The following is a 136,132-nucleotide window of genomic DNA, read 5'->3' as shown; positions in this document are numbered from 1 at the left end:
CCCTTTTTTTTTTTTCAAATTTTATGTTTTCAAATTTTAGTTTAATTGAAAAATTACACAAAAGTTGCAAGAATAGTACAAGGAAATTTCACATATCATTTACTTGGTCTTTCCAATTATTTATATTTTGTCACATTGATAGTTTCCTATTCTTTATCTATGTATTGAAAGTAAATTTGAGATATCACATCTCTTTACTTAAAAAACTTAAGTATGTGTTTCCTAATAATATAAACATTCTTTTACATTATCACAGTATAATTATCAAAATCAGAAAACTTAATAATTCTATTACTTAATCCACTCTCTATATTCAAATTTTGTCAAATTTCCCACTAACATATTTTACATCTGCTTTTCCTGGTTCAGCATTCATAACAGAATTCTGGTTTTGGATTTAGCTGTGACGTTACTTTAGTTGCCTTCAATCTGAACAGTTTTTCAGTTTTTCTTTGCCTTTTCTGGACCTAAACAATTTTGAAGAATACAGGACAGTTATATTGAAGAATGCCTCTTAATTTTAGTTTGATAATTTCTTATTATTTGATTCAGGCTATGCATTTTTGTCAAGAATGTCACACAGAAGCATGCTATCCTTCTCAGTGCATATTAAGACCCATCGATATCAGTTTGTTCCAATACTGTGGTGATAATTTTGGTCCCTTGATTAAGATAATCACTATAGTATTTTTCCACTGTTACTGTTATTTTTTCTTTTATAATTAGTATACAATTTGAGGAGGGATATTTTGAGACTATGTAATATCCTGTTCAATCTTTCACCCACTAATTTTAGCATCTTCTAAGTCCATTTTTTTCTGTATTATTAATTGGCATTTTATTGTGCAGAAAGGCTTGTTTATTTACTTATTTTTATTGGTATATATTTATATTGGTATATATCCACAGATTTTATTTTTTATTGAATTATAACCCATTGTTAGAATTTTTATATTGATATTTAAATGTTTCTCATGTTTTAAAAGAATCACTGTGAGTTCAATGTGCTACAACAACAACAACAGAAAATGTAGAATTTAAGGAGCCATAGAAGGCTATTAGAGTAGTTTAAACAGAAGATGGGTAACTTAAAGAGTTTAATGGCAGTAAAGAGGGAACAAAGTAAATGGATATAGGACATACTTCAGAGCTAGTATAAAAAGTGCTTGTTGATGAATTAATATAATATATTAGTCAGGGTTCTCTAGACAAACCAAACTAATAGGATCTCTCTGTCTCTGTCTCGCTCTCTCTCTCGGTGTGTGTATATATATAAAGAGGTTTATTATCAGGAATTGGATCACACATTATGGAGGCTGGCAAGTCCCACATCAGCAGGGTGGGTTCAGCAGGCTGGAGACCCAGAAGAGCTGAGGTTCAGTTCAAGTACAAAGGCAGTCTACTGGAGAATTCTCTGTTGCTTAAGATAGGACAGTCTTTTTGTTCTATTCAGGCCTTCATCTGAGTGGATGAGGCCCACCCACGTTGGGAATGCCAATCTGCTTTACTCAGTCTACTGATTCAAATATTAATCTCATCCAGAAACACTTTCACAGACACACTAAAATACTGTTTTTCCAAATATTTTGGCGCCCCTTGGCCCAGTCAAGTTACGCCATGAGGTCTCATAAAATTAACCATCACATATGAGATGTGAGGAAATATGAATAGTCAAAGGATTTTTATCAGCTTTCTGGCTTTAGTGAGGCCATTTACTAAGATGAGGCTACTGAGGGAAGACGTCACCAAATTGACTGTTCAGCTGAAGCTATTTTCTTATTGAAACAGGAAACGTAAAGAAGATGCTATTTTAAAGTAAAGTGCCTAACAAATACTAGTTAAATCTTCTTGATTTTTAAAAGACTGAATTTATGGCTCTTTGGGCCTGATTTTTATTCATGTATTTAAAAAGTAAATACTGAGTGTCCTTTTCTAGGAGTTTTAGTTCATGGGCCAAAGTCATTTGCACATCTGTCCTCCTGGTTTCACACTATTTTGGTTGGGACATACTGTAAAACCTTAAGAACCTGATAGAAAAAAGCAATATCCATGAACTCCAAAGAAGTTCTTTCACCTGGAGGAAACTTTTCACTTCTTTAGTCTTTCTTTCCTTCTTCGAAATGATGTTTTGGATGAGAACATTTAGCAAAGAGCCTTTGGGGTTTTGAAGTACGTTCCTCTTGAGAAATCTCAGAAATCCAGAATGAGATACAGAAAAGTTTGATTATATCTCATAACTGGTTCTAAACCAGTAAATTATAATTTTTTGGGGGTAGAGATATAATCAAACTTTTCTGTATCTCAGTCTGGATTTCAAAACTTAAAAGTTTGATGATAGGTACAAACCTGTTTTGAAAAATTCACATAAATACAAAGGTTTTTATGTGACTTCAGGTATTTCCCAGACTTCGTGAATGCCTCTATGTACCTTGGTTACATGAATCCATCAAAGGAAGGTGGAAGGCCTTGGAGCTAGGGTCAGCAGGAGGGCCTCACCGCTAGGAAGCCTGAAGGGTAATAGAGCCAGTACTGGTAGAAACCTGCTAGGGCATGTGGCTGTTAGAAGGGCTACCGATAGGAACTGCATCCTTGGGTAGAGAAATGCATTTGAATCCCAATCCTTGTTGTGGCAGGGAGGAAACTGACCTTGCTATCCTCTCTAAAAATATATTTTTGATGAAAGAGATCATTGTCAAAACCACTATTTATAGAAAAGGCTGGCCCAGCAAGACGGCTTATGGCTGTCCCAACACTTTGGGAGACTGAGACAGGCAGATCACTTAAGCCCAGGAATTTGAGATTTGCCTGGGCAACACGGTGCAACCCTATTTCTACAAAAAAATTAAAAGTTAGCTGGTTGTGGTGGTGCAGACCTGTAGTCTCAGCTACTCGGGAGGCTGAGGTGGGAGGATCACCTGAACCTGGGGTGGATGAGGCTGCAGTGAGCAGAGATTATGCCACTATACTCCAGCGTGGGTACGGTGAGACTCTGTCTCAAAAAAAAAAGTGGGGGTGCAATCTGCTCTATAACACTATACAATCACAAAGGAGAAATCTGCACACTACAGCATAATTCCATTAGAAAGAAGAGGCCCACCCAGCAATCTTTTTTTCACTACCACTGTGAATCCTCCTCTTTTAGTCTAAGTTATTGTTATTTATCACCATCTTCCAAATATAATTTATACTTTTTTCATTTGTAATTGAAATCTAGATCATTAATGAGCCACATGTCTGCTTATAATAAACACTATCTTACAGGCTTTGCTTTAGACAGGTGTGACTGATTTCTGGCTTAAGTGATGTAAACAAGTGTGGTGTGTGCAACTTCCAGGTAGTGTACTTTTTCATTCTTTTCCTTCTTCCTGTTGGATGAAATTCAGATGTAATTTAACAACAGGAGCTTCAGGAGTCAGTCTGGGCCAAAAAATTAATTTGGCAAGTGGAAACCACATATGGTAGAACAATAGACTAGAAGGAGCATGAATCTCTGACTTCTTGAACTACCATACCATCATGAACTGGTTACATCTGGACCTCTTCAAAAGAAAATAAACTTACATTGTGTTCAAAATAATATTATTTTGTTTCTTTTTTGTAACTCACAGCTGAACCTAATACAATTTCCTGATAGGTTTTGGGCTTCCCAAATCCAGTGCCACACAGGAGCCATGTTAGTATTTTAAAGCAAGAATTAGTCATTTGTCTGTTTAAAAGCTTCCAAATGTTCCTGTGACCTTAATGGACAAAAATACAGTTTGCCTTGGCTAACGAATCCCTTCAGGTTTTGCAGGCTATCTTTAAATTTTCCCAAGCAGATCTCAGTTTCAATGTTAGTTCCTAGACAGGCCTTTCCTTACCACTGGGACTAAAGAAACCATCTGGTCTCTATCTACCATGTGCACCTATTTCGATTGCCTGCCAAGCAGATACAGTTATCTTCAGGTACTTTCATTTTTACTATGAATAGTTTCCCCTAAGCTAGGATATAGAGCTCCATAGGTGCAAGGATGTCCATTTTATCCTCCTCTGTATACCAAGGCCTTGGTAAAAGAATTTCCATGTAATAGATCCTGAATTTAAGAGTGTGTGAATAACTGAGTGGAGTCCTTCTTATGTGCCAGATACTCTGCCAGGCATATTAATGAATTAACTCATTTAATTGTCACACCACAGTCCTATACCACAGCTGCTATCTTCTCCATTTTACAGAAAAGGAAATTAAGAGAAGTGGAATAACTTGCCCAATGTCACAAAGCCAACAAATGGCAAGGCATCAATATTGTAGATATTGAGATACTTCATTAAGACCTTTTGAAATATATGGTGCCTAGTTTGCTCTTTTACTAAATTCAAACAGATTTTTAAAAATCTATTTTATTTAGGTGTAATTTACACACAAAGCTCACCAATTTTATGAGTATAATTTGATGAAATTTGCAAGAATACAGCAGATCCTCAAATAATGTCACTTTGTTCACCATCATTTTGTTATGACATTGATGAGAAAAAAAGGAAAAATAACTCCCTGCTGGACCCCCTGTGTGGAGTTTGCACATTCTCCCCATATCTGTGTGAGTTTTCTCTGGCTACCTCTGTTTCCTTCCACATCTGAAAGCCGTGCTGGTTAGGTGAACTGGAGTGTCTCAGTGGTGCCTGTCTGAGAGAGTGTGAGTGAACGTGCAAGCGCATTCTGTTGGGGGGATGGGGTCCTGTCAGGGCTGCTTCCTGCTTTGCCCCTGTGCTGCCAGGACAGGTTCTGCCCACTCACTACCCTGAACTGGAACAAGCTATAAATAATTATCTTTTGTTTTTATTAATCTTTCTTATACATATGTATAACTCACTTTTTTTTTTCAGTATTTAGCATTAGAAATATTTTGGTCTTTATTTAGAAGTTTGTTGATGTTTCTGTAATCAGAAACATGCACAGGAACTTATCACTTGTTTATATCAACTAGCCTAAGGTAAAACTGGTTTCCTTATACCTCGTTTGGCTTACAGTCACGGTTTCCAAGGGCCCATGGACAACCCTAATTGAGGATTTACTGTACAGTCATGTAACCACAATTATGACACAGAACATTTCCAACACTTAAGTGTACTGGTGAGTATTGGTAAGGGTACAACTGACAAATATAAGTGTGTATTATTGAATAGCTAGGTACAATGATATGAAATTTCTTTCCTCTCTCCTTTCTTTAGTGTTTAATTTTATTTATTTTAAGTTGAAAATCAGTGAAATTGATGTTTCAGTCGTATATTTTAGGTTCCTCGTGCAAGTAGATCTGAGATTAAAAGAAAATTTTATTTACTAAAATTTTTAAGTATTTGTGTTTTGCCTTCTATCAAAACAGCCATATTTTTAAAATCTTGACATTTTTATGTGAGGTTCAAATTATATGACAATGCCAGGTTTGTGTTATTCTCTTTGTTCAATCTGTTCTCTTAAAAATATCCAAACTGGTATTCTGGTCCTTACTCTTTTAGGACTCAAAAAACCCCACAACATTTCTATCTACTATGTAAGCAGGGATTATAATAAATGGGTCCTTTTCTTTCTAAATATTCAGATACAAAGTGCAAACATGTTTGGAGATTAGAAATTTTCTCCAGGGCACCTATTGGCAGTAGGAAACCATCTTCCAGATCAGCCTCTACTGCCTGCTATCATCCCAAGTATCCAGTAGGCAGTTTTATTTTGCTGCCTTAATTTCACTTCAGAATTTCGGCTACAGCTTTGATTATTTCTCCCCCCAAGGAAATACAGGTATAAACTTCTGAACCATGAAAATCTTAAAACAGTATGTAATTGATTCCAAAACATTGAGACAACAATCATGCTTGAATATTATGACAAATACATCACAGCAACTAATTAATATCCATGCTTACAACATTTTTTGTGCTTATAAAATTCTACACTCACTGATTTCTTTTTTTTTTTTTTTTGAGTCGAGGAGTCTCGCTCTGTTGCCACGCTGGAGTGCGGTGAAACGTCGGCTCACCAATCGCCTCCGGGTTCACGCCATTCTCCTGCCTCAGCCTCCTGAAATTGCTTCCGGACCGTATGTACGCCGGCTTCCATTTTTGTATTTTTAGTAGAAGCGGGGTTTCACGCCAGTGCCGATCTCCTGCCGCCTTGTGATCTAGCGCCTCGGCCTCCCCAAAGTGCTGGGATTACCAGAGCGTGGCCACCGTGCCGAAGCACACTCGCACTGGTTCTTTTAGGAAGTCTTGCAGGACATCTATTTAGTATAACTTTTATATTCAGGCCTGTTATTTGGGAAAGTCTTGTTGGTGTCCAATTGTATGTGCCTTAGTGTTTTATGACATCTCATCCAACAGATCAGGGTCCCCAACCCCAGGCCAGAGACTAGTACTGGTCCGTGGCCTAGTAGGAACAGGGCTGCACGGGAGGTGGTAGTGGTGGGAGACCTAGCATTATTGTCTGAGCTCCACTTCCTGTCCAATCAGCGGGTCATTAGATTCTCCTAAGAGCAGGAACCCTGAACCCTGTTGTGAACTGCGGGCAAGATTGTGCACTCCTTATGAGAACCTAATGCCTGATGATCTGAGGTGGAACAGTTTAATCTTCAAACCATCATCTGCACCCCCACCCCTGCCCACGTCCATGGAAAAATTGTCTTCCACAAAACTGGTCCCTGATGCCAAAACAGTTGGGGACTTGGGGACGGCTGCCATAGACTATCTCAAAATTAGGTATTGTTTTCATTTGCTTCATTCTTGTTTTCTTACTTCCCACCCACAGGATTGAATCTTTGTCTTTCTTCGCTAATACATACTTTGAATGCCTTGGACATATGTGGAGAGCAAGAGTCAAGGTAAATAAACAGCACATTAGAAGACTGAGAGGTCTATGTTCTATTCAGTCAAGGAGTGCTGAGAAAGGAAGGTGGTGGAAACCAACAATATCTTAGACGCTGAGCTCATGACTGGTTCCAGTTAGGATGACTACGATGGCTTGTTTGCCTGGCCAAGGCCTAGAGGTGGATGGGTTGACCAGCAGGAGTAGGAGTAGGGGAAGGAATGTAAGTGCTGTAGTGGAAAGACAAGATAATTCTAATTATGGCTCTGACACAGTAGATTTTTGACAAAAATTTTAACTAACTTTATGTTCTTATCAGTATTTTATAAAATTAATCAATGATTACACAGTTTAAGCTTCGTTGAATTTTAGTTTTGGAGGAGGCTTCAGTGGCTGTCCAACGCAATTCCTATGGTTTGCATGCCTCACACAATATCCCTAATAACTGACCAGATAGCTACTCTAGTGATAGATAACTCATTATGTATTCAGGCAATCAATCCTATTTTGTATAGCTTTACTTCGCTGGATCTTAGACTTTTTGGTCTCCATACCCCTTTTTACTCTTAGAACTTACTGAGTCTTTCCTAGCTCATGTTTTGTAAAGAAACAAACAAACAACAACAAAAAAACAAAGCCAAAACTTGTTGAAGATTCCAAATAACTTTTGTTTAATGGAATATAACCTTTGATATTTATTATATTAGAAATTAAATGAGTTGTTTTAATACTAAATTAATTCACTACCAGTAATAAACCCAAAATGCATTAACACTTTTTAAATTAAAAAATTATATTTTCAAAAATTATAGTGAGAAGAATGGAATGGTTTATCTCTTTAAATATCTTTTGAACTTCTGTCTTAATAAAGGGTTCTTATGTTTTCTTTTTTGTGATACAACATGTTAAGCAGTCCCTGGAAAACTCCCTGCACACTTGTAAGAAAATGATGGTTTTGTTGTTTCTTAAAATTTTTTATTGCAGATACTATAGCCACTTAGGTAAGAAAATGAGAGTCTAAAAGGCAAATAACATCCTAGTACTATTTTTAATATAGTTATGAACTTGCAGACCCCTTGAAGGTCTTAGTTGCCTCAGGGGTTCCTGGATCACATTTTGAGAAAAATTGCTCTATTTATAAAGTAATTTTCTTTATATTGAGCCCATATTTTCCTTCTATATACAAGGTACTCATAATCTTAAGATCCATAAAAAAGTAAGTCTGATCACTGTATTAAATGATGCCCCTACTCAAATATTTTATGACAACTATCATGTTAACCACTACACATTTTCTTCAGGATAAAATTTCAAGTTATTTCAACTAATTTTCATATGACACATTTCATTTTTTTTCATTTTAACTATGTTGTTATTAATGGGCTTGCTAGCATTAGCCAATGGTTCTTTTAGTGCAATATTTATAATTCAATATAATATTTTGGGATAGTCTGAATGATACAGAGAGAAAAACATTAACCTGGATTTGATACTTCAATTAATGTCCTTCACGTTTATTTATTTTTGACCTATGTTTTAATTTAGTGATGTTTAGATAAATCTCTCTTACCTTACAGTTTTGATATAAGTTGACAGTAATTTTTTTTTTAACCTATATCAGCTTGTTAGATATGGATCATGGTTTTAGCTTGTTTGGTTCTAATGCTGTTATACAAAGTATTCATAATATTTATGGCAGATACATTGCTATGTGTTTACCAAGTTATTTTACTTTCCTCCTGGCATACAGGACAACTACATAACCAAACCCTCTCATATGTTGGCAGGGCAAGGGACTAAGTTTTGGTCAGTGGCATATGGGCAAAAATACCATACGATATAGTTTAATGCTGGGCAGAAACATCTGGCATAAAGATCTTCACCCTGTCCTCACTTTGCAGGAAGAAAATAACCATGAAATGAGAGAATCAGAAAATGGGAGGAACATGGATCTGTGAATTCATAATTTGCAGGAAAACTTTTCAGGAGAGTCATTATTTATTGTTTTTACCTCATGGGATTGTTTGATAGTCTGTCCGTGAGAGCTTGTTTGGAGGTTCTAGCAGGGAAGTACAGCTACTCGTATACTCTTGAGGGAAGATCCGTCCTCCTCTACTGGAGATGGTTGTCTTAGACCCAGGGCACAGCTTCCAGAGCAACGCACATGGAGTGGTGAGGGAGGAAGGGGACACCCCCCGTAGCCAGTCACATCAGCCGAATCAACCCTGGTGATGAATGGGTTGAAAGATGTTGCAGCCAGATGGCCCTCCCATTCTTGACAGTTTATCCTAATACATGTTCTAAGCGTTTATTAAAGTTCTTTCTCTGTGTTGACACTAATCTGTTATTCAGTCATTGTTTTGTTATAGTCATGAAATCAGAAAGAATTTTCTGTCTCAACTGTACTAACAGTTACTGTCATTTAGCACACATTTATTTATCATAACCACAAGGATAAAAGGTAATTTTGGGTGGATACTATGATGAAGTCTAGACAAATGATGAGTAATTCTGGCACCATAGGATGAGTTGGAATCACTTCTGATTTTCTGAAAGAATTCGTTAGAATTGGTATTAGTTCTTTCTTGTCGCTTTGTTAGAATTCACCACTAAAGTCATCTAGCCTAAGACTTTCTTTATGGGAAGGTTTTAAACCAAAAGTTCAATTTCTTTAGTAGATAAAGTCTTCTTTAGATTCTCTATTACCTCCAGAGATCTTTGTGTCTTGTCTTATAAGAAATTTGACCATTTCATCTAACTATCAAATTTCTAGGCCATTTTTAGTGTAAGCATGATTTCCCACTTTTTTTTTTACTTTTAGTGTATTAGCCTTTATATATTAATTATTATTTATTTATTTATTTATTTATTTATTTATTTATTTATTTTTGTGATGGAGTCTTGCTCTGTCATCCAGGCTGGAATGCAGTGGTGCCATTTTGGCTCACTGCAACCTCGGCCTCCCGGGTTCATGCAATTTTCCTGTCTCAGACTCCTGAGTACCTGGGATTACGGGCCTGTGCCAACACCCTGGCTAACTTTTGTATTTTTAGTAGAGACAAGGTTTCACCATGTTGGCCAGGCTGGTCTCGAACTCCTGACCTCAAGCAATCCACCGGCCTCAGCCTCCCAAAGTGCTGGAATTGCAGGTGTGAGCCACTGTGCCTGGATTAAAATGTGTTTCTTATTGGTAGTAGTTGACTGGTTCTTGCATTTTATATCAGATCTGATAATCCTTTCCTTTTAAACAAAATGTTTACACTGTTTACATTTAGTGTGATTATTAAAATGGTTAGGCCCAACTATTTTCTGTTTATCCCATACAGTTTTTTTCCCTTTGTCCTTCTTTTCGGATTACCTGAATATCTTTCAAGACTTCACTTTATCTCCTTTTCTGGCTGTCTTTTATCATAGCCATTTTAGAGGTTGCTCTAAGGCTTATAGTATAAATCATTATCATATTCTACCTTTGATATTACATCACTTCACTTATGAGACACATATATCACTTTCTGTAAAAGACATTTACAATAGCATACTTCTATTTCTCTTTTCCTGGCCTTTGCACTATTGTTGTCACACGTTTTACTTTTACATATCTTATAAACCCTGCACTACTTTATTATTATTTTTAAACAGTGAATTATCTTTTTAAAGAGATGGAAATAATAAGAAAAAAATCTTACGAATTTATCTATGCATCTTAAGCTCTGTCTCCTCATTTCTGGTGCTCTTCATTCCTTCATATAGAAAAATATTTCTACCTGGTATCATTTTCCTTCTGCCTGAAGGACTTCTTTTTAACATTTCTTGGTTGTAGGTGATTTTGGTTATTTCATTTTTTTTCAATGTCTGAAAACTTCTTTATTCCACCTTTCTTAGGCCCTGTGTGAGCGAGCACTAGCTACTATTCCTCTAATCCCTTCAGATGATTCTTTCCTAGGACTAGAACAGTTTCTTCACACCCATATGCTATGCATATCTGCTGAATACAAGAGGGGACACTCTGCACATCACCTCTATACAGCTTTCTCCTTTTCGGTATTCTACTCTGCAAATTCCAGTTGTCTCAGTCTTGTTGGACTTTCAGCTCCGTCTCCTCAACTCAGAGAGTCTTCTGGGCCTTCTGTAATTTTTACATTAGTGTTTTACCATCTACTTTGTTTGCTTTCTTATAGGAGTACTGTATTAAATGTGGACATGTTTTTGTTTCAAATAATTATTATCAGCCATGTTTATGTATGTATTTCTTTTTCTTTCTTTCTTCTCTTTTCTTTTTTTTTCTTTTAGAGATGGTGTCTTGCTCTATCACCCAGGCTGGAGTGCAGTGGCGTGATCTTGGCTCACTGCAACCCCTCCGTCTCCGGGTTCTAGCTATTCTCCTGCCTTAGCCTCCTGAGTAGCTGGGACTACAGGCACACGCCACCACTAATTTCTTATATTTCAGTAGAGACAGGTTTTCACCGTGTTGCCCAGGCTGGTCTCGAACTCCTGAGCTCAGGCAATCTTCCTGCCTTGGCCTCCCAAAGTGCTGGGATTACAGGCGTGGGCCACTGTGCGTGGCTTATGTATGTATTTCTTAATGATTTATGATTAATAAGATGAAAAGAAAAAGTATAGTTGCATTTCTTCTCAATATGATTGGGTATTTATGTGTAATTGCAATTTAAACAGTGTTAAGAATAACACAGTTCAGTGTTAATTTTTCTTAGATTTAACTTATTTTTAACTATATGTTTTGTGAAACATTTAAAATTGAAAAGATAAATCAATAATACTAAGATGGTCACTTAGATTGTCTGGTTGCTTTTATTTAGTTAATATAAGATGCTGTGATATTAATAAACCTTTAATACTAGGATTTGTAATTAACCTCAACAATATTCACATTTGACCATGTTTGTAATCAGCCACTGTCAACATCCTCTAATTTTAATTTTCTATGAGCTCATAGTGTTATACTGCTAAAGGGTTCATATTTAGTCTCAACCCGGAAGGGAACTAATAAAGCATTAACAACACAGAGGGGAAAATGATAAAGTACTCAAGATAGGCATATCAATACATTTTCATCCAGTATACGTATCTACATGGCAGGCCCAAATCATAAGATCGCTCTTAAGCATGGAATCAGAGCAAGGGGAGTTAGTAGGACAATCTTGATGACTTCTGTCATTAAGCCACTTCACCTTGTTTCATCCAGTTCCTGAAAGGAAAGACCTACTGTATATCCCAGAGAATGATATCCAGAGGCAGGGACTGCTTCTGTTTACAGTGTTGAAGCCTTACAATAATTTTTGGACATTGTTCTTTCTCCCATTCTCCACCCATGAAAAACATAGCAAATAAAATGCAAACATAAACATAGAAAACATAGCAAATAAGAAGAGTAAACTATCAATTACCTTCTGAAATTTAACATGGTATATTTTGACTGTGTTCATTAGAGGCAGATTTAACCTAGATTGATAATTAATTTTAAAAAGGACATTTTTCCATAGAATTATTCAGAGATGAAAACTACCAAGCTTTTGTGTTTTGGTTTTTGTTGCAAACCTGAGTCCCTTCCTTTCATCACCGCAGCGTAGAGAATGTAAGGGAACAGGAAATTGAAACTTTCAGTAAGAGCAAGATGTATTTAAGATGAAGCAATAGTAATTTCGCTAATCTTTAACCAAAATTCTCTCTCTAACACTGTGACAGTGGAGATTTCTTCTTAGTATGAATTTAAGTGCACGACGATTATGCTACTCTGATTTTGATAGTATAGCATGGATTTATTAAGTCACAGCTGCAAAATAGTCTTAAGCCATGATTGTATGTATCCACATCTTATCAAAACAAAATTTGCTGGTTGTGTAAATTACTTCATATTACATAGATAACAATGGTGATCAAAAGAGTTACCTACTTTGAGTCCATTTTTATCTAAAGAAAGCCCAGGAGGATTACATACCATGCTTAATTTGAATACCTCCAAAATCTGAGGTTTTCAGAGCAGCATTAATCTTCTAAACTTCACAAATGTCAGAGAATTTTGAATTTTGATCTCTTAAAATTGCTATGCAATAACTTAACCTGATGGAGATACACTGTAGTTATTAAAAGACAGAAAATGCAAAGTTCAGGGAAGACTTCTGGCTAAGAGAGCCAAGTTCAGATCCTTAAATGGCAGTTCACTTATTAGCTATGTGACTTTGGGACAGTTACTAATCTTTGTGGGATGTGGTTTCCTCAACATGCAAACTATACATAACAGTGCAGCTGCTTTTGTAAAGATTTTAGTAATGGGGCATATAGCAGACATTTAAAATGTTAGCTCCTACTTCTACTCTTTCCCCATGTTTTAGGCCAATATAGAATTTATTTTTATTTTTATTTTTTATTCTTATTTTTTTTGAGAAAAGGTCTGGCTCTATGGCGCAGCTAGAGTGCTCATTGCAACCTCAGTCTCCCCAGTTGTAAGTGACCCTCCCACCTCAGCCTCCCTCCCATCTGGGACTACAGGCATGCACCACCAGGCCAGGCTAATCTTTGTATTTTTGGTAGAGACAGGGTTTTGTGTTGCCCAGGCTGGTCTCAAACTTCTGGACTCAAGGCACCTGCCCTGGCCTCCCAAAGTGCTGGGATTACAGGCCTGCACCTCCGTGCCCGGCTGGCCAGTCTAGAGTTTTGATTGTGAGGGAACAGGCAACAGAATGTACCTCTGTCCAAAGTAAGATACATAGTTTATATGTCTCTCGACCCAGTAAACACAGCATATATAATTGAAACTAAAGTTTCACAAAATAGTATTTATCATATTATGTGCCATGTACTATGTATTATTACTGTCTGTTTCCTATTAAAACATAAGCACCATAAGGGTAGGGCTATTTGCCAGTTTTTGTTCACTTGTGTACCCCTAGAACCCAGAACAATGTTTGGCACCCAGGACACAAGAATTTTTTGTGTCTGTGTTAAGTGAAAGAATGAATGACTAAATTGTAACTACCATGACACAATGGTGTTAAGCTCTTCAAAGTGTTTTTCTTATTCCACAGGTGGAAATGTATTATTTTTATTGTGTGTGTGTGTGTGTGTGTGTGAGACAGGTTTCGCTCTTTTAAGCCCAGACTGGAGTGCAGTGGCACGATCTCGGCTCACTGTAACCTCTGCCTCCCAGGTTCAAGTGATTCTCCTGCCTCATCCTCCTAAGTAGATGGTATTACAGGCACGCACCACCACACCTCGCTAATTTCTGTATTTTTAGTAGAGACAGCGTTTCACCATGTTGGCCAGGCTGATCCTGAACTCCTGACCTCAGGTGATCCACCCGCCTCAGCCTCCCAAAGTGCTAGGATTACAGGCGTGAGTCACCGCGCCTGGCCCGGTAGAAATTATTTACATAATTGTCATCACTGTGTATCTTAGATATGCAATATACAGCAGAGAGACAATTTCTGGTCCTTCAGTTTCGGAGAAGTAAAAGCAAAGCGGTGGTTATACTGTGATGTTCATCCTGGTGGTGATGGGGGTGGGGTGGATTTCTTTTTCTAAGGAGGGCTGAGGCAGGAAAATAGGATCTGGAGGCAGGAAACACAAGGCCTATTCACACTTCAGCTATAACAGGAAATATCCTCTCCATAGGGCGTAGGCCATAAATGACTTTGTAACTTTACTTCATCTTCTCCATTTACATAGGGCATACCCAAAGTAACCAATGGAATCCTCTAGGGGGTATTTAAACTCCCCAAAATTCTGTAACCGGGCCCTTGAGCCCCTATGCTCGCCTGCTCCCACACTGTGGAGTGTACTTTCATTTTCAATAAATCCCTTCATTCCTTCCTTGCTTTGTTTGTGTGTTTTCTTCAATTCTTTGTTCAAGATGCCAAGAACCTGGACACCTTCTACCAGTAACAGGATGACAGGCAAAAGTCTTATCAAGATGCTCACGAACCAAAGTATACCTCTGAAGTCTTGATTCTTGGAGTCTAAGCCTAGCCTGGTTTGGTAAGCAGCAAAGGAAGAAAAAACGCAAGTATTTCTTAAGGAAAGGATCCTCCTGGTGGCTGTGTTCTGAGTTTCATGTCAGCACCGGGGCTTTGGCCCACAATCTCTGTTTGTTTCCAGTGCTTGGGCTCAAGGGAGGCGCGCTGCGGGCTGGAGACTCAGGTCAGAACCGCAGGGACTTGGGTGGAGGCGGACTCCGGTCGAAGGCTGTGGGGTGAGAACTCTGGCTCCCTCCACTCGGCTGCCGCCGGGTGGCACCACGCCGCGCCTTCCGGTTGGCCCCTGCGGCGCGGGTGAGGCACAGCTGAGCGCCAAAGCCACAGGCTGGGGTACTAACGCCCCCGCTCCGCGCTGCGCTCTCTGCGCTCCAGGCAGCCGCGAGCTGGAGTAGGAAGGTCCGGGCGGTAGCAGAGAGCGCGAGGGAGGCTGGAGGGCCAGGAGGCGGGAAGCTTCCCGCAAGGGGGCGCTGTCATCTGCCCGTGGGAGGAGCCAGAGAGGGACCTGGCTCTGCAGCTCTGAAGCACCGGAGTCGGGAGAACCCATCCAGACATGAAGAGCGCCAAAGGTATCGAGAACTTGGCTTTCGTACCCTCCAGCCCAGACATCCTGCGCCGCTTGTCTGCGTCGCCCTCCGAGATCGAGATCTCTGCCTTTTCCTCTGATCCCCAGAAAGAGAATTCGCAGCCACAGGAGCTTCAGAAGCCCCGGGAGCCCCAGAAGTCACCGGAGCCATCTCTGCCTTCAGCCCCTCCCAATGTCTCCGAAGAGCAGCTCCGGTCACTGTCGCTGTCCGAGTTTGAGGAGGGGCCTTGCGGGTGGAGGAACTTCCATCCTCAATGTCTCCAGCGCTTCAACACACCTCGAGGCTTTCTGCTTCACTACTGCCTCTTGGCCGTCACACAAGGTAAAGTCCAGTGCCCGCTCGAGGATTGGGCCAGTGGAGAGCGAGGTGGGCATGGCGAGTCAGCCGAGGAAGAGGGCAGGTGCGCGGGGTCCGCGGGGCGATGGACGCGCCCTGCAAGGTGTCCCCGGGTTTGGAACTTGCGTGCGCTCTCACCAATGTCAACCTACTGGCTCCAGCCAGCCTTCCAAAGTTCAGCTTCTCCTTTATCGCTACAGTTCAAACTTGCCATACAAGCCTTTTTCTCTTTTGTGTTTTACCTCAGTTTAGCGGATTCAAGACTTCCAGGGAAGATTACAAGAACCTTCTTTTGGGAAAGGTATACCCTGGGGGAGTTTATTTTACATTATAAAGACAAAAATTTACCGAGTCCCTCCTTAAAGATATTTTACGTTTGTTTCATTGCCTCAGGGGAAGGAGTAATACATTTGCAGGTCAACGTGAGATGCCTTGCAAAGAAGAAAGCTGTGTAAAATCTATCGTATAAATTAGATACAGACATTCATGTTTTGTGAGTGTATTTAGTTTGAGAGTATGTGGGCACCAGAGGAGCCCAGTGAGTAAATTAGCAAAGCCTCCCGACGTTGTTGAAGGGTGAGGCTTAATCTTCATTGTGTTACATTAGTTATCCAGTATCTGTTTTGTTCTAGGATCTCTTTTAGGTTCTCCTGGGAGTTACAGATTCAGTTCAGATTTATACCCTCAGGGGTTTGCAATCTAAGCTCAGGTCGGAGGAGTGATATCCTGAAGGGAGAACAGCTCCCTTGAAAGAAAGCATGGAGAAGGTTAAAGCTGCTATGGTGTGTTTAATATAGAGGTTGAAAGAAAATAGGAAGTTACTCTGAGGTGACTTTGAGGAAGGGTGGAGATGAGGTGGAGAGTCACGAAGGACATGCCGAAGCTTAGTTGAATTGGCACCTAGATATATTTTGGTCACTTGAGTCATAGTCTGATAATATTTTCTGTATAACCAGTCAAGGATTAATTGGAAGAAATACAACCTTAGAAATATATTTTTTAGAGGGTTGGAAACAACTCATTTTTTTTTAAGTTAATAAAAAACTAAGTCAAAGCATACTTTTTGTTCTTATTCTCCCTCTTCAAGTAACCCAGGGCCCCTTGCTTTGTGCATTAGATGCTAAGTACTATTTATTGATTGCAAGTCAGCTGCAGCTTTTCTACTGAAGGTAGATTTGTGTTGAAGAATTATTTCCCTGTCCACTTTTCTTGTCCCTACCAAAGTTCCCCTCCATTAATGTCTTGATAATAGTTTTACAAAACTGGTAATTGTGAAGCATCTCAGTGTCAAAGGAATGTGAAGGTAAAAAAGTTGGACACAAGTAAAAAAATGTCTTGTGTGTTATCTTAAAAGTCCTCTGAAATTTCTATATTATTCCAGAATATGTCATTTTACATTTAACATAAAATATTGCCTAAAATTGTTATCAAATATAATTGTCACTCCTAGAAAATTGTGTCAGGTTTAGTCTGGAGCAGCATCTACCCATAGGTCCCCAATTTAAGAAGCTTAATCTGAGATTAAAATGACCCAGTAGGCCGGGCGTGGTGGTTCACGCCTGTAATCCCAGCACTTTGGGAGGCTGAGGTAGGCAAATCACCTGAGGTAAGGAGTTCGAGACCAACCTGGCCAACATGGTGAAACCCTGTCTCTACCAAACATACAAAAACTAGTTGGGCATGGTGACGCATGCCTCCAATCCCAGCTACTTGGAGGGCTGAGGTAGGAAAATCACTTGAACCCGGGAAGCGAAGTTTGAAGTATGCCGAGATCCTATCATTGCACTCTAGCCCGGGCAACAGAGTAAAACTCTGTCTCAAAACAAAACAAAACAAAACAAAACAAAACAAAACAAAACAAAACAAAACACCACAAAAATTAGCCGGGTGCGGTGGCACACGCCTGTAGTCCCAGCTACTCAGGTGGCTGAGAGGCAGGAGAATCGCTTGAACCCAGGAGATGGAGGTTGCAGTGAGCCGAGATGGCGCCACTGCACGCCAGCCTGGTGACAGAGCGAGGCAAGAACATAAAAAAAAAAAGAAAAAAAAAATTATGATAATAAAAAGTGTGACCCAATAAATTATTAGTTTACTTTTCAGTTTAAGTTTGAATGCCTGAAAACTTTATTGCCATGTTTCTCAAACATGATCTTTAAGATTATTTCCATGGTATATGTAAATATACATTTAATGGGAAAGAAAAACAAAATTTGTCAAATGAGTTTATTTAACCCAGCATTTCTCAAAGACAAACAGGGGTTCTCTAAGTACTTAATTTTCTAATGTGCTTCCTACTGTCATTCATTTACAATAGAGAGATGTAGTATGGAGTGTTTCCAGATTGTTTTTGTCTTTTTAAGTAGTGTTCCTGGAACTTGTGTAGCATATAATTCACTTTAAGAGTCATTGGATTAATGTGCTATCCTTCCTGAGGAGTTTACGAAATTTTTTTTCAAAGAGAAAGTTTTACCATAAAGACAACGCTTTCTATTAACTAATTTTTAGTCAGTATGGCAGGTAATAGGGAAGTTGATTTTATTGGATGGGGAAAATTTTGTATTACTAGATAATGCATAAAAATGTCATCCTAAGGTACTTTAGGTACTTTATCTTGAAATCCCAAGAATTGTAAATTGGCTTATAGTCTTATGAAACTGGTATAAAAGTAAAAAATGTTATGAGTTTTGAAACTTATTAAATTCGTTGAATTTATTTATTTATTTTTTGAAATATATTTTCAGCTACGGTCTTGATAAATCAAAATTTAAAGAGATTTGTGGAGATCATGACTTGTATGTATATACTCATTCTGTTATTGAATGAAAACAATTTATCATACCTAAATAATAAAAGTAGTTAATTCAATCAGATGTTTTTTATTTTCAATTTGTAGTAATGTTTAAACTCCTATAAGTTTAATATATATCTGGACTGTTAATGAAAAAAATTTATCAAACCTAGGTAAAAAGGAATCTCTAGTTAATTCAATCAGATTTTTAAAATTTTCAATTTATAGTTATGTTTAAAACTCCTGTAAGTTTAATCTATATCTGGACAGGACATTTTTAAGTAAGTCAAAATTTTCAGATTTTCAGTCTTATCTTGTTTACTTTCTGTTATTCCTTCACTATAGTTAGAATAAATGTATGTTTTTTTCTTTTACTTTGCATACAATTTAGAATGCAAGCAGTTGAAAGACTTATGTTTACTTTTGCTCTAGAATTCTTTACATGGTAACTTTAATATCTGTAAGAATGTTAGAAAAAAATAAGGGTTTGAGAGCTCAATTTCTTCTTCCTAAGACTAAATCAAGGTTATCTCTTTTTTTGGAGTTGGGGAGAGGAGGGAAGAGACAAAGTAATAGTCAAAGTTATCTTTTGTCATAGATAAATATGTTTAAGGATTGAATAATTTGGGAAGCAATTGAGCCTAACTGTAATGGCCTAAGGGGTCTCTTGTACCTTTTGTAGTCTTCTGAGTGAGGGCCATGGGAGTATGATATATTAATACTTGGAAACTCTAGCAAACTGACTTCCTGGGTCTTTACCAGTTTGACTTTGCCATTTAAAGAAAAATGAATTAAGGCAAGTTAACTATAATTTTGTATGTAGCAAGCATCAGGTTTGCTGGACACCTGAAAATTCACAAGTCTACAATTTAAAAAGCAAACTGGGCCGGGCACATTGGCTCACACCTGTAATCCCAGCACTTTGGTAGGCCAAGGCGGGTGGATCACCCGAGGTCAGGATTTCAAGACCAGCCTGGCCAACATGGTGAAAACCCATCTCTACTAACAAGATACAAAAAATTAGCCGGGTGTGGTGGCGTGTGCCTGTAATCCCAGCTACTCTGGAGCCTGAGGCAGGAGAATCACTTGAACCTGGGAGGCGGAGGTTGCGGTGAGCCAGTGAGCCGAGATCGCGCCTTTGCACTCCATCCTGGGCAACCAGAGTGAAACTCTGTCTCAAAATAATAATAATAATAATAAAATAAAAATAAAAAATAAATAAATAAAAATAAAAAGCAAACTGATTTTCAAGGAAATATGTTTTGGTTGCCTAACTTTGAAACTTTGAGACTTTGAAAACTGGTACATTTAAAAAAACAAAAGAAACGAATAATCAAACTCTACTGCATTGTGTTAATAATCTTAATCATATGGTAACATTTTAATGATGCACATCAATTTTTCTCTTTTTTAGGTATTGTAGTTAATGGCCTAGTAAATATTAGCATTTCCACTATTGAGAAGCGTTATGAAATGAAGAGTTCCCTGACTGGCCTGATTTCATCAAGCTACGATATTTCCTTCTGTTTGTTGTCTTTATTTGTATCATTCTTCGGTGAAAGAGGACATAAGCCGAGGTGGCTTGCATTTGCAGCCTTTATGATTGGACTGGGAGCACTTGTATTCTCATTGCCACAATTTTTCAGTGGAAAATATAAGTTGGGGTCTCTTTTTAAAGGTAAGTTTCTGTTGTGTTTATGTTTGTTTTAATTTACAGAAGTGGATAAAACTAGGTCATTAACTTTATATTGCAATTCACTTATACAGTATGTTAAGGGTTTACATCTCTTCCACGGCTCACTGGTTTGTTCATTGTGTGAACTCTATGAGATAGGAGATTAGAGAGACTGTACATTATTCATCGTTTCAGTGGTTCTCCAAGTTTTTAAGCCTCTGATTCTTATTCCCCATATTATATACACGGTCCTCCTCAAAAAGAGATGACTTGTTTTCCTTTGCAGGTTGTGACCTCATTGGAGTTCTGAGATTGTTAGCTTTTCCCTTTGTACTTTTATTTGCTGTGTTTACAGCTCTGCACCCTGGACGTGTTGATTCCTGATTTGAGACAAAGAGAGGTGACATTTAGAAAAGTGGAACTTTTCCTAAGAAATGAAACTAGCTCTACCTTTGTACCTAAATAAGAAACACAGAACTTTAGAGCAACCTACATCATAGGTTGCTCTGGTTAGATGGATAAATGTGTTATTCAAAGGCTCAGAAAGGAAATTTAATTATATACGTATTTTTTCCAAATGACATTTTTAATTAAAAAACTATGTAGTAGAGCCAGAAGGGTGGACAAATGAAAGTAGACCTTAACATTTTAATGTCCTTCCTGGGACTTCTAATAGCAGATATTGAAATAATTAGGAATAAAATCAGATGGTTATAAATTCAGAGGCTTTATTCACTTACTTAGCCCCTGAAAATAAAAGGCAAAGGATAATTGGAGCCTGTTATGCTATAGATATTATTTTTAAAAAGTTAAGATTGTTAGATTTGTGTGTTAATACTGAAAATTAATATTTGCTATAGTGTGGATGTTTGTTCCCCTAAACCTCATATTGATCCTCGTGTTGGAGGGAGGTGTTTGGGTCATGGGGGTGGATCATTCATGAATACATTAGTGCCCTGGAGATGAGGGTCAGTGAGTTCTCTGTTTGTTCCCCCAAAAACCGTTTGTTAAAGAGAGTTTGAGCTAGGCATGGGGGCTGACGCCTAAAATCACAGCACTTTGGAAGGCTGAGGCAGAAGAATCCCTCAAGCTGAGGAGTTAGAGACCAGCCTGGGCAATATAGTCAGATGTTCTACAAACAAAAAAAAGATTCTGGCCCCTCCCCTCTAGCTCTCTTGCTTCGTCTCTCCCCATGTGATCTCTGTGATCTCTGGCTAGTTGCCCTCTGCCTTCTGCCCTGAGTAGAAGCAGCTAGAGGCCCTCATATAGAAGCAAGTGCTGGCTCTGTGTTCTTGTACAGTAGAACTGTGAGCCAAATCAATTTCTTTTCCATATGAATGCCTCAGGTGTTCCTTTTTAGCAACACAAATGGACTAAGACAGTATTAAAGTATTAATCTTTCCCAAGATATATTTTCCAATTCTAGAATGATAACAAACAGGAAAATATTCTCAGTAACAAAGCATGGTTTTAGAAGTGCACCATTTTAGAAGTAAAAATAGAATATGTAAGCGGATGAATGGAGAGTATTTTTAAAATGTGGTAGAGTTTGGAATGAATAAGATAAGGAGAATATGTTATCAGCAGAAAGAGCACGTACATAGATTCTAGCACATTGTCCAAGATTGGACAAGACTGCACAAGGCAACTGACATAATTTCACTGGGAGTAGTTTTAGGAACAAGCCACATATTTCAGCGTAGGCTTTAGTATAACACTATTGAAATCTAAATCGTAAGGGAATATCTAAATTTTAATCTGCCACACAAGAAAACATGATACTGATTCTATGATTGTTATTTGTTCATAGCGTTTAGATGGTAATCTTTGTGCTGTTTCTAGGCCCTTACCCTTTCAGTTGCTCAGATGCCTTTCTTGTTCTTAAGTAAACAAACCTGGCTCAAAAATCTATGACTCTCTAAACTGAAACATAAATACCTCTTCCAGTACAAAGCCTGATCTCTCTTCCACGATCTCTCAGCTTCATCCCTGGCCATTTATACCTCGAGTTATGGCCATTCTGAAGAACTTATTTTCCTAAAGGAAAATTGCCACAAATTAAGGTGTTTGTGTGTGACCAGAGATGAAGCTAAGATTGCTGAAGCCAGATCATAAACTTTTAGTAGTGTACTGTGCAGGTTTTCACCAAGTTCTTGTTGATCTAATTTACATTTTTCATTATTTTGGTAGATGATTGAAATAGGTTAGATAGAGGAATTGGCTGATCTAAGATTTTTACTGTAAATTGACTCATAATTTAAATAATAGCTTAGATGTGGCAAATGAAAGCAAAAACTCAGCTTGCCCTCCTGTTATTCTGCCATTCACACAACATATATTTATTGATATGGACTACACATGGTGTTGAGATAACACCAGTAAAACAGTTCCATGCCATCTGATTTTATGTACTGGTGGGAAGAAATATGCAATTAATAAACAAATGAACAAGATAATTGAAAATTGAGGTGAGTGAGTAAAGAGACAAATAGAATGAAGTAATACTGTGTTAAAGGCTAAGTGTGTTTGCCAGGAAAGGCTACAATGATAATATCTGGATAATGAAGAGCTAACCTTGAAAGATACTTTCCAGGCTGGAGAAAAACATGGTTAAGGGCTCTGGAGCAGAGGATGGCTCGGTAGGTTTTAGGAATTGTCAGTTTTGGCCAGCATCATCGAAGCAAGAGAGGCTGTTTTGGGGAGGCAGGTAGACACTAGGGAGGCATTTAGATTGTGCTTGAAGTGCAATGCAAAGTTGTGAAAGAGTTTTACACAGGGAATTGCATGATCTTACTGGAGTTCAAGAGACAAGAGTAAATGGGAGCCAGTCGCTCTAGAAATTTTTATTGTAGTCCAGGTGAGAGATAAATGCAGCTGAGACTGGGGTGGTAGCAGTAGAGATCCAGAAGATGACTGATTCCCAGTGTGTTTTAGAGGAAAAAGAAATAGGACTCTGTTGGATTTATTGTGAAGGAGGAATGAAGAGCTCCTTGGTATTTGGCTTGATCAGCTGGGGCCATTTTTACTAGAAGATGGAATATGAGGTAGAACAGAATTGGAATGAAATTAAGAATTCGGGTTTGAATTTTTTTTTTTTTTTTTGAGACGGAGTCTCGCTCTGTTGACCAGGCTGGAGTGCAGTGGCCGGATCCCAGCTCACTGCAAGCTCCGCCTCCCGGGTTTACGCCATTCTTCTCCTGCCTCAGCCTCCCGAGTAGCTGGGGCTACAGGTGCCTGCCACCTCACCCGGCTAGTTTTTTGTATGTTTTTTAGTAGAGATGGGGTTTCACCATGTTAGCCAGGATGGTCTCGATCTCCTGACCTTGTGATCCGCCCGTCTCGGCCTCCCAAAGTGCTGGGATTACAGATTTGAGCCACCGCGCCCGGCCTGAAGTTTTTTAGTATGAACTGCATATTATATGTCCAGTGTTGCAGTGTGTATCGTCAAACATATGTGTTTAAATAAATGTGCAAGTCATTCATTTGGTTTGATTCCTAGAAGTGCAAATACTGGATTTGAAGGGCTTCCTCATTCTAGTTTTTCATAGATAATGTCTCACTGACTTTCAGGAAGGGGTATGTTAGTTACTCCCCCATTGTCGGTGAATGAAAATGCATCACTGTTGTGTTGAATTTTTGCATTTTTTTGCCCTGTGATTTTTCTTAACAGAAGTGTCATTGTGGTGTGTGTAGGTGTTTATAATATGACAGACACAAAATTCAGGATTGAAATTGCATTACACATTTAAAGGAGTACAGACATTTAGAAATGGAAGGGATGTTAGAAATAATAAATCCCGGCCGGGCATGGTGGCTCATGCCTGTAATTCCTGCACTTTTGGAGGCCAAGGTGGGCGGATCATGAGGTCAGGAGTTCGAGACCAGCCTGGCCAACACAGTGAAACCCCATCTCTACTAAAAACAAAAAACAAAAAATTAGCCAGATGTGGTAGCATGTACCTGTAGTCCCAGCTACTCGGGAGGCTGAGGAAGGAGAATTGCTTGAACTAGGAAGGTGAAGGTTGCAGTGAGCTGAAATTGTACCATTGCGCTCCAGCCTGAGTGACAGAGTGACAGAGCAGAGATTCCATCTCAAAAAAAAAAAAAAAAAAAAAAAAGAAAAAGCTCTTCTTTTTACAGTGTAAGCCTTAGGGCAAGAGGTGAATAGATGGTTAACAACAACTAAAGCTAATCCTAATTTTTATGGTTTGTTTATTGTTTTTCAAATGTGTATGCTTATTACTCATACTAAGTTATTAATGATATTGAATGATTTTAATATTTTTTATGAATGTCAACCATTTATTCTCCAATTTCTAGTAGTCCAGTACAGTGGTGTGTATTAATCTACTTTTGCAAGTATGGGAATCTGTAATGAAAAATCGGAATTATTTGTCAAACTTTAGGGAGAGTAGAGAAGAAAACTTAGGAAAAGGAAACTGCAAAAGGAAAACAGATTAGTTGAAAGCTTCCTGTAAATTAGTTAGAGGCAAAGGGATGTGTAATTTTCTTAAGTAACTTAACATAACATAGAGCATAATGTTAATAAATGATTTTATTAATTGAAATTATACATATAATTTAATTTAAAATGGACAGTGAGGAAAGTAACATACCCTTGTGTGCTTTTTCTGTTGTTCTTGTGGGAAATCAAAGTCAGGGCTCACTTTGGTTGGGATAATCTCTATAAGAGGAGACTAAACTAATATAATGTAGCTAGTAAGTAGTAAGAAAGAAAAGAAAATATGATAAGCGTGTATAATTTCTACAGGTGTGAGAATAACACAAAAGGATGTTAAGAACAAAAGTTAGGAAGATATATTTGGAAACAGCTTGGACTTTCTATTGTGTTGTAAACAATAAATTTAAGTAGGTTGGAGAGAAAGTTTTTCTTTAAGGGAAGCTTTTAGAAAGACATAAGTATTAGAGGTGATTAACTTTGAATGGAGATGATCAAAGGGAAGTTGTGGTTGTTATTGGATTCAAAAAAGAGGAAGTATTAAAATTAAGCAGAACAAATACATCCTATTAAGGGCTAATTTTTTGTACAAGTTAACCCAAACATAGAATAGTGTCAAAACACTTTCAAATAAGTCATATTTGACATTTATTTTTGACTTACTTCAACTTAATATTAATATGACACAACATATTGCAATATGACTTTAAAATATTTAAAATGCAATAAATACGTCTTTACTACATAATATGTTTCCATGTAAGCAATTTTAATTTCTTTAAATGAGTGTTATTTTAATGTTCCTATGCAAAATAATCTTTATATCTCCTTGAGACTTTGGGAGAGAGGCATTATTAAATACTGAGGAATTGTAGAAAAGTAGTTACTTAACCTAGTAAAGTTCTTTTTATTTATTGACAAATAATTGGATAATTTTTCCTACATTGCACCATATCTTTGTTTCTCTTTTCCATCCCCTTTCCCTCAAAGGAACCTTAAATAATAAAAATTCACATTAGCTGTAGCACTAAATTTCTATTTTTTTTTTTTTTGATTGGCATTTCAGAGAGAATGCTTCATCAAAGGACTTTGGTTATACTTGGTAACTACTCACAAAAGCTGTGCTAGGAAAATGATTAGAGTAGGACTCAAAGTGGACTTTATTTCTACTTACTATTTTATCTTTTGTTCTTGTTTTTTTTCTTTAATGGAATGCTTGCCTAGATTTGAGAAGACCTAGGGCAAAGAATCTTAGAGCTTTTCAAGCACAAATACAATACAGGAAGCTTTAATTTTGCTTGGCCTCTGAGTGTTTTTCCTTTTTTGATATTATTTTTTCCTTTCCAGATATCACTTATTTTTCTTACATTTTACTTCTTTGTAACTGAAATGAATGAAGGAATAATGAGGAGAGGTGATTTTTTTTTAGATTAGGAGCTACAATGGTGTAATAAAACAAATGATTCAAATTTAAATATAATACATACAATAAAAGGCCTAGAGCTACCTTTTAGCAATAGTCAATGCTCTAGATAAAACTATCACAATTTTTTAATATCAGAGGCTTTTCGGTCTTTCTCATATTTCCTAGATAATGTGAATTACCCTGAGCCAGGCTCAATGGCTCACGCCTGTAATCCCAACACTTTGGGAGGCTGAGGTGGGTGGATCACTTGAGGCCAGGAGTTTGAGACCAGCCTGGCCAACATGGGAAACCCCGTCCCTACTAAAAATACAAAAATTAGCTGGGGGTGGTGGCTGGCACCTGTAATCCCAGCTACTTGGGAGGCTGAGGCAGGAGAATCGCTTGAACCCCAGGAGGCGGAGGTTGCAGTGAGCTGAGATTGGGCCACCGTACTCCAGCCTAGGCAACAGAGCAAGACTCCATCTCAAAAAAAAAAAAAAAAAAGAAATATATATATATAATATTGGAGATCCTGATTCAGTAAGTTTGGAGTAGGACTCAAGAATCAATATTTTAAAAAAATTATCCAGGTTATCTTAGTCTAACTTAGGACCTACATGTCCATTTTAGTGTCTGATTACTTTGTAAAGCTTTTAACTGTGGATATAGAGAGAAAGGTTTGTTTTCCTTTCTGGATTCTTGGTTTATGTCTTCCTTTAAAATAGGAGTTTCACAATCATCATGAAATGCTAGGTGCTCTAATGCAGCCAGTTTTGTTAAAATGCAAATGACTAAACTTCTGAAATAGAGGAAACTTACAGAGAAAAATAAGTAGGAAAAAAATATGTCAATGAAATTTTAGCACAAGCTCAATTCTCCTTGCAAGCTATAGTTTGCTGATAGGTAGAGGTTTAAAAAATCCATGGCCTTCTGAAAGAGAAAAACATGTCCAAACATTTCTGAAAGCGTGATCTACAGAGAACAGTTTCTAGAGGTATAGGAATATGTTAAAAATGTGTTCAATGGTTGAATGAGTTTGGGAAAAAAACAAAAAAGAAGAAAGCTAAGCAGGTGTCTTTATTGCAGCACTATAAAGCAAATGCATTTTGTGAATCTTTAGTTAGGGGTATGATATGTAGAGTTGATGAAGAGGCTCCATTGTTACACTTGTCCCCTTCATCCGGCTTTCACCCTTTATTTTGTCTTCCTCTAGGTAAAGGAGGCAGTGAACACACTGGTAAAATCTGCTCTATCTTGCTTTAGGTTTAACTATGTGTATTTGAAAGCCCTTGTTGAGTTTAGAAACTATTATGATCAGCACCTAGAACAGCATGTGATATAGACTAGGTGCTTAAGAACTATTTGTTGAGTTGTCACATATATTAATTAACGGAGTCCTTTGATGAGGTATATTAAAAGCCCAATGCCTTGTCCTTCTACAGAAGACAGTAAGAGTAGGTAATGGCAGATAAAGGCAATTTGGGATTCTCTGTCCACATTTTCCATAAACTTGGGCTAAAAAATAACGGAACATTTAAAGAGAATTTTCTCTTTCTCTCTCTTATTCATTTTTTTTTTTTCTGGTGACTGAATTGGGACAAATTACATTGTTACAGGTAAAAATTATTTTCCATAATCTTTTTGAGTAAGATTTGGAATCTGAAAAATTTGCAGTGTGAAAAAGTAAGCTAAAATGAGAAGCATATTCAGAAATAGTAGCAGAATGCTTCGATATTCTACTTTTGGTTTTTGTCTTAATGACTTGCTAAAATGTTGATTTCACTTCAGTGCTTCTAAGAAAATTCTCTTTTAATGTTCCATTGTTTTTTAGCCCAAGTTTATGGAAAATGTGAACAGATAATCCCAAATTGCCTTTATCTGCCATTACCTACTCTTACTGTCTTTTGTGGAAGGACAAGACATTAGGCTCTTAATGTTAAAATGTTAGCAATTCTCTTTTCATGGACTTTTTCAAAAAAAATCTTCATGTATAAAATGAAATGCTCTGATAGGACATTGAAGTGGCCATAGACATAGTTGTGTCTAACCAGATATATTGTGTGGAAGGTCTTTCAGCAATGTCTTTTTTTTTTTTTTTTTTAGTAGCTTCTTTAGAAAAGTTGGTGGTTTGTGGCAGGAAATAAATGAGGAAATTCTAGTTTCTTAGTCACTGTTCTTAAAAATGCACAAATTTGCCAGTGTGTGTTTTAATGTATTTTTTTTGTGTTTCATTTTAATGCTGTTAGCTCATCCTATTTAATGAAAGTATTCAGCACTTTAGCAGAGATGTAAGAGTCAGAAATAAGTGAGTTTAAGTTTTTGCTCACACACTGTGATAGAACTATAGTGATCCTGGAGATAAGTTTCTTTGGCTATAAATTATGTTGATAATAATCAATGCCACATGGAAGAGTATACATATGTGGGGATAAGGTAGTGCCTGGTGTGTGATAAGTGCTCATTAAATAGTAGCAATGAACAATAAAGCCCTTTTTTTTTTGTGGATGTCATTTGGTGTTGACATATCCCCAAAGTCTGACCAAACACTTTTGAACTAGTACATTAGAAAGGGTTTTAATTAGATATATTTCTAAGATCATATTGCTATGAGATAAGATAAGAAAATAATTCATTTGGTGTAGCTCAGTTTAATTGGGTCCACTTAGAATAACACATTGAAATATTGCCTTTTAAATAGCCGAGTTGCCTTTTGAAAATGTCTTGAATTTTTTGGCTTTGAACATGATATATACTTTGTAAAATGTTCAGAAAATAGGAACATACAAACAAAAATGGAATAAAGAAAGAGTTTTCATCACTTTGGGAGGCCGAGACGGGCGGATCACGAGGTCAGGCGATCGAGACCATCCTGGCTAACACGATGAAACCCCGTCTCTACTAAAAGATACAAAAAACTAGCCGGGCGTGGTGGCGGGCGCCTGTAGTCAGTCCCAGCTACTCCGGAGGCTGAGGCAGGAGAATGGCGTGAACCCGGGAGGCGGAGCTTGCAGTGAGCCAAGATCGGGCCACTGCAATCCAGCCTGGGCGACAGAGCGAGACTCCGTCTCAAAAAAAAAAAAAAAAAAAGAAAAAAAAGAAAGAGTTTTCATGATAATACACCTCGATTATTCACTGTTAACACTCTTCAGTCTTCTTAAAATGTATATACACATTCATACATATATTATCACACATAAACTACACTACACAGTCATTAACACATGTTCATGCACACATTCACACTCACATAATTTTATTAACATTCACACATTTTTACCTCACATTTGCACAAACACATTCAAAATCCTTGTTTGAAGGAAACAAGATTTTTAATCTATGGATGTTGACTTCTTTTTACTTGGAAGATGTATTGGACACATTTTATATTAGTAAAGATGGGACTGCAGAATCTTTTTGTTTTGCTATTATTTCATTTTATAAATAACTTATTTAATCAACCCTCCTTTGTTATATTTTTTATTAATACATTTAATTTTTCTGGTTAGAGAGGTTCTATGGGTCATGCAGACAATTTGGGTAATACTAAGAAGTAGAAAGAGAGAAAAACCCAATTCACTGTTTTTCTTTTCTCAAGGAAAACAACTTCAGAATTGTCTTACTGTTTTTCTGTGCCTATTTTTAATACAGTTAATAAAATATGTTGCAACCTGTGAGCATTTTTATTCTTGCATAGCATTCTGTTTTACATTTTAAACATTCTCATAGAGCTCAGTTTTTACAGATAAAAAGTTTTTAATTATAAATTAACTCATGATGAACATTTTTATGTTTAAAGGTTTTACTATATTTCAGTAATTATACAGTATATAATATTTTGGAATTGACTTTTTTTAGTCTGAGTGATTTTCTGAATACTCATCAGGTTGTTGTATATATCAGTTGTTCTGTTATTTCTACTGCTGATTAGTAATCCATGGTATGGATGTACCATAGTTTGTTTAACCATTTGCCTGTTAAAGAACATCTGGTTTGTTCCCAGATTTTGGTTATTACAAATAAAGCTACAAACATTAGTGTGCAGATTTTCATGTCAACATAGTTTTCATCTTTCTGGAATAGATGCCCAGGAGTGAAACTGCTTTACAAATAAAGCTACAAACATTAGTGTGCAGATTTTCATGTGAACATAGTTTTCCTTTTTCTGGAGTAGATGCCCAGGAGTAAAACTGCTGGGTCATATGAAAATTCTGTGTTTAGTTTTTTGAAAAACTGGCAAACCTTTTTCCAGATTCACTGTAGCACCTTATATTCCCATCAGCAATGTATGAGTGACTCAGTTTATTTGAATCTTTGCCAGCATTTGCTATAGCCATTCTGATAGGTGTACAATGAAATCTCATTGTATTTTAATTTGTATTTCTTTAACGGCTGATAACATTGAGCATCTTTGCTTGTGCGAATTTGCTATCTGCATGTCATCCTTGGTGAAATGTCTTTTCATGTCTTTGGATATTTGTTTCTTTACCGTTGAGTTTTGAGAGCTATTTATGTTAAGTACTAGGTCTTGTCACAAGCTAGTTTGCAAATATTTTCTTCCAGTCTGTAGCATGTCTTTTCATCCTCTTAACAGGGCTTTTCACAGAGTGAAAGTTTTCAATTTAAATAAAGTTGAATTTATCAATTTTTTCCTTTTATAGATTATGCTTTTATTGTCAAGACTACAAACCCTTTGCCTAGCTCTGATCTCTAAGATTTTCTTCTATTTTAAAAAAAAGTTTTATAATTTTCTATTTTACATTTAAGTCTGTGATATATTTTGAGTTAATTTGTATAAAAGATATGAAGTTTAGATCAAGTTTTATTTTTTGTCTATAAGTGTCCAATTGCTCTAGCTCCATTTGAAAAAGCTGTCCTTTGACCATTGAATTACTTTTGCAGCTTTTCAAAAATCAGTCGGGCATATTTGTATAGCCATATTTCTGGGATCTCTGCTCTGCTCCACTGATTTATGTATCTCTCCACCAATATCACATTCTTGACTATTATACTTATGTAAGTCTTGAAATCCTATAGATATTCCTCTCACTTCATTGTTATTTTTCCATATTGGTTTGCCTCATTCCTTTTCATTTCCATATAAATTTTAGAATAATCTTTTCTATATCTACAAAACATCTTAATAGGATTTTGAGAATAATTGTGTTAAACCTTGATATGGTTTGGTTTTGTGTCCCCACTCAAATCTCATCTCAAATTGTAATCCCCATAATGCCCACATGTCAAGGGAGGGACCTGGTGGGAGGTTATTTGATCATGGGGGTGGTTTCCCCCATGCTGTTCTCTTGACAGTGAGTGAGTTTTCGTGAGAGCTGATGGTTTTATAAGTGACAGTTCTTCCTTCACATGCTATCTTGCCTGCCACCTTATAAGATGTACCTGCTTCCCCTTCAGCCATGATTGTAAGTTTCCTGAGGCCTTCCCAGCCATGTGGAACTGTGAGTCAATTAAATTTTTTTCTTTATTTACATTTACTCAGTTTCAGGTAGTATCTTTACAGCAGTGTGAAAATGAACTAATACAACCTGCATATTAATTGGGATTAAATTGATGTAGTTACTATGTTGGGTCTTCCAATCCATGAATATATATGGATTTATACTCCATTTATTTAGATTTTCTTTAATTTTTTTCATCAGTATTTCTGTATTTTTAGCATGCAAGTTATGTATATGTTTTGCTAGATTAACATCCAAGTATTTCTTTTTGCTTTTTTTTGAATGATTGTAAATAGTACTGTATTTTAAATTTTGGTTTCTGTATGTTCATTGCCAGTATATGGAAATACAATAGATTTTTGTATGTTTTATTGTGTGTTCTGTAACCTTACTGAACTAATTGGCTCTTGATATTATTTTGTGGATTCCTTGGCATTTTCTATGTAGACAGTCATGTCTTCTGCAAATAGGAACAGTTTTATTACTTCCTTCACCTTCTGTATGGCATTAATTTTCTTTTTCCTTTTTCTTTTTGCCTTACATTAAATTAGTTATTGGAACTTCCAGTACTATTTTGAGTAAGAATGGTGAAAGTGATTGTTCTCACCTCTTCCCTACATTCGGGAAAAAAGCTTTCAGTCTTTCACCACTGTTTCATGTTTTTAGAAATACTCTTTATCAAGTTGGAAAAGTTCTACTCTATTCCTCTTTTTCTGAGAATTTTTATTAGGAATCATTGTTGAATATTGTCAAATACTTGTTCTGCATCAATTGTTCATGAGATTTCTGATCATGTGATCATGATCATGTGATTTTTTTCTTCTTCAATCTGTTAATACAGTCGCTAACATTTTTTAATTTTTTGATTTTTTTGATGCCAGCCTTGCATCCCAGAATAAATCTCACTTGGCAATGGTGTACAGTTCTTTTTTTTTTTTGAGATGGAGTCTCACTCTGTCGCCCAGGCTGGAGTGCAGTGGCACGATCTCGTCTTACTGCAAACTCCGCCTCCAGGGCTCATGCCATTCTCCTGCCTCAGCTTCTCCAGTAGCTGGGACTGCAGGCTCCCGCCACAACGCCCGACTAATTATTTTGTATTTTTAGTAGAGATGCGATTTCACCGTATTAGCCAGGATGGTCTCAATCTCCTGACCTCGTGATCCGCCTACTTCGGCCCAAAGTGCTGGGATTACAGGTGTGAGCCACCACGTCTGGCCAATGGTGTACAATTCTTTCAATATATTTGTGAATTCTGTTTGGTACTATTTTGTTAAGCATTTTTGTGTCTATATTCATAAGGGATTTTAGTTTTAATTTTCTTTTATGTAATGTCTCTATTTGGCTTTGTAGTTTTTTTCTGGATTTTAGGGGATTATAAACTTCATACAATAAATTGAGAAATGTTCCTCCTCTACTATTTTCTGAAATTGATTTTAATTTTTCTTTATATGTTTGTTAGAATTCTGCAAGTGAAACTATTTCAGCCTATAGATTTCTTTTTGGGGAGTTTCTCAATTAAAAAGTTAATATTCTTAATAGTTATATTTAATAGTAATTCAAATCTATTAGGTTGGTGCAAAAGTAGTTGTGATTTTTGTCATTACTTTTAATGGCAAAAACTGCAGTTACTTTTGCATCAACCTTATACTTCATTTTGGGTGAGTAGATGTAATTTATGCTTTTAATGGAATTGGCCCATTTCATCTGAGTTGTCAAATTTATGTATATAGAGCTAACGGTTCCTGGTATTTATTATATTTTCTTTGTCTGCTGGATCTGTTGTGAAATCCTTTGCTTGATTTCTGGTATTGATAGTATTTGTCTACTTATTCTTTGTCAGTCTTGCTAGATGTAGCCAATTAAATTCATCTTTTCAAAAAATGAACTTTAGTTTCATTGATTTTTCTCTATAGTTTTCTATTTTCCAATTTATTGATTTCTGCTCTTTATTTTCTTCCTTCTGCTTGTTTTAAATTTATTTTATTATTATTTTTCTCTAGGTGGCTGACATGGAAGCTTAGATTATTGATTTTATTTTTATTTTTTCTAATGTATGCATTTTAGTGCTATAAAATTTTCTTTCAGTATTGCTTGGGTTGTATTTCACAATTGTTATATATTGTGTTTTCATTTTTACTTAATTCAGTGAATGTTTTTATTTCCTTAGAGACTTCTATTTTGACCCATAGATTATTTGAAAGTGTGAAAGCATGTTGTTTAGTTTCCAATGATCGGAGATATTCTTGTTATCATTTTGTTAATGATGTTTAGATTCCATTGTAGTCAGAAATGTGCTATGTAGGATTTGAATTTTTAAAAATTTATTAAGGTTTGCTCTGTGGCGCAGGGTGTGATCTGTCTTGGCATATGTTCTGTGGGCATTTGAAAAGAAAATGTATTTTGCTGTTGTTTGACAAAATGTTTAAAAAATGTTGGTTAGATCCTGTTGGTAGATGTGGTCAATAAGTTAGTTTATATCCTTGCTGATTTTTTGTTCTATCAGTTGCTCAGAGAGGGGTTTTGAAATCTTTGATTGTAATTGTGGGTTTGTCTGTTCCTCCTTTCATTCTATAAATTTCCGCTTTATGTTTTACAGCTCTATGATGGTGAATACATGTTACTCTTCTTGGTAAATTGACTATTTTTTCAATATGTAATGTCTCTCCGTGTCAAGTAAATTTTTTTGCTCTAAAGTCAGTTTCAACTGATATTAATATGGCTACTCCTACATTATTTTGATTAATGCTTGGATGATATGTTTTTTCCCCCAATCTTTAAATTTCAGCCTGCCCACATTACTGCATTTGAAGTGAATTTCTTGTAGATGGCACAGTTGGGTTGTTTTTTTTTTCACTATGTCAATATCCTTTAATTGTAATATTCAGACCATTTACATGTAATGTAAATACTAGTACGTTAAAGTTTAAACCCATACTTTTAATATTTTGTTTTATGTTTGTTCTTTGTTTTTTGTTTCTCTATTATCTGCTTCCTGCTTTCCTGAATGTGGGTTGGTTGAACATTTTTAGAATTCCATTTTGATTTATCTATAGTGTTTTGAGTGTATTTCTTTGTATAGCTTTTTGAGTGTTTTTTTCCCAGATATTGTATTAAATGTATATAAGTATATTCTTGGTATTATATTATTAGACTCTGTTTCTTATTTAAATCTTCTGTCTTAACTACTTGACACTGCTCTGATGGCTTTGAAGTGGGGGTGGGTGTTATCTTATTTGCCGAGTGGCATCGAAATCCAAGTTTACCTCTTGGCCTCAATTGACAACTACTAGGAAGACAGGCTCCTTGTTATTGTTAGGTGGTAGTGGCAATCCTGGATCTCCACTAGAACTTCACTGATATCACTCTCTCTGGGAAGGGTAGGAGGGACTTGCTACTCTTCTACTGACACCACAGAGGAGAAGTATGGCCTAATTCCAACTAGACTACAGTGTAAGTTTGGACTCTTCACTAGGCTAGGCTTCCTCTTGTACTAGCAGAGAGGGAGGAGGGGTGCTTCTGTTGCTACATAGAGCTGGAAACCCAGGCTACCAATGTAGATTTCACTGGCACCAGGGGTGGGGATCATTACCTCTTGATGGGGGTAGAAGTGCCGGGTCCCTTCTCAGCCTTCTCTGACACCACCCTGGAAGGGGGATGGGCAACCTTGTTACACTATATATTGCGGGAGTGAGTGTGGGTGAGATTGCAGTTTTTCTCTGTGGTGTTTGACTAGAGTAGCATGGTTACTGTATAGTATTTCTGCCTTGCCAAGCTGCTGCTTTCGTGATGGTGATTTTCTTGTGGCTTTTTTTTTTTTTTTTTGTATGCAGCCTTTGGCATTTGTCGATTGCTGACTTATTCATCTGCAAATCTGGGATAGATTAAGCAAAAATAAAACCCAGGAAAAATTCACCACTATGTTCGTTGGGTACTGTCTAGGGAACTAAGGAGTGGCAATGAATTGGTGCCTCTCACTACTGTAGCTAATAATCCACTTAGTGAAATTCTTACACCCTGCCTTGTTGAATTCTAGTACCCAAGGGATGCAAGTTTCCATCAAGGCACACAGTCATTATTCCCTTAAGTCCAAAGCTTAACTGTAACTGTTCGCTAATCCTTTTTGATCTCTTCATAGTAAATATTCAACAGGGAGAGAAGTTCACTAAATTGACAGAGCTAATGGATCCTAGTTACCGAGGGAAAATTGAGTTGTTCCTTTCCAGTTGCAAGGAACAGCATATTTTTGGACTGCAAGATTCACTTAGGTGCCTCTTAACACTCCCATATCCAACAGTACTTGTTGAGAGAAAACTTCAGTAGCTCAATAGGGAAAGAACAGCTGGAGACTTGTAAAAGACTGTAAAATACCTGATCAGTTAAGGTATGGGCAGTGGTAAAGGGAACAAGAACTGCATGATAGAAGGAAGCTATGCTTATTAGTCGGGCCCTCTGATCAACTATACAAAGAGAACTATGGAGCTGGTTAATTGTCGCCTTGCTCTTGTTTTCCTCTGCCACATTTGATGCAGACCACAGCTGGGGCTAACACTTCAGTGTTGCTTTCAGGTGGGAGAATAACTGAATGGATGTTACCTCACGATGATATTTTGCTGATAGCTTTTTGTGGGTTTTTTAATGTGGGAGACATACAGATTTTTTAATTCAGATAAATAAGTTAATATTTAAATATATATTTTAATATTTAAAAGTATAGATTTTTAAATTCAGACAGATAAAAGCGGATGCTAAAGAAGGAGGGGGAGCTATGTTGGATATTTTGTGTCCTTCCGGAGCCAGTATTCACGATTTATCACTTTCGCTTTGTGTTTTAGTAGAAAAACCCAACAGACTCTGTCAATCTGGCACTTTTCTCTGCCCTGGATTGTAGTTGGGTTAGCTAACAGGAGTGTGCATGTTGGGAAGAAAGAGGTCCTAAGTGTGCATTTTCCTGGTGTCCTCCCCACTGGTGTGGTTTGGAGTGGCTGTGTGCCACTGTAACCCTCTAGGATTTAAGTCTGTTTGTATAAGGGCTAAATTTAAATATTTTTAATGACCTAGGACTGTTTTGTTTCTTTTGACACTTTTGTCATGCTTCTAAACAGTCTTTTACCAAAGTGATTTATAGAGCACTAGTTCTGGGAGATGTTAGACATTAATGAAGAAAAAACTAGCTTGAATATATGGTAGATGATTTTTAAAGTTAACATTCTTTATCATGTTACATATAAATAAGAGATTATTCCACTTGTTATTCTCCAAGAAGGAAAGATAGAAAGCACACAAAGCCTTTGTTTGCCTGTGCATTCTGAAATTATTCAGAAGTGCTTGTGACACGTAATATACGGTATACTGCTGGTGTTCTCTACAAAGAAGATTCTCAGTAGTCCAAGAGTGTCTGCAACTTGGAGTCTCTCTTCGAAGTCTACTCTAAGCTATGTCCTGGTGATGACCATTCATGTCATAGTTTCCTGGCCTCCAATTATGCAGGTTGACCTATAGAGATTTACATACACACTTTTAAAGTATAGTGATATTTCTTTAAATTATATGTTTAAGTATTTTGTTCTATGATTTTAGTTTTCTTAGGTACATCAACTACTTCAACTATGTGTATATATGATCTTCTTTGGCCTCCTTATATTAACATTTCTTCCTTTTTTATCATTAATTTTGCTCACTTTTCTCATTTGTATTCTATATGCCCATAACTGTGTTTTCTCAGTCAGTTTACCCGTGTGCCCCTTTCCATTGTGTCTTCTTTTCTATGAGGTTTTAGTTTTTTCCTTTTACTCTTTTCTGCCAACATTTGATCTCCTCTTTCTTTCCTTCATCATTTCTTTTCTGTTACTTCATTTCTTTGTATAAATAATTGCCTCATCTCATGATGAACTGTGTGTTCACATTTCTAATTTGCTCCCTGAAAATATTTTTGTGGTCAGTGCCCTAATCTTAACTGTAATAAAATTATGCTGCTTTTTTTTTCTTATGACATCTTTCTGTAAATGCTGTGGTAGCTCTGTTTGAAAATCACTTTATTGACTCCGTTGGGCTCCCATAGGGTGGGAGTGACTTATTTGGCATCCCAGGCGTTGGTTGCACGGATAAAGGCTCTTGGCTTTTCAGTTCCCACAGAGAGGGCTGAATTGTCTGTGAGATTCTTTGTGCAACCTCTTCTCACCCTACCCTCTGTTTTTATGAGTCATAGCAGCCCAGAAGGTCCCTACTGACACCTATTACAGGAAAGAGATATAAATTTGGACTTTAGAGTGTTTCTTGTCACCTTTAGGAAGAGTATTTTTCTTGCTGCCTTCTTGGATCTTCTACCACCAGCTGACATGAGGCTTGGATAAGAAGGGTCCTGCCCTGAGCCCTGTGCTTAGCGAGACCCACATTATCACAAACATTGAAACTTGAAGATACTTTACTTTTCTTTCTCGAGTTTTATAAGGGAGGTTTTGAAAGATTGGTAACAGGATAAGTGAACAGAGATGATAGGAGAGGAATGTAGGATTGGGCTAAATTCTCCAGGCCAGAAGATGCTGTTTAGACTAGGAGGTGGTCAACTATAAACAAAAGCAGCAGCTCTTTCTCCTTCCTCAGGGCAGTGGTTAGGAGGTTAGGAGATGAGGAGTGAGACTGAGGGAAGAAAAGTACAGCTACCCCCTGGGAAAGGAGAAAGAGAGACTATTTGTTTAAAGTTAGTCACCTCAAAGCACCTGATGCAGGTAATTGGGGAGGCTTGGTTCCCTAAAAACTATGCTTCTTTACTCCCCTCTCCAGGATGCATAGATAGGCATCTCCTGGGAATCTTATCAAATATGTGGCTGGGGAAGAGGAATCACATCACAGCGGAGTCCATTCTGCTCTACCCCTGGCAGCAGGATAGGCCCAGAAGAAAAGAGGTACCTTTAGCCTCTAGGTCTTTAGGGCAAATGCCTGGAGAGCAGCAGGCCCTGGGTCTTTGAGCATTTGGCTGAGCTTGGTATTTATCTTCTAAATGTTTTGACATATGGTATGTGTATTTCCTTTTGTCCTTTTGTCACAGCCCTGCCAATGTTAATGGGTAAGACTGGACACTTCTTTGTTCATTAGGTAAAGTTCTAATTCTTAATTTTATTGGCAATGTTCCTCCAAATTTATAAACAACATAGGACCTTCCTCTTGTGATGTATTGTCAAATCACATGCTTTTTAATTAATGTTGAAAGTACAATATCCATGGGGGATTGGTTCCAGGACCCCCATGGATAACAAAATTTGTGCATGCTCATGTTCCTTCTATAAAATGGTGTGTTATTTGTATACAACCTACCTACATTATCCTATAAACTTTAAATCATCTCTAGATTACAAATAATAGCTAAGCAGTGTAAATGCTATGTAAATAATTATAGTATATTTTTATTTATATTTTTTAATACATTTTATTTATTTTTTAATAAAATTTTATTTTTTATAAATTTATATAAATTTTATTTATATTTTATAAATATATATTATATATATTTTATATATAATATTTATTTATATTATTTATATTATATTTTATTTATGTGTTGTTGTTTTTCTTCCCTGAATATTTTTGATCTGTGGTTGGTTGAATCCACAGATATGGAACCTGTGGATATGAAGGGCTAACTGTATTTGGTCAGAAATTGTTTGATTTTTCATTAGAAGTTGAAATTCTGGGTTCAAATGATTTCCTCAACTAATAATCTCACAAAATTACTTGAATAGGTAAATCTAGCTATTTTATGAACTATATTATAAAATATATTTTATGTATTTTATATAAATTTGCCTCTGATTATCTTGAGGTACACATGGCATCTCTGAATGAAGTATTTCTCTATAGGCTAAAATGTACCCTTTAGTAGTGTTTATCAGGGCAAGTTCATTTTATGAGATTTAATAGGTTTAAATAATATAGGTTTAAATATTTTTCTTTGTCTTTTGACATGACAGTTTGACTAAGCATAAAATATGAGGGTCGCATTATCTTGCAGTGGTTACTTTTTTGGCATTCCTTTACTTCCTCTATGGGATTAATGTTGCTTTAGAGAAGTCTGAATGTAAGCTTATGTTTTTTATTTCCTTCTGCCTAAGTGGCTTTACCTTCTTGTTTAACTGTTCAAAAAAGTCTTTTCATCTTTAAAATTCACAAACTTTACCAGGGAATATTTTGGTGTTGAAAGTCCTGCAGCAAATTTTCCTGGGATGCTCTATATCTTTTTAAATTATAGATCAATCTTTATTTCAGAAAATTTTCCATAATTTTACCTTTAAACATATTCATTTTTCTATTTTGGTTGATTAGACATATGTTTGATTGCCTTTGTCTGAATTCTATATCCGTAATTTTCTCTGTAACCTTTTAAATCTTGGTGTCTTATTTTCCCTTTATTTAATTTTGTTCTTATTTCTCAAGTCTATTCTCTCTGTCATAATTCTTACAGTCTCTTCTTTTTTTGACCATTCCAGGGTGACTTCCACTTCTGATAGTTTTGTTCTTTTATGTTTTATAGAACAAAATTTGATACTGAGTTATTTTAGCCCATGTTTGAGTTTTTTTCTTTTTTCTCCTTCCTTCCTTCCTTCCTTCCTTCCTTCCTTCCTTCCTTCCTTCCTTCCTTCCTTCCTTCCTTCCTTCCTTCCTTCCTTCCTTCTCTCTCCTTCCTTCCTTCCTCTCTCTCTCCTCTCTCTCTCTCTGTCTTTCTCTGTCTTTCTTTCTTTCTTTCTTTCTTTCTTTCTTTCTTTCTTTCTTTCTGTCTGTCTGTCTGTCTTTCTTTCTTTCTTTTTCTTTTCTTTTCTTTCGATGGAGCCTTGCTTTTCTGCCCAGGCAGGAGTGCAGTGGCTCACTGAAACCTCCTCCTCCTGGGTTACAGCAATTCTTCTGCCCTTAGCCTCCCAAGTAGCTGGGACTACAGGGGTGTGCCACCAGATTTGGCTAATTTTTGTATTTTTAATAGAGACGGGGTTTCACCATGTTGGCCATGATAGTCTCAAACTCCTGACCTCAAGTGATCCGCCCACCTTGTCCTTCCAAAGTAGTGGAATTACAGGTGTAAGCCACCACTCCCTGCCTCAACATATTTCTATGAGCTTATTAAATCCCTGTTTTGAGCTCTGGATTTTAAGAGGCAATTGTTTCAATTCCTTTTTTAAGTATGGCAATATAGTACTTTTAAAATCTACGTTAATAACAGCATTTTTCTGGAGACTGTTCTCCCTTACTAGTCGTTTGTTTTTCTTTTTTGGTTATTATTTAACTTTTAATGAGGTGAATTATTCCTTGTCAGCATAATACAGGACTGCCTGTATTATGAAAATGGATCAATTAAATAGAACTTTTCATGAAGCACTGTAAAATAAGTTATAGCTGGGTTGACATATTGATGCCTTTAAACCTTAGAAAGCTGCAGTAATAACAAGAGATTTGTGCTGGAGTAGGATTGCAGAGATTAGTGACACAAGATCAAGCGGCCATAAATAAACTCACAAATAGTCAAGTTAGTAAAAGATGTGCTTTTTGGTTAAGGCAATAGAATGCTGGATCTCTGTCTTCTCCCACTTAAAGATATTACATATGAATTAGCACATCACAGCCCTGCTTCCCTTCTCAATGTAGGCCTGTATTATTAACATTTTCTACTGGGGGCCTGCTTGGATGCCTCTGCTTTCTCGTTAGCTAATTGACTGATTATATTCACCAGTGCTGATCTAATTGGCTTATTGCAATCACCTGGGCTGAGCTAATTGGCTTAAGGTATTTACCCTAGTTGCAGAAGATGACCTCTGACCTACTTTTCTTCTGAGGCTTTTTTTTGCAACATATACACACACATTACATAGACATAGCCATGTGATCCCTTCTGTGTATATATGTTTATCCACCTATCTTATATCTAAATCAAATAGTAAAAAATGTTAGGATAAAGCCATTGTTTGTGTAATTATGGAACAAGAAACAGTCATGTATCAAACTCTGAACCTAGGAAAATTGAACTAATTGAAAAATTAGAAAAAATGTAAGTGACAATAAATATATGGAAAAATGCTTAATGTCACTGAGGATTTTTAAAATGAAATTTAAAAAATATATGTATTTTTTAACCAATGAGCTTGGTAGTCATTTAAGTCTTATTATGTAAAGTGTTAATGAATTGTTGGTGGGACTGCATATTTGTATGACTTTTTGATAAAGTGGTTTGGCAGTATCAAAATATAAATATTTATTCACTTTGACCTAGCAGTTTCACTCATTGTAACCTGTCCTATAGATAGGATTGCCCAAAATGTGCCAGGGTAAACTTAAAAAAAAATGTACCTCATAACATTCTAATGGAAATAACAAAATGGTCTAAACCTATGTATAATACAATATAATATTAACAATATTTATCATTAAATACATGTACTGGACTAGGCAATAAAATTACAGGACATTTATGTTGTAGAATATTATGACAGTGCCAATAAATAAATTTATAGCTTTAAGTGCCCATATCAGAGATGTCCAGGACATAATAAGTGAAAACTGGACATTGTTGAATATAAAGATAGTATGTTTTATTATGCCTATAATTGTGTGGAAAATTAAGTGGGTATACAACATGTAACTATATGAGTAAATGTCTGAAAAATTGAAAAGAACTGTTAACAGTGGTTACCCTCATCTAAGTGACCTAGGTGAATAGGGGTTACCTTCATAAAGTGAGGGCAGGCTGGGGTAAGAAAGTATATTTTTCTCTTGATTTATTTTTAAATAGTTTAAATCAAAGTAAAATGATTGGAAGAAATAAATAAGGTTATATCATATTAGGCAAATATAATTTATATGATATAAATTTAAATTATTAGTTAAATTTCTGTAAATTCACAATTTTGTTGTTTTTTTTTTTCCCCAAGACACTTGTGTAACAGCAAGCAATAGCACCAGTTGTACCTCTTCAACTTCTTCACTTTCTAACTACTTGTATGTCTTCATCTTGGGACAACTATTGCTGGGGGCAGGAGGAACTCCTCTTTATACTCTGGGAACAGCCTTTCTTGATGATTCTGTGCCCACACACAAATCTTCTCTCTATATAGGTAAGTTTACTCTCTAAACTGTCTCAGTATCAGTTTATCTTATTATATGTTTACTTTAGAAGTAAAGTATAACATAGGCTTATTAAAAAGTTAGTTGTAATGCCATAGGTATTCCCAATAAATACATGCAGTATTATTTTTATTTTCTGCCATATAATGTCAGTGAATATAAATTGTCATCATTTTTGTTGATCCTCTGTTGTATTTCTTGGTATTGGCAGGCCAGCTTTGCAGGATAGGAAGAGCCATTTAAGCAGCATTCTCTCTAGATTGCTTGAATTGACATAGAGGCAGATCTCTGCAAGGTGTTGAGATTGAGCTCTGCCATTCTGTGTGATTTATTACATCCTATATTGACTTACAGTCCACAAAACAAACCATTGTTTCTCCTTTGTGATCTAATTCCTGGTAGCATAAGTTTCTCTTAAATTCCTTCTCTTATGTTCCTGAAAGGTAAAACTAACTAGACAATGCACAGCCCTACATCTAATTATTGAGTACTTTATTTGCATATGAGTTTTCTCTTTATCAGTCTGTTAATCTAACATAAGAGATTCATTGCCATACCATTAGTAAGATAGTATGTTCAGTGCAGCCTAAGCTACTGAGGAACTCACAGATACCATTGGCCTTGGATTCAAATGCAGACTACACTGCCGCACCCACCCAGAATCAAAGCCAAAGGGTACCTACCCAACCAACACCATAGATATATCTATAGGAATATGTCTTATCCTATGAAAACTACTCATTAAAATTGGAAGAGTTACTGTTGCTCCAGCTGTGCAGACATCAATATAGTAACAAGCAAAAACAAAAACATGAAAAATCAAGGAAACATGGCACCTTGAAAGAAATACAATAATTATACAGTAACAGAACCAAAAGAAAATAAAAATCTATGAAATTCCTAAAAAGGAATTTGAGCTAATGGTCTTAAAGAAACTCAGTATGATATCAAGGGAACTCAGATAAACAATACAAGGAAATCAAGGAAACAACTTATGATCTGAATGAGAAATTCAAGAGAGATAGATATCATTAAAAATAATCAAATATAAATCATGCAACTGATGAGTTAAATGAATGAAATTACAAGTGTAGTTGAATGAAAAATTATATTTGAGAGGTTTAACAATAGACTAGATCAAACAGAAAGGATTTCTGACCTTGAAGAGAGGTCTTTGGAAATAACCCAGTCAAACAAAACAGCAAACAATATGAAAAAAAATAAAGAAAGCTTATATGACATATGGGCACTATTAAGTAAACAAATATTTGAATTTTAGGAATTTCAGAAGGAGAAGATATGGGAAAAGGTATAGAAAATCCATATAATGATATAATGCTGAAAACATCCCAAGTTGTGGGTGAGAAATTAGACATCCAGATACAGGAAACTCAGTGATTCCCAAATAAATTCAACCCAAAAGGGTCCTCTTCAAGGTATATTATATTCAAACCAGCAAAAATCAAAGATAAGTCTAAAAATAATAAGAGAAGAGCATCAAATCACCTATGGAGTAATTCCCATCAGAAAGATTTCTCAGCAAAAACCTTACAGGTCAGGAAAGAATTGGATGATATATTTAAGAATGCTCAAAGGCAGGGGTCTGGGGGTCAGAGGGGGGACACAGCTGTCAGTCAGGAATGCTACATCCAGCAAAGCTATTCTTCAGAAATAAAGGTGAAATAAAGTCTTTCCCAGGCAAGCAAAAACTGACGGAGTGCATCATCACTAGACTAGCCCTATAAAAAATGCTTAAGGGAGTCCTACATCTGGAAGCAAAAGGACAATAATTACCACCCTGAACACAAGTGAAAGTATAAAACTCAGTGCAAAGCAGATACTCAAGAAAAAGAAAGGAATCAAATGTTATCACTACAGAAAACTGCCAAAATACTAAGATGAACAAGAGAGGAAGAAATGAACAAGGGATATATAAAAAATCAGAAAACAATTAACAAAGTGACGGAAGTCCTCACCTATCAATGATAACAACCTTGAATGTAAATAGTTTAAATTCCCTAATTAAAAATATAGATAGGCTGAATGGATTAAGAAAGTATATCTAACCATGTGCTGCCTAGAAGAAACTCATTTCAACTGTAAAGATACACTTAGACTGCAAGTGAAGGGATAAACAATATATTTAGTGTAATTGTAAACCAAAAGTGTGTAGAAGTAGCTATACTTAAATTAGACAAAATAGTGTAAGTCAAAAAGTACAAGGGGCAAAGAATATCGTTTTACTCTTATGAATACACCAAGAATACAAAAATAAATTCACCAAGAAGATACAGCAGTTATAATCGAATACACACCCAACACTAGAGCATACATGTATACAAATCAAATATTATTAGAGTTAAAGAAATGGACCCCAATATAATAACAGTTGGAAACTTTAATGCTCCACTTCCAGCAATGGAAAGATTATCTAGGCAGAAAACCAGCAAATAGTACTGGACTTAAACTTCAGTATAGACCAAATTGACCTAACAGGTATTTACAGAACATTTTATCCAGCAGCTACAGGATACATGTTCTTCTCTTCAGCACATGGAACATTCTCTAGGATAGACCATATGAAACCACAAAATAAGTCTCAATAAACTTTAAAATATTAATAATATATTAGGTATATTCTCAGACTAGAGTGAAATAAAACTAGAAATTAATAATGAGGAACTTTTGGAACTGTACAAATACATGAAAATTAAACATCATGCTCCTGAGCAACCAATATGCCAATGAAGAAATTAAGAAGGAATTACATGAAAATAGAAATACAATAAACCAAATCTTATGAGGTACCGCCAAAGCAATGCTAACAGGGAATTTTATACGAAGAAACACCTACATCATAAAAATAGATTTCAAATAAACCGCCTAATGATGTACCTTAAGAAAATGGAAGAGCATGAACAAACAAACCCAAAATTAGTAGAAGGAAAGAAGTAATAAAGACTATCTCAGAACTAAACAAGAGTAAAAAAAAAAAAAAGAAAAAAAAAAAGAAAAAAGAAAAAAAACTACAGAAGATTAATGAAATGAAAATTGGTTTTTGGAAAAGATAAAATAAAGCCATTTGCTAGACTAAAAAAAAGAGAGAAGACCTAAGTGAAATCAGAAACAAAATAGAAGGCATCACAGCTGATACCACAGAAAAACACAGGATTATTAGTCTTACGAACAAATATATCCAACAAATTGAAAAACCTAGAGAAAATGGATACATTCCCAGGCACATAAAACCTACCAAGATTGAACCAGGAGGAAATAGAAAACTTGGTCAGACAAATAACATGTAATGAGATTGAATCAATAATAAAAAGTCTCTCATGAAACAAAAGCCCAGCGCTGGATGGCTTCACTGCTGAATTCTATAAAACTTGTAAAGAAGAACTTAGTACCAGTTCTTTTCAAACTATTCCAAATAGTTGAAGAGGAGAGAATTCTTCCTAACTTATTCTGAGACCAGTATTACCCTGATGCCAAAACCAGAGAAAAACAGAATGTAAAGAGGAGCTACAAGCCAATATCCCGAATGAACATAGATACAAAAATCCTCAACAAAATTATAGTTGGCTGAATTTAATAGCACATCAAAAAATGATATACCATGATCAAGTGGAATTGATCTCAGTGATGCAAGAATTAGTTCGTCATATGGAAATCAATAAATGTGATACATCACATAAACAGATAGAAGGACAAATATCACATGATCTTCTCAATAGATGTAGAAATGTATTTCATAAAACTCAACATCTCTTCATGATAAAAACTCCTAAGAAATTAGGTATAAAAGGAACATACATCAACACGATAAAGGCCATGTATGGCAAACCCACAGCTAACATTATACTGAATGAGAAAAAGCTGAAAGCCTTTCTTAGAACTGAAACACAAGAAAGCCCACTTTCTTTTTTCTTTTCTTTTCTTTTCTTTTTCTTTTTGAGATGGAGTCTCATTCTTGTCGCCCAGGCTGAAGTGCAGTGGTGCGATCTCTGCTCACTGCAACCTCTGCCTCCTGGGTTTAAGCAATTCTCCTGCTTCAGCCTCCCAAGTAGCTGGGATTACAGGTGCCCACATCATGCCCCACTAATTTTTGTATTTTTAGTAGAGTCCGGGGTTTCACCATGTTGGCCAGACTGGTCTTGAATTCTTGACCTCAGGTAATCCACCTGCCTCGGCCTCCCAAAGTGCTGGGATTACAGGTGTGAGACACCAGGCCTGGCTGAAGACCCATTTTCATCATTCTTATTCAACATGGTACTGGAAGTCCTATTCAGAGCACTTAGGCAAGAGAAAGAAATAAGGGACATCCAAATTCGAGAAGAGGAAGCCAAATTGTCTCCACAGATGACATAATCTTATATAAAAACATCTAAAGACTTCACCATAAAACTCTTAGAACTACTAAATAAATTCAGTGATGTTTCAGGGTAAAAAATCATATTAAAAAATCAGTAATGTTTCTTTACACCTTTGATGAACTAGCTGAAAAAGATATCAAGAAAGTAATATCATGTATAATGGTTACAAAGAAATACATAGGAATAAATTTAACCCAGGAGGTGAGAATCTTTAAAGGAAAACTACAAAACACTGATGACAGAAACTGAAGACAGAATAAAAATGGAAAGGCATCCCATGCTCATGGATTCAAAGAGTTAATATTGTTAAAATGACTGACTATACTACCCAAAGCAATTTACAGATTCAATGCAATCCCTATCAAAATTCCAATGTCACTTTTCAGACATGGAAAAGCAGTCCTCAAATTTATATGGAACTGGAAAAGATGCCAAATAGCCAAAACAATCCTGAGCACAAAGAACAAAACTGAAAACATCACACTATCTGATTTCAAATTATACAACAAAGGTTTAGTAATCAAAAAAGAATGGTGTTGATATCAAACCAGACACACTGACCAATGGAACACAATAGAGAACTCAGAAATGACCAACTGATTTTTGCTAAAGATACCAAGGATATACACTGAGGACTCTTTAATAAATGGTGCTGTAATAACTGGATATTGATATGCAGAAGAATACAACTAGACCCCTATCTCACACCATATACAAAAATTAACTCAAAATGGATTAGACACTTAAATGTAAGACTCAAAACTATAAAATTGCTAGAGGAAAACACAGGGAAAACACTTTATTACCTTGGTCCTGGGAAAGATTATATGGCCAAGACTGCAAAAGCATAGGCAACAAAAACAAAATTAGACAAATGGGACTATATCAAGCTAAAAAGTTGCTGCACAGCACATGAAACAATCATCAGATTGTAGAGACAACCTATAAAACAGGAGGAATTATTTGCAGACTGTTCATCCAACAGAGGACTAATGTCTAGAATATATAAAGAGCTTTAACAACTCAACAGCAAAAAGTCAAAATAATCTAATTAAAAGTAAGCAAAGAATCTATATAGCCATTTTTCAAAATAAGATATACGGATGACCACGAAGTATATGAAAAACTGCTTAACATCAATTATCAGGGAAATGCAAATCAAAGCCACAATGACATATTATCTCACTTCAATTAGAATGGCTATTATCACAAAGACAAAATGTCAAATGCTGGTGAAGATGCAGAGAAAAGAGAACTTTTTAATAGAATGTTGATGGGAATGTAAATTAGTACAGCCATTATGGAAAATAGTATAGACATTTCTCAAAAACGGAAAGTATAATTACCATATGATCCAGTAATGCTACTATTGGGTATTTATCCAAGGGAAAGGAAATCAGTGTATTGAAGAGATAGTTGTGTCCTCATGCTTATTGTAGCACTTCTCACAATAGCTAAGAGATGGAATCAAGCTAAACATTCGTCAACAGATGCATAGATAAAGAAAACGTGAAATGTACATACAACAGGATACTATTCAGCCATGAAAAAAAAAAAAAAAAATCCTGTCCTTCATAGTAACGTGGGTGATCCTAGAGGACATCCTGTTAAATGAAACAAGGATACAACAGGATACTATTCAGCCATTAAAAAAAAAAAAAAAAAGAATCCTGTCGTTCATGGTAACATGGGTGAGCCTAGAGGACATCCTGTTAAATGAAACAAGTCAGGCACAAAAAGTAAATACTACGTGTTCTCACTGATGTGTGAGAGCTACAAAGAAAAAATACCAGCTCCTAGATTTCAGGAACAGAATTATGGTTATTAAAGACTGGGGAAGATATGGGAAGGGGAGGATATAGAGAGATTTGTTAATGGATAGAAAACTACAGTTAGGAGAAATAAATTCTGGTGTTCTATATAGCACTGTAGATTGAATATAGCTAACCATTACTCATTGTATATGTTCAAAAGGCTAGAAGAGGGGATGTTAAATGTTCCCAACACAAACAAATCTTAAATGTTTGAGGTGATGGGTGTGCTAATTAATCTGATTTGATCATTACACATTGTATAGATGTATTGACACATAACCATGTATCCTCTAAATGTGTACAATGGTTATGTGTCAACTAAAAAAAGGAAAAAAAATGAAACTATATTCAACTGACTCCCCAAAATACTTGCGAGCTTAAATAAACAGCAACAACAACAATAAAAAGACATGAGTGGTCAAATAAGTTTTGTTTTATGAAAATTCAGAGTTATATATGGCAACATTTTAAATATCTCACAGATAGAAATAAGCTCAATTTAATTCCACTGCAAGTAAAAATAGGGAGAGTCCCTAAGAGGAAGAAGTTTAATGACTTACTTTTAAGAAGTAGACTTCTCAGCAGATCCAGATTTGAAGTCAGCTGCTGTAGTGCAAAATACAAAATTCTTTCTGAGTTGCACAGAGTAGAAAAGGCTTCTTGTTTCACGTTGCTCGCATTATTTTCTTCCGTGATATTGTAAACAGTAACTATGATCACTATCAGTAAAGGATAAATAGTAGATATACTACCTCTACTGCCAGTTAACACTTCCCATGGATTTATAATTTTTGGTTTTGTTCTAATTATTACTACAAATAGCTTTTACATCGAATTACATGTTTTAGACTCCTTGACTGTCTATTCAAATGTTATTGTTTTAATGAAAATATGTGTGATTTTGGTATGTTTAATTGTTTAGATTTTTCTATAGTAAGACATTTGTTTTCACTGTTAGATAGGCAAAGTGAAGTTGTACATATGACTGTATTCAATGTCTCTGTTCTTCTTCTAGGAACTGGTTATGCTATGTCAATCTTAGGCCCTGCTATTGGCTATGTATTGGGAGGACAACTGCTAACCATGTACATTGATGTTGCTGTGGGAGAAAGGCAAGGCAGTATCTAGTTTTCTTTTATTTAAAGTCATTTTATTTTAATTATGCCAATATCATAGACAGAACATTTTCACAGTACTTCACTCAGTATAGCATGAAGAATTATTCAGGAAAAAAAAATTGAATACAAAAGATTCTTATATAATATCTAATTTGGCTGCATTACCTTTTGGGTTAATGCTATACCATCTTTTATTATAATAACATATTTTCATAAATAATGACATTTAATAAAGTCATCTGGTGAAATTTTTAAAAATACATATGTAGGACCCCATGCATTGTTCAAAAATAAGAATTCAATAAAAATTAGCAATATTTTCCATGGATTTAGTTGGGACTAGATAGTCTGAAGAGTCTCAAGAGTCTATGATTCTCAGAAAATGTTCCAGAGTAACTCTGATAATGTCACAGAGATCACAATTATGCCATTTTAACAATGATGACAATGAAGGATAGTAATAGATAATATTTATTTGTCCTATACTGTATACCAGACACCATATGTTTTGTGTGTTAACTTATTTTACATGCTATCTTATTTAATAATCTCAAGTATTCAACAAAGTAGTTGATACGCACAGGTTGGTAAGTGTCTAAGACATGAATTAAAATAGATCTCTTTGACCAAAATTCAACACTGAGTTAGTTACCTTCTCTATTTCCTGATTAGAGAAATTTGTGCCTTTGCTGAGGTCATATGTTTTTTCATTTTGCCACTGGGAATTATAACCGCACAATCCTCTACATGACCATGGGCAGTGAATACAAAAATAGGGTCATAGGTATGTGATTTGTTCTCTAAACTGTTAGTCCTAGTTTACTCTTTCACAGACTGTAAAAAGGCATGCAGAAGAACTCTTGAGGTAGTGACCCAGAGATTTAAGAAAGGACACTTTAATTTCAGTGGAAAATTACATGAGTTGTAGGAGTAGTGTATTTTTGGAAAGGGTCAAAGTGTATTAAAATATGAGACCCCTGGCTGGGCACGGTGACTTATATCTGTAATCCTAGCACTTTGGGAGGTCAAAGTATAAAGATCACTTGAGGCCAGGAGTGACTTGTGCCTGTAGTCTCAGCTACTTGGGAAGCTAAGATGGGAGAATCGTTTGAGCCCAGGAGTTCAAGGCTGCAGTGAACTATGATCATGCAATTACACTCCAGCCTGGGTGATAGACTGAGACCCTGTTTCAAGGAAATAAATAGACAAATAGTCACTTTAAGAATAATTTTACATTAAAGAAGTGCTCTAATTGAAGCACACTCTATGGGCTTTTAACACAGATCAGTGATTTGCTGTGGTATATATTTAATACAGTAGAGAAGAAAATTTAGCCAAAGTTAAAAGAATGTTGAGAAATTCTATGTATCTTTTCAAATATTTGTCATATTTTCTATTAGATATTTTAAACTTTCATGTCATATTTGCCATTGTTAAACATTTTGTAAACCATTATTCTCATAACTCTCAATTATGTCTGCTACCTGTTTTCTGATTCTTTGCAATGGCACCATTAAACTGTTGGATATTATAATCATATTCTACTATATGCACTTGAAGTATAAAGTATATAATTATCTTAACTGAGTTTTAATTAATAAGGTAGAGTTGACTTTTACCTCTTGTTTTTCTATCATATAGCACTGATGTCACTGAGGATGATCCACGATGGTTGGGAGCTTGGTGGATTGGATTTCTTCTATCATGGATCTTTGCTTGGTCTTTAATAATACCTTTTTCTTGCTTTCCAAAACATTTACCAGGTAAGCATGCTTTCTTTAAAACCAGAGAGGTTTATTTTAATTGTAGGCCAGTTGTTCTTTTCTGTATGATTAATAAGAACTGTAGATTCACCCTGTTTGTTTTATAGAATCTCAACTGTCTGCCTATGTAAATTTTGAATATTCTTCATTCTAGAAATTATTGGGTAACAATCTTAATATTCATGGTTTTTCTTTCAATTTCCAATTAATGATAGAACTATGAATATTTACTTCTTTAGTACTTAATAAATTTGTTTCTTATGTTTTATCTGGAATTCTGCTTTATGTGTATACAAGGTACAGTATCTTTTAAACTATTAGTTTGTATTCAGTTAGTCATTAATTTCAGTCTGTCTTAAATCATTCATATCAATTATTTGTAGTTAAAAGTGCAAGTACTTATTTTTTTTTAATTATCACTGAAGTCATTCTGTAGTGTACTTTTTTTATTTTTTTACTGTATGTGAATATTAAACATTCTTTTCTTTCTTTTTTTTTTTGAGACAGTCTCCCTCTGTTGCCCAGACTGGAGTGCAGTGGTGCGATCTCCGCTCACTGCAGCCTCTGCCTCACGAATTCAAGCAATTCTCCTAACTTAGCCTCCCAAGTAGCTGGCACTACAGGCATGTGCCACCACACTCGGCTAATTTTTGTATTTTTATTAGAGATGGGGTTTTGCCATGTTGGCCAGGCTGGTCTCGAACTCCTGACCTCAGGTGATCTGGCTGCCTCAGCCTCTCAAAGTGCTGGGATTACAGGCGTGAGCCACCACTCCCAGCTTGAATATAAACATTCTATACAAAAAGAAAAGGTTAATTAGAAGTAATATTCATTTTTCTCTATGAGCTCTTGCTTCTGTATAATCATGTAGTTAAAAAACATATCTGTAGAAGTATTTTTCTTTAGGTTGGAGGTATTTAGTAGTTTACATTGCTATTTTCAGCAGCATAGATGATTAACTTTTGGAAATGGGCAAGAGAAAATCTGACAGACTGGGAGTAGATAGACTCATTAATTTCTTTCTACCCTGAGCCATTCATTTATAGTTCCATATGTTAACTGTTTTCTCAAATTTGTTGGCAGTACCATTATTAAAAATCAAAAGGACATGGTAATAAGATGGTAAATATTTCATTTGTCAAGCATGTTAGGATTAAGAGAGCAGAGGAAAAAAGCCACAAAAGTACTTTAATATATAAAGGATCAAAAAGAGAACCATTTGAAAGGAAGAAAAAATGTTAAGAGATTTTAAATGAAAAGCATAGATATGTGATTGGAGCAAAATTGTCTCATTTGAATGTTTAGACTAGTTGGAACTCCTTAGCTAGTACTAATGAATACTAGTTCTTGGGGCATCCTGATTACAGACATAGATATTTGAACAATTTTCTTAACAGAACAACTAGCCTCTTATAGAATTTATGTACTAGCGGAAGTATGTGTCAGTTAGAAAGTAAGCACATTTTTACATGAAGAATAAAGTGATAGAGCAAGTTTACTTACTACTTTTTTTTTCTTTTTAGGTACAGCAGAAATTCAAGCTGGAAAAACTTCCCAGGCTCATCAGAGTAATGGTAATGCAGATGCGAAATTTGGGAAAACTATTAAAGATTTTCCAGCTGCTCTAAAGGTAAAATAAAACTCTTCTCTGTCTCTCTCTGTCTCATACACACATATGTATACACACACACAACTCACATGTACATATGTATAGATGTGTGTGTATATTATATATAGTATGTATGTGTATAATATATATTATATATAATAGGTGTATAAATATATAATATATAATATATATTATATATTTTATATATAATTATATATAGTTATATATAAATATAATGTATATTATATGTACTATACATAATATATAGTATATAATATTTATTATATACTATATATTATGGATATTAATATACATATATTATGTATATTATATACTATACATAATATATATGTATAGTATATTATATATTATGTATAGTACATTATATATATAAATACATATAAACATGCACATAAACCCACACACACGAACACATACCCACACGTACACACACGCGCGCCATCTTTTCAGAGTACAATTTTGTTTACTTGTTTACTACAGTTGGAGCTCTTATAAACAACTCTTTGGATTCAGTTTTATTGTCCTTTGAGTAAATGAAAACTATTCTAGGGTAGAATGGTTGAAAGAGCATGAGTTGTCTTATTGGCAATATCACATTCAGTGGTTCCTTGTTATCACTAGCAGCCCATTATTCCATGACATTTTCCTTATGAAATTGATTAGTCACTTGTCACTGAATTGTAAATGTATTTGAGAATTCTGAACCAATATTTTTCTTTTGTGAAAGAGGTGGTTAGTGGTAACTTGGTTTGAATTTGAGGAGAAAGAACAAAAATGTTATGGTCCATTCAGTTGTACTCAGCAGAAAAGTATTCTATTTAGTGTTATTAAAGTTTTATTCATAAAGGACTTTATAATTTTACCTTTTCAAGATGTGAAATTGTTTGCTTTTCATTGTTTTTTGTTTCTTGTCAAATAAAAGCCTTAGAATGTTTTTACTTCTCCACTCAGCCCATCTTTCAACTCTGCATACCATACATGCACATTCTTGTGTTTTGCTGATATTGTTCATGCTTTAATTACAACTACTAATATTTTCTCTTACAGTAGTTCTATTTCATTATCCCTGTTTAATTTATCTTATACATTTTAATTTACATTATCATCTAGAGTCATTACTGACCATTACTTTTTTTTAATCCTTGTGTCCTCCTGCTTAGTGATCTCTATTCTGATTTCAATCTCTATGAATTCAACATTTTCTTGTTGGTTTTCCTTAGATAGGATACCACCTAGATATCCTTGAATGTTTGAATAATATATTTTACTAGGTGAATACTTTTAGATTATTCCTTTTTAATCTCTGTAGCCTGTGAATATTGCTTGCTCTTCTCTACTTAATTGTGTTGTATTTGAGAAGTTTTATGTTAGTGTGATTCTGGCTTATTCTTTTCATCTGTATGTTGGTAAGTTTTTTCATTTATCTTTGATTACGGGAAATTTACTTAGTTATTCTGAAGTATATGTCTTTTCTCATTAATTCTTCTCAAGAATTGATTGTTTTCAATCTGAAGGCAATTTTTTAAAATACCGCTATTTATTATTATTATGAATTATTTTAAATTATTGCATGTTTTTAGGTACGTTTTCCTTCCTCCATCAGTCTATGTGGCTCTGACTTCTAAAGCTGCCATCTTGCTCCTTTGTGATTCTGTGTGTGTGTGTGTGTTTGTGTTTTGCTTCGTTTTATGAAAAATTTTTTGACATTTAATATTTGAGAACTATAATTTGGTTTTCATTTCGTGGTTAAATATATTAACACAATTAACCTCCATACTCCCCTCTGTCAATAAATAAGATTCTGAGAGGTCTAGCCATATAGACACCTATCTAAAGTTGCTTAACTGTGTTTCTAAAGTTTTTAATTGCTGAGTCTAATCATGGAACAATACTATGAATTTGATACTTACAGACTATTCTCATCTGTGCTCATAGTCTCAAACTCTTTCTTTACTGGACATAGGAATTCAGAACACAATAAAATACCAAATAGGTGGTAGATTTGTAGTGTGTAGATTTACAGTAACACTTGGGAAGAGAACTTTTCCAAGAAGGCTTTTACTTTCTTTCCGTGGCCCTTGGAATGCAATAAAAGCATAACCACCATATTGAGGAATCATCTATCAATTTTCTAGGTATTCCACATATAAATTTTCTCATCATGTATATGTAAATCTATTAATTATCCCTAGCTACATTTTTGTTTTGGAGGAAATGCTGAAATTTTACAGACGATTGTAAAATTTTGTTATTTCATCATGCTAACCTTCTAACCCTATACTTTGCAGTATAATCATAGCTATTCATTTGAGGAACTGTATTTTTTCTTTAGAATTTGATGAAGAATGCTGTCTTTATGTGTTTAGTTCTATCAACTTCTTCAGAAGCCTTAATTACTACTGGATTTGCTACATTTTTACCTAAATTTATAGAAAATCAATTCGGATTGACATCCAGCTTTGCAGCTACTCTTGGAGGTAAAACATTTTCTTTATTTTAACTTAATCTAAAAATTTCACTTTGCCATATTAAATTTTTATTAGGATAATGTATAATTTGAGATAGCCCCTCCTTGAAATTTAAACTGAAACCAGCCTGGCCAACATGGTGAAACCCTGTCTCTACCAAAAAACATAAAAATTAGCTGAGTGTAGTGGCATGTGCCTGTAGTCCCAGCTCCTTTGGAGGCTGAGGTGGGAGAATCACTTGAATCTGGGAGGTGGAGGCTGCAGTGAGCCGAGATTGCACTGTTGTCCTCCAGCCTGGGTGACAGAATGAGACCCTGTCTTAAAAAAAAAAAAAAAAAGACATTTAAACTTAATTTTGGTACAAAGTTCTGATTTTCTGACATTAGGCAGTCTATTGTATAAACTAGAGAAAGACAAAAGCTAAAATGGCTAAAGAGAATATCTATTAATCTTAATTCTTAATGTTCAATACATTAATTTGACTAATTCCCTACTTAGTGGACCTGTTAAGTCATTTGTACACATATTTCTGTATCAGGTGAATAAATATAAGTTAAAACCATATTGGCATTTGTTTTTGATGTTTTTCAGTTGTCAGTATGAGTGAGTATATGTGTATGATTTCTCACAATCCACATTCTTCTTTCTTATTAGGGGCTGTTCTAATTCCTGGAGCTGCTCTCGGTCAAATTTTAGGTGGCTTCCTTGTTTCAAAATTCAAAATGACATGTAAAAACACAATGAAGTTTGCATTGTTTACATCTGGAGTTGCATTTACGCTGAGTTTTGTATTTATTTATGCTAATTGTGAAAATGAGCCGTTTGCTGGTGTATCCGAATCGTATAATGGGTAAATACATCTCAGTGCTTTTTGATATTAATACCAGAATAATAGACTAAGCATTTCCAAGCATATGTTTTCTTAAATAAAATGGTGAGAAATTGGTGTTTTAAAAATTTGGAAGGCCTTTTTTCCTATGTAAGAACATGTGGTTTTGTTTTTAGTTTAGATAATTGATGTCTTCTTAAAAGTTGGGGATATTTATACAAAGAACATTTAAGGAGCAACTTTCATATACTGGGCACTATGCTTCCTCAGGGATACAAAGATTAATACAGTAGGATTTTTGCCTCTAAGCGATTCATATCCTAGGGAGAATTTCACATTATATGTTTTTATTGATTCAAATTTTTAAAAATACAAATAACTCCCTATGATAAAAATTACCTTATTAGGTTGGTTGCAAATAGACAAGAAGAGAAATTAGAATAAAGCTAGTCCTAGCTAATACTAATCATTATTGTATCTACTTAAAAGTTTGTTTATTGTAGATAAATAAATAACTTGTTCTCACCTGTAGACATGCTTCTAGCTATAACTGATTTGACCATTTATATTTCTTTGTTTTCCTTTGAAATTTTAAGCCCTAAGTAAGTGGTCAGGCAAGAGGATATTGCACAGCAGTACATTTTATACCTCACAGTGCTGCTTTGTTTCATTACATGTGTTTGAGGCTGTCAAGGAAGGTGGTACGTTAGGTCAAGGACTCCATAATTTTGTATAATATGACCTACAGATGATATAAATATAATCTACTTCGGAAAAGTTTGCCAATGACAATTACCATGATTTGTAGTTGCTGCTAATATATCTGTGATTCTTTTACATTAATGCTGAGCATTCTAAAGCAATATTTAGTTAAGCTCCATTACATTTTTTTTTTTTTTTTTTTTTGAGACAGAGTCTTGCTGTGTCACCCAGGCTGGAGTGCGGTGGCACAATCTTAGTTCCCTGCAACATCCGCCTCCCGAATTCAAACAATTCTCGTCTCAGCCTCTGGAGTAGCTGGGACTACAGGCGTATGCCACCATGACCAGCTAATTTTTGTATTTTTAGTAGAGACGGGGTTTCACCCTGTTGGCCAGGTTGGTCTCAAACTTCTGACCTCAAGTGATCCGCCCGACTCGGCCACCCAAAGTACTGGGATTACAGGTGTGAGCCACCACGCCTGGCCAAGCTCCATTACATTTATTCAATGTTTGTTGAATGCTTCCTCTGGCAGACCTTCATGGCAAAATCCCTGTTCTAAAGGAGAGATTGCGAAAGAAAACAGTGAACAAATAGTCAATTAGATAATGGGGGATAAACAAATTGCTATGGAATTGAAAAGAAGGTGAGCTTTTCAATTTTATTTGATTAGAATCTGGAAGGGCTTCATAGCATAATAGTGAAATGGGGTTTAAAAATCCTTCAAGGATACAAAGAGTTTTGAGAAATAAAGATTTGAGAAGAGAGAAAGGGAGAGGGAATATGCTAAACCAAAGTTATAAATGCTATTAAGTGTGAAGGCTAGTTTCAGAGACCAGGTTGAATGGAACTTAGATTATGTGTCTAGAGATAGTATAAATATGTTTTGGAATGTTGAAAGGTAGGTAGAGGTTAAGTTGCGGAGACCTGACTTTCACCCCTGTAAACTTCACCCAAACTTATCCCAGTAAACTTTTTCTGTATGTTCCTTTTAGGAAAAAAAAAAAAAGGAAGTTCTGGATAGTTTAACACATAGTTTTATCACCTTGAGTAACAAAGTACATCTGAATCCATTTAATATTGTCTACATTAAATGATAGTTACTACCAGGTGTGCTGTCCTTCGTGTAATCAGAAAGCAAGGCATGTGTGATGGGGTAATTCTGAGGTTCGTGTAGGAGTTGGCCATTAAGATATATTAAGATCTGGGACATAGTGTTTAATACACATACACATTTCTTAGTGATGAGAAAAACTGAAAGTAAATATACACACACACACACACACACATAAATGTCACTAAATGTATGTGTTTTTACTCACATTTATGTATGTGTATGTATATAGATAGAAATAGGGACACAATTTAATGTCACCAAGTAGGTCTGACATTTCAGATCATATTTTTCTCATGGCCCCAAATTCTTAGTTTTAGCTTCTGTACCCTGAGTATTAAAATGTGTATATTACAAACTAGTCAGTCAAACTAGTCTCATCTAAGAAACATGTGTAGAAGAAAAGGTACAGGCATATGTTGAGGATATGTGGGTTTGGTTCCAGACCACCAAAATAAAGCATATATTGCAATAAACAACTCAAATGGATATTTTGGTTTTCCAGTGCTTATAAAGGTTATATTTACTCTATACTGTAGTCTATTACATATGCAATAACTTTATGTCTACAAAAGAAATGTCCAATGTACATACCTCAATTAAAAAATTATTTATTGCTGAAATGTACTGACAATCATCTGAGCCTTCAGCAAGTTGTAATTTTTTTTGCTGGTAGAGAGTCTTGCCTCAGTGTTGATGGCTGCTGACTGACCAGGGTGGTGGTTGCCAAAGGTTGGGGTAGTTGTGGCAACTTCTTAAAATAAGACAATAATGAGCAGTCAGAACACACACATCATTTATTGATTAAATTTTACTTCTTAAAGGGGCATGGTTCACGGTGTCCCGAAACAATTATTTTAGTAACATCAGAAATCACTGATCACCATAACAGAAATGATAATGAAAAAATTTGAAATTTTGCAAGGTTACCAAAATATGAAATAGACATAAAATGATCGTGCACTCTGGGAAAAATTGCACTTGATAGACTTACTGAATACTATCACTATCACTACATTGCCACTAACCTTCAATTTGTAAAAAAACACAAGATTTGCCAAGTACAATAAAACAAAGTGAAGTAAAGCTAGGTAAGCCTGTCTATGGAAAGAACAGACTAAGAAGCTCAGGAAATCAGGGAGTGAGAGACAGAAGAGGTTCTGAGGATGTAGGGTTTCTAGTAGAGGGATGCAAAGAATCTTTGACCTTTACAATGGTAAGCACAGATGGGTAAAAATAGGTTTTGCATCCAGGAATTAATTAATTAGGTTCATTGATATATTCTTTGAAAGTTCCTATTTAATATAACAGCATATCCAAAAAATGTAAGATCAGGGGATATATATACAATTTCAACTTTTAGATTCAGGGGGTACATGTGCAGATTTGTTACCTGCATATATTATATGATGCTGAAGTTTGGGGTACAATTGATTCTGTTACCCAGGTACCAAGCATAGTACTCAATAGTTAATTTTTTTTTCTTTCTTTTTTTTTTTTTTTTTTGAGATAGAATCTCCCTTGGTCACCCAGGCTAGAGTGTAGTGGCACGATCTCAGCTCGCTGTGACCTCTGCCTCCTGGGTTCAAGCGATTCTCCTGCCTCAGCCTCCTGAGTAGCTGGGATTACAGGTGTGCCATCACGCCCAGCTAAATTTTGTATTTTTAGTAGAGAAAGGGTTTCACCATATTGACCAGGCTGATCTTGAACTCCTGACCTCAGGTGATCCACTCGTCTCGGCCTCTCAAAGTGCTGGGATTACAGGTGTGAGCCACTGAGCCTGGCTAATAGTTTTTCAACCCTTGCCCCACTTCTTCTCTTCTCCCTCTTATAGTCTGCAGTGTCTATTGTTGCCATCTTTATTCCGTAAGTACTCAGTGATTAGCTCCCACTTTTAAGTGAGAGAATGTGGTATTTGGTTTTCTGTGCCTGTGTTAATTTGCTTGAGATAATGGTCAGGATATTTTTCAATAATATTTTAAAGTAATTTATTATTAAATCTTTAATTGGGCACAATACTAAATTCGATTGCATGAATACTGTTTATTTTCCTACTGTTTCCCACTGCTGTTTTGTTGCCTTGACAATCTATAGGAACTTTGAGTCTTATTTTGGTGATCAGGGGTGGTAATGATGATTTGTGTTTTACTTAATACTTAAAAACCTCATAGAATATAGAAATACCATAGTGTATACACACAGTATTTTTTTCTGTATCTGGCCTTTAGCTAGAATTTTACTGATTATATGAAAGAGCATCTTAAAGAGGCATATTAATATTTTGCAATGGTTTTAGGGAAATTTTAGCCTGTTATAGAGGCATAATTATAGAATAATACTTTGTATTTAAGAAACTAATGTTTGAATTCTACTTGTGACAAACGTATATATGCACGTTTATTTTATTATATCTTAAAAACTAGTAAACATTTCAAAATAGGATATTTTTATATTTTTTAAAATAATATGTATACACTAAGAAAATTTAATAAACTTCACAAGCATCTGCTGTTTTTCTACTAATAGTTTTCTAGTTACCTCAAGAAGTAAACCTTTGTAAAATATGTAGACAAATGTGAGCAACCCTTGATATTAAGGAATATAAGCTAGACTTCTTTGTTTCTACTATAATTTGCATCATGCTGTCTTATACTTTGTATGATCTCAGTAATTATTTATCAATAATACGAGAATTATCTATTCGGAACTTTAAAAATTGCTGTGTAAAGACTATTTCTAAAGTTGCAGCAATGGTTTTTCTCTGATTATCTTATTTCTGGATCTGTGTTATGAGCTCTGTGAGCAGACACTCGTGATTGTTTTTGTGAACGTGACCAACCCTTGATATCATCATACTTGATAAAGATAAATCTGGCAGCATCCTGTGGAATAGATTTGAGTAAGATGAGACTGCAGGCAGAGTGGAGATTACTATCTTGATCACTCTTTCCTTCAGACTCTCTACTGATTTAGTCATTTTTTTTTTCTCTTTAATCTGTTTTCTTCATGACTTTCTTGTTCTCCACCTACTTTGTATGTCATCATTTTCCAACATAGTGTCGATTATCTTCTAATATTTCCAGAAATCACTCATTTACTGTGTTTGACCCCTGATGCAAGAAAGTTAGCTTCATGGTGGCAGGGGTTTCCTTCTTTTCCTCCCTCCCTTCTTCCTTTCCCCTTTCCTTCTTTCCCTTTCCTTTTCTCTTTCCCTTCCCTTCCTCCCTTCTTCCCTTCCTTCTTTCCCCCGTCTCCCTTCCTTCTCTGTTTTCTCCCTTCCTTCTTCCCTCTCCCTCCGTCTCCTTTTCTTCTTCACTCCTTCATTCCCTTCCTTCCATCCATTTCTCTCTCTCCCTCTGTCTGTCATTTTTAGTTCTAGCTCTAGCTCCTTCTTTCTTTTAAATATAATTCTACCACTTTGAGTAGTCTAGCACATAATTGGTGTTCATTGTGTGTTTATTAAATAAGTGGACTCCCAAGACCTCAGTACTCTCCTCATTCCACACACTATATGACTGATCTTATAAATGCTCGTGGTTTCAGCTACATCTATGTCCAAATGGTTATTAAGAAATTTAGCTCCATTCAAGATTTCTTCACTAAATTTGAGATACTCTTAATCTCAATAGTTACAATACCATACTCATCATCTTTTCTCCAAAACTTGTTCTCCTATACCTAAACATCAACATCAAGTTAGATATTATGAGTCACCTTTGACTCTTGCATTCTTTTTTTATTTAGAGATGGTATCTCACTCTGTTGCCCAGGCTAGAGTGCAGCACAGTCATAACTCATTGCAGTCTCAAACTCCTGGGCTCAAGTGATCTTTCTGCCTAACCCTCTTGAGTAGCCTCTTCCATTTTTAACAGGAAGAGTCATCTTCAACCAATCCATCACCTAATCTTACTGATTCTACATCCAAAAGTTTTCTTTAATCTGCTTCCTATCATCGTATGTTCTATCTTAGTTCTCCTTTATATTGTCATCACCTACTGCCTAGGGTATTGTAACTGGTCCCCTTTCTTCAAATTCATACTCTGTACAACTCCTAGAATTATTTCTTTAAAATGAACTTTTGACAGTGTCACTTTCCAGTCTAAAACTACCTTAATGATTACCTTTTGTCAGGCCACGTGGTTCTCAATTAAACTGGTCCTTTACTCCTCTCCAGCTACATTTCCTATCACTCTGTGCCTCAGCCACCATTCATATTTCTCCACAGAGGATGCTGTTTCTCTACTCTATGCCTTTGTACCAGCTTTTTCTGAAATACGTTTCACCTTCCCCATTTGACTGGCTTACTCGTACTCATTCTTTATATATTTTCTATTTTTTTGGAGTCTCACTCTGTTGCCCAGGCTGGAGTGCAGTGGCATGATCTTGGCTTACTGAAACCTCTGCCTCGTGGGTTCAAGAGATTCTCCTGCCTCTGCCTTCTGAGAACTGGGACTACAGGTGCCTGCCACCATGCCCAGCTAATTTTTGTATTTTTAGTAGAGACAAGGTTTCACCATGTTGGCCAGGCTGGTCTGGAATTCCTGACCTCAAGTGATCCACCCGCTTTGGCATCCCAAAGTGCTGGGATTACAGGTGTGAGCCACTGCACCAACCTCTTACTCATTCTTTAAATTGCATCTCAGGCAGTAGCTCCTCCAGCCCCTTTTCTCCAAACTTTGGCTTGTGATAGATGTCCTTCCTTGGTGCTTCTAAAATGCACTTTGCAGATATCTGTAACCACACTTAGCATATTAGTAAATAATTATCTATGTCCCTTTCTACCTCTAAACTGTGAAATCCTTGAGGACAGAGACTGTCTTATTCTACTTTGTATTCCTGTTACCTAGCATAGGGCCTAGCAGTTGCTCAATATATGTTGTTTGAAAGAATAAATAAACAAATGAGGTATGAGGGATGCATTTTTGATTAGTGTAACCCTTTATATTAGGGAAGATATTTTCTGTAAGAGGCAGCTTGAAATGACACTGATCCTGGGGACTGGGAAAATTATATTTGGTAAGGGAAGAAAAGTAACTTAATCTCCCTGGACCTCAGTTTTCCCACTGATGAGATGATTATGTTCAACAGCATGATTTTGTTCATCCTTCCAAGTTTAAAATATTGTCTGCATCCTGGAGGCTTTTGGCACTGTATGGAGATATTTTGGTTGCTGTAATGAAGGAGAGTGCTACTGGTATCTGGTGGAGGTCAGGGATGCTGCTAAACATTCTACAGTCCACAGAACCAACCCCACAAGAGAATTATCTGGTGCCAGATGAGAAATTCTTGTTTTCTTCACTTATTCTGCCTTATATTTTTAATTACTGACAGATACTATACTATATGACTATTGTTTTTATTGCCTCTCTCTGACAAGAAGTTAAACTTTATGTGCAAAGGAAGACTTTTTATTTGTTTAGTAATTATGTGTTGAGTGAGTGAATAAATGTTCTAATGGTAAGATATAACAGTGCTTCGAAACTGTTAGTTAAAAGTTATGACATAGATCATTTACCCTTCTTTCATTTCTTATTTACAGGACTGGAGAATTGGGAAGCTTGATAGCCCCTTGTAATGCCAATTGTAACTGTTTGCGATCATATTATTATCCTGTCTGTGGAGGTGGAGTCCAATATTTTTCTCCCTGCTTTGCAGGCTGTTCAAACACAGTCTCACACAGGAAACCAAAGGTAGCTTATGTCTCCTACTTTTCCCTTAGTGAGGCAATGTGTTTGTGGGTTTCTATCTTGACTTCGCTAATGAGGTTATGCAATGCCTATTCTTGCCTTCCTGCTCCACTGCCTCCATTAAGCAGCCCATGATGTCTCCAACTGAAATGGATTCTTGTTCCTTCATGCCTCTTGCAGTTATTGTTGAAAACTCAATTTGGAAGTTACAAACATTTTAGCAACATCACTTTGTTGCAGTTGTGAAATATCTTTTACCTTTTCAAATTGTTTTATGGTCATCCCTCAGAATACATGGGGGATGGGTTCCAGGACCCCTGCATATACCCAAATATGCCATACTTAAGTCCCGCCGATGGCCTTGAAGAACTTGCTTTAAGTCAGTGCCTCAGTATATATGGGTTTTGCATCCTGCGAATACGTATTTTTGATCCATGTTTGACTGAAAAAAAAATCCGCATATAAGTGGACCAGTGCAGTTCAAACCTGTGTTGTTCAAGGGTCAATTTTATTTTTCCTTAAATATACTTTAAGATCTTTGAAGGCAAGAGAGTTTTCCTATTTTCACTAGGTACAGTTTATATAATAGAAACTTAGTATTTATTTGATGTACCATGAATACATTTAAAATATTCAAATCAATTTATTTTTAAATACAAATTCATATTTAATTCTGGATCTGAATACTAATCAATGTGCCTGGATGTTGTTTCTTTTTTGTATGGTTAAATAGTTTAAAAGAACTCAATGCAATTTTATTGTACTATATCTTAGAATCGAAATATTTCTAACCTTAGCTAAACTTAAGAGCCTTGGAAATAAATAATATTCAGATTATGAGTAGTACACAGTATATTATGCATTAGTAGATAATGTGATAACTTTAAAAGGATCTGAGGGAAATATATACTGTGGTATAAACAAAAACAATGAATAAGATGTGTAAGAGTTATATGACAATTTTGAATATTTGAATTTTTTTCTATATATATAACCAATAAACGCTATTGGCTAACTTTAATTAGAAGCGGATTATGACAAGGAGTTATTAGGAAGGGTTTTAGTTATGTAACTAAATATATATAGACACAAATACCATCCTGCACAGGGAAACAACACAGAAAATCTAATACCCAGAGCATACTTAAAATAGTTTTGGTTATTTTGATATGGTTAATTTAATATTTATATTTTTCACCAAATGCTAAGATAATTACTGTCTTACACAGCAAGTTGTCTTCTAGAATTTTTTGGAAAGAGCAAATGATTTTGACTTGCAAATTTTCTATTTGTCCTGACTTTTTTATGTCCAATCAGTCTGTGAAATAATCAATTGATTCACAATATTTTTTTCTTATGAAATATTTCAGATAGGCAATATACATTTATAATACTTTTAATAAACACCCATATACATTTGTTCACAGCAATACAGTTTTAATCTTATATTTCACACCAGTGACCCGAACTACAAAATCTGACCTTGACTAACTGCTATATTACAGGTGAATGAGAGTTGTAAAGTTTCATTAGGATAGAAAATACTGTTCTCAGTTTCTCTCCTTAAAATTTTAAAGGCTGAATTACCTCATTATTTGATATATCTGATTGCTGAATATGTAATAGTCAATTTTGGAGGGTCATCTGCATATTTGGTTTTCCTGAATTGGTACCAGAGGTCTTAGAATGGCTTTAGCACCAAAAAAAAAAAAAAAAAAAAAGTTTCTGGCCTTTCGAACAATGAAAGCACTGCTTCTCTTTGATATCTCTGGCTGTGCTCTGATTTCGTTAAGGCCTTAATGTCTAAAAAAGATTTACAGTAAGGATAAAGGATATGGAATGATGGAGTTGAGATGTAAAATGCCTTTAAGAAATAATTACTGTTGTAAGAAGCCTAGAATGTGCAAGATCACATAACTTATATTCCCATTAAATTGTTCTGTAAGTCAGTAATTACTATAGCAGGGTACAAGCTGAAGTAATGGCCACAAAAGTCAAATACAAGTAATTCCACATCATAAATATGGTTTGTTTCCACTTGTTTAATTTCTTAAGGGTTAAATATTCTCTCAGCATAATTTGTTGTATATGGATTAAAACACTATGAGAGTGTTTGCCATGTCTAGAGAATACCTAATTTACAATAATTTATTTTCTAAATAATCACTTTCATTGTTTTTGTGTCTAATATTTTTAGGTATATTACAACTGTTCCTGTATTGAAAGGAAAACAGAAATAACATCCACTGCAGAAACTTTGGGTTTTGAAGCTAAAGCTGGAAAATGTGAAACTCATTGTGCGAACCTGCCCATATTCCTTTGCATTTTCTTTATTATAATTATTTTTACCTTTATGGCCAGTACTCCTATAACTGTGTCTATCCTAAGGTATGTAGTATGTTGAGAAAGTTTCATTCCCAAGGCAACATGTTGATGGAAAGCAAATGGACTTGGGGTTCATTTGGGGTTCATATTGACCATTGATTCAATACCAATCAACCCTTACAAGATCATTAGTTCTGTGGCATTGGATAAGCGCCTCCATAGAACCCCAGATGTAGAAGATTTAAGTGATATGCACGTGAAAGTGTCTTCACATTGCCTGCTTGGCTTGTGCTTGGTGTTTTCTCTGCTTCTTTCATGAAACTTCAGCTGTGAGCTGGAGAAATGTTCAATTTTGAGTATCACAGAAATAAAATGCATTCCAATATGCCAGAATCAGAATGGCAGGCATTCTACCTTATGCATTAGGCACTGTGTCATTAAATCTTCCTTAAGCAGTGCTAATCAATAAGAAACTGGCTGTTACCTGTGTTGTTCACCTGTTTTATGTTTCCAGTTGCTCTTCTTCCTTCTATCCCACTGTACAAACACATTTCATACCTGTACATTTCATACCTGTCCTTCCATAGAGTCATCAGTCTTTGTATATCTTTCCTAATGAATTCTAACTTTTTTCTTTTTGTGTTCCTTAATATTTACTCATTACCTTTTCTTTTTTTTTTACTGTTTGATTTTTATTTTAAGCTCATGGGCACGTGTGCAGTTTTGTTCTTTTTGCTTAGGATAGCTTTGGCTTTTCTGCACTGAAGCCATTGGGTCCTGGGCTTTTCTTTACTGGCAGACATTTCATTACAGCTTCAATCTTGCTACTTGTTATTGGTCTGTTCAGGCTTTGGATTTTTCTTGATTCCGTCTTGATAGGTTGTATGTATCTTGGAATTTGTCCATTTCTTCTATATTTTCCAGTTATTGGCATGTTGTTGCTGATAGTGGCCACTCATGATCCTTTGAATTTCAGCAGTATCACTTGTAATGTGTCCTTTTTTATTTCTGATTTTATTTCTTTGCATCTTCTCCTTTTATTCTTAGTCAGGCTAAGGGTTTGTCAATTTTGTTTACTTTTTCATTGATCTTTTGTATTGTTTTCTTCATTTCAATTTCATTTATTTCTCCTCAGATCATTATTTCCTTTCTTCTACTAATTTTAGGTTTGGTTTCCTCTTGTTTTTCTACTTCTTTAAGATGTATCATTAGATTGTTTGAAATTTTTCCTCTTTTTTGATGTATAGCTATAAACTTCCCTATTAGTACTTCTTTTGCTATATCCCATAGATTTTGGCATGTTGTTTTCATTATCATTTGTTTCAATAAATTGTTCTATTTTCTTCTTAATTTCTTTATTGACCCACTGGTCATTCAGGAGTATATTGTTTAATTTGTATGTGTTTGCATACTTTCCAAAATTCCTCTTGTTATTAATTTCTTGTTTTATTCCATTATGGTCAGGGAAGATAACTGATATTATTTCAGTTTGTTTGAATGTTTTAAGACTTGTTTTGTAACCTAACATATGGTCAATCTTTGAGAATGATCCATGTGCTGACAAAAAGAGTATGTATTCTGCAGCTATTGGATGCAATGTTTTATAAATCTCTATTAGATCCATTTCATCTATAGTACAGATTAAGTCTGACGTTTCTTTCTTGATATTCTATCTGGAAGATCTGTCCAGTGCAAAACATGGGGTGTTGAAGTCTCCAGCTATTATTGTATCAGGGTCTGTCTCTCTCTTTAGCTCTACTAATACTTGCTTTGTATATCTGGGTGCTCCAGTGTTGGCTACATATATATTTAAAATTGTTATATCCTCTTGCTGAATTCACCCCTTTATCATTATATAGTGACCTTCTTTGTCTCTTCTTATAGCTTTTGTTTTGAAATCTATTTTTTTCTAGGTATAGTGACTCCTATTCTCTTTCAATTTCCATTGGCATGGAATATGTTTTTCCATTTCTTTATTTTCAGTCTGTGTGTATCTTTATAGGTGAAGTGTCTTGCTTGTTGGCAACAGGTCAATGGGTCTTGTTTTATCATCCATTCAGCCAGGCTGTGCTTTTTCACTGGAGAGTGTAGTCCTTTTAGTTTCAGTGTTATTGATAAAACAAACAAGTAAAAAGAAAACTATAAAAACTCTACACCTTAACTTTGTCCCCTGGCTTTTTATCCTTTTGTTGTTTCTATGTATATCTTATTGTACTATGTCTTCAAAAGTTGTTGTAATTATTATTTTTTATTGGTTCATCATTTAGCCTTTCTACTTAGGATAAGGGTGGTTTACACACCACAGTTACAGTGTTGTAATAGTCTGTGTTTTTCTTTGTACTTATCATTACCAGTGAGTTTTGTACCTTCAGGTGATTACTTCCTGCTCATTAATGTTCATTTTCTGATGGAAGTACACCCTTTAGCATTGCTTATAGGACAGGCCTGGCATTGATGAAATCCCTTGACTTTTGTCTGGGAAAGTTTTTACTTCTCCTTCATGTTTGAAGGATATTTTAACCAGATATACTATTCTAAGGTAAGAGTTTGGTTCCTTCGGCACTTTAAATATGTCTTGCCACTCTCTTCTGGCCTGTAAGGTTTCCACTGAAAAGTCTGCTGCCAGATGTATTGAGGCTCCACTGTATGTTATTTGTTTCTTTTCTCTTGCTGCTTTTATGATCCTTTCTTTATCCTTGATGTTTGAGAGTTTGATTATTAAGTGCCTTGAGGTAGTCTTCTTTGGTTTAAATCTGCTTAGTGTTCTACAACCTTCTCGTACTTGGATATTGACATCTTTCTCTAGATTTGGAAAGTTCTCTGTTATTATCCTTTCGAATAGACTTTCTTACCTATCTTTTTCTCTACCTCTTCTTTATGACCAATAACTCTTAGATTTTCCCTTTCGAGGCTATTTTCTAGATGCTGTAGGCATGCTTCATTGTTTTTTATTCTTTTTTCTTTTATCTTCTATGACTATATATTTTCAAAAAGCTTGTTTTCAGTCTCACTAATTCTTTATTCTGTTTTATCGGTTCTGCTACTAAAGAACTCTGATGCATTATTCAATATGCCAATTGCATTTTTCAGCTCCAGAATTTCCACTTGATTCTTTTTTTTTGTTTGAGATGGAGTCTTGCTCTGTTGCCCAGGCTGGAGAGCAGTGGCCATGATCTTGGTTCACTGCAACCTCTGCCTCCCAAATTCAAGTGATTCTCCTTCCTCAGCCTCCCGAGTAGCTGGGATGACAGGCGTACACCACCATGCCCAACTAATGTTTGTATTTTTAGTAGAGACAGGGTTTCACCGTGTTGGCCAGGCTGGGTCTCAAACTCCTGACCTCAAGTGATACATCTGCCTCAGCCTCTCTAAGTGCTGGGATTGCAGGTGTGAACTACCATGCCCGGCCAATATCATTTCGTCTTTTTGTGAAATATATCTGACAGAATTCTGAATTCCTCCTCTGTGTTTTTTGAATTTATTTGAGCTTCCTCAGCACAGCTATTTTAAATTCTCTGTGTGAAAGGTCATATATTTCTGTTTTTCAGATTAGTCTCTGATGGCATGAGCTCATTTGGTGAGTTCATGTTTTCCTAGATGGTGTTGATTCTAGTAGATGTTCTTCAGCATCTGGGTATTTAAGAGTTAAGTATTTACTGTAGTCTTCATTGTCTGGGTTTATTTGTAGCCGTCCTTCTTGGGATGGCTTTCCATATATTTGAAAGGACTTGGGTGTTGTGATTTTACTTGGATCTGCTTTAAGGGGCACCCTAAGGTCAGTAATGCTGTGGTTTTTGCAGAGTCTCTCTCTCTGTGTTCTGAGCCACCTAAAGCTGAAAGTGGAGTGATGCAAACACCTCTGTGGCCACCACCACTATGATTGCACTGGGTCAAACCTGAAACCAGCACAGTGTTGGCTCTTTCCCAAGACCTTCTGTAACCACTCCCTGGTTACTGGCTCTGCTTGCTTAAGGGCCTGGGGCTCTACAATCAGCAAGTGGGAGAGCCAGCCACGCCTGTGTCCTTCCCTTCAGGGTGGGGAGGTCCTACAGGCACTGGTGGGTCTAGAAGTGCCACCCAGAAGTCAGGGACTACAGTCAAAAACCTTAGAAGTGTACCTGGTCTATTGTATTACGGCTAAGCTAGCATGAAAACCACACAATGTAGTCCTTTCCACTCTTCTTTCCCCTTTGCAAAGGCAGACAAGCATCACCCCATAGGCACCTCCAACCCAGCTCACGAGGAGCACTGCCAGACTACCACCAATGTTCCCTTATGGCCCACTGCCTCTTTAAGTCAGCTTGTTGTGAATGCTGCCTGGCCTGGGACTCACCCTTCAGGGCAGAGGGCTCCCCACTGGCCCAGGACAGGTCCAGAAATCAAGTTCTGGAGTCAAAGAGTCAAGTTCTGGAATTGGGAACCCCAATAACCTGTTTGGTGCTCTACCCGCCTGTGGCAGTGATGGTACCTAAAGTGTAAGACAAAGTCCCCTTTACTTTTCCCTCTGCTTTTCTGAAGCAGAACGAGTTTTTCACCGTAGCCACCAAGCTGGTAATGTGCTGAGTCTTATCGGAAGCCAGCAAGTCTCAAGAGTTCTCGCCCAAGGCCCTCAATGTAGTACCTGGGTACTGGTGCTGGCTGTTCAGGCCCAAGGGCTCTTCACTTAAAAGGAGATGAATGCCGTCAGAACTGGTGTCTTTCCTTCAAGGCAGTGAGCTCCATTCTGGCCCGAAGTGTGTCTAGAAATGTTGTCTGGGATCTAAGGCCTCAAATGGGAGGGCCTCACAACTCTGACTGGTGCTCTGTCCTTCTGTAGCTGAGTTGGCATCCTAGATGCAAGACAAAATCCTCCCCACTCTTCCCTCTCTTCTCCTCAAAGTGGCAGGAAAGGGTTTCTTTTGGAACCTGCAGCTGTGCAGCCTGGGATTAGTGGAGGAGTAACACCAGGACTCCATTGTCTGTCCCAGCTGGTGTCTCAGTATGTCACGTGTGCCTCCAGTCCACTGTCTATGAGCCTAATTCAGCACTAAGACTTGCCCAAGAGTTGCAGTCCCTATGGTCTAGACTGCCTTTCAAGTTAACTTGGAGACACAGTACTGTAGCCCTTGGTGGTGAGTTGTTTTGTAAGCACTCAAGTTTGGACTGCTGCCTAGGAGATTACCCTCTGGCTAGGGCTGGTTTAAATGCTCCCTCTGTGGGCAGGTGTCAGGTGAGTTGGTCCTTTCCTTTCTGCTCTAACAGGACAGCACTGATTTTATTGCCTCACAATTGCTATATTCTCCCTCCCCACCCCTGAGAGTCTCTCTCTACTACACTACCACTGCCTGAGTTGGGGAGGGGTGGTGTCTGAGATTCAGGACTGTTTTGTTCAATATCTTCAGTGCCTCTTTCAGAAATATAAAGGTCAAACCACGTTTTATAAGTGCTCACCTGACTTTTGATTCTTGTTAAAGTGTTTTTCTTTTTTCTTTCTGTGTAGATAATTATTAACTTGGAGCTTTTCAATCCCTCATCTTGTGCCACCCTCTGGCTGTTTTAGCTATTCTGAATTTTTTTGTTGTTGCATATGAATTTTAGGATTGCTTTTTCAATTTCTGTGAAAGATGCTATTGGAATTTTGATGGAAATTACACTGAGTTCTGTAGACCACTTGATGTAGGATAAATATTTTAAAATATTTATTCCGCCAATTCATAAACAAGGGATATCTTTCCATTTATTTGTGGCTTCTTCAATTTCTTTCATCAGTGTTTTATAGCTTTCAGTGTACAAGTATTTTACCTCTTTGGTTAACTTTATTCCTAAGTATTTTATTTTTCAATGCTATTGTAAATTTTGTTGTTTACTTGATTTCTTTTGTTCATTGTTGGTGTATAGAAGTGCAACTGATTTTTGTATTATGATTTTGTATACTGAAATTTTACTAAATACATCTGCTAGTTGTAGTGCTTTTTTGGCAGGATCTTTAGTGTTTTCTACATACATGACCATGTCATCTTCACAGAGATAATCTTACTTTTACTTTCCAATTTGGATACCTTTTATTTTTCTTGCCTACTTGCTCTGGATAGGACTTGTAGTACAATGCTGAATAGAATTCGTGAGAGTGGGCATCCTTGTCCTGTTCATCTTAGAGGAAAAGCTTTCAGGTATTCATCATTGAGTATGATGTTAGCTGTGGATTTGTTATATCTGGGCTCTGTTATATTGAGGCACACTCTTATACATAATGTATTGATGACTTTCATGGAAAATATGTCTTGTGAATGAATACCCTTTCTCCTTTACATTTATTAAAATTAATAAAGACTAGTGACTCTTTGGTGTTATTTGCAATATTTTAGGTCAGATAACATTTTTCTTCTTTTATAATTCCAGGAAGATTAAACCATTTATAAGCTCTTACAAATACATTGTTTATATTGTGTTTACAACATTTACTTTTAATATAGGAATGCTAACCTCTTATAAATGTGAACTTGCTCAAAGAGTGAATATACTATTCCGCGTTTTTTGGTCTCATATGTATTTAATATTTCCAGGTGTGTTAATCACAGACAACGGTCCCTAGCCTTGGGAATACAATTTATGTTCCTTCGATTATTAGGTATGCCATTTCTCTTTATTCATTGCTAAGTGTCGGCTATTGTGGTTCAATAGTGTTATTGATTTTTTAATTTATGGCCTGTGACAAAAAAAATTATAGTGGAAGACTAGGCTACATCATTCTTGTTGAAGGAAGCCATTTTCCAATGTTTCAGATATAGGATTATTTACATATTGCATACTTTTAACCTACCTGCCTGGTTACCTGTTCTAACTCTATTGCAAATAAAACCTTAAAATGTGTATCATGTCTGTTTCAAATATAAAATATGATCATCAACACGTAATTCGTTTTCTCTCTGCTTTTGTCTCTATTTGTGACACTATTGTGTTACATTAGCAATTAAAAATGATGTTAAAATGTTTCAATAGCAACTGTGGTATGGATATTGTGACTAGTTAAGAATTATTGGAAGAAAGAATTTATACCAGAGAATTTTATAAAGTTCCAGATACAGGACAAATTACAAGAAAGGCAGACATAGTAAACATAATATTAAGATTATTTATTAAAACAAAAACAAAAAGTGAGCGCGTTAGAGATCACGTAGTCCAACTTGCCGATTTTTTCAGATGAGTAAATTAAGGTCCTGAAAAGTGCAGGGTTTTGCCCATAGTTACACAACTAGTAATATAAATGAAACTAGGAAAACGATTCCTAACTGTGAGCCTAGTATTCTGACTGTATCATGCTACAGGTCATGAAAGAACTGACTGGATGTAACTGAAATCTTTGCCTAAAAATTACTACCTCAAATAATTGGAAATTCCTTAGCTATATGGAAGTTGAGTACCTCATGGCTTCTTGGAGATGGTGGCGGGTATATAAGATAGTGATATTCCTAGATATGGTATTATAAGACTATATATCTGTATATACATACACTAATACATACAGAGGTCCATGTTAATTTATGTACACATGCACACCCACATAGATATAACATATACTGTAGTTCAACAGATTTATTTGTGCATCATGAATAATTTATTTTGATTTTTAAAAAGTATAATAGCTAATTTCAAAGGCACATTTATTCATTATATTAGAAAAGTGGTGAAATGAAATATTAACTGTTAGCCCAATATAGATTGGATATTTCTATTAAAATAAATACTTTTTTGAATTGATTAGAAATACATAGTAATTACATATAATTATTTTAGAATATTATATCTGTGCTTTATATTCCTTTGATTCATACATGAATTAATTTGCATGTGGACAGATGAATATCTATTTTTATTTCTATAAAATATATGTATGATCATGTATAAAAAGATCTGTAATTCTAAACTGTAATCTTTACCCTTGTGTATTTCACCCATAATTCTTTTAGGAACAATACCTGGACCAATTATATTTGGTTTCACAATAGACAGCACATGTATTCTTTGGGATATAAATGATTGTGGAATTAAAGGAGCTTGCTGGATTTACAATAACATCAAGATGGCCCATATGCTAGTAGCCATAAGTAAGTGGTGACTTCTTGATAATTTTAGAGTAAACTAAGAACTTAAAAAAAAAATCTCATTGTTGGTTACTTAGGTCATAGTTATTTTCAATTGTTCCATCCACATTGTTGAACCATCCAGTAGTCTTCCTGAAGCAGAGAACACTTATCACAGCATGTTATGAGAAGCTTTGAATGGATGGAGTCTGCAACGCTCAGTATTAAATACAAGAAAATAAAATTCTTGCTGTCATTATATCATACAGTATATACTTTTCTTTTAATAACTTATCTCAAACATTTTTGAAAAGTATACTTGAAAGGTAAAAGAGAATTCTGAGAAACTCCCTGGAATGATTGTCATCTAGGTATCTAGGTGTTGCAAACACGGACAGCTCAGGCAGGGAAGTATCTTTTGTCTCTAAGGCACATTGTGAGGAACGTTTTTATAGCTTAGAAGGTTAGCTGTGATGTTTAATTCTTTTTGCCTTTTGCAGTTTGTAATGTCTTGGTTAAACAATGAATGAAATTTAAGGCAAGATTAAGGAAGTAGAACAATGTATCTAGTTTATACTAGTAAAATAAAAGTTGAAATTTAAAATTTGAAAAATAACCTAAGAAACTAAAATATCTTAGAGAAATCCTGAACGTATGTATACATATGTATCTAATATAATGTGTGATTTTCATTGTGATTATTTTGACACAAGTATCAAGATAGGCTTATGATTACTCTTTACATGCATGTAAATCCAGAGTATACTTTCTGAGTTGATAGAGATAGAGTAATAGAATATTTCCTGAAGAAATATGTATAAATTCATATAGCACTTGGGGAGTAAGTATTGACAAGTATAAGCAAAATGAATCATCCCATTACTTTACTTGTTTTTAAAAACCATTTTTTATTCAATTTTTTAAACTATATATTTTTACCACAATCATGACTACATACGATGTTTTTATGTTTAAAATTTATTTAATTCGTTTTGTTTGTATTTTTTGGTCAAAGATATAGATAGATAACAAGTTGTTCATTTTCCTACTCAGTGATGAATGTGGGAATTCCCCCACAAAATACATAAAAATCTTAAAATTTTCAGAATGAAACAAATAAAAAAATATTGTAAGTTGTACCTATGTAACTAATCATTCTATAAATCTAGTAATGTCTAGATGAATGAGCATTCCTGTTTTTAAACAAAATATTAATAATCAACACAAAGAAACCAGCTACTGCAAGAACTATGCTGTGAGACCACATTGAATTTATCAGGCTGGCAATTATTAAATGCTTATACTGTGGTTGGAACTAGTTTAAATTCATATAACTTCATATTAAAATCAGATTTACTTGAAAATAAATCAAAGTTTGTGAAGTGAATCTTAATGTTTCATATTTTTAGCTGATAAGAAGAGTAGATTGGTTAAGTATTGAGTGTGATATTCTCCCACAGAGGCTTTCTCTTAAGAACTCCAAAACCTTTTTAATTTTTAGAATTATTTTCTATCCTGGACCAGAATGTTCTGTAATTTATTCAGGTTCAAGAATGTTACAAACTACTTTCCCTCATTATTGACTTTTGGTTGCTTGCAATTTTTTATAGATATGATATTGTGTTAACAAATTTATTTATTTATTTTTGAGGCAAGGTTTCTCTCTGTCACCCAGGCTGGAGTGCAGTGGTGTGATCTCAGCTCACTGCAACCTCCACCTCTAGGGGTCAAGTTATCCTCTCACGTCAGCCTCCCAAGTAGCTGGGACTACAGGCTCATACCATCATACCTGGATATATTTTGTACTTTTTTTGGTAGAGACAGGGTTTCCTATGGTGCCCAGCCTGTTCTCAAATTCTTGGACTCAAGACATCCACCTCTCTCAGCTTCCCAAAGTACTGGGATTATGGGCTTGTGTTAACAAATCTAGATTGTGGCCCAATTCCTATTTAGTTCTATACAACACTTATTTTACCAGAATGCACAAGCATAACCAAGAATAAGTTAATTATTGTACTCTATTACTGCTTAGAAAGAAAATAGATACTACTGCCTTGAATTGTATACAAATATTTTTTCTTTCCCCTTAAAGTTTCAAAAATTTTAAACATAGAACTCTAATGGTTATGTAATTATTCTCTTTGAAAATGTTCTATTCATGAAGATTTTTCTCAGTGATAATTTTTATCATAATTAAAAACAAAAACCATGACTAATTTTTTTTTTTACTTAGGTGTTACTTGTAAAGTGATCACCATGTTCTTCAATGGATTTGCAATCCTTTTGTATAGACCACCTCCACCAGCCACAGGTGTGTCATTTCATAATGAGAATTCAGTTGTGACTAATGTTTTAGCAGAACAGGATCTCAACAAAGTAGTAAAAGAAGGGTGAAATGAGAAAAGAGAAGACTGTTTTACACCTGGAAAATTTACCTCGATTTTTAAGAACAGACGTTGCCGTGACAACATTATCTATCCAATATGGACAATCATATTTACAAAATTGATGTTTTCATAATCAAATGTATTTTTTTACATATGTAGTTTTTGTTTTATGCAAGAAACAGACCTGTGCCTTCAAAGCCCTCCAAAAGCCTCAAAACACAGCACACACACACACACACACACACGAACACACACACACACACTTATTTCCCATTCCCATTGTCTAGATATGAAATCCTCAAGCAATAACAAGAAAAAAGGCCCACAATTATAAAAGTTTACATTTAAAAAACAATGATGTTTCTATCCCCATTACAACTTGTTTAATTTTAAGTTTCATTGCCAATATTTTGAGCTTAGAACATTTATGGTATAAAAATTTAAACTAATCAAAGTTGTGTGATGATTTCCAGGAATTATTATTGAAAGCCTATGAACTTAAAACCAGGTTTGTCACATAATTTGTTTTTAAATTTATGTATACTAGTCTGGCCTTTCTCAAATTATTGAACTATTAGAATATGTTAGTTATCATCCTTGTGTCTTGGTATATAGTGAATACAGAAACATCAGCATTGTATACACATAGTTTCACTTTAACTCAAGAATTCCAAGAGGTAATTTGTTGATATTACAATGTTTAACACATCTATGATTCTGTGATAGTATTATTCAATTACATATATTTCAGAGGAAAGTACCAGTCAGTAAAGAAAAATGCCAAATAAACATGAAACTATTGATCAATACTTATATACCTTTAATTTTTCTTACTTGAAAAGCCAATCACTTAACACATTACTCATAGCGCCTAAAACAGTGCCTTGCATAGTGTAGTCATCTATTATTGTTGTTTAATTAAAACATTAAACCCTACCCTTTAACTCAGCAGTCCCCAACATTTTTTGCATCAGGGACCAATTTTGTGGAAGACAATTTTCCCATGGGGGAAGAGGGTATGGTTTTGAGATGAAACTGCTCCACCTCAGACCATCAGGCATTAGTTAGATTCTCGTAAGGAGAGTGCAACCTTGATCCCTTGCATGTGCAGTTCCCAGTGGGGTTTGCACTCCTATGAGAATCTAATGCTACTACTGATCTGACAGGAGGCGGAGCTCAGGCAGTAATGCTCACTCACCTGCCTCTCAGCTCACCCACCTACTGTGTGGCCTGATTCCTAACAGGCCACACACAGCTCAGAGTTGGGGACCCCTGCTTTAACTGATGCATTGATTTAATAAAGTATTTTACAAGCCTGATAATATTATAACCCTATTTATACAGGTGCTATTTATGCCAACTTTGCTGAGAATATGGAGGGTATAGATGAGTGAACATCAACAAACATAACTTCTACCATGGTTAAGAATTTTACTTAAGAAAAGTATTGAAGTTCAAATCCAGATATTATTACATTTGAAATTTTTATAAGGGTTATTAATTTAATAAAATTCATTATCAGGTTTCCCGTATAAGCTTTCTCCTAGGTTAGTTTTCCACAAGCATTGTTTTATATACACTGTAATAAGGATAACACAAGCCTAGTGTTAGATCTTGTAGGAAACCAATATTAGAAACATTAGAAATTTGCAGAATTTAAGAAATTTGCAGAATTTAAGAAATTATGTTTTGTGGTAATCCGTGGCCAAGGATGATAGAATGTAGTGCAATTGTAAAGTGAAATTCAAGGAGAAGGAATGAGAAGTTAGTCAAGCAAGCACATTTGAATATTAGAGAAGGAGAGGAGCTGTGGGTCAGGAATCAGAGAGACCTGCTAAAACCAGACAGATATAAACACCAAAGACGGAAGCCAAATAGGTAGCCAAAAATCCAGATATTTGAGAAGCAGGAAATTTATAGCAGCCAAAGAAACAGGGCAAGATGGGCAGGTGAACACACATGATACCTCAGTTGACAATCTCCCGCCCACCAAGCTAGACACAGTGTAAATGCTGCTTCCTGTTGGAGCCCAGAAAAAAGGAAAGTTTAGGCTTTCTGTGTCCCATGTGTGGAAGCAGGAAATTGGATTGAAGACTTTCATAGTTGTAAAATAAAGGCAAATCCTGAGGAACTCACTGATAGAGATGTGAAATGACAGTAAGGAAGAAAACAGAATAACTATACAAATATGTTAGTCTAGGGCCACTTAATTTAGAGGAAGAAAAAAAATCACCTCATCCATAGAAATAGTTTGATAAACAGGTGACTAAATAATTGGCATTTATAAAGATTCTTAGTTATCAAGGGCTGCATCGTATTTTATATATTCAGTTTTATAAGGTGATACTTTTTAAATAAGCTTTTTATGAAAATGGTTAAACTGAACATAATTTTGGTTCTTAAAAGGAGTCCAGAGCTTTTATATATAACGTACATATTTTAAAAGAATACCTCCTTTACAACAGGGTTTTATAGACACTACCATAATTTATGATCATGTTTTTTACTTTAGGGTTCACCTAGATCATATGAGTTGTTATGATACTTCTAGAACAAAATTATTCAAAATGTATTTTTTGTAATTTATGATTTTTAAGTAAGATTGACTTATAAATTGACATTGTAATTTTGTACATAATTGGATATATATGTTAAAATTTAACATTTAGATTTATTTAATTGTAGAAAATATATGTGGAAAGAACTGTATGCATTTGACTTTGCTATGTAAATTGGAGGAAAACAAAGTTTTAGATCCATTTTCTTTCAAAATTGTCTTTATTGTAAAGTATGCAAAATATATATTCATACCATTTATTAAATCAGAGTGTTTATTACAAAATTGTCATGTTTGAGCTTATTAAATGACATAGGTTTGAAAATTGGCTTATCTCTGTGAATATAAGCATATTTTATGGATGGGAAAGGGAAATTAGTATTACTTTTGAACTTGGTGAATGTATTAATAATTTGATCCAGAGATTTCTTGTATCTCAACAGATGTTTTTAATTCAATACAAACCACATTTATTATGAAATATATATTAGGAAAATTCTCTTACGCAAGTTTCTATATATGACAGATTAATATATAAGATTTATATGAGTAGGACACATTTTACAGATGGTTTATTTTTAAAATATCTGATAAAAAAGTGTGGGATGTATTCCTCTCAATTTATTATAATAGTAAAATATTTTAAGGAAATACTATTAGATATTAATTTGAAATATAATGTTCTTTTCTCCCTAGGCTCCTTCAGCTTTTTTTTCAGTAAAGTCCAATAAACACTAACTTTTACAGCACATATGAGTAATCAAAAATAGGTGAAAGACAATCCACTTTGAAAAACTCAGTAGGTAAATTGTACTATAACATTTTAGTGCTTCAGCTAAAATTAATTTAGCTTTTAAAATTATCAAGAATTGATCATTTTTTCTTTTCAAATTTAGTGTGTCTGACTTTCCATTTAAAAATTTATTTTGTGACTTTGTAAAATAGTACACATAAAATTCCTCTATAAGCTTTCCCTAGTGTTAATATTTTAAAAATCCATAGAACAATTACCTAAAACTAGAAACAATTACAAATAAATTAGCATTGGCATGATGCTATTAATTAATCTACAGATTTTATTATAATTTTGCCAATCATAACACTAGTGGTGACAAGGACAGGAGGCTGAGAAATTCTGGGCAGAAGAGAGAGGGTCCTGGTAAAGGCCCCACCCTCAAGTCTGGAACCACAGCCCAAAGTGAGAACATGCATTCCTGTTTTCCTACTCAAATGTTGCCTTTTCCAAAACTACCCATGGCCCACTCCACCCCGCATCCTGTGCCATCCCAGGCTCTGCCAGTAGAGTAGGAGAGGAGAAGATGAAAAGCAACTGGACATTGGAAACTATGGTTTGGGGTTGGAGAGAAGAAGTCCAGGCCGCTGGACTTTGGGAAAAGATCACCTTCCTGCTCCATCCGTTTTCTAGCTCCCCTTCCGGCTGAGAGCCACTTTCATAGGCAATGAAGTCCTTCACATTCACCACCCTTCAATTTTTTCATGCAACCTGATTTTTCCTGGATGTTGAACAACAGCTCAGGTGCCACAGGTGTGAATGCTAAAGGCTATCACTCTGACACTCTGCCCTCACTGGTGGAGAGCAACTGCCTCACGCCAAAAGACAGAGGGCCTACTGAGCTGTTTCACACTTAAGCCGTCAGCAGACAGCAAAGCTAAAAGAACACTGTAAAGCATGCAACTGGGGCTTCGGGGGTCGCAGGTACTACCCATTAGATGCTTCCATGGGGCCTGCATGGAGTTTCCCTTTGGTGCCCAGAAGCACTCACCCTGGCTCCTGCATCCACTCACTTATGTGCTCTCTTCCACAAGGGGTTGAGCACAACAGGTTCTACTGAGTGGAGTTTACACCTGCTGGCACCAAAGCAACCAGCTAGATCCAGTGCCCACACTCCAGTTCCTGCCTGCAAAGGGATCAGGGAAATTTCCTGCTTCAGCGGTCTTTATCTGATCTGAACCCAGTCAAGGATCCCATGTTAAATATATTTATTACTGCTTCTTAATCTCTTCCAATCTGGAATGGTTCCCCAGTCTTTTTTCTTCATGATATATTTCCTCTTTATTTCTATGTGTCCAATAACTCTAAACTTCAGTGGCTTAAAACAGGAAACATTTCTTATCCTACCATTTCTGTGTGTCAGGATTTCAGGAGCAGCTGTGCTAAGTGGCTCTGGTTTGAAGTTTCTCAAGAGGTCTCAATAAAGATATTGGCTGGGGCCGTAATCATCTGAAGGGTTCTCTGGGATTGAATAATCTGCTTGTAAGAAAGCGTGCTCACATGTTTGTTTGAAAAAGAACTTCATTCCTCAACATGTGAGCCTCTTCACAGGTCTGGTGACATGGCAGCTGACTGCCCCCAGGGTGAGTGAGAGCAACCAAAACTGAAATCACAGTGTCTTATATGATTTAATTTTAGAAGTGACATATCTTTTCTACCACAGTCTACTGGTCATACAGGTGACCTTAGTAATCTTAATTCCAGCTGCAAAGTCCTTAAAAGAATTTAAAAGAACTTTGCAGTAAACTACAACGCCTTGATTCATATACTTGGTTGAATACTCCAGAGAGGAGAAGACGTCTTTACAATTCTGCCTACCATGCCTGGTATAGTGTGGGAAGAAAAGACAAAAGGTGAGTACCAAGAGGCATGAATATTGTGATTATCATTGGGATGATATTGGGGGCTGGCTACCATATATTACTTTGACAATTTTGAAAAGGATTGGCCAATTATTTTGTAGAGTATCTGTTTGGATTAGTCTGATGTTTTCTCATGATTATGTTAACATTATACCTTTTATTTTTCAAAAATGATATATTCTTCTCAGAGCACATATTAGAGAGTACATGTTGTCTAAATATGATAGAACTTTGATCACTTGGTTAAGGTATGTATCTGCCAGCAATAACCACTCTAATTTTATTTTCTCCTGCGTTATTAATAACTAGCTCTTGAAGGGATACTTTGAGAGCATGCAAATATCCTGTTTCTCAGCAAACTTTCCACTAATTTTAGCATCCATTTTTGATTCTTGCATGCTTAATGTGGTTTTTGCTAATAGTGATTTTCTGTATTCATCACTTCTTTAACATGTATTAATTGGTATTGTAATCTAAGAAAGAACCGTCCCTTTTTGTTTATTTGAAGTTACTTCATTATTTGAATAAATATAAATTAATTGACTAGGTTATTATCCACTAGTTTTTTTTTTTTTTTTTTTTTTTTTGTCAATTTGTTTTATATGTAGACATTGGAGCCCCATTATGTTGGCTCCTGTGTCTTTTGGACATATTTACATCATTATTTGAGGACATCCTTACTGTTTAGCACCACAAGATACTCCAGGCTCCTCTTATACTTTCCATTATTTAAGGATCAAATAATTGAAAACCAAAATGTGCATGCATAACATCTATTTCTATATTAATTTATGTGTGTATGAATATGGATACCTCCAATTGCAATCCAACACCATAGAGTTCATGTTAATCTTCCTTTTCCTCATTTGTAAATACTTTCTTAAAGAGTGAGAAAACTGACTTTTGTTATTCACAACACATCATTTGTCCAATACTAGATGGAGTATTAGTTTCTATTGCTGACATGACAGATTACTACAAATTTTATGTCATAAAATAATACCCATTTACATCTCACAGTTTTGTAGGTGAGAAGCCCATGAATAGTGTGGTTCAGGTAGTTCTCTGTTCCAGGATTCACAAGTTGAAATCAAGTTGTTGTCCAGGGCTGTATTCATTTCTGGAGGCTCTGGGGATGAATTAAATCTCAAGCTCATTCAGGTTGTTGGGCAAATTGATTTGCATGATGATATGGTTTGGCTGTGTCCCCACTGAAATCTCATGTCAAATTGTAATCCCCACATGTTGAAGGAGGGGTTTGGTGGCAGGTGATTGGCTCATGGAGGCAGTTTCTAATTGCTTACCATCATCCCCCTAGTGCTGTCTTATAAGTGAGTTCTCACGAGATCTGGTAGTTTAAAAGTATTTAGCACTTACTTCCACCCTTCTGCTCCACCACGGCAAAACATGCTTGCTTGCTCTTCACCTTCTGCCATGATTGTAAGTTTTCTGAGACCTCCCAGTCATGGTTTCTGTGAAGCCTGTCAAACTGTGTGTCAATTAAAGCTCTTTTCTTCATAAATTACTCAGTCTCAGGTAGTGCTTTATAGCAGTGTGAAAACAGACTAATACACATAGCAATGTAGGACTTAGGTCCCTGTTTTGTGTGTGTGTGTGTGTGTTTTTTTGTTTGTTTGTTTTTTTTTTTTTTTGCAATAGTGTTTGGAGATTGTTCTTGGGCCCTAGAGAACATCCACATTTCCTGGTTTATGCACCTCCCCGGACTTCCTCCATCTTCAAAACCAGCAATGACGTGTGTACTCCTTCTCAAGATTTGAATCTCTCTGACTTCCCCTGTGTCTCATCTTTTCTGCTCTCTTTTGCTGCTGCTTTTATGACTCTAGCTGGATAAAATGATCTGCTTTTAAGAGCTCAAGTAATTAGATTGGGCCAACCTGGACAACTCGTGATAAACTCTCTGCTTTAAGATTCACCATCTTAATTACATTTACAAAGTCTCTTGACCACAGTATCCAGTTAAGAGCTTCTTTGAATAGCCCAAGGTATAGAATGTTGGGGAAGAAGCAGCTTTAGAATTCTGTCTTATACACCTTATAAGTGTACAAATTAGTTTCAGTATTTCTGCACATACACTGTAAAAACATGATCTACTGGAATGACGGAATGAGAGGTTCATCAAATCCTCTCCTAAAATGCAGCAATACAACAAAACTATACAAAATTGTCAAAAACAACCACTTAAGGTTCTGGAAATCAAGCACAGGCATATGACAGACTGGGAAATATTTATTTATCAAAAAAACCTACCAAATCTTGTATAAGAAAAGCGGACCCTGCATGGTGGCTCGTGTCTGTAATCCCACCAGACTGGGTGGCCGAGACAGGAAGATCACTTGAGCCCAAGAGTCTGAGGCCAGCCTGGGCAACATAGGGAGACCTTGTCTCTACAAATACTATGAAAAATTAGTCGAGGATATTGCCCATATCTGTGGTCCCAGCTACTTGGGAGGCTGAGGTAGAAGGATCACTTGAGTCTGGGTAGTCCAGGCTGCAGAGAGCTGTGATTACCACTGCACTCTAGACTGGATGACAGAGTGAGACCCTGTCTTGAGGGGGAAATAAAAGATAGGAGTTTCTGATGTATTTTAGCCTGGGGATGCTCTTGTTCCTTCACCAGCTTCATCATCGTGGTGGTACTATAAGAGTCCCAGACTGTGAAAACCAGTAGTTTTGCAGGTAGAGGAGCCTGTCTTGGCTTGGAGTGGAATACAGTGAAATTCAAGGTCCATGGGCATTTTCTCAGTCACTGACAATCTCAGTGGCCAGTGTTGCAGCTAGTCTGAGGTTGAGATGCTGGTTAAAACATGCAGTGCTATCAGAGTATCAAGAAATTTAACAGGGATCTCTGGACTCATCCAGAGGGGAAAACAAATTCAAAGTTTGCTACAGTATATTTTCTTCAGTGTCTGGATTCAAACAAAAAATTTTGAAGCATCGAAAGCAGAAGATCATCACCCATACTCATCACACTACCCGTCTCGGCCACCCAAGCTGGTGGGATTACAGACATGAGCCACCATGCATGGTCCGCTTTTCTTATACAAGATTTAGCAAGTTTTTTTGGTGAGTAAATATTTCCCAGTCTGTCATATGCCTGTGCTTGATTTCCAGAACCTTAAGTGGTTGTTTTTGACAATTTTGTATAGTATTGTTGTATTGCTGCATTTTAGGAGAGGATTTGATGAACCTCTCATTCCATCATTCAGGTTTTTACAGTGTATGTGCAGAAATACTGAAAATAATTTGTACTCAGGGAAAATAATGAAACCTGTCTTGAAAGGGAGCAGATATTAGCCTTAGCTTGCCAAGACTTCAATACAATTATTACAAAATGCCCAAATAACTGAAGAAACCATGTTAAAGAGTTATATGAAATTATGATAAAAATACCTCAAAGAGAATATTAATAAGGAATAATTTTAGAAAAGAAAAGGGAATTTTGGAATTGAAAAGTATAATAACTGTAATGAATGAGAAATTCACTGGGGAAACAACATCAGATTAGAAATGTCAGATGAAATAATCAGCAAGCTTGAAGATCTCACAATTATTCTATCTGAGGACTAGAAAATAAGAAGAATAAGTAAAAATAAGAGCCTCAGCAACTATGGGAAACCATCACACATACCAATATACAAGGTAATAGGAATCATAGAGGGAAATAAAGCTACAGAAAATATTTTAAGAAGTAATGGCTAAAAGCTTCCCAATTTGCTGAAAATTTTAAATTACATAGCCAAGAAGATCATCAAAGTCCAATGTAGGGTGAACACAGAGAGATTCATAGCTACACACATCTTATTCAAACTATTGAAAAAGAACATTTTGAAAACAGCAAATGGAAACCCAGTCAACATGCACAGGAGGAAAACAATGCAACTAATGGCTGACTTCTCTTCAAAAATAATCAAGGCTAGAAGGTAGGGGGGAATGACAGAATCAAAGTATTGAAAGAAAAAAAAAATCATTATAAAATATATATTTAGCAACTATATGCTTCAAAAGTGAGGGTGAAATGACATTCCTAGATAAACTAAGAATGAAAGAATTTCCTCCTATCAAACCTGCCTTACAAGAAACACTCAAGTAAGTTCCGAAAGAAATAGAATGACGTGCTGAAAAGACTAAAAAGAAATGACGCTGGATTGCAACTAATTCACATTGTAACTAATTCACATTAACAAATAAAAAACACTAGAAAAGGTAAGTACATGGGTGAATATGAAAGATTATATATGTATTTTCTCATATTTATCTTAACTGATTTAAATGATAATTTATCCATATGCAAAAATGCAGTTAGACCCCTACCTCACATCTATATGAAACTAAATTCAAAATAGAACATAAGTTTAAATGTAAGAGCTAAAGTTTGTAAATATTTCTTCTAAAATATTTAGAAGGAAAAAAAGGTAAATCTAGGTGATCTTGGGTTAGACAATGGTTTCTTAGATATGACACCAAAAGCACAGTGACAAAATTAAAAATGGAAACATTTGACTTAACATTAAACACTTTATACTGTAAAAAATATCATAAAAATAAAAAGGTAACCCAAAAATAGGAGAAAATATTTTCAAATAATATATCTGATAAGGGACTCATTTGCATCCAGAATATATAAAGAACTGTTACAACTCAACAATAAAAAGATAAATGGGCCAATGAATACACGGGCAAAGCATCTGAATAGACATTTATCCAAAGAAGAGACACACATGGCAAATAAGCACATGAAGAGATGGAATAGATTATGTTTGTCAAAAAGGTTGGAGATACTGGTAATCCAGCAGTAATGAGCACATGTAAGCAGACAGATGTTGCTTTCTAAAAACTATTTTTTATAAAAACAAAAAAACAAACAAAAAAACTAGAGCTCTCTGGCGATATGGCTAACGCTTGATTGGAGAAGGGCACAGCAGTGATGGCAATGTTAGTGTCTTTTTTTAAATCATTGAACTGTGTACTTAAAAATGGTGTATTTTGTGATATGTATTTTTTCCCTAATAACACTGATTTGAAAATTTTAGAACATAATATTAGAAACAATGATTTTAAAAAACTAAGCTATTTAAAAAACAAACAGCTGTTGATCGGTTCCACTAAGTTGAATGAGAAAGTCCTAGTGATGAAGGTGTAAGAGAGGAGACTGATAAAATATTTGTAGTTGGATGCTTGTTGAATTGCAGTCCAACCAGAATGGAGTATGAACCTCAGTATGTTGAGGTGTAAAGGAACTTGGAAATGGGTTACTGTTTTAAGCCTAGGGCCCCCAATGCAAAGAGAGGGAGTCTTACAGGAATAGCTGCATTCCTAACATCTGAGGATGAGAATTTCCCATGCAATAAGATGCCATGAGGCATTACTATACTTGATGGAACTCTGCCTCAGGGGCTCCTTGCTGTGAGGTCCTTCCTACTAAAGTAAGGAACAAGGGAGGATAGTTCTGTAAGAAGTCAGCTCAAGGGAGCGTCAATCTGTCTGGGAATTGATCAGTTCAGAGGTAAACATGGACCTAATATTGCACCTTATAAATGAAGCGGTCTTTGAAGCCATGCTGTAATGGAGGGCATGGAAGTCAGCCAGTGTCAGCCAAGAGAAGATGGTGTAGGCCCTGGTCATGTAAGGATTTTGCCCCTCTTCCTGTATTTCTTTCATCCCTTCCCTGATGCAAAGAGCACAGAGAACAAAATGGACTAATGAAGAACTACCCTCTCTTCCCTTATTGGTACCTTTTACATGAGTGAGTTCTAATTTGGGGGTATAAGAGAAATGAGTCTTTTCTATTGCCTAAAATTGCCATATGGCTATGAAATTTTAGACTGTTGTCAAGAAAGTGGGGAAGGCAGATCCTACAAAATATACTTGAAGATAGCAATGGGATAAAAATAAGGCCCTTTATAGATTGAATCCTATCAGTTCCACCTCTTTCAGTTACTTTACTATCTTTGTATTCTTGCTTTACTTATACAGAGAAAACAAACATAATTTTAGTACAATTTTCCCTTCCAAACCTATGAAAAAACCTATTCCTTACCTCGTGAAATTTATTAACTAGGGTTTAGGTTGAGGGTTGGCAACAATGGCTACAATTGAAGTCACTCGTGGAATTTTTAAAATTAACAATGTTCAAGCTCCATCCAGAACAAATTAAATTAACTTGTTAAAAATTTACCAGATGATTCTAAAGTTAAGTTAGGGTTGGAAACCGCTGAATATAAGCTATCGCATTGAAGAAGATGCAGTGCGGGAGGGAGACATGACTCACTCTTTGTTGTCAGTGATTTAATCAAGATTTCTTATTTCTGACTTTAGTCTCAGAGAGTAAACATTTAGTTTTGAAAGTAAAAGAGACATGAAAAATAATGGGGTAATTTGAGGTTGAGACATTACTCAGGCTTCATCTGAAAATATGGAAGCATGTGTTCTTTGGGTTGGATGAGGTTAATTGGGGAAGAAAGGGTGTCAGAAAATTGGGAAGCAGGGAAGAGAAATTTTTGTTTTTAAATTTTGCCCAGAGTTCTTCCTTTCAGAAATAACCACAACAACAAATCAGAGAATATCGCTTGGTAAATTCCCTCTTTCTCTGCATTCGTGAGCTACTTCAGTAATAGTATGAACACAACACTACTGGATATTTCATGAATAGATCCAGAAGTAATTTGGCAGAGTACAGGCAACATATGGTGATAGTAATATGAGAAATTCTGATAAGGAAAATGGGGCAGATTTGGCATAACTAAGGTACAGGTGCTAAAGACACTCAGACATAAAAAAAAAAAAGACATCCTAGGACATGCTCTGCAGCTATATTCTTGAAATCTTTCTAATAATATGGAAACAACTGATCCATCTGGCTGCACAATGACACAATATTTTGATTGGTCTCTTGACTGTTGTCAGCAAAGCTTACCCAAGGAAGTGGAACATAAATCACAATATCAGATATTTTCAAATTTTGTCCTTCTTCCCTCTCTTTTCCTTGTCCTATATACATCCTGTTTGGGGCCTGGTAAGATTAAATAAATCTCTTATTGGCTTTCCTTTTATATAAGCAAATAACATATTGATAATTACCATATGTCTTTATTTATTGAGACATGGTCTCACTTTAAAACCCAATCTGGAGTGCAGTGGCACCCTCATAGTTCACTGCAGACTAGAACTCCTGGGCTCAAACAATCCACCTGCCTACGCCTCACCAATAGCTAGGACTACAGGTATGCTCCACCACACCCAGCTACCAGGTATCTTTGACAGATTATTTGAAGGTCTGAAAATTAATTAATTATAAGCAGCAAAACCATGTTGAATAACATTATCTATGAAAACACTTTCAAAAAAAGCATAGCAGAAATCAGGTAATTCTAATGAAAATGAGGTAGTTATCAGTTATTGCTTATCTACTCGGTTTGACAAAATGTACTAGATGTATCACACATTTTATGTTCACGACATCACTATTGTTTTGCATGTGAAACAACTGAAACCCGGGGAAATTAATTTGTCAAGGCCACAAAGGTAGAATCAGAGGTAGAACTTGAATCCAGGTATCTGCGGTTCCAAAGTTCAGGCTTTCTCTTTTCACTAGTATATGCTGAAGTTCACTTTGTAGGTTAAAAGGAACATAACCCGCAACTTTTAGTCATGGATATCATACAGTATCTCTTTTAATCCTAAAAATCACATTTAATTAAGCAATTGAACAAATTTGAGGCCCTAGACATAAAAATGTGATATTTTCAAGAAAAGAAAATCTTCACTAAGTTTTGGACCTTCAACAAATAAAAAAAAAGAAGAAAGAAAAAAGAAAAAAGAAAAAATATGTGTTATAATGTCCTTTCATAGTCTTTCTGGGATTGCAATTTCTATTTTTACCAGAAGGTGGCGGTGTTGCTTTTTATAATACTAAGACAGTGAGGTGCTTTGTTTCCTGAACTTTTTTCCCGTTCCTGGAGTAAAAACTGCATTAGCATTTGCATTTGTTCATTTTCTTTCTTCCCATACTCCTACTAATTTTGCAAGAATTCTTTTCTCATTGCAGATCATTAGAAAGATTTGCAGCTAAAAGAAAAACTAGTAACGAATGAGAATTATTTTGTGGATGCCGCTTTCACTATTTTCAGTTCCTTTCTAGGTTGGAAATAGAATAGCACATTTCTCATTTCACAAGTTTCACTGCAGATATCGACCAAAAGCAAATTTTTGTACTATTCTGTAGTTTATTTTAAGATACCGAATAGCTATTTATATTGTCATCCGTAGTACATTTGGAAAAATGTACTAACAAATAAAAAACTTCAAAATTTTTACAAGATTGTCTTCTCACTGATGAGCATGAATTCTGTACATACTAAAAATATTAACATGTTCTACTATTAATACTAGCATTTTCTCCCATGAATATCAGTAAGACTGCTTCAACATAAAATTTAAAAATCAAATCTGAAAAAATTGATATGTTCTTATACTTATTATATAATTTCTATTAAAATATTTCAATTGTGCTTATAAGTCTCAAACCATTTTTGGCTAGCCATGGGATGAATTATGTAATGTGACTTTCTTACAAAATGCCTCTCCCAAAGTTTTCTTTTTAAGTCAATTCAGGCTTTATTTAATATGGGATGTTGTAACTAGAATTACTCTCCTCAAAAACGTAAAATCTAATTGGGGAAATAAAGCATAAATATGTGAAAAGTTTAAAAGTAAAGCAATACAAGATATAAACAAAAAGTCAAAGACAATACAGTCATCTTCCAGAAACATTTATTGACCCTTTACTTAATGCAAAGAACTATTGTGAGCTCCAAAAATGAGCAAAGGGAGATAGATAAAGAGAGGTACTCTGTCAATATTTATTCTCAGAGGCCCATGGATTTCTGTAAATACAGGCATACCTCAGAGATACTGTGGGTCTGGTTCCAGATCACTGCAACAAAGCAAATACTGTGATAAAGCAAGGCACACAAGTGTTTTTGGTTTCCCAGTGCCTATAAAAGTTAATGTTTACACTACACCGTAGTCTACTAAAAGTGCAGTATTATTTCTAAAAGTTGGTAAACTTAATTAAAAATAGTTTATTGTTAAAATAATAGTAAGAACCATCTGAGCCCTCAGCGAGTTGCAGTCTTTTTGATAGGTTCTTGCCTCAGTGTTGATGGCTGCTGAATAATTAAGGTGGTGGTTAGTTGCTGAAGGCGGGGGTTGCTGTGACACTTTCATAAAACAAGACAACAATCAAGTTTGCTACATTGATTGACTGTTTCAGGAAATATTTCTCTGCAGCATGTGATGCTGTTTGATAAGCATTTCACACATGGTAGGACTACTTTCAAAATTAAAGTCAATCCTCTGACTCCCCGCTGCTGCTATTTTACCAACTACATTTATGAAATATTCTAAATCCTTTGTTATCATCTCAACAAGTGTTGAAAGCATCTTCACCAGGAGTAGATCCATCTCAAGAAATCACTTTCTTTGCTTGTCCATAAGAAGCAACTCCTATTCCTTCAAGTTTAATCATGAAATTATAGAAATTCAGTCACATCTTCAGGCTCCATTTCTAATTCTAATTCTTTTGCTCTTTCTACCACATCTGTAGTTGCTTCGTTCACTGAAATCTTGAACCTCTCAAAATCATTCATGGAGGTGACTCCATTAGAGCCCTTGGGTGACTTGGTGCATTGTCAATGAGCAGTAACATTTTGAAAGGAAATTTTTTTTTTTTCTGAACAGTAGGTTTCAACAATGAAGTTAAAATATTCAGTAAACCAAGAACTTTTTCTGTTTATGTGTTGTCATTCAGGCTTTGTTGTGCCATTTGTAGAGCACAAGCAGAGTAGATTTAGCATAATTCTTTAAGACCTTAAGATGTTCAGAAAGGTAAATGAGCATTGGCTTCAATTTAAAGATGCCGGCTACCTCTAAGAGGAGGGTCAGCCTTCCTTTTGAAATTTTGAAGCTAGGCATTGACTTCTTTATAGCTAGCACAGTCTTAGATGACATCTTTTTCAATAGAAGGCTGTTTTGTCTACACTGAAAATCTGTTGTTTTATCTAAATGTAATAAAAGCCAGATATGACAAACCTACAGCCAACATTACATTGAATAGGGAAAAGTTGAAAGCATTCCTCCTGAGAACTGGAACAAGATGAGGATGCCGACTCTCAGCACTTCTATTCAATATGGTACTGGAAATCCTAGCCAGAGCAATCAGACAAGAGAAAGAAATAAAGGGTACAAAAATCGGTAAAGAGGAAGTCAAACTGTTACTGTTTACTGATGATAGAATTGTATACATAGAAAATCCTAAAGACTCCTCCATAAAGCTCCTGGAACTGATAAATTAATTCAGCAAAGTTTCAGGATACAAAATAAATGTTCACAAATCCGTAGCTCAGCTATATATCAACAGCAATCAAGCTAAGAATCAAATCAAGAACTCAACCCCTTTTGCAATAGCTGCAAAAAAACCCCAAAATACTTAGGAGTGTACCTAACAAAGGAGGTGAAACACTTCTCCAAGGAAAACTACAAAACATTGCTGAAAGAAGTCACAGATGACACTAACAAATGGAGACACATCCTATGCTCATGGATGGGTAGAATCAATATTGTGAAAATGACCATACTGCCAAAAGCAATCTACAAATCCAAAGCAATTTCCATTAAAATACCACCATTATTCTTCACATAACTAGAAAACACAATCTTAAAATTCATATGGAACCAAAAAAGATCTTGCATAGACAAAGCAAGACTAAGCAAAAATAACAAATCCGGAGGCATCCCATTACCTGACTTCAAATTATACTATAAGGCCATAGTCACCAAAACTACATGGTACTGTTATAAAAATAGACACATGGACCAATGAAACAGAATAGAGAACCCATAAAGCCAAATAACAGTCAACTGATCTTCAACAAAGCAAACAGAAACATAAAGTGGGGAAAGGACAACCTATTCAACAAATGGTGTTGAGATAATTGGCAAGCCAGATGTAGAAGACTGAACTGGATCCGCATCTTTCTAAAAAAATTCAACTCAAATGGATCAGGGACCTAAATCGAAGACCTGAAACTGTAAAAATCCTAGAAGATAATATTGGAAAAACCCTTCCAGACATTGACTTAGGCAAAGACCTTATGACCAAGAACCCAAAATCAAAATGTAACAATAACAAAGATAAATAAATAGGATGTTAGTAAACTAAAAATCTTCTGCACACCAAAAGAAACAATCAGCAGAGTAAATAGGCAACCCACAGAGTGGGAAAAATTTTTGCAATCTATACCTTTGACAAATGAATAATATCCAGAATCTGCAAAGAACTCAAACAAATCAGTAAGATAAAACAAACAATTCCATTAAAAAGTGGGCTAAAGACATGAACAGACAATTCTCAAAAGAAGATATAGAAATGGCCAATAAGCATTTGAAAAAATGCTCGACATCATTCATAATCAGGGAAATGCAAATAACATTCACCTTACTCTGGCGAGAGTGGCCATAATCAAAAAATAAAAAATAATAGATGTTGGCATAGATACAGTGAAAAGGGATCATTTTTACACTGCTGGTGGGAAGGTAAACTAGTACAACCACTATGGAAAACAGTGTAGATATTTCTTAAAGAACTAAAATTAGAACTACTGTTTGATTCAGCAATCCCATTTCTGGATATCTACCCAGAAGAAAAGAAGTCATTATACATAAAAGATAGTTGTAGATACATGTTTATAGCAGCACAGTTCTCAGTTGCAAAATCATGAAACCAGCCCAAATGCCCATAAATCAATGAGTGGTTAAGAAAATTGTGGTATATACATACCATGGAATATACTTAGCCATAACGAGGAATAAAATAATGGCATTTGCAGCAACCTGAATGGAATTGGAAACCATTGTTCTAAGTAAAGTAACTCAGGAATGGAAAAACCAAACATTATATGTTCTTACTCATAAGTGGGAGCTAAGCTATAAGGACGCAAAGGCATAAGAATGATACAATGGACTTTGCAGACCTGGGGGAAAGAGTAGGAGAGGAGTGAGGGAAAAAAGACTACACATTGGGTACAGTGTAGTTTGTTCGGGTGATGGATGTACAAAATCTCCAAAATCACCACTAAGGAACTTATTCATGTAACCAAACACCATCTGATTCCAAAAAACCTATTGGAATAAAAAATGAATTATTAGATGTTAAACAAAGAAAAAGAAAATCTGTTGTTTAGTTTAGCCACTTTCATCAGTGATCTTAGCTAGATGTGAGTAGCTTGCTGCAGCTTCTACACACTTGCTGCTACATATTGCATTTTTATGTAGGAAGTTGGCTTATTTCTTTAAACCTCATTAAACAATATCTGTTACCTTCAAACATTTCTTCTGTAGTTTCCTCACCTCTCTTAACCTTCACAGAATTAAAGAGGGTTTGAGCCTTGCCCTGGATTAGGCTTTGGCTTAAGGGACTGTTGTGGCTGGTTTGATCTTCTATCTAGAACACTCAAACTTTCTCCATATCATTAATGAGTCTGTTTTGCTTTCTTATCATTTGTGTGTTCACTGGAGTAGCACTTTTAATTTCTTTCAAAAGTTATTTCTTTTTGCACTGACTACTTGGCTGTTTGGTGCAGGAGGCTTAGCTTTCAGCTTATCTCACTTGTTGACATGCATTTTTCATGAAGCTCAAACATTTCTAGCTCTTGACTTAAAGTGAGAGATGTGTGACTTCTTTTCACCTGAACACATAGAGGCCATTGTAGGGTTATTAATTGGCCTATTTTCAATATTGTTGTGTCTCAGAGAATAGAGAGACCTAAGGAGAGGGAGAGAGACGGGGGAACGCCCTGTCATGGAGCAGTCAGAACACACACAGTATTTGTTTATTGTTAGCCATCTTAAAGTTGTATGGTTCATGGCACATCAAAACAATTTTAATAGTCATGTCAAAGAGCACTGACTACAGATCACCAGAACAGATAATAATTAAGAATTTTGAAATATTGTGAGAATTACCAAAATGTGGCACAGAGACACAAAGGGAACCTATGCTGTTGGAAAAATGGCACTGACAGAGGTGTGCAACACAGATTTGTCACAAACCTTCAATCTGTAAAAACTGCAAAACTCTCAAAGCATGATAAAGTGAAGCACAGTAAAGAAGATATGTCTGCAGACATGGAATTAATCAATTTTATTGAAACAATTCAATTTTTTCACAAGGTACTTTATTGAGGAAGTGTTTAGAGAGTCAAGTTTAACACCAGTTTTATAGAGATATACTCCACGCCTGCCACCAGTGCTTACATACAGTCAATAAAGCAGTGAAGACATACCATATAGAGTGTTCAAATTGTCACCACAACACACAATGAAAGTGACTCACCAACTCTGAGATTGTTATGCAGGACAGTGACAGCTGTGTTGGTGATTTAGAAAGTGATGGGCCGGGCGCGGTGGCTCAAGCCTGTAATCCCAGCACTTTGGGAGGCCGAGACGGGCGGATCACGAGTTCAGGAGATCGAGACCATCCTGGCTAACACGGTGAAACCCCGTCTCTACTAAAATACAAAAAAAATTAGCCGGGCGAGGTGGCGGGCGCCTGTAGTCCCAGCTACTCGGGAGGCTGAGGCAGGAGAATGGCGTGAACCCGGGAGGCGGGGCTTGCAGTGAGCTGAGATCCGGCCACTGCACTCCAGCCTGGGCAACAGAGCCAGACTCCGTCTCAAAAAAAAAAAAAAAAAAAAAGAAAGTGATGAATTGACATAATGTTACAAAGCAATGCCTGATCACAAATGACTTGCACAGCTCTATGCTGAAAATGGTTTAGTTAGAGCTATCTCCATAATGGAGGAGACATCCAGAAACTTCTATGGTGCTTTGCATCCTAATATTATTTGCCATGGATGGTATTACTTCTTACTTCAGAGAGAAAAGACAGACTGTTAAATAGGATCATTCTCATCTTTCATTTACACCACTTTACCTCCCATTTACAAATTAACATATATTTATTATTTCATCTCATCTCAATGGCAAAGAGGTCCCTTCTTTTTCAGGGTCACCTACTAACCTAGTCCTTTCATTCTATTATGAATCTTCCTGATCATCTTCTTTGGGGCCTTGCTCAATTAATTTCTCTCTGCTCTCTAGAGTATATTAATTGCTTCTCTCTTTCATCTTTTTCCCATCTGAAGACCAAGTTCTCTCTTCTGTAGAATATTCTCCTCCTCCCCTCATGCTTACCAAATGCCCAATTCCAAGCCTAATCTGTCTTCTCATATCTTTGCTCATAGCAGACATCTCTTTTGGGGTAAATCATAAGCATCATAAACTCAATTTGTCAGCAACTGAACTCAACATCTAACTTCCCTTCCCACGAGTCTACCTTTCTTGCTTTCTTCTTTTTGAGTAATGGCAGTAACTTACCTGTTGCTTTTGCATTCTAAACCCATCAGCAGTCCCTATGTCAACAGTGAACTATAAACTAGCATCAAATATTGCATGTAGTGACTATAATTTCACAGAAAGGATAATGTACAAACATCATTTAAAATTTCTTCATTGAATAGATATTGGATTACACCATGTAAAAGCAGAATAATGTAATGCCATATGTAGATATAGACTAAACATTTTCCTCTATTACCTATATATATTCTCAAGAAATAATTAGAGAAAAATCAAGAGTGACAAAATATTTAATTTAATTTCTTGGCTTAATTTTTATTTTCAAGCATTATTTCTCTCATGAATATATATGACAATTTAATAATCTTCAATATGAATCACTTTCTGATGTAAATTGGAAATGGAAATGCTTGTTCTTTTTGAATTCTTATTTTCCAGCTTAATAATACCTGGCTGATAGCCCAGAAGCAGTCCCAGAAAAAGCTACAAAGTAAAACTGGTAGTTTTAAAAATTTTTATAATATTGTCCAGCTATGGGGTGTCAAAGCAAAAACTGTATCAGGCAAAGTTAAATAGACAAGAAAGCCTTTATTCAAGGTTATTCGCAATAGAAGAGGAAGACCAGAACTCAACTCTGCTCAAACAAAAGCAGGTAAGGTGTTTAGGAGGTAGGTTAAGAGAAAGATCATAAGCCATCTGTGTTTACCAGCTGGCTTTAATCCAAGAAAAAGTAAACTTTTTTTTTTTTTTCAAGACAGGAGGTAGTTTTACAACTTAGAGTGAGGGGCCCACTGAAGTTAGGCTCCTATTCTGCAAAAACTGGGAAATAGGGGCACTACCTTCCTTGATGATTGAATTTTCACGGGATGGCCCCTAGCTATTTGAGAAAGACATTCCCATTACTTACATCTCAAAGGGGCAGGGAAGGTATGAATTACAAGTTTTTCAGAGTAAGTGCTCTAGGAAAAGAGACGTCAGGTGCCTAGAATCAGGAAAAAGCAAGTCTAAAGTTTAGTCAAACTGAGGGAAATGTGAAAGCTGTCAGAGTTAAGGGGGATGCAAAATCTTTGACTTGGTTTCAATTTGTTTAAAGTTTCTCTAAGTCAGTTTTATGTAGCTTATCCTGTGGTTGCTAGGTATTTGAATTTGGATTCAGGTACTCACTAACATAGAAGCCCTTCTTAAATTTCAGTCAGGCTTAGCCTATTGTTTTTTCATTAAACAGCATATCTGTCAATGGATTTGTGGTTTTAATCAAATGAGTATAACAGAGCAATTAGTTGCTAGAAACTGAAAAACTAAGCCACAGTGTCCTCGACAGACATTGATCCTATTTTTCCGCTTTGAATTCTTATATAGGAAGGGTACTCATAAAAGACTGCTGTGAACAGAGCAGGCTGAGATAACACAGGCTCAGACAGACTCAAGCTAATTACCTACAGTAAATGGTTTGAATGTGGGCCAATAAAAGACTGGGGAGTAAGCATATTAAAACCACTATAATAGAAGACATGAAATGAGACAAAAGAAATGAGGGATAGAAATGTGATGCACGAAAGGAAACTCATACAGGAGATTAAGAAAATTACTTCGCTATTGTGTTTTATTCCAGTTAAAGTGAATGACCTTCCCTGGAAATGGTTCATGAATCTAGTATTTATAAAAGAGCACAGAGTCAGTCAATAGTTGATGGCATACAGGTTAATTCCTTTTTGCTTTTCCTTGTTTCTTTCCTTATCATTTTCCCTTTATGGGTTGAATAATTAGCTGCATTGCAGATACACAATGTATACACATAAAATAACCAAGAATGGAGATGCAATGGGCTATACTTAGAAGATTGGACTGAAGATTGGACTTTTCCAATGTCACACCCTCTTCACCAGTCACAAAACTGCTGTACTTAGACATTAATAACTATTTGGTTTATGAAGGGATGTGTTTTGAGAGCATTTTCCCAATTTTCAGTGAGTTACTAGGCCCAGGTAGTCTGACGCTCTGTTGGATGGATGTTTCTATTTTGGTGGAAAGTTATTTTTTTCATAAATTCACTCTCATGCACATATAAATGTGAATAATAAGCCTTGTTATTCCCATGACAATAGAGCAGCGACCCCTGCTGGGAGTGGGCGGGGTAAACAAAGCATTAGTTAAGCGCCATCTTGGATTTGTGTTTTTTTCCTGCTAGGTAAAAAGATCGTCTTCAAATTATTCCCATTCTAATGAATATAACCTTAACTCTCAGAGGATGGGAGGGAGCAAATATCTTTCTGCCTTTAATATGAAGAAAAGGGCCAGGCGCGGCAGCTCACGCCTGTAATCCCAGCACTTTGGGAGGCCGAAGTCAGGAGTTCAAAACCAACCTGGCCAAAATGGTGAAACCCCGTCTCTACAAAAATACAAAAATTAGCCGGGCATGATGGCGGGTGCCTGTAATCCCAGCTGCTCAGGAGGCTGAGGCAGGAGACTTGCTTGAACCTGGAAGCGGAGGTTGCAGTAAACCGAGATCACGCCATTACATTCCAGCGTGGGTGACAGAGGAGATTCCGTCTGAAAGAAAAAAAAAAGAAGAAAAGGCGTACACACTGGGGTGAGTTTACTGTAACCCTATAAATTAGTACAGCAGTTTTTCAGACATTAGATACTAGTCCAGGGGTTCCCACATTTTCTTTGTTCACAGCAAACTTAATGTTTCCGTAATTGTTTTTTTTTTTTTTTTTTTTCCTGGAATACCTAAGAAATGGCTAACATTTTTTTTAATTAACTAAATAGGTCCAAAAATTAGTAAATATTTATTTCCTAAAATTTGATCATTATGGGAAAACAATACTCATAAAGTATATGTATTAATATATTTTTATTTCATTATTAAATAGTCACAATTACTAATGTGTGTACCTGCCGGAGACTGCATAACTTAAACCTCGGAATTGGTTTGGATATCGACTTCCTCCTTTTTTTTTTTTTTTTTTTTTTGAGACGGAGTCTCGCTCTGTCGCACAGGCTGGAGTGCAGTGGCGCCATCTCGGCTCACTGCAAGCTCCGCCTCCCGGGTTCACGCCATTCTCCTGCCTCAGCCTCCTGAGTAGCTGGTACTACAGGCGCCCGCAACCACACCTGGCTAATTTTTTGTATTTTTGGTAGAGACGGGGTTTCACAGTGTTAACCAGGATGGTCTCGATTTCCTGACCTCGTGATCCGCCGGTCTTGGTCTCCCAAAGTGCTGGGATTACAGGCGACTTCCTCCTTTTATATCTCACATTGATTTTCACAAGTAATTTCTTTTTATCATAGCGATTGTTGAAGACCCAGCTTTGCAAAGATACGACGTCGCCTAAGGAATACAGTACAATTAAATGTTAAGACTCTGAATTCCTCAATCTAGCAGTTTGTACCAAGTTCAACAGATATGAAGTATTCCTCTACTTTTCTAAAAATTTTAAAAATATTCCGCAGGGCTTTTGTGAGTTTGCTACCACACGATGGGGTGTGTAAAGGTAAATGCAAATTAAAAATAAAAGGTTTAATTCTCCCTGTTGAAAATAAGGAAAGAGACTTCTCTCCCCTCCCTTTGCTTAGAGCATTTATTTTACAAAACCTGTAATTGTAACTTATTTCTGTATCTTTGAAATGTATGTAAATCTTTTCAAAAGCTAAAAGAGCCTCTTGCCCACTTAATGACCCAGGAATGTTTTTTTCTTCAAAACCTGGGAACTATCTCTTTGAAATGTAATCATCAAGGAAGATAGAGCCCCTATCTCCCAGGTTGTATGGGAGGGAAGGAACTTAAGGTAGTCAGGTCTTTGGTCTTAAGTTACCTCCTGTTATAAAGATAGGAGAAGTTTATTTTTCCTTTGGATAAAGCCAATTCAGTTACTAAGTAAATTTACAAATCTTAATTCTATGTATGGCAGATGGTGCTGATAGGTCCGTTTACTGAGGAACTAGTTATTGTTTACTCTGAGAATATGCATGTGAGTTATATCTATTTGGCTGTATAACAGTGCGATAACCCTTTCTGCTCTTGGAATCTCTTTAGTGGATCATGCTATCATGCACATCACATTCTGGTTTTAATGCTTGTTAGATAATAAGATTGCTTTATTTCTTTTTTATCTTTGTGAAGAAGTTTTCAGGACGAGGATGAGATTTTATTTTAATTACATTTTCCCAAGAAGTGTTTTTAGCTTATTATGGAAAAATGGTCCTGTTTCAGGAAAAACTGCCTATTGTTCAAAAATAAGTACCATGAAAATTAAAAAAAAAAATTGCCAGACAAACACTACCACAAGAGTTGACAGGAAAAGACACATAATTGTAATATGCTTATTTGGTGAAGAAATATGTGGTAATACAAACAATACATGAATAAATAGAGATTAGGCAAAAATTAAATTATGGTGGATAGATGAGTGGAGGGCAAGATAGATTGTAATGGACCTGATATTTTCACTTACTATAATGGGAAGCAAAAGGATAATAGCTAGACTTGATGAACAAAGATCTGACAACAAATATATTATTTAGTAATAGAAAAGTAAATAAATAACAAGAAATGGGCAATAAACATGAAAATGGTTGCCTATGGTCAGTAGGATGATGTTTCTGTATGGGAGAGGTGAAGAGGTAGGGATATGTGAAAACTTGTTTTTGTTAAGCTTTCAGAAGTATTTGACATTTCAAACTCTTTGAATATTTTTTGATAAAGACTAAATTAAAGTTAAATAACCTCTTGATTCTTAGAGCAGAAGTGATTATTTTAAAGGGAAAAATGACTTAGGAGAGTTTAATGAATTTTTTAGTGCAATATCTAGAATGTTCCTTCAGTTATGATTGCTGAAGCTTTGAGACACCTTTCGTAGGATATCCTCTTTCACTCTACTTCTCCCGTGTACTTAAGAAGAGGTTGCCCCAAAATTGATGGATCTCAAAGTGAAACATGGAGTTTGAAGACATTGTCCAAGTGCCAATTTGTGAGATCTGTGATTTGTCTGGAAATTTAGAATAGACAGAATACTAATATTCTGTCTACAGTCTACATGATGCCAGGATAATCAGCTCCAAAGTGAAGAATTTAGGCAATCAAGGGAATGCAAAAAGTCTTGTCTCATTGCCATTTTTTTTTTTTTTTCAGTCTTTTACAGACATGCATTTAGTCATTTCTAGCATCTAGGGAAGTTTTTGAAAGTAAATCTGCTTTGTAATTGACTAGATTTTGTAACTTCTAGCTTTTGTACATACACACAAAACCCTATAGGAGTAAACATTTTTAAACAAAGTAATAAAAATATGTGGAGACAGAATACTTATGTTTATGGTCAGAAGCATGACCTTAAATTTATTTGATTGAAAACTAAATATTGTCAGCTTGTGGCATGAAAATAATCAGGAATTGGTCAGAAAGGCAAGTACTGTGATTTTTTTAATGTGAGATAAATTTTGGCTCAATATGGCCTTTAAGAACTATGTGCTTCACATGGCTTTGTTAATCTAATATCTGTGGATAAGTTACCATAAAACACTCTGAAGAAAGTAATCATTATTTTTCCATTACTGATAAGCAGGCTTAAACTAAAAGGCTGAAAAAATGAGAACTAATCTACTAAAATTATCACTAAGTTCATTTAATATCTGGATATTAGAAGCTTTAACATTAAACAAAAAAAGAAAACCAGTTATTTATGCTGCTGAGATACTACAATGAGAGATAATAAGCCTGAAGAATCTCTCAAAAAGGACTTCATTGTCTTTTTCCTCTTTCTTCCTGCTAGCACATTTCTGGCATGCTTTTATTACCTTATATTTTTTCTAGTCACAAAACTGCTAGGCACCCAGACCTGAAGTATGATATCGATTAGGAGAACAACATTTGCAATCCCAACAATAGCTAACTTTGCAGTGTCAGTGCCATTTTAATTTCTTTCTGAATTAGGAAAAAATGGAAACAAAAATGGAAAAGAAACAAAATAATTGTTTCTTATTAAACAAAGGCAAAAGTTGTTTGGATCAAATGACTATGTTAGGGGTATGTAATAATGAATACAATAGCTAGGATTATAAACTAGCTTTTCACAAAATATGCTGTCTTTAATTTAAATAATTTCCTAATCATTGATTTGTGTGTGTGTGTGTGCGCATGTGTGTGTAATGAGAACATTGTAAGGTCTACTCTCTTAGCAAATTTTAAGTGTACAATACAGTGCTGTTAACAATATTCACATTGCTATATGGAAGGTCTCCAGAACCTGCATAACTGAGACCTACATAACTGAAATTTCAGACCTATCACTCACATTTCCTCATTTTCCCCTTCCACTACCAGTACCTGGAAATCACCATTCTACCTTCTATTTCTGTGAGTTTGATTGTTTCAGAATCCATATATAAGTGAGATCATGCAGTATTTGTCTTTTTCTGTATGGTTTATTTCAGTTAGCATGGTGGCTTCTGGATTCATCCATATTGTCACAAATGTCAGGATTTTTTCCTTTTTAAAGACTGTGTAAGATTCCATTGTGTATATATACCACACTTTCTTTATCCATTCATTCACAGATGGACACTTAGGTTGATTCCATATCTTGGTTATTTTGAATAATGCTGCAATGAACATGGAGTAGAGATCTCTCTTAAAGATGCTGATTTCATTTTCCTTATATTTATACTCAGAAGTAGGATTCCTGGGTCATAAGGTAGTTGTACTTTTTAATTTTGTGTGGAACCTTTGTGCTGTTTTTTTAATAATGGCTGTACCAATTTACATTTCCACCAACAGCGTACAAGGGTTCCCTATTCTCTACATCCTTGGAACACATCTTTTCTTTTTGATAATAATCACTTTAACAGGTGTAAGATGATATCTCACTTCCATTTGACGTGCATTTCCCTGATGATTGGTGATGATGAGCCCCTTCTCATTATCTGTTGGCCATTGGTATATCTTTGGAGAAATGTCTGTTCTAGTTCTTTGCCCATTTTAAGATTAGATATTTGTTTTCTTGCTACTGAGCTGTGTGAACTCCTTTTATTTATGTATATATATACACACACACATATATATACACACACATATGTATATATTTCAATAAAAATATGTATATATTTTAATAAAAATATGTATATATTTAATAAAAATATGTGCATATATGTATATTTTAATAAAAAACACACATATATGTATTTTTGAGACAGAGTCTTGCTCCGTTACCCAGGCTGGAGTACAGTGGTGCAATCTTGTCTCATTGCAACCTCGGATTCCCGAGTTCAAGCAATTCTCGTGCCTCACTCTCCTGAGTAGCTGGGATTACAGGTGTGTACCAGCACACTCAGCTAATCTTTGTATTTTTAGTAGACTTGGAATTTCACCATGTTGGCCAGGCTGGTCTTGGTCTCCTTGCCTCAAGTGATCCACCACCTTGGCCTCTTAAAGTACTAGGTTTATAAGCATGAGCCACTGTGCATAGCCCTCTTTATATATTTTGGATATTAAACTCTTATCAGAGGTATGGCTTGCAAATATATTCTCCCATTCATAGGCCACCTTTAATTTTGTTAATTGTTTCCTTTGCTCTACAGAAGCTTTTTAGTTTGATGCAATCCCATTTGTCTATTTTTGCTTTAGATGCTCATACTTTTGGTGTTATAATTTAAAAATCATTGCCCAAACCAATGTCAAGAATTTTTTCTCCTCTCATTTCTTCTAATAGTTTTATGGCTTCCTGTCTTCCTTTTAAGCCTTTAATACATTTTGAATACATTTTTGTATATTTTCTGGGATAAGGGTCTAATTTCATTATTTTGCATGTGGCTGTCTAATTTTCCAAACACCATTTATTAAAGAGACTATTCTTTTCCCCTTGTGTGTTCTTGGCATCCTTGTCAAAGATCAGTTGATTGTAACTAAGTGGATTTATTTCTAAGCTTTCTATTCTGTTATCTTATTCTATATGTCTGTTTTTATGCCATCACCATAGTGTTTTGATTACTTTACTGTAGCTTTGTAACATATTTTGAAGTCAAAAAGTTTGATGCCTCCAGGTTCGTTTTCTTTACTCAGGACTGCTTTGATTATTCAGGTCTCTATAGATTTCCTCTGAATTTTATATATTTTTTTTCTATTTCTATAGAAAATGGTATTGCGATATTGATGGGGAGTGCATTGAATCTGTAGACCACTTTGGGTGGTGTGGAAATTTTGACAATACTAATTCTAATCCATGAACAATGGATGCCTTTCTATTCATCTGTGTCTTCTTTAATTTCCTTCATTAATGAAATTTATAATTTTCATTGTATGAGTATTTCACTTCTTTTGTTAAGTTTATTCTTAAGTATTTTATTATTTGTGTTGCTATAGTGAATTATTTTCTTAATATCTGCAGTTTGTTATTATTGTATAGAAATGCTATTGATTGGCTGGGCATGGCAGCTCACACCTATAATCCCAGCTCTTTGGTAGGCCAAGGTGGGTGGATCACTTGAACCCAGGAGTTCGAGACCAGCCTGGCCAACATGGTGAAACTCCATCTCTACCAAAATTACAAAAATTACATGGGCATGTTGGCACATGCTTGGAATCCTAGCTACTTGGGAGGCTGAGGGAAGAGAATTGTTTGAATCCGGGAGGCAGAGGTTGCAGTGAGCCGTGATCGTTCCACTGAACTACTGTACTCCAGCTTGAGTGACAGAGTGAGACTGTTTCAAAAAGAAAAAGAAAGAAATGCTACTGATTTTTGTATCCTGATTTTGTACCCTGGAACTTTACTGAATTTCTCTTAGTTCTAATAAAATTTCTGTTGAGTTTTTAAGGTTTTCTGCATATATTATTATGTCAACTGCAAACAAAGATAATTTTACTTGTTCTTTTCTGATTTAGATAACTTTTATTTCTTTTTTTTTTTTTCTGTCTAATTGCTCTGCTTGGGACTTCCAGTACTATGTTGAACAGAAGTGGTGAGAGTGGGCATACTTGTCTTGTATCGAATCTTGGATAGAAGCTTTCAGTTTTTCTCCATTGATTATACTAGCAGGCCTTGGTTGTGTTAAGGTTAAGTTCTTCCTATGTCAATTTTGTTAAGGGTTTTAATCATGAATGAGTACTGAACTTTTCACATGCTTTTTCTTCATTTACTGAGGTGATTTTTCCCCCTTTTGTTTTGTTAGTGTAATGTATCACTTGATGGATTTGTGTAGTTGAACCATACTTGTATCCCAGGAATAGGTACCACTTGGTCATGATGTATGATCCTTTTAATGTGCTGTTGAATTTGATTTGTTAGTATTTTATTGAGAATTTTTGCATCTATGTTTATCAGGGATATTGGCCTTTAGCTTTATTTACTTGTGCTGTCTTTTTCTAGTTTTGGTATAAAGGTGATGCTAGCTTCATAAAAAAGTTTTTTTTAAAAATTTATTTTAGGGCCGGGCGCGGTGGCTCAAGCCTGTAATCCCAGCACTTTGGGAGGCCGAGACGGGCGGATCACGAGGTCAGGAGATCGAGACCATCCTGGCTAACACGGTGAAACCCTGTCTCTACTAAAAATACAAAAAACTAGCCGGGCGAGGGCGCGGGCGCCTGTAGTCCCAGCTACTCGGGAGGCTGAGCCAGGAGAATGGCGTAAACCCGGGAGGCGGAGCTTGCAGTGAGCTGAGATCTGGCCACTGCACTCCAGCCCGGGCGACAGAGCCAGACTCCGTCTCAAAAAAAAAAAAAAAAAAAAAAAATTATTTTATTTTAAGTTCCAGGATACATGTGCAGGATGGGCAGGTTTGTTACATAGGTAAATATGTTCCATGGTTGTTTGCTGCACCTATCAACTCATCACCTAGCTATTAAGCCCCACATGCATTAGCTATTTATCCTGATGGTCTCCCTTCTCCCACCCTCTGTTCAGGCCCCAGTGTGTGTTGTTCCCTTCCCTGTGTCCACGTGTTCTCATTGTACAGCTCCCACTTATGAGTGAGAATGTGCAGTGTTTGGTTTTCTTTTCCTGTGTTAGTTTGCTGAGGATTATGACTTCCAGCTGTATCCATGTCCCTCTAAAAGGCATAATCTTTTTCCTTTTTATGGCTGCATAGTATTCCATGGTGTATATGTACCACATTTTCTTATCCAGTCTATCATTGATGGACATTTGGGCTGATTCCATGTCTTTGCTATTGTGAATAGTGCTTTAATGAACATACTCGTCCATTCATCCTTATAATAGAATGATGTATATTCCTTTGGGTATATACCCAGTAATGGGATTGCTGGCTTGAATGGTATTTCTGGTTCTAGGTCCTTGAGGAATTACCACACTGTCTTCCACAAAGGATGAACTAATTTACATTCCTACCAACAGTCTAAAAGTGTTCCTATTTCTCCACAACCTTGCCAGCATCTGTTGTTTCTTGACTTTTTAATAATCGCCATTCTGACTGGTGTGAGATGGTATCTAACGGTGGTTTTGATTTGCGTTTTTCTAATGATCAGTGATGTTGAGCTTTTTTTCGTATATTCATTGGCCACATAAATGTCTTCTTTTGAGAAGTGTCTGTTCATGCCCTTTTGCCCATTTTTTTGATGTTTTTTTTCTTGTAAATTTCTTTACATTTTCTACAGATTCTAGATGTTAGATCTTTGTCAGATGGATAGATTATAAAAATGTTCTCCCATTCATAGGTTTTCTGTTCACTCATGTGTCAGGTTTCAGACACATGTTTCTGATTGTTCCAGTAGCCTCACTTGCCCAGTGCTACCAAGACTAGATTTAGAGTCCAAACAGTGCTGTTCTTTTGCTGTGCAGAAGCTTTTTAGTTAAGTCCTATTTGTCAATTTTTGCTTTTGTTGCAATTGCTTTTGATTTTTTCATCATGAAATCTTTGCCCATGCCTATATCCTAAATGGTATTGCCTAGATTTTCTTCTAGGGCTTTTATAGCTTGGAGTTTTACATTTAAGTCTTTAATCCATCTTGAGTTAATTTTTGTATAAGGTGTAATGAAGGGGTCCAGTTTCAATTTTCTGCATATGGCTAGCCAATTTTTCCAGCATAATTTATTAAATAGGGAATCCTTTCCTCATTCATTGTTTTGGTCAGGTTTGTTGAAGATCAGATAGTTGTAGATGTGTGTGGTCTTATTTCTGAGATCTCTATTCTGTTCCATTGGTCTATGTGTCTGTTTTGGTACCAGTATCATGCTATTTTGGTTACTGTAGCCATGTAGTATAGTTTGAAGTTGAGTAGCATGATGTCTCAAGCTTTGTTCTTTTTGCTTAGGATTGTCTTGGCTATTCAGGCTCCTTTTGGGTTCCATATTTTAAAGTAGCTACTTCTAATTCTATGAAGAACATCAATGGTGGTTTAATGGGAATAGCATTGAATCTGTAAATTACTTTGGGCAGTATGGCCATTTTCACAATATTGACTCCTCCTATCCATAAGCATGGAGCATATTTCCATGTTTATATCCTGTCTGATTTCCTTGAGCAGTGGTTTGTAGTTCTCCTTGAAGAGGTCCTTTACATCCCTTGCTAGCTGTATTCCTAGGTGTTTTTTTCTCTTTGTAGCAATTGTGAATGGGAGTTCATTCATGATTTGGCTCTCTGCTTTTCTGTTGTTGGTGTATAGGAATGTTTTTGATTTTTACACATTGATTTTGTATCCTGAAACTTTGCTGAAGTTGCTATCAGTTTAAGGAGATTTGGGGCTCAGATGATGTGATTTTCTAAATATAGGATCATGTTGTCTGCAAACAGAGACAATTTGACTTCCTCTCTTCCTATTCGAATACCTTTATTTCTTTCTGCCCTGGCCAGAACTTCCAATACTATGTTGAATAGGAATGGTGAGAGAAGGCATCCTTGTCTTATGCCAGTTTCCAAAGGGAATGCTTCCAGCTTTTGCCCATTCAGTATGATATTGACTGTGGGTTGGTCATAAATGGCTCTTATTATTTTGAGATATGCTCCATCAATACCTAGTTTATTGAGAGTTTTTAACATGAAGTGATGTTTAATTTTATCAAAGGCCTTTTCTTCATTTATTGAGACAATCGTGTGGTTTTTGTCATTAGTTCTGCTTATGTGATGAATTACATTTATTGATTTGTATATGCTGAATCAGCTTTGTATCCCAGGGATGAAGCTGACTTAGTTGTGGTGGATACGCTCATAAATAAGTTTTGAAGTGTTCCTTTTTTTATTTTTTGAAAGAATTTAAGAAGGGTTAGTACTAATTTTTCTTTGAATGTTTGATAGAATTCAGCTGTGAAGCCATCTGGTCCTATGCTTTTCTTTTTTGGAAAATTTTAAATTACTAATTCAATCTCCTTCTTTGTTATTGGTCTGTTCAACTTTATTTTTCTTCTTGATTCAGTTTTGGTAGGTTGTGTGTTTCTACGAATTTACCTGTTTCTTCCAGTTTATCTAATTTGTTGGTATGTGTTTGTTAATAATGGTCTCTTATGATTCTTCGTATTTCTCAGGCATCTGTTGTAATGTTGCCTCTTTTATATCTGATTTTATGAATTTGAGTCCTCTTTCTTAGTCTAACTAAAGTTATGGTGATTTTATTTATCTTTTAAAAAAGTATTCAGTTTTATTGAGTTTTCTTTTTTTAAATTCTCTATTTGATTAATTTGTGCTCTAACATTTATTATTTCTTTCCCTCTGCTAACTTTGGGCTTAGTTTGTTCTTCTGGTGCCTTAAGCTATACATTTAGATTATTTGAGGCTTTCTTTTTTTATGTAGGCATTTATACAAACTTCTCTCTTTTTAGTTAATTTCAAGTGATCTAAAATAATGCATTTAAGGTGGTATTTAAAATTAGGTTTGATTTTAGTTAATTCCAAGTGGTGAAAACCTTGTTTAAGTAAAATAAAATCAAGTTAAAATCTAGTTGTAAGTTTTTGACATTTGTTCTATGGCTCTCCTGAGGATAATGTTTCTGAAAGTGGAAGAATATTGAGCAGTACTAGAAAACTGAATCTCCGGAAACAATGTCTACTTTTGTAAATATTAATCTGTATATTTTATCTTATTGCCATTCTTAAATCAGCAATAGATGCAACTTAATATCCTAAAACTTAATATTCCATAAACTTTGGTACATCTCTGAATTATTATTGGTCCAAATGTAATTATGGCTTTTGCTATTACTTTCAATGGCAAAAGTCACAAGTACTTTGCCCCAATCTAATAATATTCAAGGAAAATTAATTTGAATAAAAATTCTATGTTATAAAATTAGCATAATGCTATTAGTTCAATGCCACTAAAGTCTGGCTCTCTTTCAACCTTTATGCTTACTTTTTAGGGGGTCCCTTTTCTTCTTGCTTCCTAGATGTCAATTTTTCTACTGTTACCAATCTCAGTCTTGTTCATGCTGTGTAAGTATTACCCGCATCAGTTCTCAGGTTTCAGACACATGTTTCTGATTGTTCCAGTAGCCTCACTTGCCCAGTGCTACCAAGACTAGATTTAGAGTCCAAACAGTGCTGTTCTTTTTGACTGTACTTATTCCATTACTTGCGTCTCAGTCACACAGATTCAAACAATCTTAAATGTTTTTGACTCGTTAGCATTGACAGAGCAGGAACATTGCCATGAATGTTGCTTCTATGTCATCCAGTTGGGCCAATTAAGAAACGCTGCTGAAAAACTTAAAGAAAGGGCTAAAATGCCAAAAGCATACCAAAACAACCAAATAGATTCTTGGTTTTGGAACAAAATCATACCATGGGTCATCCCATTCCTGGGCCATCTCCTAATAATATGCCTAACACTAATGTTTTCACCCTGCCTAATTAACTTTTTTCAAAGATTTTTAACCAACAGGATCATGACCATCTCACAGACAACTACCCAAAAACATCTACAGACAACGTTACTCCTACAGTCAATCTGAGATCAAAGAATTCTCTGTCCCCACCTCAGCAGGAAGTTGCCAGAAAGAACACACTGCCCCTTGTCCTTTTATAACTATAGGATCTGGATTGATAGAGCAGGAGCATCACCATTGTGGACAAACACCACCATTTTAAGTTCCCCCTTGATTAAAAACCACCTAAATCCAGTCCCAAAACAGCCTAATGGCTAATGTCAGCATGACCAGAAACATTCCAACCCTGAGATAAACCCCCCTCTGACCAGAAACATGCCAATCCTGAGATAACCTGCCCTCTGACCAGAGACATTCCAATCAAACTCTCCACACAGAAACATTCCGAGCCTGCAATAAGTCCCCACCCTCTAAACCCTTAAATACCTTTAGTTTGTAAGAGAGACTGCTCCTGATCAAAATCAACCAGAAGCCCCTCTCAAATTTATTCTCCAAAATAAACCTGTCTTTGACTGTTAAAGCCGCTTTTCATGTTTCTTTTCTCTTTCTTTAACTCTTACAAGCATTCCTTACTCTACCAAGATACTGTCAATGCCCAACCATATCCCTTCAGTTCATTCCATGAGAAAAGTCTCTGATTGTGGGAGTATGCTTGTGTCATGTATAGGGCAAGCTGGAAGTGTCAGGAGGTTGATGGCTTAACATTTAAGCTAACATTTAAGATATATGAACTTGGAAAATATTGACGTTAATCACCTAAAGAAAGGTTTCTGTGATTTTTTCCAGAGATATAGAATCATGATTTTATATACTTAGCTACTGATTTATGAAAACATTAGAGAGAAACTTGTAAAACACTTGTCATAAAATGAAAAGAAGTGTCAAGATGTCCTTATGATGTTAACATAACACACACATTTATTTTATTGTGTTGCCTAATCTTTTAAAGAAGATATGGACATTTTTGCCTTAAATACATCACAAAAATTACACTCTTTGTTACACAAATCTAGCAAATGGGTTACCTATTCCCCTAGTTCCTATAGCAGGATATTATCGGTCAGCCATTTTGTTCTATGGCATATTAATTATGAGACTCCTATTTCCTATGCGGCTTACCTATGACCTGTTAGAAATTTTGCCCTAAGCAGTAAAGCAAGGTGATAACTGGAATGATAGCGAAGCACCATGGGTCAGGGAAGAGAAACATGGTGGAACTAGAGCCAGGGTGCCTTATGCAGACCTCTAGCCCAGCGAGAATCTTCATGTGCTGCAGATGATGCTGGTATCACTGACTAGTTAGTGCTGTAATAGTTCTAAGTTTCTGGTAGAAAGGCTCCTGATAGCCTAGGTAGGAAGTACATAAAGGACTTCTCACAAACCATCATTAGGGACAGAATACTAGTATGTAACAAGGTTACTGGGTCAAGCTTCAGGTTCTGCTACTGACCTAGTCATGAATGTGCCTCAGAAATTTGGAGTATGATATATTCCTATGTATCCTTGCCTACTTTATAGTGGGCACTTAATGAATCAGTAAAGATTAGGTATATTAGGAACCTGTTTTGTGCCTGAAACCGGTTCAAGTGTCTTCACGTATACTAACTTCTTTAGTCTGCATAACCATTCCGAGTGGTTTTAACAGATGAAGAAATAGAAATTTGAGAAGGTTAAATTGCTATTTGTTATCTAAACTTACTACTATAAAATGAATGAAAGAATATACTTTAAGGCTGAATAGGTACAATAACATCAAGATTTCACTCCCTTTTCCTTCCACAAAACACACAGAAAAGATGCCTTTGAGTGATTTTGGGTCTAGTAAATAATTGTTCTTAACAATTATAACTAAAGATAGTCAAGGAAGTGAGCTTCAATACTTATAATTAATAGCATATGTCACAAAATTTACTGTATACTAATGGAAACTCTGAATAAGTAGAAAACAATAGAAATAATCTGGATTTTTAAAAAAATATTTTTGATTTTCTTTTTCTGGTAACTAAATAATAAAGAAACAACAAAATGAAATACATAAATTGTAGTGACTATATTTTATATTTTGTAACTTTTACAAAATATATTTTACAAAAAATATTTAACTTTCACTGAGCCATCTCCTAATAATATGCCTAGCACTAATGTTTTCACCCTGCCTAATTAACCTTTTTCAAAGATTTTTAACCAACAGGATCGTGACCATCTCACAGACAACTACCCAAAAACATCTACAGACAACATTACTCCTGCAGTCAATCTGAGACCAAAGAATAAAGATAGTCCAGGAAGTGAGTTTCAATACTTATCGTTAATAGCATACATCATAAAATTTACTGTATACTAATGGAAACCCTGAATAAGTAGAAAACAATATAAATAATCTAGATTTTTTAAAAAATATTTTTGATTTTCTTTTTCTGGTAACTAAATAAAAAGAAACACCAAAATGAAATACACCAATTGACACTTGAACTGGTTTCAGGCACAAAACAATTTCCTAATATACCTAATCTTTATTGATTCACACAATATGAAGTAGGCAAGGATATATAGGAATATTTCATACTTTAATATATTTTGTAACTTTTACTTTTCTTTATAAAATAACTTAGAACTTAGGTTATATTGGTATCAAACACATCTAGGCCAGCATTGCCCCTTCAGGGAAATCATAGTAGAAATGTGAATGCTACTTTCTCTACTAGACATCTCTTCACCTTCCTCTAATCTACGATTGACTCCTTCCTCACCTTCTCAATCCATTCTTTTGGCTTTTATTGCCACTGGCAAATATGAAGAGGTGAGAAATTGTGAAACATCCCTAGAGAAACTCTGCAAGATTGCTGTCTCAGAAAAAAAAAAAAAAAATGATTGCATTAGTTTTTTCTCCTTTTCTTCTGATTTACTTCCCAATAGCCTATTTCCCAGTATGAAGGGTCATAATCCTCTAAAAAATTTGGTTCTTTCTCTCCCCACTAATCACACTTAAAATAATCTCTTCATTATACTAATATTTCTCAAAAATCAGAAAAAAAGTCTTAACTTCAAGAAGATTTTGTTTTCCTTCCTTGAAAAACTCTCTTAGGAGGGAAATATTACAGATCTACTTATCTCCTTGATAGTAGGAAAGGATAAACTATAACAAGTATAAGTACATTGACTTGTTTTTATTTATCTCACAAAAAATGTTGCTTGAAAATTCCAAATTCAAACCTTAAAAAGAAAGGTTTGATGATTGATCTTTTTTCCTCATGATTAGATACATTTTACTCTGTGGAATTAAATAGTTAAAAGGAATAAATATTAGGAAATAGAGGTCTTAAGAGTGCTCTTGGCCGGGCGCGGTGGCTCAAGCCTGTAATCCCAGCACTTTGGGAGGCCGAGATGGGCGGATCACGAGGTCAGGAGATCGAGACCATCCTGGCTAACACGGTGAAACCCCGTCTCTACTAAAAATACAAAAAACTAGCCGGGCGAGGTGGCAGGCGCCTGTAGTCCCAGCTACTCGGGAGGCTGAGGCAGGAGAATGGAGTGAACCCGGGAGGCGGAGCTTGCAGTGAGCTGAGATCCGGCCACTGTACTCCAGCCTGGGCGGCAGAGCAAGACTCCGTCTCAAAAAAAAAAAAAAAAAAAGAGTGCTCTTGTATTTTTAATTAACTATATCCTTAATTAAAAGGAAATCTTACATACAGTCATTATTCTTCATTCAGTGGTAAGATTTAATGAATATGTTGAAAGTATCCATAGATCAGAATCCGGATGCTTGTACACCTCTTACTTAACCTTCAATTAGAGAGAAATTATCAGGAAAAATATAGATTTTTATAATTAAATATGGTATTACTTCTTAATATCTGATTTACTACTTTGTTTTGAACATTCAACCCTGCTTTTTCACATACTGTTAGTTACATGTAACTTTAAGGACCTGTTCTTTCCATTTTTCACAATATTCGAACAGCATAGAGAAACTGGACAAGAATTTCTGTTTTCAAGAATGAGGCTTCTATTAATGTAAAAAAAATTGCAGAGGCCTTTGCAAAAGCTTTATTGTAGTAACAAAATAATAGGCATGGGGTTTCTGGAAAGGCTTTTCACCTCATTGACTGAGGCTTTAAAGAAGTATCCTAATAGAAATGCTTTATAACTAATTAAAAAAAATTAACTCTAAACTCCTGCCATAATGCCAAACTCTTGTACTTATCTGTCACTGATATTTTGTCATCTGGCAAAATAGAACTTAATTTCTGTCTTTGGTTATAATATTTTAGAAACTGGCATGTGACTTCAATAAACAGCTAGAGGAAAGTTGCCTTTAGAATAATATGGATCAACTCTGTGTTTTGTTCCCAACTACCACCACTGTGATACAAAGATGACATAGGATAGTCTTCAGGGGTTCTTAATTTAAAGGAAGAATAAATCTACCTAGGATGGAAAAGCTACTGTTACCAAGTCAACATATCTCTCTGTTTATCACTCAGTTTGGATTAAAGTCATATACTTAAAAACTGTTTAGTCATTTGTAGTATTCACAAGTTGGCATTTCATCATTTGAAATTTGGAAGTAGACAAACTAATATAAAGGTAAGGTAAAGGAAATTTCTAACCTTACAAGTAAAACTAGCTATTTGAATTTTTAGAACATTTTTCTAGTCACTTCCAAGATGGCTGAATAGGAACAGCTCCGGTCTGCAGCTCCCACCTTGATCAATGCAGAAGATGGGTGATTTCTGCATTTCCAACTGAGGTACCTGGTTCATCTCATTGGTACTGATTGAACAGTGGGTGCAGCCTACAGAGGGTGAGCTGAAGCAGGACGGGTTGTCACCTCACTCAGGAAGTGCAAGGGGTCGGGGGATTTCCCTTTCCTAGCCAAGGGAAGTGATGACAGACTGTATCTGGAGAAACGGTACACTCCTGACCAAATACTGCACTATTTCCACAGTATTAGCAACCGGCAGACCAGGAGATCCCCTCTCATGCCTGGCTTGGTGGGTCCCACACTCACAGAGACTTGCTCACTGCTAGTGCAGCAGTCTGAGATCCACCTGTGACACTGCAGCTGGATAGGGGGATTGGTATCTGCCACTGCTGAGGCTTGAGTAGCTCACAGTGTAAACAAAAAGGCCTGGAAGCACAAACTGAGTGGAGTCCACCGCAGCTCAGCAAGGCCTACTGCCTCTATAGATTCCACCTCTGGGGGCAGGGCATAGTAGAACAAAAGGCAGCAACAGCTTCTGCAGACTTAAACGTCCCTGTCTGACAGTGCTGAAGAGAGCAGTGGTTCTCTCAGCATGGCATTTGAGCATCAAAAATGGATAGACTGCCTTCTCAAGTGGAAGCCTGACCCTTGTGTAGCCTGACTGGGAAATACCTCCCAGTAGGGACTGACAGACATCTCAAACCGGTGGGTGCCCCGCTAGGATGAAGCTTCCAGAGGAAGGTTTGGGAAACAATATTTGCTGTACTGCAGACTCCTCTGGTGATATACCCAGGCAAACAGGGTCTGGAGTGGACCTACAACGAACTCCAACAGACCTGCAGCTGAGGGGTCTGACTGTTAGAAGGAAAACTAGCAAACAGAAAGGAATCACATCAACATCAACAAAAAGGATATCCACACCTAAACCCCATCTGTAGGTCACCAACATAAAAGACCAAAGGTAGATAAAATCACAAAGATGGGGAGAAACCAGAGCAGAAAAGCTGAAAATTCCAAAAAACAGAGCACCTCTTCTCCTCCAAAGGATTGCAGCTCCTCACCAGCAAGAGAACAAAACTGGATGGAGAATGAGATTGACAAGTTAACAGAAGTAGGCTTCAGAAGGTCAGTAATAACAAACTTCTCCGAGCTAAATGAGCATATTCTAACCCATCACAAGGAAGCCAAAAACCTTGAAAAGAGGTTAGATGAATGGCTAACTAGAATAAACAGTGTAGAGAAGACCTTAAATCACCTGATGGAGCTGAAAACCATGGCACAAGAACTTCGAGATGCATGCACAAGCTTCAATAGCCGATTCAATCAAGTGGAAGAAAAGATATCAATGATTGAAGATCAAATTAATAAAATAAAGACAGAAGACAAGATTAGAGAAAAAAGAGTGAAAAGAAATGAACAAAGGCTCCAAGAAATATGGAATTGTGTGAAAATACCAAATCTACATTTGATTGGTGTACTGCAAAGTGACACGGATAATTGAACCAAGTTGGAAAACACCCTTCAGGATATTATCCAGGAAAACTTCCCTAACCTAGCAAGGCAGGCCAACATTCAAATTCAGGAAATACAGAGAACATCACAAAGATACTCCTCAAGAAGAGCAACCCCAAGACACATAATTGTCAGATACACAAAGGTTAAAATAAAGGAAAAAATGTTAAGGGCAGCCAGAGAGAAAGGTTGGGTTATCCACAAAGAGAAGCCCATCAGACTAACAGCAGCTCTCTCAGCAGAAACCCTACAAGCCAGAAGAGAGTGGGGGCCAATATTCAACATTCTTAAAGAAAAGAATTTTCAACCCAGAATTTCATATCCAGCCAAACTAAGCTTCATAAGTGAAGGAGAAATAAAATCCTTTACAGACAAGCAAATACTGAGAGATTTTGTCACCACCAGGCCTTCCTTACAAGAGCTCCTGAAGGAAGCACTAAACATGGAAAGGAACAACTGGTACCAGCCACTGCAAAAACTTACCAAAACATAAAGATCATTGACATTATGAAGAAACTGCATCAATAAATGGGCAAAATAATCAGCTAGCATCATAATGTCAGCATCAAATTCACGTATAACAACATTAACCTTAAATATAAATGGGCTAAATGCCCCAATTAAAAGACATAGACTGGCAAATTGTATAAAGAGTCAAGACCCATCAGTGTGCTGTATTCAGGAGACCCATGTCACGTGCAAAGTCACACATAGGCTTAAAATAACAGGATGGAGGAAGATCTACTGAGCAAATGGAAGGAAAAAAAAAAAAAAAAAAAAAGCAGGGGTTGCAATCCTAGTCTGATATAACAGACTTTAAACCAACAAAGATTAAAAGAGACAAAGAGGGCCACTACATAATGGTAAAGGGATCCAGGACTTGAACTCAGCTCTGGACCAAGTGGACATAATAGATATCTAGAGAACTCTCCACTGGAAATCAACAGAATATACATTTTTATTAGCACCACATCACACTTATTCTAAAATTGACCACATACTTGGAAGTAAAACACTCCTCTGCAAATGTAAAAGAACAGAAATCAAAACAAATTGTCTCTAAGACAACAGTGCAATCAAATTAGAACTCAGGATTAATAAATTCTCTCAAAACCACACAGCTACATGAAAACTGAACAACCTGCTCCTGAATGACTACAGGGTAAATAATGAAATGAAATAAGAAACAAAGATGTTATTTGAAACCAATGAGAACAAAGACACAACATACTGGAATATCTGGGAGACATTTAAAGCAGTGTGTAGAGGGAAATTTATAGCACTAAATGCCCACAAAAGAATGCAGGAAAGATCTAAAATTGACACCCTAACATCACACAATTAAAAGGACTAGGGAAGCAAGAGCAAACAAATTCAAAAGGTAGCAGAAGGGAAGAAATAACTGAGATCAGAGCAGAACCGAAATAGAGACACAAAAAAACCCTTCAAAAAATCAGTGAATCCAGGAGATGATTTTTTGAAAAGATCAACAAAATAGACTGTTAATAGACTAATAAAGAAGAAAAGAGAGAAGAAGCAAATAGACACAATAAAAAATGATAAAGGGGATATCACCATTGATCCCACAGAAATACAAGCTACCATCAGAGAATACTATAAACATCTCTATGCAAATCAATCTGAAAATTCAGAAGAAATGGATAAATTCCTGGACACATACACCTTCCAAAGACTAAACAAGGAATAAGTTGAATCTCTGAGTAGATCAATAACAGGTTCTTACATTGAGACAGTAATTAATAGCCTACCAACCAAAAAAAGTCCAGGACCAGACGGATTCACAGTCAAATTCTACCAGAGGCACAAAGAGGAGCTGATACCATTCCTTCTGAAACTATTTCAGTCAATAGAAAAAGAGGGAATCCTCCCTAACTCATTTTATGAGTTAGCATCATCCTGATACCAAAGCCTGGTAGAGACACAACAAAAAAAGAGAATTTTAGACCAATATGCCTGATGAACATTGATGCAAAAATCCTCAATAAAACACTGGCAAACTGAAACCAGCAGCACATCAAAAAGTTTATCCACCACGATTAAGTTGGTTTCATCCCTGGGATGCAAGGCTGGTTCGACATTTGCAAATCAATAAACATAATCCATCACATAAACAGAACCAATGACAAAAACCACATGACTATCTCAATAGATGTAGAAAAGGCCTTTGACAAAATTCAACAGCCCTTCATGCTAAAAACTCTGAATAAACTATGTACCGAAGGAATGTATTTCAGAATAGTAAGAGCTATTTATGACAAACCCACAGCCAGTAGCATATTGAATGGGCAAAAACTGGAAGCATTCCCTTTGAAAACCAGCACAAGACAAAGATGCCCTCTGTCACCCCTCCTATTCAACATAGTGTTGGAAGTTCTGGCCACAGCAGTCAGCCAAGAGAAAGAAATAAAGTGTATTCAGGTAGGAAGAGAGGAAATGAAATTGTCTCTGTTTGCAGATGACATGATTGTATATTTAGAAACCCCATCATCTCAGCCCCAAATCTCCTTAAGCAGATAAGCAACTTCAGCAAAGTCTCAGGATACAAAATCAATGTGCAAAAATCACAAGCATTCCTATACACCAATAGGAGACAAACAGAGAGCCAAATCATGAGTGAACTCCCATTCACAATTACTGCAAACAGAATAAAATACCTAGGAATCCAACTTACAAGGGATGTGAAGGACCTCTTCAAGGAGAACTACAAACCCTTGCTCAATGAAATAAAAGAGGATACAAACAAATGGAAGAACTTTCCATGCTCATGGATAGGAAGAAATGTTGTCATGAAAATGGCCATACTGTCCAAAGTAATTTATAGATTCAATGCTATCCCCATCAAGCTACCACTGAATTTCTTTACAGAATTGGAAAAAACTACTTTAAAGTTCATATGGAGAAAAAAAAAATCTGCATAGCCAAGAGCATCCTAAGCAAAAAGAATAAAGCTGGAGGCATTATGCTACCTGACTTCCAACTATACTACAAGGCTACAGTAACTTAAAACACCATCATACTGGTACCAAAAAGGATATATAGACCAATGGAATGGAAGAGAGGCCTCAGAAATAACACCACATATCTACAACCATCTGATCTTTGACAAACGTGACAAAAACAAGAAATGGGGAAAGGATTCCCTGTTTAATAAATGGTGCTGGGAAAACTGGCTAGCCATATGTAGAAAGCTGAAACCAGATCCCTTCCTACACTATATGCAAAAATTAACTCAAGATAGATTAAAGACTTAAATGTAAGACCTAACACCATAAAAACCCTAGAAGAAAAGCTAAGCAATACCATTCAGGACACAGGCATGGGCAAAGAATTCTGAGTAAAACACCAAACGCAATGGCAACAAAAGCCAACATTGACAAATGGGATCTAATTAAACTAAAGAGCTTCTGCACAGCAAAAGAAACTATCATCAGAGTGAACAGGCAACTTACAGAATGGGAGAAAATTTTTGCAATCTACCAGTCCGACAAAAGGCGAATATCCAGAATCTACATAGAACTTAACAAATTTACAAGAAAAAAACAACTCCATCAAAAAGTGGACAAAGAATATGAACAGACACATTTCAAAGGAAGATATTTATGCAGGTAACAGACGTGCAAAAATGCCCATCATCACTGTCATCAGATAAATGCAAGTCAAAACCACAGTGAGATATCATCTCATGCCAGTTGGAATGGTGGTCATTAAAAAGTCAGGAAACAACAGGTGCTGGAGAGGATGTAGAGAAATAGGAACACTTTTACACTGTTGGTGGGAGTGTAAATTAGTTCAACCATTGTGGAAGACAGTGTGGCAATTCCTCAAGGATCTAGAACTAGAAATACCATTTGACCCAGCAATCCCATTACTGGGCATACACCTAAAGGATTAGAAAGCATTCTGCGATAAAGACACATGCACACCTATGTTTATTGCGGCACTATTCACAATAGCAAAGACTTGGAACCAACCCAAATGTCCACTAGTGATACACTAGATTAAGACAATATGGCACTTATACACCATGAAATACTATGCAGCCATAAAAAAAGGTTGAGTTTGTGTCCTTTGCAGGGACATAGATGAAGCTGGAAACCATCATTCTAAGCAAACTATCACTAGGACAGAAAACCAAACAATGCATGCTCTCACTCATAGATGGGAGTTGAGCAATAAGAATACATGGACACAAGGCAGGGAACATCACACACCAGGGCTGGTTCAGGGGTGAGGGGCTGGTGGAGGGATAGCATTTGGAGAAATACCTAATGTAAATGATGAGTTGAGGGGTGCAGCAAACCAATATGGCACATGTATACTTATGTAGCAAATCTGCATGTTGTGCACATGTACCCTAGAATTTAAAGTACAATTAAAAAAACAAAAACAAAAACAAAAACAAAAAACAAAAAACAAAAAACATTTTTCTGTGGGACCATACTATTTCTTGGATTTTTCTCTTCCCATTAGAATTCAAGCCATGTAACAATCTTTGACTTAAAGGTGAAAATTGCATTGGGAATTTTTTTCTCTCTTGATATATAGGAAGGGTACACAATAATCAGTATAGCCATTGAACTAACATCTTTTGTTCACAAAATTAGTTTTCTAGGAACAAGAAATATTCTATGTGAAATCATGTGTAGTAGGGTTAAGTATTTATTTTTGATACTTATCTATTCAAATAAAAGGGTGCCTTTACATGCCTTTACATCCTGTAATTATATGATCTTTTCAATGTCTTAACACTGTAGGGTGAAACAGAGTCCCCATGTCCTCCCATCCACACCTCACTATGTTCATTTGCAATACAGTAAAGTCTTCATATCCAGCAATTTAAGTCCTTTTATTCCAATTAACTTGGAAACGTATTCTTTTTGGGATGACTTAATTTCTCAAATGTTTTTTCTGTCATCCTCAGCTGTTTGCCAACATGCCTTCTGATAATATGATATGGGGTTTATGTGCCCCCATAGTGGTGTGAGGATACAAGGTCTGTGGAATCCAGTTATTTTCTTTGACCTCTGCTGTTGGTGTGACTAGTTATTTAGATTCTTTGAACTAGTGATTGCTGTGGTGAGGCAATGGATGCTTGGGCATTGTGCTGACATGTACTATTGAAATACATGGATACCACCTTTTGCCATCGATAATAAAATAGGTACTCAGAGCATTCTCTTTATGCCAATCCTATATTCTTCTGAAGGTCCACTGTATCTCTTTAGGAGGGTTTAAGAAAACTATTTAAACCTCTTTAGGGTCCCCACAATTGGAGGGGAGCCAGAGGAGAGGGCAACCTTAGGCTATCTCTCTAACCATTTCCTGCTGCCAACCCTGTATGATTTCTGACATGTCATGTTGAACGTGGCCACATAAAAGTCTTCTGTTAGAACAAGGGTGTGCAAACTACAGCCTATAGGCCAAATCCGCCTGCCACCTGATGTGAAAAAGTATTGTATTTGAACGCAGCCACACATTCATTTATATGTTATCTATGGCTGCCTTTGTGCTAGGAGGACGAAGTTTGAGTAGTTGTGGCAGAGACCACCTGGGCCAGAAAGCCTAAAATTACTATCTGACCCTTCATAGGCATTGACTGATTCCTGCTCTAGAGACTTACAGCCTTCCCAGGGTATCCTGGATAAAATATGTCACTATCCTCTCTCCCTCTCTCCTGTTCTTAAGATTTACCATGCCCATTAAGATTTTTCCAGAAAGGAAAAATGAGGTTGTGGGTCGACCTCTTTCACCATCATCTTTTCTTCTTGGGACCTCAAGGGGTACCTCTCTATTCTCTTCTTGTGTGTCAGCAATTCCCTTAAGTCAATATATCCTTTCTTAATTGTATTCTCTCTTTTTCTTATATCCAAATCATAGGCAGGGAGTATGGAGGAGGGAAACAACTTCAAAAAAAAGGATAATATAAATTGGGAGATATTTCAACATATGTTATTCTTTGATTTTCCTACTTGTGTAAGTTTATACCAATAAATAGGCACTTGAAAGACTGAATTGTTACTTCGTTTTTCTTAGTAATGCTAAAATATTCACATCACATCTTTCTTTTTTCTCAAATAAATTAAGTAAAACATAATGATCATGAATGATTTAAGTAAGTGAAAAACTAATCAGAAAGACAGTTTAGGAATAATATTGTAGCATTAGCAACTACATGCAGTGCTCAAATTGTGTTTACACCACACATGGTGTATCAGCTTCTAAAATTTATAGTTTATATTCTTCCATCAAAACATACTTATTTATATATTTCTTAACCTCACATCAAATTGGATTAACTAATGCTTCGATTCTTAATAGTAGTAGGGTTTTGTGACAATTTTTGCATCAGAAATTATTCATAAGGCGTGATATTTGGATGCTTGAATTCGTATCTGTTACCTGGTGTCTAAGGTTTCCTTGAGCTGATCAAAAGCTATTTTGATTTTTCAGCATACGCTGTATTGTCTCCTTTGTGAGAGTTCATCTTAACATGGTTAAAAAACTTCAAGAAGCTTATACATAGTACGCTTGAGTATGTAGCAAACTTATGAATATTCATTTATGTAAATGCTTGTTTATTTGATGTTTATGGGGGTGTGTGTGTGTGTGTGTATCTGTGCGTGCATACAAGCAGTGGGTTGCCAGGGAAGCAGGAGGCATTGCTGATGATTAGCTAAGAGAATCTGAAGTACAAGACCATCTAACTCCCTTGCTTTTCTCTCCATCACTTGTACTCATACAACAAAAGATTGATTTCTTTAAAACCAAATTTGTATCCACTAGCTACTTGCCCCCAACTAGCTGAATGTGGTTAGAGAAAAACACCCAATTATTGTTCTCATTTTAAATTTATGATCATAAATCTTAAGTGGTCCTCAGGATTGTCTAGCAAAACCATTACCCAGTAGAGAAGAAGCCATTGAACATGCTGAGGAACAATGGTCTAGCTGCAGGAAATTCTTGATGTTAGAGTGGATGGTATCACTGGTCACAGGATGGGCAAGATTTGAGTAAGCGCATGAACTATGTAACCATAGTGATAGAAGTAAAGACAGAGTGTCCACTCATTCTTCTACTTCCAAGAAAACTATTTGCCCATTTCATCTCACCTCAGACATCTAGACTAACTCTCCCTCATCTTAACCCTTTGCTGATTTTATCTCTACTTTTACAAAGAAAATCTGAGGAATCCTAAGAAACTATGTTATCTTTGCACCTCCAACTCTGCACACCGACTTGCATCATCATGTTTTTACTCTGTCTTCTCTTCTATTACTGTGGTTGAATAGTCTGTGCTTCCACCCAAGTATTGCTCATTATGTGACCAGTCGATAACATTCACTTGAACATCATGAACCTCCTGCAATTAGCCCACTGCTTCTCAGCATCTATATTAGTCCGTTTTCACACTGCTGATAAAGACACACCTGAGACTGGGAAGAAAAAGAGGTTTAATGGATTTACAGTTTCACATGGCTGGAGAGGCCTCACTATCATGGTAGAAGGCAAGGAGGAGTAAGTCACATCTTACATGGATGGTGGCAGGCAAAGAGAGAGTTTGTGTGGGGCAATTCCCCCTTTTAAAACCATAGTGGATCTTGTGAGACTCATTCACTATCATGAGAATAGCATGGGAAAGACCCACTTCTATGATTTAAGCACCTCCCACCAGGTCCTTCCCACAACACATGGGAATTCAAGATGAGATTTGGGTGAGGACACAGCCAAACCGTATCAGCATTTATTTCTTCCTATAATCTTAAATGATATGTCTTATTTAAAACTATTTTTTTCTCATGTTTTTCTCCTTGACCTAAAATTAGAAAGAAAAGAAACAGCTATGAAAGAAACAAAACTAAAAACAAAGTATGTGATAAAAATTGATGGTATCAGTATAGGAGATACTGTGAGTGATTAGATCATGAATGTGGGGCCTTGATGAATTACATTAATGCCCTTATAAAAAGAGAATTCAGAGACCTAGCTTCCACTGTGTGAGAGCACAATGAAAAGTTGCCAACCATGAACCAGAAAATGTGCACTCATAATACACTGAATCTTCTAGTGTCTTACTCTTGAAGTTTTCAGCCTCCAGAATTATAACAAATACATTTCTCTTGTTGATAAGTCACACAATTTATGGCATTTTGTTATAGCAGCTAGAATGAACTAAGTCACTCTGCTATGCTATCCTTAGCATACAGCTTTCATTCATCAAAATCCACTGCCAGGAAAGTATCTGTTAGTTTCATTATTAAAGGTTTCATTTGTAAGGGTGCAGGTGTTAGGCCAAGGTTTTTCAAAATTCAGTCATTTTAGCACCATTTCCAACTTTTTGCCACATACCATTTGTACTATTACTTAACACCTTTATTTTATCTTAAATAGATTTGGAATTATTATTTGCAGTAATCTGCTTGATATCTTAGATTTAATACTTTAGTTATGTTTTTTCAGGTACATGTAGAAAGAAGTATCATATATAACGGTTTCAAAAAGTTTATTAATATCTCATTTCCAATCAGTTGTACACAATTAGTTGTCCATATACTATCTGTGATAATATAATGTGTCACCATGGCTTAGCTACGGTGCCCACATGTGTGGTCAAACAGTAGTCTGGATGTTGCTGTGGAGGCATTTTTCATATGTGGTTAACATTTATGATCAGTAGACTTTGAGCTGATTACCCTCCATAGCCTGCTTCATCCAATCAGTTGAATGCTATAAGAACAAAGAGTGAAGTTGCCTGCAGAAGAAGAAATTTAGCTTCAAGACTGCCACAAAGAAACCCTGTTAGAATTTCTTGCCTGCTGGCATGGCCTACAGATTTCGGATTTGCCAGCCCATCACAAACACATGAGTCAATTCCTTAAAATAAATCTTTCTTGATATATATACTATTGGTTATATTTCTTTGAAAAGCTCTAATACAGTATCCCTTAAAAAACATTGCCTTAACACAAGAGAATAAATCAATAGGAGTAGAATTTTAATTAATATTTAAAAGTTATGTTTGAAAATATAATACTTGTTCACAGAATAAAATTCAATTGATATATAGGATATAAGGTAAAAAAAAAAAAAAAACTCCCTTCCACTTTTCTGTCTCCAAAACGTCTGGTTCCTTCCTTAGGGAAAACCCTTATTACCACTCTCTCCCATATCTCCAGGAATATTCTGTATATATAATCAAACATGTGTGTACATAGTTACACAAACATACATACTTCCAGACATTTAACATTTCTGAAATCAGGGAGACTTTTCCTGCCTTTAATGATTATGCTTATCATTTCTGCTTGATTTTGTTTTTATGTGGCATAACTGGACAACTTAACTGAAATATATTTTCACAAACAATTCAGTCTTAAGGGTTATTTACAGGCTGGGTGCAGTGGCTTACACGTGTAATCCCAGCACTTTGGAAGGCTGAGGTGGGTGGATCACTCAAGGCCAGGAGTTCAAGATCAGCCTGGCCAACATGGTGAAATCCCCATCTTTACTAAAGTACAAAAATTAGCTAGGCATGGTGACACATGCCTGCAATCCCAGCTACTCCAGAGGCTGAGGCAGGATAATTGTTTGAACCTGAGAGGCAGAGGTTGCAGTGAGTCCAGATTGCACCACAAAAACAAACAACAACAGCAACAACAACAATAAAAACTACTTACAGGAATATGAATGATTTTGATTATTTGGAAAATAAATTTGTTGATACATTCTGGGAGACCAAGAGAACATTACTATTAAAATCTGCAGAATGAGTGTTAGCCCCTTGAAGGAAAATCCCAGAGATAATATCCATTCTAATAGGCATGAGGTAATCACCTCATTGAAGATTTGATGTACATTTCCACAATGATTATTGTTGTTGAGAAAAGCCTTTTCATATTCCTGTTGGCCATTCTTTTGTCTGTCTTCTTTGGAGAAATGTCTGTGTTTTCATAACTCCTTTGTATATGTTAAAATCAGGTTATTGTTATTTTTTGCTGTTGAGTTGTATGTGTTCCTTGTATGTTTTGGATGTTAACCCTTTATCAGATGTATGGCTTGCAAATATTTTCTTCCATTCTTTAGGTTGCCTTTTTTTTTTTTTTGACTCTTTCCTTTGCTGAAGAGAAACTTTAGTTTGATGCAATCTCATTTGTCTACTTTTTCCTTGCTTTTGGTGTCATACCCAAACAACTATTTCCAATGTTAAATATAAGTTCTACATTTCTCTTCAATGAATCAATATGTTAGTATGTTCAATTCTTTGCCTTCTGCTTTTAATCCTAATTCCTTGTAAAGCAACCTTTTTTGATTACCTGCTCCACCCTGACTCATTCCAATTACCTGCTCTGCCATAAGCATTTTTCCTGCCAAACCACTCATCCAATTACTCTCTTTAAATTTACCAATCGGGATTAGTTTAGCCTGTGCAGTCTAACCCTAGCCACTAGAGGAATGACACAGCAGCAAGGGCCACGTTCATCAGGAATAAGAACCCCTTCCCCTCCCTTGTCCAGGTGTGTGCTCACCATTGCTCCATCTGTAAGGGCATACCTTTCTGTAGAAGTACATTGCCTTGCTGAGATTAAACATAAAATTTTATATTCGAGTGCTATTTCTTTCACAGCACCAAAACTTTATTTATACCAATTTGGGGCCTCATCTGGGATTACATTCCCCTCTGGGGCTGGTCTCTGGTTCTTTCTTGTGAGGAGGCACACCCCACCCCCTGTGGTGGCCTCAGGGGTGAGAAATCAGGACCCACCCAGTGTGAGGAATAACCGGAGGTCTCAGCAACACAAAAATAAACTGCCCAACAACCTAGCTTAAAGGATTCTCACATACTGCAGTGACGACTCTGTGCACAGACCAAGGAAGGAGAAGCCATGGGAGCCAGTAAAGTACTTCCTTGGTGGTCAAATTCTGGAAGGTTAAGTGTGTGTGTGCGCGTGAATGATCACAAATAACCCTGCTTGCGGTGTTGTTCGTGTTGATGTGGACAAGCCCTACTGCTGGACGGAGTGAGTGGGTCCTCTCCATGGTTCCGTAGCTACTTCATTATGGCTTAGGGTTGATCCTGCCTTGGAATTTAAACTGGCACACCAACACTAAGAGGGGCCTAATTTTTCCTTGGGGGAGCAGCCAGAGAGGACAACACGAGTGGGAAATGTGCAAGGGACCTTCAGAGGGGGAAAGGGAGGAAACAGGTCAACCTTCCAGAGCAGCAAGACAAGATACCCCCTGGTTTGAGGGGTTGAGCCCTCCAGGACAGGCAAGGCAAGACCTCCCTGGTTTGAGGGGTTGAGACTTCTGGGACAGGCAAGGCGAGACGTCCCTGGTTTGAGGGTTTGAACCTTCTGCAAATTTCAGGGGGTTAAACCTCACACAAACCTCCAGTAGTAAGAAAAATATTCAGAACTCCTCTTTCCTTTCTTCTTGGGGGAAGAAAGAGCAGCTCCACTCCTGCTGTTCCCTCCCCTAGGTGAAGGGGAAGGACAGGGGAGAACAGCAGCATAAGCAGGTGGCAGAGGCAGGGAAAGCAGCAGAGAGGAAAGAGAAACTGGGAGAGGAAGTCAGAGAGAAAAAGAGTGAAAGAGAGTCAAAGACAGAGAGAGAGAGAGAGAGAGAAGTAGTAGAGAAAACAGTGTACCCTATTCCTTTAAAAGTCAGGGTAAATTTAAAACCTATAATTAATAATTGAAGGTCTTCTCTCTGACCCTGTAACACTCCAATACCACCTTGTTGTCAGTGTAAACAAGGGAGTAGCCTGAAAGCACTGAGGTCACTGACAATCCATAGCCTTCCTAATAAAAAGTCCTTAACCCAGTAACCCGGAGATGGCCTAAATGCATCGAATATGTAACGGCAACTGCTTTGCTAACAGAAGAAAGTAGAAAAATGCCTTTTAGAGGAAACCTCATTGAGCATACCTCATCAGGTCAGAACTATCCTAATTAAAAAAAAAAAAAAAAGGTGAAAAGGTAGCTTACTGACTCAAGAACCTTAAAGTATGCGACTATTCTGTTAGAAAAAGACGATTTAACATTAACCACTGAAAATTCCCTTAACCCAGCAGGTTTCCTAACAGGGGATCTAAATCTTAATTACCATACAAAAGTCCGACCAGAGGAACTCCCTTCAGACAGGATGATAGATGTTTCCTCGCAGGTGATTGAGGGAAAAAGACACAATGGGTATTCAGTAAGTGATAAGGACACTCTTACAGAAGCAGAGATTGGAAAATTGCATAATAACTGATCTGCTCAAATGTGGGAGCTGTTTGCACTCAGTCAAGCCTTAAAGTACTTACAGAATCAGGAAGGAGCCATGTATATCAATTCTAAGTTAATATGGACTGAATGAGGTCTTATTAATAGCAAAGAATAATTGAAATCCCAAACTTACAAGGTTTTCAACAAAAGTAAAGTTTGCTAAAAGTTGACAGTGTAACATGTATTATCCTAACTTCTAATCTTGTGGCCTTAGACAGTCTAGTCTGCAGACATGAAGGAAGTTCACTTCTGAGAAGAATGGTTATCATATTTGAGGAAAAAAAAAAAAAAAGCAGGGCGGGGGAGAATATATGTAAATAGGAACGTTATATGGTAAATTCTTGTCCTAAAATAAATTTGGTTGTTTAAAGTTGGTTGTTTACTCGGTGCTTATATCCATTACTAGTCCTACCACTAGTCCTACCACTAGCAACTCTAACCCCACTTTGGAGCACTTCTATGGTTTAGGAGCAGAGGTCACTGGAAAGGATCCTACAGACTTCTTTAAGGTGCCCTTTATTCTCCCTCCTCCACCTCCTATGGCTGCCCTTTTCCCAAACCTACAAAATCAAACTATGACGCGCCTCATGCCAAATGACAAAAGCAAGGCCTCAATAGCAGAAATAGGAGACCTAAGGCAAACCATAGCCACTGAAACAGGGTATAAAGATGTAAATGCCTGGTTAAAATGGATTAAACATTCTGTCCACACATTAAACAAAGGTAATTGTTATGCTTATGCACACGGCAGGACAGAGACCCAAATTATCCCTTTTCCACTAGGGTCGTCTTCCAGTCGACTATGCCTGGGCTCTATGGTGGCTCTGTTCCAGGATTCTACAGCCTGGGGTAACAAGTCATGCCAAGCTCTCTCTCTGCTATATCCCGAAGATTGATACCCTGTGGGTCAGCCCTCAAGGACCATCCAACTTCCATCTCCCAACACTAAGTTCACTTCATGTCTCTCATGACAGGGAGGGACACTTAGCATTCCTTGGAGACCTGAAGGGATGCAGTGAGCTTAAAATTTTCAAAAGCTTACCAATCAGTCAGCCCTTTTTCATCCCTGAGCAGATGCATAGTGGTATTATGGTAGACCTTTACTGGACACTCTGCTGAGTAACTGAAGTAACTGAAGTGGAAATCCCTTTCACCCTTGCATTTCAGAAACCAGAGAAAGGAAAAATAAGACATTGTAAAAAAAGAAGCCCCTTATGGGTCTTTTAACTCTCAAGTCTATTTTGACACAATTACCATCCCATGGGGAATACCAGATCAATTTAAAGTCGGAAATCAAATAGCTGCAGGATTTGAGTCAATATTTTGGTGGGTGACAATTAACAAAATGTAAATCGGTTAAACTACATCTATTACAATCAGCAGTGATCTATTAACTACACTAGAGATGCTGTTAAAGGAATAGCTGAGCAATTAGGGGCTACTAGCCAGATGGCTTGGGAAAAATAAGATAGCCTTAGACATGATATTAGCAGGAAAAGGAGGAGTATGCATCATAATTAAAACTCAATGTTGTACCTTCATCCCAAACAACATTGCCCCTGATGGAAGTATAACAAAGGCATTGTAAGGTCTGACTGCTTTGTCCAATGAGTTAGCCAACAACTCAGGGGTAAATGACCCCTTTACAGGATGGCTCGAAAAGTGGTTTGGTAAATGGAAAAGAAGAATAGCCTCAATTCTTACTTCCCTCACAGCTGTAATGGGTGTACTTATTCTTGTCAGGTGCTGTGTCACACCATGCATCTGTGGGTTGGTGCAGAAGCTTATAAAAATAGCACTTGCTAAAAGTTCCCGTAACTATCCTCCACCTTATCCAGAAAAGCTGCTTCTTTTGGAAAATCAAGCAGAACAACTAAGCCAAGACATGTTAAAGAAGTTTGAAGAGAAACAACTGTAAGGAAATGCAAGAGGAGGGGTTGTTAGATATGAGTTATAAATTTCTCTTCAAAGAATCAATGTCAGTATGTTCAATGCTTTGCCTTTTACTTTTAAACTTAACTTCCTAGTAAAGCAACCTTTTTCGATTACCTGCTCCACCTTGACTCATTCCAATTACCTGCTCTGCCCTGACTCATTCTCCACTCTGACTCATTCTAATTTCCTGCTCTGCCATAACAATTTTTCCTGCCAAACCACTCACCCCATCACTCTCTAAATTAGTCCATTGGAATTAGTTTAGCCTGTGTGGTCTAATCCTAGCCAGCAGGGGCCACGTGCATCAGGAATAAGAACCACTTCGCCTCTCTTGTCCAGGTGTGTGCTCACCATGACTCCATCTGTAAGGGCATACCCTTCTATAGAAGTGCATTGCCTTGCTGAGAATTAAAAATAAAATTTTATATTCAAGTGCTATTTCTTTTGTGGCACCGAAACTTTATTTATAATACCAAGAACAATGTCAAAGGAGCATTTTCCTTTGTTTTCTTCTTGGGTTTCAGGTAAAACATTTAAGTCTTTAATCTACATTGAGTTGATTTTTGTGTATGGTGTGATATAAAAGTTCAATTTCATTCTTTCGCATGTGGATATCTAATTTTCCAAGCATCATTTATTGAAGACAGCGTCCTTTCTTCTTTTGTATTCTTGGTATTATTTTAAAGATCATTGGGCCATATATGTGTAGGTTTATTTCTGGGCTTTCTACTGTAGTTCATTTTTCAATATGCTTATTCTTAAGTAAGTACTATACTGTTTTTATTACTGTAGTTTTGTAATACATTTTCCAATCAGGTAGTGTAATACCTCTTGCTCTTTCCTTCTTATTTAAGATTGATTTAACTATTCAGGGTCTTCTATAGTTTCATATGAATTTAAAATTTTTATTTTATTTCTATTAAAATTACCATCGAATTTTGATAGGTGTTGCATTAAATCTGTAGGTCACTTTTGAGTAATATAGACATTTTCACAATACTAATTCTTCCAATCAATTAGCCTCTCCATTTATTTGTGTCTTTTTAAATTTCTTTCATTAATGTTTTATGGTTTTTAATAAACAGATCATTTGCCACCTCACTTAGATTTATTCCTATTATATTGGATATTATTCCACATAACTCCACATGTGTTTGTTTCATGTTTTAAATATTGTGTTATATTTTCACTAATAACATACTATAGTTTACCAGTTTACTCTTTACCACTATTTCAGTTTGGTTAAGCTATTTTTAATATTTTGCTATTTAAGAAATACTGGGGACTTGCTGGCAAGATTGGCTGAATAGGAACAGCACCAGTCTGCAGCTCCCAGTGAGACTGATGCAGAAGGTGGGTGATCTCTGCATTTCCAACTTAGGTACCTGGTTCATCTCATTGGGACTGGTTGGACAGTGGATGCAGTCCACGGAGGGTGAGCTGAAGCAGAGTGAGCCATTGCCTCACCCAGGAAGCACAAGGGGTTGGAGAATTTCCTCTCCTACCCAAGGGAAGCCATGAGGGACTGAGCCAAAGGAGCTCCAGCACAGATACTGCTCTGGTCCATGGTCTTTGCAACCTGCAAACCAGGAGATTCCCTCTGGTGCCTACCCCACCAGGGCCCTGGGTTTCACGCACAAAACTGGGTAGCCATTTGGGCAGACACTGAACTGGCTGCAGGAGTTCTTTTTTTTTCCATACCCCAGTGGCACCTGGGAGGCCAGCAACACAGACCGTTCACTCCCCTGGAAAGAGATGCTGAAGCCAGAGAGCCAGGTCATCTGGCTTGGCAGGTCCCACTCCCATGGAGCCAAGGAAACTAAAATCCACTGGCTTGAAATTCTCACTGACAGCACAGAAGCAATCTGGGATCAATCTGGCACAACAGTTTGATGGGGGTAAGAGTGTCCACAATATCCAAAGCTAGAGTAGGCGGTTTTATGCTCACAGTGGAAACAAAGCCTCTGGGAAGTTCGAACTGGGTGGAGCCCACTGAAGCTCAGCAAGGCTGTTGTGGCCAGACTGCCAGATTTTTCCTCTCTGGCCAGGGCATCTCTGAAAAAAAGGCAGCAGTGTCAGTCAGGGACTTATAACTGACTTAAACATCCCTGCCTGATAGCTCTAGAGAGAAGTGGACCTCCTAGCACAGCGTTCGAGCTCTGCTGAGGGTCAGACTGCCTCCTCAAGTTGCTCCCTGTCCGCCGTGTATCCTGGCTGGGAGACACCTCCCACTAGGGGCTGACAAACACCTCACACAGGAAAGCTCTGGCAGGCATCTGGAAGCTGCCCCTCTGGGACAAAGCTTCCAGAGGAAAGAACAGGCAGCAATCTTTGCTGTTCTGCAGCCTCTGCTAGTGATACCCAGGCAAACAGGGTCAGGAGTGGACCTACAGCAAACTCCAGCAGACCCACAGCAGAGGGGCCTGACTGTTAGAAGGAAAACTAATGACCAGAAAGGAATAGCATGTCCACTCAAAGACCCCATCCAAAGGTCACCAACATCAAAGACCAAAGGTAAATACATCACAAAGATAGAGAGAAACCAGAGTAAAAAAGCTGAAAATTCCAAAAAACAGAAAGCCTCTTCTCCTGTAAAGGATCACAACTCCTCATCATGAAGGGAAGAAAACTGGATGGAGAATGAGTTTGATAAACTGACAGAAGTAGGCTTCAGAAGGTGGGTAATAGCAAACTCCTCTGAGCTAAAGGACCATGTTCTAACCCATCACAAGGAAGCTAAGAACCTTGAAAAAAGTTAGATGAATGGCTAACTAGAATACGTTAGAGAGAAGAACATAAATGTGTAGAGAACAACATAAATGACTGGATGGAGCAGAGAAGAACATAAATGTGTAGAACATAAATGTGTATGTTCTGTGTAGAGAAGAACATAAATGACTGGATGGAGCAGAAAAACAGCACGAGAACTTCGTGAAGCATACACAAGTATCAATAGTCAAGTCAATCAAGTGGGAGAAAGGATATCAGTGATTGAATGTCAACTTAATGAAATAAAGAGAGAAGACAAGATTAGAGAAAAAAGAATAAAAAGGAACAAACAAAGCCTCCATGAAATGTGGGCCTATGTGAAACAATGAAATCTACGTTTGATTGGTGTACCTGAAATTGACGAGGAGTGTGAAATCAAGTAGGAAAACACTCTTCAGGATATTATGCAGGAGAACTTCCCCAACCTAGCAAGACAGGCCAACATTCAAATTCAGGAAATACAGAGAACACCACAAAAATACTCCTCAAGAAGAGCAACCCCAAGACACATAATTGTCAGATTCACCAAGGTTGAAATAAAGGAAAAACTGTTAAGGGCAGCCAGAGAGAAAGGTCGAGTTACCCACAAAGGGAAACCTATCAGACTAGCAGCAGATCTCTCAGCAGAAACCCTGCAAGCCAGAAGAGAGTTGAGGCCAACAATCAACATTCTTAAAGAAAAGAATTTTCAACCCAGAATCTCATATCCAGCCAAACTAAGCTTCATAAGAGAAGGAGAAATAAAATCCTTTACAGACAAGTAAATGCTGAGAGATTTTGTCACCACCAGGCCTGCCTTACAAGAGCTCCTCAAGGAAGCACTAAACATGAAAAGGAACAACCGGTGTCAGCCACTGCAAAAACATACCAAATTGTAAAGAGCATTGACACTTTGAAGAAACTGCATCAACTAACAGGCAAAACAACCAGCTAGCATCATAATGACGGGATCAAATTCACACATAACAATATTAACTTTAAATGTAAATGGGCCAAATGCCCCAATTAAAGGCCACAGACTGGCAACTTGGATAAAAAGTCAAGACCCATCAGTGTGCTGTATTTAGGAGACCCCATCTCACATGCAAAGACAAACGTAGGCCAAAATAAAGAGATGGAGAAAGATCTACCAAGCAAATGGAAAGTGAAAAAAAAGCAGGAGTTGCAATCCCAATCTCTGATAAAACAGACTTTAAACCAACAAAGATCAAAAGAGACAAAGAAGGGCATTACATAATGGTACAGTGATCAATGCAGCAAGAAGAGCTAACTATCCTAGATATATATGCATCAAATACAGGAGCACCCAGATTCATACAGCAAGTCCTTAGAGACCTAAAAAGAGACTTAGACTCACACAATATTAGTGGGAGACCTTACTACCCCAATGTCAGTATTAGACAGATCAATGAGACAGAAAATTAACACGAATATTCAGGACTTGAACTCAACTCTGGACCAAGCAGATCTAACAGACATCTACAAAACTCTTCACCCAAAATCAACAGAATATACATTCTTCTCAGCACCACATCACACTTATTCTAAAATTGACCACATAATTGGAAGTAAAACACTCCTCAGCAAATGCAGAAGAAGGAAAATCATAACAAACAATCTCTGAGACCACAGTGCAATCAAATTAAAACTCAGGATTAAGAAACTCACTCAAAACCACACAACTACTTGGAAACTGAACAACCTGCTCCTGAATGACTACTGGGTAAGTAATGAAATGAAGGCAGAAATAAAACTGTTCTTTCAAACCAATGAGAATGAAGACACAACATACCAGAATCCCTGGGATACATTTAAAGCAGTGTGTAGATGGAAATTTATAGCAGTAAATGCCCACAAGAGAAAGCAGGAAATATCTAAAATGGACACCCTAACATCAAAATTAGAAGAACTAGAGAAGCAACAGGAAACAAATTCAAAAGCTAGCAGAAGACAAGAAATAACTAAGATCAGAGCAGAATTGAAGGAGATAGAGACACAAAAAACCCTTCAAAAACTCAAGGAATCCAGGAGCTGGATTTTGAAAAGACCAACAAAATTGGTAGACTGCTAGACAGATTAATAAAGAAGAAAAGAGAGAAGAAACAAATAGATGCAAGAAAAAATGATATAGGTGATATCATCACTGATCCTACAGAAATACAAACTACCATCAGAGGATACTATAAACAGTTCTATGCAAATCAACTAGAAAATCTAGAAGAAATGGATAAATTCCTGGACACATACACCATCCCAAGTCTAAACCAGCAAGAACTCGAATCCCTGAATAAACCAACAAGTTCTTACCTTGAGGCAGTAATTAATAGCCTACCAACCAAAAAAAGTCCAGGACCAGACGGATTCACAGCCAAATTCTACCAGAGGTACAAAGAGGAGCTGGTATCACCGAGAGTTGACAATGTGCTAGCAGCCCTTGCTCACTCTCAGCGCCTCCTCAGCCTTGGCATCTGCTCTGGCCACGCTTGCTTGAGGAGTCCTTCAGCCCACCACTGCACTGTGGGAGCCCCACTCTGGGGCTGACCGAGGCCAGAGCCAACTCCCT

At 36.3% G+C, this 136,132-nt stretch overlaps 1 protein-coding gene across 1 annotated transcript; it reads left to right on the top strand.

Moving 5' to 3' along the window:
- The first annotated feature begins 14,982 nt into the window (after nucleotides 1-14,982).
- On the top strand, nucleotides 14,983-79,725 carry SLCO4C1 (solute carrier organic anion transporter family member 4C1). Its single transcript, XM_031666326.1, has 13 exons — nucleotides 14,983-15,725; nucleotides 19,943-20,206; nucleotides 42,431-42,613; nucleotides 49,826-49,922; nucleotides 51,570-51,691; nucleotides 53,215-53,321; nucleotides 55,654-55,798; nucleotides 56,444-56,639; nucleotides 63,971-64,121; nucleotides 66,316-66,506; nucleotides 72,986-73,050; nucleotides 74,390-74,527; nucleotides 76,737-79,725. Exons 1-13 carry the CDS (start codon nucleotides 15,371-15,373, stop codon nucleotides 76,895-76,897), a joined length of 2,175 nt encoding a protein of 724 aa, XP_031522186.1. The 5' UTR covers nucleotides 14,983-15,370; the 3' UTR covers nucleotides 76,898-79,725.
- Nucleotides 79,726-136,132: the final 56,407 nt, after the last annotated feature.

This window comes from Papio anubis, chromosome 5 (assembly GCF_008728515.1).
Source record: "Papio anubis isolate 15944 chromosome 5, Panubis1.0, whole genome shotgun sequence".
NCBI classification, from domain to species: Eukaryota; Metazoa; Chordata; class Mammalia; order Primates; family Cercopithecidae; genus Papio; species Papio anubis.
Note: the sequence above shows the minus strand (reverse complement) of the source record. Positions and strands in the feature narration are given on the sequence as shown.

Bases quoted from the DNA above. Each gene is read 5' to 3' on its own strand.
- SLCO4C1 (XM_031666326.1), top strand. From the start codon at position 15,371: ATGAAGAGCGCCAAAGGTATCGAGAACTTGGCTTTCGTACCCTCCAGC. The intron at 20,207-42,430 runs GTAAGTTTCTGT...TTTTTCCCCAAG, and splicing joins GTTGGGGTCTCTTTTTAAAG to ACACTTGTGTAACAGCAAGC. The intron at 55,799-56,443 runs GTAAAACATTTT...CTTTCTTATTAG, and splicing joins CTTTGCAGCTACTCTTGGAG to GGGCTGTTCTAATTCCTGGA.